Genomic DNA, 144,179 nt, shown 5'->3' on the forward strand with positions numbered 1-144,179 from the left:
GGCTTTAATTGAAGTGTAGTGTCGCCCTTACACCCGGGCTCTAGCTGGCTAGACTATGTCGATTCCTTATCTAACTGACAACGCTCATTATCAAATCAAATGCCGTATTGTTGACATATCTCATACGGTTAATTTTATTAAAAACAACAGTAAAAGGAAGCAATATGTGAAACACGTTCAAACTACTGGAAAAGTCAGGAGAAAAACAAATCTCTATCAATTAATATAGAGTTCGTGTTTTAAATATAAAGAGTTCGTGTTTTAAATATAATTATCACGCATTCAACTCGTCGAGATCAAAATTATCCAGTTGATCGAGTGAACTTAAAACTTTCGTTTTATCAATTAATTAAAATTTCAAGTACCATCACCAATTTTATACTCAATACACAAAATATTTTGTTAAATTTATATAATATTATTCGGTCTAAATTAATACAAAAGCTGGGTACGTCTATTCGTAAAACACGTTTGCAGGCATAGTAAGATTGCATATAATTGATTGTATATCTGTTTGTTTTCTTATAAATAAGATTTTTTATGACCTGAAATGGCCCAGTAGTAAAAACGCGTGCATCTTAACCGATGATTGCAGGTTCAAGCCCAGACAAGCACCACTATATATATGTGTTTATAATTCATCTCATGCTCGGCGGTGAAGGACAACATCGTGAGGAAACCTGCGTGTGTCTAATTTCATCGAAATTCTGCAACATGTGCATTCCACCAACTCGCATTGGAACAGCGTGGTGGAATATGTTCCAAAACCCTCTCCTTAATGGAAGAGGAGGGCTTATCCCAGCAGTGGGAAATTTACAGACTGTTACTATACTTTAAGATTGTTTAACTTTTTGAATGTATATATGTATATAACAAAGATGCGTCTGCGCATTCAATCAATCAATCAAAATATACTTTATTCTAGTAGACTTTTACAAGCACTTTTGAATCTTCATTTAAAAACTTTTTTTATATTAAGTGAAGCTACCGGTTCGGAAAGTAAATTCTACCGAGAAGAACCGCCAATTAAACTCATTAGTTACTCATTTTAAACAAACACATGTTTACTTTCTATTCCCTAACATTGATGGTCTGATGATGTCCACCACAAACGCAGAGAGATCAGTCCGATCCCAATCAGTGTGACTTTCAAGACACAATGACAGAAGTGACAGGAGGGCTGGTTCGATGCTCAGAGCATCGGAATTGCAATTCAACGGGGAAATGCTGCTAGCGTTCTTGACACCATTACATGACGTCATGACTTACAGAGTAATTATTTATATTTGTATATATTTGAAGGTTGAATGTTAATAATTCTTATGTAATTCTTGTGCTTCGCACTAAACAGACTACAGAATTTGTTTATTTACGACGTCACATTACAAAATTTTATAATCATCAGTGTTTCTTTTCTATATTGTCCATGTATTGTATACAAAAACTCAAATAACACAATCTGTTAAAGAAATTGCGTCCAAATCCGTTGCGTAATTTGAAAGATCTAATCATACATAGGGACAGACAGCGGTAAGTGACTTGGTTTTATACTATGTAATGATTATATTAAGGCACAATAGTGTAAATACTACCAAAAATATATCTCCTGCTGAATTTACTGAGCGGAAAATCTCTATCGAACCGTTATTTTTGGTTCCGTAGCTGTATAAGATAGTCACTATCGCCGTCTCTTTCCGCCAATCAATACTATATCACACTTTACTTCGACTTCAAACCAAAAAAGCCCTCTGATAATTAAAACAAAATTGTACTACATAAGCCTTCTAAACATACTACACTAATAAAAGATACAATACTTAATATATCTACCTTTATTCTTTAAACATGAATAGTACCAATCCCAAAGCATATTCGTGTTGCAAAAAAAAAAAAAAAAAACAACCAAGAAGTTCTTACTGAAGTTAAAAAAAAAAATTAAAACACTTGTAAAATGAATTAAAGCTCTCGAAACTTAAATTCGGAACGCGGTTGAAATTTTATTTAATGCAAATACTTTTTAAAACACATTTCTTTTCCACTCGGACACTTGTACATTGAATCCGGTTTTTTAAGAAAGTTACCAACTACTTAATGCTACTTTCAAGGCTTTTAGCTACTTAATTAATTTATTCCCTGGCGTACACTTTACCAGGCTGACTGTGTACAACAACTCAATTCGATTATGTGTAGTTATATGTTTGTACGGTTGTGAGGTCTGTTCGAATGATGTTAAGGGCGATTTTCGTTTGGAGTGTTTTGTGACGTATATGTGTAAACTAGGGTCATCTCTGGAGTGTCGTTGTCATGACTTATGCGTGAGTTTATTGAATACTGACATTTATGATGCCGATGGGAATCGTATGATTTTAAATTTTCAAATGTATTAACAAATAACTCGATTATATAAAATAATAAAAACAACTCGTTTAAGATCGATACATAATATGAAACAAAATCGATTTTCGATAAATGAATTTCAAACTTTGCCATAGATCTTAATATAGCTTTCAGTTTAACATCAGTAAGCACAGTGTTTCAAGTGGGAGGTTTAAATGTATGTATAATATGTAAGGAATTTCATCTTTTCTTGTCGGAAGAACAATAGAATTAATCTTTCTACCCGATTATTGCACCCAAGTGAAGTTAGGTTGTCAGTAAATTAATAACTCGTATAATGATACCCATTGAGTTCTCGTATCATTGATTTGATTTTATAGCAAAAGAAACTAGCGTGAGGAAACCTGACTGTCTTAAATTATGTGTCACTTACATATTCACAAATCCGCAGTGGAGCAGCGCGATAATAAATACCATATTATTAAAAAGTAACAGCCTGTAAATTTCCCGCTGTTGGGCTAAGGCCTCCTCTCCCACTAAGGAGAGGGTTTGGAACATATTCTACCACGCGGTTCCAATGCGGGATGGTGGAATGCACATGTGGCAGAATTTCGATGAAATTAGACATATGCAAGTTTCCTCACGATATTTGCCTTCACCGCCGAGCATGAGAAGAATTATAAACACAAATTAAGCACATATATATATAGTGGTGCTTGCCTGGGTTTGAACCCAAATTCATCAGTAAAGATGCACGCGTTCTAACCACTGGGCCATCTCAGCTTTAAAGGTATATATTAATACTTCCTTTTATTATTCAAAAGATGATGTATAGGTATTTGTACTGTTGTTTATTTTTTTTTTCCTGTATAACGTTTTAAACAAACTTCTGACACAAATTAACACTAACAACTACTAAAGATACTCGTACCGTTTCTTGAACTTTTTCAATCAAGTCGTCGCTGTATAGCAAAAAGGTATTTCTTACTTCAAATATAGAAAAATGTAAAGCCTTACAAATGCAATAATGCTTTCTTTATTACGAAAATGCACCGCGCGCCATTTCCACGGAATTCACATCTGTACCGGGGAAGTATTCGTCTTATTACCAGTATCGTTGTATTCAAGTACTTGTGTATACACGCAAACTTCTGAATTCCTATTTTTCGTCTGTTTTTTTTTTCTAAAAATCTTATTTTCTCTTTTTTGAACCTTCAAGAGAAGAGCGTATTCCTTCCTTAAAGGCCGGCAACGCACCTGCAATCCCCCTGGTGTTGCAAATGTCCATGGGCGGTAGTAGTCACTTTCCATCAGGTGAGCCTCCTGCTCTTTTGCCACCTATGTCATAAAAAGTATATATACATAAATTATATTAATGCAAAACCGCCGATTTTCTGTTTTAAACTTTAAATCGTTATAACGTCCTCTGTATTTTAACACCGGAAACGAAAACATATCACCAGATATCACTAAGCACTAGCTCCTTATGCATGAAACCAACATAAGCCTATACTACGTATGTCATCCGAAGAGGTATACTATAATCTTATTGTTAGCCAAATCATATATAAGAGGATTAAATACTACATAATATGACCAATGAGTACATCATTTCCGTTTGAGATCAAAGGCTTTTTGGTTGATGGTCAGTTGAATAGTTACGATCAATGATAAATATAAAATCAAATTCCTATATTTAATAGAAGCATTGCTTATGAATTGTCAAATAAAACATTACAATTAGTTTAGAAAACAAAATACCCCGACCTTAAAAGATCCGGCGAAAGGAATACAGATAATGAAAATTCAATATTATACAGATATAAGCAGGAGGCGATCATTACATTTCGAGGCAAATAGTAGTAAAGTAACAGCCTGTAAACATCCCACTGATGGGTTAAGGCCTCCTCTTCCATTAAGGAGAGGGTTTGGAACATATTCTCCTCAAGGGGAGAGGAGGCCATAGCCCAGCTGTGGGACAGACTGTGGTTGTTATTGTTGTTGTTCTGCAATTGTTTCAGGTCTTGAAGAATTCTCATGTTACCAGTACAATTTATGTTATAATTAATTTATTATATTAATGTACATAGCTAATGGTTTTGTAAATAATAAAATAATCTGTTCAAAGCAGTATTATATTTATTTATTCGACCGTAAAATCGTCTTAAGCATTGCAAGCAAATTTGTTTGAATAAAATAAATCGTTTGTACGATTAAATCTTCAGCTGCGAATCCGCAGAATCAAATTAACACCGTGTGAGAATCAATGGAGGTAACGGTTTTGTTCCTACGATTTGTTACACAATACGTTAGTAAGGCTACCTGTAAATGTACAGTCGGGGTAAAAGATTCGTCACCTTAAGATCTATTTTCGTGTGCTCACTATGAGCGATATTACTTACCGATCGAGAATGACACATTACGTCACAATTATTTAATGTTATATATAATCTGTTAACAGAGTCGAGATGGCCCAGTGGTTAGAACGCGTGCATCTTAACCGATGATTGCGGGTTCAAACCCAGGCAAGCACCGCTGATTCATGTGCTTAATTTGTCTTTATAATTCACCTCGTGCTCAGCGGTGAAGAAAACCTCGTGAGGAAACCTGCATGTGTCAAGTTTAATAGAAATTCTGCCACATGTTTATTCGACCAAACCACATTGGAACAGAGTGGTGGAATATGTTCAAACCTTCTCCTCAAAGGGAGAGCAGGCATTTAACTCAGCAGTGGGAAATTTACAGGCTGTTGTTGTCGTTGATAAACTTTGCTTACATAATTTCATCAGGCGTAATGCATTTGTTGACGTAAAATTTAATTTGTCGTTATACGATAATTACATATACATTTTTCGTTTTTACCACATGCAAAATAAATCGTTTTAAATAACAAATAACTTTAACAATCAAATAAATGGATTGTAAAGTGAATCATAATTCAATTCGAGTTTTTATTAAAACATTTTATGATACCTACTACAAAATTGTTTTCCAATATACATTCCAATATATATATATATATATATATATATATATATTCAATATATTATATTCCAATATATATAAATATATAAACCACTTGTAAATCTCGTTATCTAATAATAACATATATATGAAGTATTAAATTATATTTATATTCCGTAATTTATAAATGTTTATCGCTAACTAACACAAAACATAACATATTGACTGTATCTTCATTTAAAATATATATAAAAACTCCTTACTATTTTTATTTTTGAAGACACTGGCTTCTAATTGTTTTTTTATTTTTTATTTAAGTGCAAGCGTAGAAGCGAGTGGCAACGTGCACGTTTAATGGTATTTTACCCGAAATATAATCATAGTGCAGGATTATTATAGCAATTAAAGCAAGTAGCTTATTAACTAAGTTTATTATTTGGCAAGTATGTGCTTCTATTAGGAGAGAGAAAATATTAAATAGCGTTAGAATTTGTTAGTAAATTAGTCATAACAAAATTATAATGATTTGCCTGTACATATTATAATGAGTTACTATTTTGTGTAGATAATAAATTGTACAATGCAATGATATTGTATAATTAACAATCTTATAGGAAGCAATTTAGTTAAAAAAAAACTTAAATCTATTTTGAGAATATTTCGATATCCAATTTATTATGCAAATAATTACATCGTTTTAAAATAAGAGGATTTTTTTATACTATAATATTTATTATGTAAAATAAATCAAATAAATACTTATATTTTTTAAATAGTTTCAAAAATATCTTTACAATTGAGTATTATGACGTCATACACAATTAAACTAAAATAGATATAAGATAAAATATTTTCAATCGATTTTACCTAACCGACAACAAAATTAAGTATCGATTGAAGGGAGCGAATTCCATGAACCGTAAATTCCATTCCAGGGAACGCCAAGGGGTTTAATTGTCTTGTGACGTCACACTACCTTTGTGTCTCAGGAAGTCTGCGTTCATACCTAGTGCTCTCGTTCACAGCTTCATGTATAGAGATTGCTTGAATGATTTCCACCTTTGACATCGTTCAATTATTAGATTAAACTTTTAGTAACTATTCATTTTAATATAAAATAAATTATATTTTCAACCGACTTCAAAAAGGAGGAGGTTATCAATTCGTCTGTATTTTTTTTTATGTTTGTTACCTCATAACTTTTCACTGGGTGGACCGATTTTGATATTTTTTTTTGTTTGAAAGGTAGTGCTTCCCGTTTTGTCCCATTTTAATTTTGTCCTGTTCTGATAATACCGGCTCCAAATATAACAATAACTATAACTACGTTATATAATCATAAATCGACTTTTAGTAGTCTAATATTTTTCATTTCATATTACTGGGAATACTCTTAAAAATATTTTGAATACGCAATCACTTTTATTACGTTTTAGTGCATATTCATTTGTTTTAAAATAGTGTTTTGTTTAAAATCGGTTCTTCTTTTTGTTAATAAGAAAAAATGCATCTATTGTCAAGTATTTGCCATGTTTAAATATCTTGATTACTTGTGAAAATAATTTTAAGGTCTTATTATCGATAAGTTACATACATTTTACATTTTTACCGCTTTTTTTTTCATAGCTCATAATTGAGCTTAAGTAGATAACGGCATTATAGATATAGCGGCAGTTATGAACTAAGGGTAATGGCAAACTAACAATTTTTTAAATAGAGTCTAATTAACTTCATTAAAGCCCAAATTTTTATTTATTTATTTATTTATGCTTTATTGCACCAACACTTAATGTTACGTTATACCTATAGATTAACACTGTAAGTCTCATAAATGCAACAGGTTTTTATGGACCCAATTAAAATTGAATTGTACGCAAGATTTTTTTCTGGCTTTAATAAGTTTTTTTTTTGGCGGTAGGTGTCAAAAAGTGCACACTGTTAAAAAAATCACTCTCCAAAATTTTCTTTATTTCTTTTGTTTAAAATTTATTTTAACAGTTTAAAAAGTAATATTTTACATAAGTGACATATATAGGCTACTTTACATAAGTTATTGTGGTTCTTATGTCTTTAATTGCATAATAATTACGCTCACCTGTTGGCTCTACAAACTTTCCCAAGGAATTTTTTACACGTCACAAATAAAACATTATTTATTCTTAAATACAATGGCAAGAGTGGAAGATATACTGGAAGTTCATAAAAACATAGCAGAATCGCTTGGTAATAGGATGGCAGAATTCGAAAAACAACTGAAATCCACAAGTAGCACTGAAGGTAACAGGAATAGTCTTGATAAACTTGCAAGTGAGTTTAAAGAGTTTAAGGCCTCAGTGTGGAACATCTTGGACCTCCTAAGGACACTTGTCACTAATTTATCATCACAAATTGATGACATCGACAACACTTCCAGAAGAAATGCTCTGCTGTTCGGTGGTATTCAGGAGGCTGAAGGTGAGAACTTGGTTTCAACTGTCCTTGGAACAATTCAAGTGCTGATGGGTATCCCTGATATTCAGCCAGGTGTGATCCAGTACTGCCATCGTATAGGAAGCAAGTCTGAGAAGGCTCCTCGACCCATTGTTGTTCGATTTAATGACTTAAAAGTAAAAAGTCTCATTTGGAGTAATAAAAAGAAATTGAAATCGTCTCCAGTTGTGCTGAGTGAATTCTTGACTAAGGTTCGTCAATCTCTCTTCACAAAAGCTAGAAAAAGATTTGGCATAACTAACACCTGGACCCTTAATGGAAACATATATATCAAACTGCCAAATAATGAGCGCAGGCGTGTCACCACTCAGGAAGATTTCGATGAATGCCTGAAGATGTTCCCCAGTCCATCGCCTTCATCACGGTCCGTTGACAAGCCTGCCAGCTCTGTGCTGCCTCGAGTCAGCCCTTCAGCTCTTCCTGACGCCAGCAAAAGGCCACTTACGCGACGAAATTTGGTCAAGAAGCAATAGTATGTTGTTATATGTATTCTTATCTTGTTTTGGTTTTACTGTCATTTATTTTATTTATAATCATCCCATAGTACATTTTGAAGTCCCTCTATTCTTTCGATAACATTTCGTATTACTTGCAATTGATATGCATATGTGTGAAATTTATTTAAAATCTATACAATGCTTATCTTAAGTTAAAGTTCACTTACACTTAATTGTTTTTTTACCATCACAATGATGTTTATATTGTCCCACAATGGTCAATTCTTGTGGGTAATTATGATACTATATTCTCTTTTCGTTTAATTATTATTAGTGTACCCGTAGCAATTACAATATTTTTATTCTTTATCCAAATTACATGTTAAATCGGGTATATTTGTTTTTTTTTTTTTTTTTTTTTTTTTTTTTTGGCTTTTATTAGTGCCGAAAAGGCACAGATTATTTCGCCAATGTCACGTGCGATGGAGAAGACACGATGGAGATTGATCGGTTCGGTCGAGATTACATGCTCAAATTAATTTTGAAGGCATAATAGCACTAGACGAATTGGAGACCCATAACCTAAAACAACACAACAATAATAATTACATAAAAAGTTAATAAAATAAGACAACTACTATTAAAATGCATAACAACAATCACAAAATAATTTACAACTTAATCTTATTACGTTCAATATATTTACATAGAAATTTACAAAATGGGCTAAACACAAACATTAACAAACATTCAACGTTAATAGGGCGAGGGACTTTAGGAGGGAGAACGTCGTACATAGGATATATGAGATTGGGGCAGGAGAACAGTATATGGGATAAGGAACCTTCGTCTAGACCACATTCACACAAAGAATGATCTCTAACTTTAATTTTTCGCAGATGTATGGGAGTACATGCATGACCAAGGCGTATACGACAGATGGTTGTGGTGACCCAACGATTAGCTTGCCTGTGAAGTGAAAACCAAGGTCGCCTTGGAATGTCTGGTTGAAGAGAAGCATAAAATTTACCCTTCGATTTTGATGATGCTTTCCAAAGAGAGTTCCAGGATTTATCGAGATGAGTTTTCGCTAGAGCACACAAGTCCTGAGTAGAATTTTTAAAATGATTAGATAAACCAGATGATATAGCAGATCTAGCGAACGAGTCTGCAGAGTCATTGCCTGTTATACCAGAGTGACTTGGTATCCAGACTAATAATATTTCCAACCCTTTTTGATGGCAGGCAAGCAAAGCTTCCCTGATCTTAAGGATGATAAAAAATCTTCGCCTGCCACGAAACGGATTTTCCCTAATTGCGAGCAGGCAGCTCAGAGAGTCTGTCAGAATTACAGTCTGTCTTAAGTTATGAGAGTGGGCAAATAGGATTGCTTCCAGAATAGCAATCGCTTCACCGGAAAAAATTGATGTTTCAGGAGGGGATTTAAATTGGAGGATAATTTTGAATTTGGGTATCCAACAGGCTGAACCGACACAGCTATCAGGGGATATTTTAGAGGCATCAGTAAATATCTGGAGATGGTTTGACCAGTTTTGATGAAAAATTCTTTGAAACTTAACATTTGTATCAGGGGCTCCTTTGATTAGACCAAGGTCTGTAACAATTGGAGGATTATGGACAAGAGCTCTAAATGGAGTGGAAAAAAGAGGATTAAGATTGAATCTTAATATAGGATGAGGGAGTTTTGTAAATTTTAAAAAACTGTCTAATAGCAAAGATTTACTATTAGGGCGATCACATAGTTGGGACAGTATGTTTAAACGGGACCAGAGAGGGTGAGAGGACAGCTGTAATGATTTTACCACAAAGCGGTCGCATAAAAATTGTCTTCTCAGTTGAAGTGGAGGATCAACACATTCAACTTGCAGGGCGTTAGTAGGAGAAGACTTCATAGCTCCTATAATTATTCTAAGGCATTTATGTTGGATTTTATTGAGTTTATCCGATGCAGATTTATTAAATGGGTCTAAAACAAATAGTCCATAGTCCAAATGACTACGAACTATTGCATTGTACAGTAGTTTGAGAGAATAGGGGTGAGCTCCCCACCAGACACCTGAGACTGCTCTAAGGACGTTAATGCCTTTTTCACATTTTTTGATAATATGCTCAGAGTGACAAATTCCGTTCAGCTTGTTATCGAGTATGATGCCTAAGAATTTCGCCTTATTGACAAAGTTGATACGCTGATCCCCACAAAACAGATCAAAGACGGGGATTAACCTTTTTCGTGTAAAAGCAACTGCCTGAGTCTTATCTACTGATAAAGATAAGCCATGGTCAGAGAGCCATAGGTCAAGATAATGCAAAGCAGAGTTTAATTGCAATGTTAAGTTTTGGACTGATGGAGATCTAAGATATAATACAATGTCATCAGCATATTGAAGAATGTTACAAAAGTTATTAACAGACAACTCGAGATCGTGAGTATAAATGCTATAAAGCAGAGGGCTGAGGACTGAGCCTTGCGGGAGACCTTTCCAGACTAATCGGGGGGGCAGAATACAATTTTGGTATTTAACAGAAATTGATCTGCAAAAAAGCAGATTACATATGAAATGAGTCATCCTCGGAGGGATACTCAGCTGTTGCAGTTTTTGCCCGAGTACCGGAAGAAGAACATTATCATATGCAGAAGTAATATCTAGAAAAACACCCACAAGGTACTCTCCGTTAGAAAAGGCTATTCGAATGTCTGTCGTAAGAATGCTGAGACTATCAAGAGTGCTCAAACCCTTTCGAAAGCCAAATTGAGAGGGCGAGAGAATATTCCTGCTTTCCATTATCCATTCCAAGCGGTTTTTCAGGAGATGTTCAGTTACTTTTACTAATGTAGATGATAAAGCAATGGGTCTATAAGAACTTGGGTCCAAAGGGCATTTTCCTGGTTTGAGGATGGGGATAATAATTTGGGACTTCCAAGATTCCGGGACGATTCCTGCTGAGAAAAAAGCATTAATTAAATTCAAATAGACGCATTTAGCTTTATCACTAAGGTTAATTATGAAAGAGTAGGGCACGCCATCTTCCCCTGGTGACGAGTCCTTAAGTCCCTTTAGGGCTGTATGGAGTTCTGCGAGAGTAAAGGGGCTATCCATATCATCTAATGCGGATGTTGGTTGCAACATTAAAAAGCTATCTTTGTCTGGGACAAAGGGGGGTGCAAGCTTAGCAGCAAAATCATTAAGCCATATGGAGGGATTATTGGCATTTGGATTTTCTGAGTTGAGGGAACGACGAAATTTCTTAAGATTTGTCCAAACTGTTTGAGGTGGAGACCGAGGACTGAGGGATTCACAGAAGTTGGTCCAACCCTGCTTTTTCTTTTTTGAAAACAGTCTTTTGATTTTGGCATCAATACGCTGATATTTGATGAAATTTTGTGGAGTCATAGAGACTGTGTATGACTCTTCGGCTTCAGATCTCTGTTGGACCATGACCTTACATTCCTCATCCCACCAAGGAGGGGAAAGCAAAGTCTTTTTATTTGTATTTTTAATAGGAAAATGAGCATCAGCAGAGGACTTGATCGCATTAAGAAAAAGTTCGTAGCAGGCAACGACATTCTCATCATTCACAAAATCAGGAAGAAAGTCCAACATGGCATCAACCGAGTTAGCGAATGCTAACCAATTAGCGTTGTTGAGTCTATATTTTAAGAGTGGGCATGATTTGATGAGTGTGAAGGATCTGTTATTAAGTGAAAGAAGGATAGGGAAATGGTCACTTCCAAATGATGATGGGAGGATATTCCAAGAGATTTGTGAGGATAGGGAGGGAGATGATAGGGTTAGATCAACAGCGGAACGAGGATTCTGATTTGGGTAAACTCTACGAGTCGGCGAGCCATCGTTAAGAATGCATAAATTTACATCCTCAGCAATGTCCACCAACAAGGGAGCAAATCCATCACAGTAATAGGAGCCCCATAATGTATGGTGGGAGTTAAAATCTCCCATAACAAGAATGGGGCATGGAAGGGAAGAGAAAATGGAGAGTAATTCAGGAGCAAGAGAAGGATTAGGATGAGGAATGTAAAGTGATAAAAAAGAAATATTGAAGGCCTTTATAGCCACGGCATTGATATGCTGGCTAAAAGGAGGAAGAGGAATTTGGGAAAAGGGGACAGAGTGCCTGATCAGGATGGCACAACCTGCATACCCGTCATTTCTGTCATCCCTAAAACAGGAAAAACCCGGAATCCGAAAACGGGAACCGGGGATCAACCATGTCTCAGAGAGGGCAACAATGACAGGTTTATGAGAATTAATAAGAGAGAGGAGGTCAGGTTTCTTGTGACGGACACTCTTACAGTTCCATTGAAGGAATCTGATTGGGGCCATTTTTAAATATATTAAAGAGTTGAGTTAAATCATTGGCAACGTTGGACGGTAGAGGAATTTCATTACATGTACTTAGGATGCTTAGGAGAGTTTTAATTAATAATTCTAGTAAGTTGGGATTGTTATTAGGAGGGGAGGGGTTACCAACATTCAGAGCACAACCATTTGGAGACGAGGAGGAGCAATTACCAACTATAGCTTGGTGGGCATGTTTATCATAACCCTTTCCTAGAGGAACTCTAGGGGGAGGAGAACGGAAGACGGTCTGTTTATATGATCTATTAGGAGGAGGGGTAGATTTAGATTGAAGGCTAGAGGGACAACTAGGGCTTGGCGGAGTGTACACAGGAGAGGAGAACATTTCTTTTGCAATCTCAGCGTAGGATCTGCGGACGTTTGGGAAGCGAGAGGCTGCCTCCATGTAAGAGATGTTATCCTGCGACATAACAATTTTTATTGATTGCTGCCGTGAGTACTCTGGACAATCTTTATCAGTGGCAAAGTGTTTACCAGAACAGTGAAGGCATGTAGAGTTTTCCTTATTAACCTCACACAAGTCACCTGTATGAGATTTTGAGCATTTAAAACATCTGGGTGTGGATCTACACTGTGTCTTGATGTGGCCATAACGACAGCAGTTCAAGCAAATGATGGTAGGAAGATTGTAGGTTTCAACCGGGAGGGAGGTATGATAGGAATAAATTTTATTAGGCAGGATTTGGCCCTTAAAAGTTATAACTACAGACTGAGTTGGGATCCAGGTCACAACTCCTTCATTGACATTTTTTCGATTCAATCGTCTCAGTTTCATAATTTCACCACAACCATGAGGAAGCTCGACAGACTCTAGAAGGTCCTCCATAGACCAATCAACTGGTACACCCTTCACAAGACCCATTCTGGTAACATTGTAAGTTGGTAATGTTGCTTTGTACTTACAAAGTTCCAAGATAGGGTTATTTAAAAAGTTATTTGCTGCTTGAGCTGTAGAAAATTGTACCTCTATTCTGTTCCGGCCAACATTTTTTACCCCATCATTAACAATGGAGCCAATTTTATGTTTATGCAAGAATTGACCCAATTTGATTGCACGAATTGAGTTTCCTGCAGCTGGGTCAGCAACTTCACGTGAGACATGAACTATGAATGGGCCCTTATCGTCATTAGCGTAACTTTTAGGGCCATCAGTAAAGGCGGGATTGACATATACAGTCTGGATGGAAGGATTTGCGGTAGTGGGATGGGTGACTGTCTTCTTAGAGGAGGAATCGGGTGAAACGGAGGATTTATCCCCAGAACGTTTCCGAGCGGAAGATTTCGAACCGTCAATAACAGTTTCCAAACCCCCGGGATCGGGAGGTTCAGGAGGAGGGTCGACATCCATTTTTAAACTACTTACTTTAACTTACTAACTAATATATGTTAACTATAAAAGAAAATTAACACTTACCGAAACCGAATAATGTTAGTAAAACCCAGAAACCATATAAATTAACTATTTGCACTAAAAAATTATTGAAAGAACAACACAAAATGATTTTAATAACACAGATATCTCACTAACACGTGTGTCAACCAAAGCTAACGCAAGCGAAAAAAAAACGGTATATTTGTTTATCAATTCCATACGGTTGACACTCGTCAAGTTGACATCTGAGCCAACTGTCAATTGCTAGTGACTTGGATGATTGTGTTTTGGCACACTTTTTTTTTTTTCATGTCTAATAGATTGAGGAAGGTCGGTATATTTGAGTTACTCCAGGTAATGTGGAATAGCTCGATATCTAGAAAATTAAGAATAATTTAACGCATTCTTGTTCGAACTATGCTGTTTCTTGTTTAAAGATATTCGCAAAAAAAAAACAAACATTTATCCCAAATATGCCGCTCTTAGTCTATAGATATTTTATTAGAAGTGTTCCTTTTTACATTTTATTTATTTTATATTAGATACATGTTTCTCAATCTGTATTCGTTAGCTACAATTAAATGGATAAAATTACTTTTTTTTTATATAGTCATGTCATTATGGTAAACGAATGTATTTTAGCTTTCATGTGCATGATGGATATATATTTTTTTTTAATATCTACTTTATTACGAATTTTTTTATTTACAAAGTTTTATTTACATGTGTTTCTTTTTACTATTATTAAACAACTATAATTATTATTAATCCATTTTAACTTTTGTGTTTTTGGGATGAGCAAACTTTCTTGTAACTCACTTAGGTACATGGTTTCTAGACCTTAACGTGCATTGTATTTTTTTTTTTTTTTTGCTTATGTATTTTAGTAATTCTCATTAGTTACGTATTTTAAGTGAATTGTTGTGAGCCAACAGAATGTGTATGATTAGTCTAGTCAATCTACTTGATTTATTTTAGTTTTTTTTTTTTTAATTCTTTGATTTCATATAAGTATATTTAGATATTTGTTATATATAAATATATTATTATATAAATATATATTTTATTTAGTATATTATATTTTTTTGTATATGCATTATGAATTCAAGCTCTGAATCATTTTATTCTGCAAGAGATGATGATGACGACATATCTTTTCTTAGTACTGATGATAATTTTCAATTACTTGGAGATTTACTGTCCAATGAATTCTCACATTTTCGTAAGAATTTAAATATTTGTCACATCAATGCACAAAGTGTTCCAAGTCATTTTTCCGATCTCTTTTCTACATTTAACCAGGCATCCATTCATGCTGTTCTTATTTCCGAGACCTGGTTAAAACCTTCTCTTCTTTCTACTTCTTTTTCTATACCTAATTACATCTTAATCAGGAATGATCGAATCGGAAAAACTGGTGGGGGTGTTGCAATATATTTAAAAAGTCACATCCCTTACAAACTTATCTGTCAATCAACTTCCCAGTATAACGCATCATCTGAATATTTATTCATCGAGATAGATGTAGGCACCAAGATAGCCCTTGGAGTGGTCTATTGTCCCCCCAATATCAATTATTTTTCTTCTCTTGAGTCCCTCTTCGAGAATCTGATGCCTAAGTACACTAATGTTATTGTAATGGGGGATATCAACACCTGTTTGATCAAGAATAATTATCGGTCGTCTAAGCTCAGATTTTTACTAGACTCCTTTAACCTCCAGGTTTTACCGCTCGCTGCAACACACCACCCAATCGACGGTCCCGACAGTCTCTTAGACTTAATTATAACGTCTAAAGGTGACTTGGTCTCTAAATTTGGTCAGTTTTCAGCGCCGGAATTCTCTCACCACGATCTAATATTCGCCTCCTTTAAATTCAGATCACCTAAGCCCAAACCCAAGATGCTGCTGCTGCGAAGCTACCGTTACCTAGATCTCGATAGGTTATTGGAAGATGCTACTCTTATTCCTTGGACGCAGATAGAGGTGTTGTCGTCAATTGACGAGAAGTTACATTTTCTGTGCTCTAAATTAATTCAATTATTCGACCGACACTCGCCTCTACGCCTTGTTAAAATAAAAAAAAATTCAAACCTTTGGTTTAATGACGATTTAAAAAAAGCGAGAGTCAAGAGGGATAAAGCCTTCCGTAAGTATAAGAGGGACCGTTCTGCTCTCAACTGGTCAACTTATAAAGCTGCAAGGAATCGCTGCAACCAGTTGTGTAGAAAGCTCAAACGCCGATATATCTTTGACAAAATACGTGAATCTTCTCCCGAGGAAGCTTTAAAATTTTTAAATAACCTCGGTATTGGCAAGTCTCAAACTTTCTCTGATCAATCTCAATTGGATTTAAACAATCTTAATCTTCACTTCTCTTCACCTCCAGTCCTCGACTTGCAAACTAAACTTTCAACGCTTTCTGAAATACATGGCTTGCCTAGAATCACTTCCTCACTTTTCAACTTTTCTCCTATTACGGAGAATGATGTTAAGAAAACCATTCTTTCGATCAAATCTAAGGCGGTTGGTTGCGATGGAATAAGTCGAATTATGATTACCCTTATCCTCAATTTTCTAATTCCCTCCATAACTCACATCGTAAACTTCTCCTTTTCCACGAGTACATTTCCTGAGATGTGGCGCAAGGCTTTTGTTCTCCCACTCCCTAAAATATCAAATCCTTCGCTACCTTCTCATTTTCGTCCTATAACAATCCTCCCCTTTTTATCCAAAATTCTGGAGTCCATTGCACACCAACAAATCTCTTGCTACCTTCATAAATGCGACTTATTCAATCCACTCCAATCGGGCTTTCGCCCAGGTCACAGCACAACAACAGCATTGTTAAAAGTCACGGACGATATTCGTATTGCCATGGAAAACCAGCAACTCACAGTGCTCGTGCTAATTGACTTTAGCAATGCTTTCAATGCAGTAGACCATGACCTCCTTCTTGCATTGCTTTCCCATGCTAACTTTTCAGAATCTACTGTTGAATGGTTTTCTTCTTATCTTCGAGGGCGCCGGCAATCCACACGCATTGGTCAGCTACAATCTGATTGGTGCGAAGTGAGTGCCGGTGTTCCTCAAGGCGGCATATTATCTCCTCTGTTATTTTCTGTTTTTATAAACGCCATCACTAAAATTTTAACTTCGCACTACCATCTGTATGCCGATGACTTGCAGCTCTACGAACACTCTGCTGTCAATGATCTTGCCGCGGCTATTAACTCCCTAAACGATAATCTCCACCGCATTTCTCTTTGGTCCGCTAAATATGGTATCACTGTCAATCCATCCAAGTGTCAAGCCATCATTATAGGCAGCAGGAGACAGTTGGCTAAGCTAGATGTTCTGACCCTGCCCTGCCTAAGATATAATAATATACCAATAGAGTTCAGCAGTAGTGTTAAAGACCTCGGCATTATCATTGACAGTAAACTCACTTGGGGGGAACATATTAAAGAAGTTTCTCGTAGGTTTTACGCCACTATGCATTCCATGATGCGTTTAAAAAATTTTTTGCCCATGGAAACTAAAATCCAGCTTGTTACTACCCTCTTGATTCCAATTCTTGATTACGGTGACTCCTGCTATCTAGATCTGTCGGAAGAACTCCTGCAACAACTTAATCGTCTCCTTAACACTGGCATTCGCTTTATCTTTAGCTTACGCAAATTCGACCACGTTTCTCGTTTTAGGAAACAGTTACACTGGCTTCCTTTACGGGAACGTAGATATACTCGGATTCTATGTCTTCTCTACTCCATTCTTACCGACCCTAATGCTCCCACTTACTTATCCTCTAAATTTTCTCTTCTTTCCTCTACTCATAATAAGCCCTTACGATCCTCTCAATTCCTTACCCTTTTCATACCTTCCCATAAATCTGGCTTTGTTTCCAACTCTTTCTCTCTAGTTGCAGCCCGGCTTTGGAACACTTTGCCTGATTCTATTCGTAGAGCTCCATCGCGCGATTCCTTCAAGCGCCAAGTGAAACAATTTTATCTGTCGTCTGTCAACACTGCGTGATGTCTTTTTATCAATACCATTCTCATAATTGGATTCATATATATATATATTTATGTATATATGTTAAATATTTATGTACTTATATATGTATATGTTTGTGCATATTTATGTATATTATGTATATGTATATTTATGTATTTTATATTATATTATGTATAACATTGATTTAATTAATTTACTGTATTATTATTATATATATTTATAGGTGTCTATCGCTATGTATATATTTTTTAATTTTTCTTTAACTTCTGTGCACACCCTACTGACTTCTCTCCTGCACTATTCTGGGTTGGCTGGCAATAAATTGCGGACTTAACGCTATAAAACTGGCGTTTTATAGCGTTAAGTCCGCCCTTTGTACATGATTGATCTGTGCAATAAAGAATAATAAAAAAAAAAAAAAAAAAGTGGACTCTTAAATAGGGCTGATGTTAAGTAGAACTAAGATGATGTGTCTGTAGTACTTGTAGGTACTCTTTTTACCCTTCAGACACAATACTAAGAAGAACTTTTAGAGTTATATACATGATTAGTAATGGTACCCACCCAAAGAGCACTAAGCCCTATCAGTATGTAACCAGCATAAATTGCGAAGGTCAAAGCCAGCCCTCAGAAACCACGGAGCGACTTTTTTTGTGATCGATTACCGAATCTAATTATATGTATATGTTATAGAGTCTATGTAGAACGGGAGACAGGAGACTACTGATCTCGACGCCCCCCCCCCCCACAAACGACTGGGCCGTTGCCCCATCGCGCTCTTCCCATCGGCACTGCACCAACACCAACAACACCAACAGCCTGTAAATTCCCACTGCTGGGCCAAAGGCCTCCTCTCCCTTTAAGGAGAAGGTTTTGGAACATATTCCACCACGCTGTTCCAATGCGGGTTGGTAGAATACACATGTGGCAGAATTTCTATGAAATTTGTCACATGCAGGTTTCCTCACGATGTTTTCCTTCACCGCTGAGCACAAGATGAATTATGAAGACAAATTAAGCACATGAAACAGCGGTGCTTGCCTGGGTTTGAACCCGCAATCATCGGTTAAGATGCACGCGTTCTAACCACTGGGCCATCTCTGCTCAGCACTGCACCAAGTTAATTCTTAAAACAATTATAGCTATTGACGTCAAGAATACAAGATCGCATAACGTATCTCAACTAGTGTGGATACACTGTAGTAAATATTTGTTAAGTTCTAGAATCACAGGTTCTACACACATTTATACTATAGTTGTGAGATCCTTTTTTACAGTATAATATAATGAAATATATTCCTGAGGCACTTTTGTAAATATTTTTCATTATATTGTCACGCAAAAATGGCGCTGTGACATTTTGTCATCTGATATGATATCAAAAATAATCTGAAGACATATTTTTTGTTTCTTCTAACGAGTAAAATGTTTTCTATAAACGTCCGACTTAGATTTGCTTTAAACATTAATAAATCAAAATTTGCATTATAAAATCTGACAGGCGTTTTCGAATTTATCAAGATTTTTATTTTATATACATTTTTTTTAGCGACTGCAAATAAAGGAGGTTCAACATGTATATATGTCTGTAACATTGGTAGAACTGAATTACATTTGAGTAATGTTAATCTATTAAGGCTTCCAAACGCGAGTGCTGAAATTATTTATATATAATAATCATTATTATTGTTATTCCATTAATAAATACAAGAAAATTTAGTGCCGCTTTTCGGGGTTTGAACCCGGAATAATCTGTTCAGATATCGCTCTGTAACCACTGAGCTACCTCGTCTTGTAGTATTTCTATAAGCAGATTGATGAATAAAAAATTACTTGGAAGTATAATTTCATCACTATTTTATTTAAGGACAGTAATACAAAAATCAGTCAAATCTACATTTTCACTTTGGACAATCTTCTTTCTGTACACATTTGCCGCTGATGGTGTCTCTGACGGTTGGAGGGTCGCAATAGCAAGCTGAATAATCACAGAGTTTCCCCCTTTCGTCTGCTACAGGGTCTGGATTATCACAAGTTGCTTCTGGAGTCAAATAACCACATCCAGTGGTATACGCGTGTGTACCGACCTCACACTCTCTGTGGCCTGTAAATTAGAAAATATATTAGAGTTTTATCTAGTTGTCAGAAAAATGGGATACATGATATTAAGTAATGAGTGCTTTAAACGCCTTTTTAGGAATCCACACGAATATAATTTTTCTGCCCAAATTGATTCTTGGTGGTAGGGCGGTTTGAAGGGTGAGTGAGCCAGTGTAACTACATCTTAGTTCCCAAGGTTGTTGGCACATTGATGATGTAAAGAATAGTTAATATTTCATACAGCTTCATTGTCTATGGGTGGTGACCACTTACCATCAGGTGGCCCATATGCTCGTCCGCCACCAACCTATACCATAAAAAAAAACTTGAGCCTTGGACCTCGTGCAATGCAATGCTTATCATTTGATTAATAATAGACATATAAATGAATATTTAGGGGTGTACAATTAGGTGTGTATTATGATAACAAAGAACATCCTCATTGGTGTAATTGATAGTATGAGTGTCCGTCCATTGGTCGAAATTAATTGCTAATAAAAAAATAATATAAATTAACTCGAAAAACAGGAAAAATGTGGCTCAGCAAGAAATTACCTTGTCATGGTTGCCAATTACAGTAAAAATAACCAAAGACATGTACATACACATGCGCTTTTTTATTGTTAAGTTGGTCTATCTCTTCATATTATATAAAAAACCTTAGCTTTTGCACTCTTCAAATATATTTTAACAATACCAAATTCACGCTCCGTATAAACTAAGGCTAGTTACTAGGACTTGAGTTAAAATTCCAAATCTATTTGGACAGAAAAAAACTCTATAATTTGCTATTGTGCTCACTCATGATTCCCACTGTGTGTGCGTAGATATTTGATGTAATATTTACATTGTTATAATTACTAACTGTGCTTATGATCAAACTAAGACTTCATTTATTATTCATTTTAATTCAAATATAATATGTTCTATTATATTTAGTTTCTAGTTCAGAATAGTTTGTCAGAACACACCTTATCCATTATTCAAAGATTAGTAAGGCTGTTCACACTATTAAAAGTTGTTATAGAGGATAAAGCATTTATTTTTTCATTATAGTAATTACATATTGTAAGCAAAAATTTTAAGTAAGTATATATATATATGCAATATATATATATATATATATTGCATTTTTTTAAACATAATATAACATAAAAGGAATTATTTTTAACAAATTTAAATGCCATCTTTTAATTAGACATAAATTTTGATTTAAGTAACACAATCAATCACCTACTTATGAAACTTATTTAAGAAATTGATAAATGGTAATAAATCGAACGTATCCATAACAAAATGTATCGTTAAAACTCAACTTAAACAATAAACTAATATTTTAATGTTCGTTTGAACGACACAATTTATAGGTCTTAGATATGCGTAAGATTACCTACTTATTGGGTACGGCTTAAAAGCACGAGACAGAACAAAAATGCTTAATGAAATTTACCACATATGGTCTTTTGGGAATATGCTTTAATAAACCATTGATGAGAAGAAATCACCAGTACGTAATAGATCGTATTACTATATATATTTAAACCAATGCGCCAATATTGGGAAATAAGATCCTATGTCCCATGATCTTGGAATTCCAACCTTCCAACATTTGCGACAAAAAAATAGCAAGACAAAGTCATGTTTGTAATATGCCTAAACAACAATTACATAGATTATTAATCACATTCAAGTCAACAATATAATATAGACCACTTGTTTATTATTCCATTTTAGTACTTATGATTTGAAACTTAGAGTTGATTATTAATTAAGGGAAATTCGGGGTCAAGATCAGAACTCATTTCAAATGTCAAGGTTCCGATTTCTGTTAGTAACTTGGACTTATCTTTTATATTTACAAACTAATTTGTCCAACTTGGTTTAAGTACTAATCATGAATTCTTGATTCATAATTTTACTAAAACGAAGGGCATAGACAACACTCTCTATTATCTGTATTGACTACGAAAATACTACAAAACGTTCGTATATGTATTCAAATCAATAAAATATAAGTTTTGTCTCTGATTACACTAAGTGGTTTTCAAGTGAATACAGCTATTTGTAAGATACCAAAACCAAAATAAATATTTATTTTTGTCTGTTCGTCTGGTGGTAATATTGATAGCGACTAAAAATTACAAAAACAGATAACAGTATTATTTTGACGGGTAGTCTCTAGAGTACCATTTAGTTTTTCTTTCATCAAAATCGACTAAGCCCATCAATTTGAAAGAAATTAGGAAATCCTTATAAAAAAAAATAGATTCCCATACAAGCTTTGATGCTCGATCCGCCGCCGTCTTCTATTGGACTATGACAGTCTAATAGAAGCAGGCCACAGCCATGGTGATTTTCTGCGGAGCATCATCAGCACGATTCTTCGAATGAACGAAATTATACTAAGCAGATATTTTTATGTTAAATAAATCAATCTAAATATACTTTCTTAAATAGGCTATCAGGTGAAAGCACTAATGAATTATTATTTTCCAGATTATATGTAAACCTAATCTTTGCCCGCGGCTTCTTTCGCGTTTCAGATATTAAAAGTACATATATCACTCCTTAACATTTTTTTTATGAGGTGGCAAACGAGGATCTGATGGAAAGTGACTACCACCGCCGATGGACATCTGCAACACCAGGGGGTTTGCAGGTGCGTTGCCGGCCTTTAAAAAAGGAGTACGCTCTTTTCTTGAGGGTTCCCATGTCGTATCGGTTCGAAAAAAGCGCCGCGAAAGCTCCACAAAGTGGTTGATTCAAGCTTGCTTCATTTAATTTAAAATTTTATCAAAGTAAATGGGCATAAAATATAACAGACATAGATACTTTCTCATTTATAATAGTAAAATATAAGTTAAATATTTAATTATGATTATACGCATTAATGTAATAGGGAGCTCAAAATAAACTAGGAAGAGGATAATATCAAATATTCTCTGAAAAATAACGTAAATGAGGAAGAAATGATCAACAATGTAATAGTTCGAGTTTGATATGTGGTCGATTGAGTTGAAATATGGCATTGTGATAGCGAGAACCGAGATGGCCCAGTGGCCAGTTTGACTAATGATTGAGGGATCATACTCAGGCAAGCACCACTATATATATATATATATATATATATATATATATATATATATATATATATATATATATATATAATACATCTCGTGCTCGTCGGTGAAGGAAAACATAGTGAGGAATACTGCATGTGTATAATTTCAATGAAATTCGGCCACATGTGTATTGCCTAACCCGCTTTGGAACAGCGTAGGAATAGGAATTTGCCCAGCAGTGGGAAATTTACAGGCTGTTAATGTATTGTAATAGTGTGATTCCTGGGGAGGTGCGCTACATTTTTGTTTCACCCTTCAAGGGAGAAAATTTGGAGAAACGGTTCGTAATGGGTGAACTTTTATCTATTTCGCGGGTAAAACCGCAGTTCCAGCTAGTTTATTAACAAGCACTCAAACACTATTAAGATTATACATATATTATGACTGTATATAATTATGTACGTATATGTTTGTCGTTATCAACGGATAAATAATGTATGTACTTGTTATGGAAACAATATTAAGATAAGTAATTTATTTATATTTATGCCAGTAAATACTAGCAATGTGTTGCGACTTCACACACGAAAATGAAATATAAATTTTTTTGGACACCTGTGGGAACCACTCATTATTTACTCAGGCTTTGTATTTTTATAAAACCTACTAAACTAATTAACTGAGTTGCTACGAATATCTAACACATTTTATGGAACAGGAATCCTGAGGGGTCATCGAACCCTACTTTAAGAAACCCAGGTTTAATAATCATTTGAATTACTTGTTTTTTCTTATAGATCGGCTATATGTTTATAAAAAATCATCACTTTTAAAACACATATAGACGACAAACATTTCAAAATTAAATGTCAAAAATTAAAATCAAAATAAATTTTATTCAAGTAGGCTTTTACAAACACTTTTGAATCGTCATTAAACAATTAAGCGAAGCTACCACCGGTTCGAAAGAACCGGTAAGAAACTCAGTGGTTACTCTTTTTCAGTCATATTAGTTAAATACATATATGTAAGTAATGTATCCTGCCTAGAAGTCAACAGTTATTACTTCCACACTTTTTTAACGTCTATTAATGTAACTTTTTGATCATAACAAAGTTACAAGTTATCTTTAGTTATATTTTTTAATAATTCTTTATTGTTTTGCAAGTATCATACGATTAAACTATGAGATTACTATGTTTTCCATTTTTTTATGGTATAGGTTGGCGGCCGAGCATATGGGCCACCTGATGGTAAGTGGTCACCATCACCCATAGACAATGACGCTGTAAGAAATACTAACTATTCCTTACATCGTCAATATGCCACCAACCTTGGAAACTAAGATGTTATGTCCCTTGTGCCTGTAGTTACACTGGCTCACTCACCCTTCAAACCGGAACACAACAATACTGAGTACTGTTATTTGGCGGTAGAAGAACTGATAAGTGGGTGATACCTACCCAGACGGGCTAGCTCAAAGCCATACCACCAAGTGCATGTATCGCCTTATTAAAATTATAAACATCAAAACACGGAGAAAATTTCTTAACAGAAATGACAATTTTTTAACAAAAAAACTCAGTAGGTTTTCATTAAGATTTGAAACTTATACATCGGCATCTGCAGTAGATACTCTTTACTTCATAACCTTATTTAAGACTAGCCGAACTTGTTATGCTCGGGTTTATCCATACGAAATTATAAAACACAAACTTCTAACCCCTTTTAGAGGTGGAGTTTCGTAAAGTCTTATTACACACCAGTCTACACCATATAAAGAACCTACCCGCTAAATTTCAAGTTTGTAAGTATTTTAGTTTCTGAGATCCATTGATTAATCGGTGAATGATATTTTTTTTTAATAAATATGACACAACATCTCATACATCACTCTGATCCCAATGTATGTAGCTAAAGAACTTGTGTTATGGAAAATCAGAAGTAACGACGGACGCTACTTGGTGGTAGGGCTTTGTGCAAGCCCGTCTGTGTAGTCACCACCCACTCAACAGTTATTCTACCGCCAAATAACAGTACTCAGTACTGTTGTGTTTCGGTTTGAAGGGTGAGTGAGCCAGTGTAACTATAGGCACAAGGACCATGACATCTTAAATCCCAAGGTCAGTGGCACATTGACGATGCAAGGAATTGTTAATATTACGTACAGCGTCATAGTCTATGGGTGATGGTGATCACTTACTATCAGGTGGTCCATATGCTCGTCCGCCAACCTATTCCATAAAAAAAAAGATATCCGTACTAGAAAAATTAAACATATAAAAGTGCTATTGATATAGATAAAGAAGTTACTCCTTAAAGACAAGAAAGAATTTAAAAAAAAAATTGTATTAATTACATAGATACAGGCTAATAATAGTTAAATTAATCATTTCACGAATTAGAATACAGGCAGAATATTCTCGTTACTTATTTTCTAAAAACAAGAGCCTAGTTACAATGACTTATGTAAATACAAGAATCTATATTTATAGTAGAAATGTGAAAGTAACGGTAGATGAAATTTGGTATAAAACAAACTTGAATTCCAAGAAAACACATTACTTTTTTTGCGTAACATATAACCAGCACCCTAAAACGTGAACGAATCCGCGGGCGATTACTAGTATACATTAATGAATACTAAGCTTTTATATAATGACGATCTCAATGGTCGAGTGGTGTTTACACCGGTTTTCATGTGTACGCCACTCCGAGGTCCCGGGTTCGTTTCTCGGCCGCTTCAATGTAGATTATCATTACTTTTCTGTGTTGTCTTGGGTCTGGGTGTTTGTGTTACCGTCGTTACTTCTGATTTTCAATAACAGAAGTGCTTTAGCTACTTACATTGGGATCAGAGTAATGTATGGGATGATGTCTCATATATACATCACCAACATACATTAAATCAAATCAATTTTATTTAAGTAAACTTCAAAAGTAAGCGTTTTTGAATCGTCAATGATTAAATACTACCACCGTTTCAGAAAGCAGCTTCTAGCGAAAAGAAACGGCAAGAAACTCGCATAGTTGCTCTTTTCAAATAAACAGTTTTACAATGCTGTTATTTACAGTAATTAGTGTCCTATGGTGGAACCCGAGCCTAACTCCAGGCGTTTCTTTCTAAAAAGTACTATTTTAATGAATAATATGATTTATTTATTAATTTAGTCTTAATAATCTTTTTTAAATTTTGATAATGGTAAATTGATTATATTTTCCGGTATCTTATTATATGCGTATACCATTGCCCAAAAACGTTCTATTTACTATTTTTATAATACCGGAAACTGGGGGTTACAAATTACTTATGGACATTCCATATCGTATATTGCAACCACAAGAGGACATAAGCCAAATAAACATTGTTTGACATTGTTTTGACGCGATTTCATTGGTCGAGAACTTAAATAATCTATTGTAAGGATTGTCATCCGTACCACACCAGCCTATCCGCTACAGGCTATATAAGGTATGCGATTCCAAGACTAGGGCCCACTTATCAGCTCGCGCTGGACGGTCGTCATGCTGTCGGCACGTTAGATAATTAGTATTTCGCTTATTGTTATTATTGTCAGCCACTTAATGTAATAAAAGTTATTGTTGAATTTTTTATTTTGATAAAACATAAAATAAGTGTGTTTTGTCGGTAGATTGTTTTTTTTTTTTTAATAAATTACCACTAATGTGTCTTATACTATGATTAATTATGGATTTTCAAAAAAAATTTGGTCGGCTATAAGTCGTTAAGTGGAAAAGTCTGTATTGTATTAATCAACAGCTGTGTATCAACAGCGCAGTATAGCTGATCAATCGCATGAAATTCGTATCAGGTTTTCCATTGAAATTGTTTTTTTTTATTGCATTTGTTGGCTGACGAGCATATACCACCATGATAAGGTCACCACCCACAGACAATGGCGCTATATAACCATTTCTTAAATCGCTAATGTGCCACCAGTTTTTGGAACTAAGATGTAACGTCCCTTGTGCCTGTAGATACACTAGTTCACTCACCTTTAAAATCAGAATACAACAATAGTGAGTTAAAATAACAATAATAAATAAACAACTTAAAACCAATAATTCGTTTGTCGTAGAGTTTTTTTTTTTAATGGATACAACGACAAGGTATATATAGACTAGCTTAGCCTTTTTTTCATTCGTATTTTAAAATAAAAAGGTCATATAAACTTAACAAAATCTAAAGTTATTGTATGATTTATTACCAATGTATTACGGCCGAATTTACACCAAAGACCACGAGTATTTTTTTATTGTATTGTTATCTTCGGATCTCCACAAACACGTCGCCTTTGCGGTTTATTATTTATATTCTTTAATTTATCTTGGTTATTTTAGTGCCTACATGTTTTTATAATGAGACAGCCTCACGATTCAAGTCTCAAGATTGTTTATTGTTGTTGATCGATTCCAGATGACATTATTACTCGGAATTTTGAAGTGTTACTTGTGATCCTGGACTCAGTCAATCGGGATAGTATCAGGACTAGTCTGTTTATTATCCAATTATCTTTAATAATGATTAGTACTTTTGGTCTGTAAACTATTATTTAATATATGAAAGTCGATTTATATGGGTACCCATTTTTTCGGTCTGGCTCTTAACCTTGAGGGTACATGATCTTGTATTTAAAATCCAGCCGATTACATACATTATAGTCATACGAAATTGGGATGAACTTCATTTCAAATGTCAACAATCGAATACACAAAAAGTTAACAACAATCTGAATTGTTGTAATATGATACTAAACAAATAAATACTTAGAGAGAAAAACTTCAGTGACAATTTTTAGAGTAAATACTTTTCTTGTCGATTCTTCTCAACAAAAATTCAAATACAGAACCGGTTGTCAATATGTTTTTTATTTAAAAAAAAAAGGAAAAATAAAGTTAATTTTAATAAGTACTTACATCTTCCCATCACATATATACACCCTCGAGGATACAAGGAGGTCTCCGCCAGAGATAATCCGACAACTGCCAAAACACACAAGATCACAATAGATTTCATTTTAAGATAATGTTTATTTAATTGACCGTATTATACGCTGGTTCGAAGATATTTAAGACGATTCGTTGGACGTTTGACTTTAAATAGCCTTTATGATTGCATCATATAGATGTTGTTTTATCTTTATATATACATACAATATGTTTATATTGTATGTCTGTTTGTATTATAGATTGAGGATAATTTTGATACCGGTTATTTCAAGTTCGCGTGGTTTAAATATAGATTTTAATACTACTTACTTTATCCGGCTCGGAACGTAGATTTGTATTTTTTTTTGTAATGAATTGAAGGGTGTGTGAGCCAGTGACAAGGGACATAACACCTTAGTTCCCAGGGTTGAAGGGATGGTAAATATTTCTTATAGCAACATTGTCTATGAGCGGTGGTGACTACTTACCATCAGGTAGCCCACAATATGCTCGTCCGCTATGCCATAAAACGATAAAAATCCAAACTATTTATAATATATTATAATGTATTTTTATACGTTTAACTTTAATTAATGCACCATAAAACGGGCTTCAATTTATCCATTTTTATTGACTGACCGTATCAGGAAATATACTTGTTCCGTGCCATTGTAACTGCAGGCTCGAGAGATGTTTAATTTTAGTTAGTAGAGCTTTGATTATTAGAAAATAGTTAATATTTCTTAGCGTTCAAACAATAGTCTCAGCATTATCGTTATAACTGTAAACCACTGTCGATAAATAAATCGACGGTATTTGTTATAGATATTTACATTTTAAAATAAGCATAATATAGTATACATTTTATGCATGTAATAAAATTTGAGTCTCTATTTATAATATTTAAATAAGCGTTGTTTACTAAACGCATATGTATGTATGCACGGTACATATACCACAATAACAATATGTCTGTTTGCTCCGACTAATCTCTGGAACGAATGGACCGATTTTGACGGGACTTTGAAAGGCAGATAGCTAATGTAATAAAGAGTAACGCAGGCTACTTTCATTTTAGAATTATATATAAAGTCACTCTGCAATGTCCAGCCTTCGCGCATACCGCCACTCTACTGTTACTTCTGGTCCTTTCCAGCAACGATAAATATAAAAATTGCCTATTACAGAATTGATTTAGAGGCGAAGTCACAGGCACAGCTATTACAAAATAAAATTGAATTAAAACCAAAGATACTGATTTCATTTATTGTATATTCGACAGTATTAGATTAATTGAAATTCTCTTGTACGAAATATCAGGATTTCAATTGAAATAAACGCTATGATGAAATTTCGCTGGCTGTCTTTCTGTCCGTCATGGTTTACTTTCAACGTAATTACTTATAATAAACGGAAATTCCGTTATTGTTATGGCCCTAGTTATGTTATGAGAAATTATTATTACATATATTTTGATATTTATTATATAACGGGTGTTTGATATATTTGTATTAATAAGATCTTTCAAATATATATACATATGTCGTAACGTCAAAAAGTTTAATTAGGATTTATTTACTTTCTTATCGTACAGCCTGGTGACGTGAGTATGGCGTAGAACACATTACAACAGCCCACTGCCACTTCAGCTTGCTGATTCTCCGAGCTATATCCGTTACTTTGGTTCTCTCCCGGATAACCTCATTTCTGATTTTACCCGCGAGAGAGACACCTAACATAGCTCGCACCATCACCCGCTGCACGACCATTAATTTCTTAACTAGCCTCACCGTCAGTGTCCACGTCTTGCCACCATACGTCATCACCGTAGTATATATTACGGTGATGACGTATTCATCATCATATCTGTCGTAGGACCGATGGCCGCTGAAGCAAAAGAGTCCTAGAGTGGAGACCGCGTCTCGGAAAGCGTAATGTAGGACGATCTTCGATCCGCTGGTCCGACGACATTCTCAGGATCGCCGGTAGAAGCTGGATGAGGGAGACTGAGGAGCGAGCAGTGGTCTGATGATGGTGATGACATGACACCGAAAAAAGGGTTTTTTGTAAGAATATCGAAGGAAAATATATTACGAATGTGAACAACTAGACTTATATTTTGAACACCATCTTGTCTGATAACGAGCTGATGCTTGAACTCCTCGTTATATATAATAAAAACATGGCTGAAATAGGGCGATTTGCAAACATACGCTGTACTAATGATTGTATAGTCAGAGTAAGTCTTATTACCTTTTGAATCTAAACATCAAATCATTGCGACGCAATATGTCATTCTCGATCGGTAGAGCAGATTATTGCTCATACTGAGCACTTGAAAATAGATCTTAAGGTGTCGAACCTTTTCTTTACCCCAACTGTATATATTGTTACTTGAAGGCGTTCGATTATTATAAACTGGCAAACCTGCTTCGCATGGGTGCAATGCTTATAGATACACTACAGTTTTGTCTTGTTTCTTTACTATATTGTCCATTATATACAAAAACGTTCCTCTCCAATCACTCTATCTGTAAAAATGTTTCCAAATCCGTTTCGTAATTTGCAAGATCTAAGCATACATATTCTGTACTCATACTCATCTCTTGACTTCCTCACGTCACGCTTTTAACTTTTTTATAATAAAATTAAATTATTTCTGTTATTATCATGAGTATTATTATAATCAAAGATATAATCTCGTTGCTTGCCATAGCCGACGTTATTAATTAGTGGTAGGTTCAATATTGTTAGGTATTATTAATTTTATGTTCACGCTTGTAGCTACAAATAAAGAATTACATTAGTTTCCTATTGTTACTGAACTTGAAATCTCGAGAAACGATTTTATATATTACTAGCTAACGTTCAATATTACTAGGGTGCATTACTACAGAATTTGTTTATTTACGACATCACATTACAAACTTTATAATTATCAGTGTTTCTTTACTATGTTGTCTATGATTCATATACAAAAATCTTCCTCTCGAATCACTCTATCTAATAAAAATCCGCATCAAAATCCGCTGAGTAGTTTTAAAGATTCAAGCTTACAAAAGGACATAGGATCAGAGAAAGCCACTTTGTTTTATACAACGTAGTGATAGTAACATTATTTATTTGGTGGTATTCATCATAATTGTATCCTATTGTCAACACCAATACTGGTGTGCAGGTTGACTGAGCCATTGTAGCTACAGGTATAAGGGACATCTAAGTTTCCAAGGTAGGTGTCGCATGGTTTATGAAGCGTTAATATTTTTACTATTGCAATGTCTAAGGGCAATGTTTTCACAGATAGTTTGACCATTTGTTCGTCTGATGACCTATTTAAAAAAGGAATCTAAACTACAATGCTTGGAATGTCTATCCACCTAGAAATAATAGCAGTAGACGAATAGATGTGGCATCTGTACCAATTAATGCAGGGAAAGTTTTAGTGGCAAGCGTTGTCACTACACAACTATCACAACAAAGCCTTTAATTCCTTAAGTTTATCAAAGACTGGTACGAAATATCCTCTGATTATGATGGTGTGACTTACGTCTTTCTATACACTGACTAATTTATCAACAAATCGTTTTTCAAATTAAGCATTAGTTCCTTAGTCGTTAGTAACATGCCTAAGATAATTATTCAAGGTCAAATAATATCGAGCACAAAATTCAAACGTTGGTTAAATAAGCATGTCAATTCCTGCTTAAACAGACCAAAAAGTTTCCATTTGAAACAATTACATGAAAGGGCGTGGTATATCATTTCAGTTTATGGATCGGATGGTTTTTTTATGTTATAGAGAGCAAACAAGCAGGAGGCTTATCTGATGGAAAGTAATTATAAAATTATATATTAAATTATAATTTTATTTAGATGATAAAAAAGCGTGGAGTTAATACCTGTTGACTTCCAAGCAGGATATATTAATTTAAATAATTGTATTTAATTAACATGACGTTCTATTTTTTAAATTTTTAACCGACTTCAAAAAAAGGAGGAGGTTCTCAATTCGTCGGGGCCTTTTTTTTAATTTTTTATGTATGTTACCGAATTACTCGAAGTTGGCTGGGCCGATTTTGACAATTCTTTTTTTGTTTGAAAGGGCATGTTTTACAGGTGGTCCCATTGTCAGGAGATCAGGATCTGATGATGGGATCCTGGAGAAATCGAGGGAACTCCTCAAATTTTATAGGCACACCTATAGTGATTTCGGTTTTATTCAAAGTGCCTTGGTCATATGCTCACGAAAAGTGACATTTGATGAAGTAGAACTGATGATGAAGACCACAACTGGTAATCAGAACCTATTAGTAAGTAACTATTTTACGGGTTTAGTTCTATTTCTTTAAGATAGTCGTCAAGCAATTGATGTTAGTAAACTTGCCTATGATGAAGTCTAGCTGATGGTGGACTACCAGGAGAACACCTCAATGATTAACGGCATTGCATCGGGAAAAATGGTATTATCTAATTGGCGATGAGCAGTTAACATTAGGCTGTTTAGAGACGAAAGCCGAAATGTACTGAGTATAATAAAGTGAATGACAAACACTACCAATTGTAATTATAAATAACAAAACAACACTGAAAAGCAGTAAATAAATTTTTATAAATAAAAAAAAACCGCCTTCAAAAATGAACTAAAAAGAAAAAAATAATCTGTTACATCCATATCCAATTTACGACTTTTTAATCACCATTTGAAGTCGGTGCCAATAAAGTTAATAAATTCCTATATTGAAATCATTTAATTTGTATCGATAGTAAGGTTTGTCTAATGGTGTAATCTATACAACAAAAAAACGATTTAGTTTTTGTATGTATGTGTTATGTATTATGTACCTATATTAGCAATGTTGGCACCGACTTTGAGAGATGATTAAAAAGTCGTAAATTGGATATGGATGTAACAGATTATTTTTTTCTTTTTAGTTCATTTTTGAAGGCGGTTTTTTTTATTTATAAAAATTTATAAAAAAGAGTAACTACTGAGTTTCTTGCCGGTTCTTCTCGGTAGAATCTACTTTCCGAACCGGTGGTAGCTTCACTTAATTGTAAAATGACGATTCAAAAGTGCTTATAAAAGCCTACTTGAATAAAGTTTATTTTGATTTGTTAGACTTGTCTGCAACACCAGGAGGCTTATAGGTGCGTTGCCGGCCTTTAGGGAAGCAGTACGCTCGTTCCTTGAAGGTTCCCAAGTCGTATGGCTTCGGAAAAAGCGCTGGCGAAATATATCATTGTAGATTTTTGTGCCAGTACTTTCAGCTTCTCATTTTTTTGAGTTATTTATTATAAATAATTTGGTTTAATTTATTGAATATAATCTGTGGAACGTAATAGCAGCAGGTTGAAGCTTATGGTATTAACATTGCGTATAATATGTTTGACGGGGCGGAATGTTAAGTCTACTTTGCCAGAATATGTTTAAAGGTATTGCAAAATGAAGTAAGACTTTGGGGTGATGTACCTGACATTAACATGTAATACTTTGTTCTGGAGCCGAGATGGCCCGGTGGTTAGAACGCGTACATCTTAATCGATGATTTCGGGTTCAAGCCCAGGCAAGCACCACTATATACATATATGTGCTTAATTTGTGTTTATAATTCATCTCGTGCTCGGCGGTGAAAAAAAGTCGTGAGGAAACCTGCATGTGTCCAATTTGATCGAAATTCTGCCACATGTTCATTCCACCTACCGGCATTGGAACAGCGTGGTGGAATATATTCCAAACCCTTTTCTTAATGGGAGAGGAGGCCTTAGCCCAGCAGTGGGTAATTTACAGGCTGCTACTTTGTTCTGTAAAAGAGTAGCCCTTATACATAACCAAAAAACTTATCAAAATTTCATGCAATGTTTGGAGGAACAAAAAAATTATTAAGATTTACCATAGTTAATATTTATTACAGAGTTTATATCTATGACCATTTTCCATTAGCCAGTAGTCGATTTTCGAGTATGATTTACCAAAATAAATTAAAAAAAATAACCTTTATTATAAATTTAATTAAAATAAAATAGTTAACAGGTCAATATTTCCTCTCAAATCTCCAATGGTATTAATAGTATGGAAAGTTATTAATTGATTGTGTATTTATTGATACTTAATGTCACGTATATTATCTAAAGGTCTAGTGAGGTGAGATGCGATGGCAAAGTGGTTAGTACACGTGATTAGAACCGATGATAACGGGTTCAAATCTGAGCAAGTAACACTGATTGTAAAATTGCAAAATGATGGAATGTATATCGTAAAGAAACCTTCGGCTATCAAGTTCGCATAAAATTAATTGAAAATTATTTGCGAGTAATTGAATATAATAATATTCAAGTACATAGAAATATTTGCCCATTCGGGTTGGAATGTAGATTTTACTAAAGAAAGTACAGTACAGTACAATAATAGCCTATAAATTTCCTACTACTGAGCTAAGGCATCTTCTCCCTTTGAGGAGAATATTAAGAACATATTCTACCACGCTACTCCAATGCGGATTGGATTCACATGTGGCAGAATTTCTTTGAAATTAGACACATGCAGGTTTCCTCACGATGATTTCCTTCACCGCCGAGCTCGAGATGAATTTTAAGCACATGAAAGTTCAGTGGTGCCTGCCTGGGTTTGAACCCGCAATCATCGGTTAAGATGAACGCGTTCTTACCACTGGGCCATCTCGACTCTCTGCTACTAAGGAAAACCGACAAGAAATACAATTGTTACTTTATCAGCTATTTTCTTATAAATATATTTTATTTGATCAAACGAATTTAAAACAATTACTTATTTTTAAGGCTAGACAAATTAGTTATCCGAACGTGGGTGTTAATTATAAATTGATTTGATTACATACTAACAATTCTGCCAAAAATAGGTTATACTCGACGCATTCTTAAATACTAGTTGTCGCCTGCGGCTTTGCACGCGTTATAGAAGGTTGGTTGTTTATATGTTTGGCAAAAAGTTTTTTAGGGCTTTGGTTGTCATGTGTTGGGTAAAAAAATAGCCTATCTCCTTCCATGGAGTTCAAGTTTGCTTCATAGCAAATTTCGTCAAATTCGGTTCAATGGTTTGGTCGTGAAAGAGCAACAGACAGACAGAGGTACTTTCGCATTTATATATTATAATATAAATAAAGTATATTAATATAGATTATTTTGTTTACATAGACGTCATTGTAACTAATCAACTCTTATTTTTAGAGAAAAAAGGCAAGAATATTCTTCTAGTATTCTAATTCTTTAAGTAATTAATTTAATTGTTATTATCTTGTCCATGTCTTGTATCTACGTAATTAAAATATTTTTTTTTATTCTTTCTTGTCTCTTAGAAGTAATCCTTATCAAATATCCATAGCACTTTTATATATTTAACATTTCTAGTCTGTGGATATCGATGTCAACAAATGATCAAGGCTGTCTATATACTTATGTTGGAGCCTTGATGGTAGTTTGTGAGAATTTCCCTGTGAATACACATAATATTTTTTACATTAAATAACTAATACAGTGACAGAGAGACAGTCGGACAGTGTTACTTTCACATTTATAATATAAATATATTCTTAAATATTTATTTATAATTGTATTTACATTAAAGTTAATTTTATTTAGAGACGCGAGAGCTCTCCTTCCCTTGCCTTAAATTAGCAAACGTTCCTCAAATAAATACAAGTATGACGAGAATTGGCGGAACTGACGTGATCTGACTTCATATTTGATTAAGCTTACATACGTTACTATATTTTATCTTAAGATAGAATATCGCTCGCTAAAAATATAGAGAACCGACATGATCCAGTGGTTAAAATACGTGAATCGTAGGCAAGGGTTGCGGATTCAAATCGGAGCAAACACAGTCATCATTTACCTCATAAATAATCTTGTGCGAGGCGTTGAAGGAAAATATCAAATCAAATCAAAATAAACTTTATTCAAGTTTAGTTTACAAGCACTTTTGAATCGTCATTTTACAATTAAGTGAAGCGACCACTGGTTCGGAAAGTAGATTCTACCGAGAAGAACCGGCAAGAAACTCAATAGTTACTCTATGGATAATGAAATTCTCCCAAATGTTTCACCACGTCAGGGATTAACTTGGTGCAATAAGTTCCTAGCCTTCTCTTCAAAATAAGAGAAGACTTTTGCCTACAAGTCAGTATTTCATAGCTTTTAACTTTTTATACCATCAACAGAACATCTGTATGCTTTATATCTTTATTTTGATATGATCTAATCACATATTTTATACATGAATTAGGTAGGTGGACATATCTACTATATTGTACGTGTATGACACATATATATCTCCCTCTTAAATCAATATATCTATTGAAAACAAACGCATCAGAATCCGTTGTGTAATTTTTAAAATCTAAGCATACATACAGACAGACAGCGGCAAGCTATTTTGTTTTATACTATTATAAATATAAAATCTATACAACTCATGTGTTAACTTTAGAGTATTTTAATTTATTTGGTTATTATTTATACCGACAGGCGATGCTTTAATCGCTCGAATAGACAAACGATTGGTCAATTTACAAAATTATTTTATCGAGCTTCACAGTGCTAATGATTTATATTAAATCAATTGAAAACTCATCAATTTCCGTTATAATTAATACATCATAATTTAATATGTTTGCGGTCCATGTTTAATAAAACGCCTTACAAAATAATTCTATTAAAACGCAGATATGATTTATTGCTTTCATATTCTTTACACTTGAATTAATATTTCATTTATTTTTTATTTCGTAGAATGATAATAGACTTATCGCAATGATATAGCAGATATAAAATTAAAGTTATATCCTTTAATATATTTTAAATTATATTATTGTACAATCAGTAAATCAGCTGTACCTACTGAACATATATATCTTGCTATTAGATCTTTTTTCATGGACCTACGTCTTACATATTATAAATATCGTCTATGAGCTATTAAAAAAATACAGAGAATAATCTGCAATTGTTATGATTTTGACAAAAAAGTATGTATATGTGACAATTTTTTGTAGCAGTTACTCTCTTTAAATTAAGGACTAATTGCCCTGTGTGCCGGAAAGTACGTTTACGGTAAATATCCTAATCGTAAATTATTGCTGATCATATTTGACTTCTTTCCATTGGATGATACAAAAGATGGAATAGAGGTTGAGTTGATGTCACAGCTGATATCGGTTAGGAGACATCAAAATACGCTTTTGTACCCTGAAGTTCCCAAGGGCCAAATTCATCAGAAGAGTGCTAGGCCGAGCCAAGAGTGGAGAACGACACAGGACCTATCCAACAACATCAACAACAACAACAGCCTGTAAATTCCCACTGCTGGGCTAATGGTCTCATCTCCCGTTGAGGAGAAGGTTTGGAACATATTCCACCACGCTGTTCCAATGCGAGTTGGTGGAATACACATGTGGCAGAATTTCTATTAAATTTGTCACATACACGTTTCCTCACGATGATTTCCTTCACCGCTGAGCAGGAGATGAATTATAAAGACAAATTAAGCACATGAAACAGCGGTGCTTGCCTGAGATTGAACCCGCAATCATCGGTTAAGATGCACGCGTTCTAACCACTGACTGGGCCATCTCGACTCTTTCAGGACCTATCCGTGGATTTCTTATCAACACGATTCCATAGCCTTTCTAATCTGTAACAAAGACTGCTACAGTGGTTACAGTTTTCTGCCGGTTTTAACAGCACGAAACAAAAAAACAAAGTATGATAGTTCTAGATTTATTGCCTTAATAATAAACGAATTACATTTGATTAACTAATTACATAGTCCTTAAAGTAATTTAATTATTATCTAATAGATAAATAACGTGATAATCACTTTTAGACATGAATACAAATCGACACTACTCTTCAAATTGTCACGTCGTACCTACGTCGTGACATTTCAGAAATGTCGATATAACGTTTCAAGAGTGACACAAAATATGACGGCCCTTCAAGTTTTGTTGCTTCTTCCTTATAAGTCACTCATACCTACCGAATAATTAAATATAGATCAACTGACTCAATTGACCCAGGAAATATCAAGAGACGAACGTTCATACCGTTAATTTGCGTTACACTTTCATAGAAACATCCTAATGAAACGCTGCATGTTTTAAATGAAATTCTTCTATTAGGAAATCCAAATTTCAATCATAAAACTTAACGGATAAAAAGATGATAGAAATAACAACAACAGCCTGTAAATTTCTCACTGCAGAGCTAAGGCCTCCTCTCGTTTTTGAAGAGAAGGTTTGGAACATATTCCACCGCGCTGTTCCAATGCGGGTTGGTGAAATACTCATGTGGCAGAATTTCTATGAAATTAGACACATGCATGATTTCCTTACGATGGTTTCCTTCACCGCCGAGCACTAGATGAATTTTAAACACAAATTAAGCACATATATTACGCACATATTAAGCACTTATAGTCGTGCTTGTCTGGGTTTGAACCCGCAATCATCGACACATATACTTCACTTTAAAGTGGAGTCACGTTCATTGGCTTATTTTGTGCACTGGGTCAATTAGTACTTGTGTGCTCAGGAAGAAACAACAACGTCCTCAACTGATAACTGTCAATGACTTTATATTTATCGTCATTATATGTATAAGTAATATATAGACTATAAACACGATAGTCGCTTTCAATTCAATCGTAAAATAAAGAATTTTATTTGTTCTCAATTATAATTATAAGATTTATCTTATTGGTTTTATTAATTAATAAAAAAATATATGTTTATTATATTTAATTATATTGCTTATAATTAATTTATATTTACTATAAATACATTGTCTAATATAGTGCATGGTGACCTGTAAGTACTACAACTTTTGCCGTGATAATTTTGAAATGTATTTTTAGTTTTTATTTTGAATGTGATATTGTATCTACTGTTGACTGTCCTAATGAAAATAAAGTAAACTCGAACTGATTTCGAATAGGGGAAAAACAAAAATCTGAATCAAAAAACTGTTTATTCCACGCCAATAAACACATACTTTAGCCACGTTTAAGAAAGATGCTCAAGAGGCGGCCTTATCGCTATAACAGCGATCTCTTCCAGGCAACCTTAAGGTAAGGAAAGAAACAGACATAGAAAGTAACCGTAAGTTGTTTTAGGAGCGTAGTTCTTTGACACGGTATACAAAAGAGAGACCTGGTAGAAAGCATCAAATTAGGAACAGAGATTCTTCCAGATAATATTTCCCTCTCTTTCTTTTTATTTCTATCTCTTTCGCTTATAAATGTTACACACATTATTTATATTAAATTTTTTTACTCGCTCTGCAACACATTAACCATTTCATAACTTATCATTTTTATGGAGTATGTGGACTGGAAATGGACTGGAATGGCGGACGAGCATGGGCCACCTGATGGTAAGTGGTCACCATCACCCATAGACAATGACGCTGTAAGAAATATTAACTATTCCTTACATCGTCAATGCTCCAACCTTGGGAACTAAGATGCTATGTCCCTTGTGCCTGTAGTTACACTGGCTCACTCACCCTTCAAACAGAAACACAACAATACTACGTAATATCTGATGAGTGGGTGGTACCTACCCAGGCGGGCTTGCACAAAACCCTACCACCAAGTAAATTATTGTGTCTGTTAGTTATAGATACATAATAAATACCGAAAGCGACTGTGTTCAACCGTGCGTCCCACGATTCCTATATAGCAGTTTTTCAAAAAACTTCTTATGAGAGAATAAAACGCTTCGTTACGTAACGCGTTATGGCGCCCGTTTGGCTTCCCTTTCTTACGCATATGGCAGCGGTAATCTGCTCTCTCGCTCTAACCCACGGCCTCTAATTCCGGAGAGACAATTTTTTTATAGTTATCACTTCTGTCTGACCCACCGAGACGTATATATTTAATAATAAAATGAAAGCAACACCACAATCACCGCCGACCACAAAATGAATTACACAAATGAAAACTCAATATTATTGTGTATTTAACATATATTTACATATTTTAATAATATTAAAAACAATAATAAAGATATGTAGCAATCTCGATAGGTCATTGGTTACCTTTGGTTTTAATGTATAACACTTATTAAAATACTTAATTGCTGTTTATTAAAATGACTTTGAATAATATAATCTCCTCACTCATTCCAAATTCTATCGCTGTATCTAAGTGGGAAATAAAAGTGACCCAGTGTAGTTACTGTCATAAAATTAATTATATATCAGACGAGCTGCGCCCGCGACCTTGTAAAAAAAATATATTATTGTAGCCTAAGTTACTCTTTATTATATCAGTTATCTGCCAGTGAAAGTCCCGTCGAAATCGGTCCATCCGTTCCAGAGATTGGATGTTATTTTGGCATATGTACCGTGTATACATACACATGGATAGATTAAAAAGGGCTATTTTCAACCGACTTCCAAAAGGAGGAGGTTATCAATTCGTCTGTATTTTTTTTTTTTTTTTTTCTTTTTTTTTTTTTTTTTATGTTTGTTACCTCATAACTTTTTACTGGATGGACCGATTTTGATAAATTTTTTTTTGTTTGAAAGGTAGTGCTTCCCGTGGGGTCCCATTTTTTTTATTTTTTTTTCCGATGATGGTATCCATGTGAAAACGACATAAGTCTTAAATTTGCCTTATGTATATGCGCGACAAATAGGTGAATAACTGCAAATCACGTTAACCAATTTTGAAAATTCTTTTTTTATTATAAAATATATACTTCTAGGGTAATTTGGTGAAAGTTTGGTAAGGTTCTGAGCACAGGATCCATGACAAAGTAACGGAACGGAAGGGAACGGAACAATTCTGAGGAGCATGTTAGCGATACTTGGTCGAATCTTTTATTTATAGGTTATTTGGATATTTGAGTCACCTTCCGTAATGTGGTTATGTTTATGTAATTATCATAGTCGAATATTATAATCAACTAGCTACCCACCCCGGTTTCGCACGGGTGCAATACTGATACTAAATATACTACAGAATTTGTTTATATACGACATCACATCGCAAACTTCTAAAATTATCAGTGTTTCTTTACTATATTGTTCATGTATTATATACACAAACCTTCCCCTTGAATCACACTATCTTTTAAAAAAAACCGCATCAAAATCCGTTGCGTAGATTTAAAGATATAGGGACAGAGAAAGCGACTTTGTTTTATACTATGTAGTGATGGAACTCCTATACGGCTCGCAGTTAGGGTGCGATATGGGGCAGAATTTCTTACTATCTTTAATCAAATTTTGTGTATGTGATGTGATGTCATATGATGTACGAAATATAGTTGGTCTTTTTCAAAGTTTTTTTTGCTGAGTTCGATTACAGCTCTTTTGAGGGAGCCTTGTAGTTTACGCCGCGTGACGTATTAAATGAGCATTTTCGAAAGTCTATTTTTACTTTATTCGCAAGTTTCCTTTGAAATTGTCCTCGAAGTAGTTTCTGACTCATATAAACGGAACGCTTAATCTATCCATATTAAAAAAAATTAGTTAGTCAACATCAGCTTCACTTAAAATCAAAAAATAAATAAAATTTTAACAAAAAGAAAAACCGACTTCAAACAAAACACTATTTTAAAACAAATGAATATGCACGAAAAAGTAATAAAAATAATTGCGTATTCAACATATTTTTAGAGTCTTCCTAAGTTAAATGAAATGAAAAATATTAGACTACTTAAAAGTCGATTAACGATTATATCATGTAGTTATAATTATTGTTATATTTGGAGTCGGTGTCAGCCAATAAAACCCTACAGTATATCTATCAAAAAAACAATACGAGAATACTTTAACAAATATGTTTTTTACAAATTACCTTTTACACAATAATATACTGGATCAATCAAGGGGCTCGTATCGCTTCTTTCTTTTGATTGTTGGGGCAAGGGCACCGTGGCTGACACCGGCTCCAAATATACCAATAACTATAACTACATGATATAATCGTTAATCGACTTTTAAGTAGTCTAATATTTTTCATTTCATTTAACTTAGGAAGACTCTAAAAATATGTTGAATACGCAATTATTTTTATTACTTTTTCGTGCATATTCATTTGTTTTAAAATAGTGTTTTGTTTGAAGTCGGTTTTTCTTTTTGTTAAAATTTTATTTATAATATTACAAACAGACACTCCAATTTTATTATACGTATAGATGTCATAGTAGGTAATGCACAGGGATGACTAACAACCTCTACAGTTTTAAAGTTGTGGTAAGTAATTATATTAGAAAGCTCTTCACTTATTCTTGCTAAAATTAAATGAAAGTTTAGCTTTATTTACATCGCAAATATTCTTTATCGAGTAAACAGAAGTGGTCGATCGTGTTCGATGCTCCGTTATTCCACACACTGGAACTTGTTGCATGCATGTGGCCACGAAATCGTCGATTTCATCACTTATGAACATATTTTATAACCATTTTTTAGAATATATGTCGTAGAACCGATAACCGTTGGGGAAACGTGTTCTAGAGTGGAGACCGCGCCTCGGCAAACGTAGTGTAGGACGTCCCCGGGCACGGTGGTGTGACGACTTACGCAAGACGGCTGGCAGGAGCTGGATGCGAGTAGCCCAAGAACGATCTCAGTGGCGTGCAATTGAAGAGGCCTATGTCCAGCAGTGGAAGGAAATGGGCTGATGTATTTTAGAATATTTTAGTTTTTGTATACATTTAAATATCTCTCATTAAAAATTTCAGACTACTCTAGACTCAATTTTTAAATAAACAAAAGATATATCTTGCTAAACAGTAAATTAAATGCTAAATTAAATTTAATTAACAGATACGATCAGACAAAGGGATTATTCTACTAATAATATGTCTCTTTATCGCAATCAATTTGAAACGAAATTGTTGATATTCAGATATATGAATGCGTATAGAATCCCAAACGTAATCGTTAAAATTAGTAGATTTAGTCCGCCAAACTTTTACAGTATAACAAGTAGCTTATGTTTGTCACAGCGCCAATGTCTACGTACAAATATAACAATAAGCGGGCAAACTAAATACAAGTAAAAAAAATATAATTTGTTTTTTTGCATATCGAATTGTTTGTTACGTTGAAAATTTTAAGTTTTCAAAAATCTTAAATGACTTAATTTCACAATATTTTTTCCTATTGTTGTTATATGTATGTACATATATTTATTTTTGTCCCTTTCAAATATAATTGTCAAAATGACTACATGTTTTAGTGTGAAAGTTGATACTTTGTTAAGTAATCAATAAAAAGTAAGAATGGAATGAAAATACTGCCTGTCAATTTTGTTTCTTCAACTGTAATTTAAAAATGAAATGACAATTATTTAACAACAGAATTATGACTAATAATTCAAGCTTACATATAAATATTTCTGCAATCACATTTAATTTTTATTAAATATTTAAATAAATAGCTGATACACAGAATTTTGGAAACTATGTCGGAATAGTATACAATCAAACTGTTACATGTCTCATGGCTCCACACAAACATTGATATCTCGATTCACACACAGTGTAAACAATATTTAACGACGTCGTTTAAACAAAAATACCGCAGCAGTTGCAGCCAAGCTATTCCAGAAGGATAAAAAACGTCAGTCGACGCTAGACGCGATCAGCATACAGCAACAGCCTGTTTTCCCACTGTTGGGCTAAGGCCTCCTCTCCCTTTGTGGAAAAGTTTTAGGAACATATTCCACCACGCTGTTCCAATGCGGGTTGGTGGAGTACACATGTGGCAAATTTCTATTTATAAATTAGACATTAGACACATATAGATTATAGGTTTCCTTACGATGTTTTCCTTTACCGTGGAGCACGAGATGAATTATAAACACAATTTAAGCTCATGAATATTTATATATTATTATTATATTTAGTGGCGCTTGCCTGGGTTTGAATCATCGGTTAAGATGCACGCGTATACTCTACAGATAGATTGTCGTGTAGACCATATAAGAAATCGATTTGAGTTGAATTGACTTAATTAATGTGTAAGGGTATTATTAATTTCTAGGTGATTCTTCTTGGTTGAATCGAACGCTATCGATATAAAAATACTTCTTTGAATATACTTACTTGTTTCAATGTGTCATATAAACATGATTATATATAGCTAATATAGTGAATATTATAATATCAATGGTTGTGTCATGTGAATTAGAAATATTTCACGATCGAGTTCCCAGTCGAGTTTGAGTTTATACGTACAGAATAACTCTGTATAGTAATAGGCAATTTTGTCTAAATATATAGTAGTATACTTACAAAATCATTAATTGTAACTTTGATTACGAATTTCCTTTAAGTTTTTCCGATTAAAATTTCATAATATATTAATAAATTATTATTACAAATGAGTGAGCCTATTCAAATTAGATGCAAAATAAGGAATTTGTAATAAAAATGCAATTAAATTTACCAGTCTTTAATATAAATACGTGTTGATAAACCTAGTTGAGACCTCTCTTAAAACGAACTTATTATAGCATCACATTTAATACATTGAGAATTTCAAGCTGCACTGTTACCAAGACCCATATTCATTGCGTTCAAGAGATCACCGTTGTCAGCATCGATTTCCCAAGCGAATAAACCACCAAGTTTATTATTTCTCACGTACTTCCCTTTTTCGATGACTGATCTAGCGTTGTCGTAAGTTACGAGGTCCCCAGTCGCACGTCTGAACACGTATGGAGCTTGTGCAACGTTGTCATAATGGAATTCCCATTTACCCTGTGCAATCTCATTCGCTATCTCTCTGTAATCGACGACTCCATCCTGCCAAGTACCTTTGACTGGTCCCGTTGCGTTACCAGTGAAAGGATTGTTGCCAGTGTAACCATTGACACCGGTCCAACCACGACCATACATAGCAACACCAACAATAATCTTCTTAGGGTTCACACCTTGAGCCAACAGGTATTTTACACCGAAATCAGTTGTGTACGTCTCTTTAGGATTCCATTCTGGAGCGTACAATGGAGTTTGGTGACCCAAAGTATCGTTAGACCAGGCACCTTTGAAGTCGTAGCTCATCAAGAATATGTGGTCCATGTAGTTCTGAGCTTTGCTGTAGTCGACTACTTGAATCTTGTCCCAACCAGCGCTGATGGCTGATGTCAGCTCATATTTCTTACCAGTTGAAGCTGAGAGCTCTTCGAGCATTTCACGCAGTTCTTTCATGAGACTAACGTACACGTCACCGTCTTCTGGGCTACCAAGGTCAGGGTTAGCGCCCTTACCACCAGGGAATTCCCAGTCAATATCAACACCATCGAAGAACTTCCATGTGAGAAGGAATTCCTTAACTGAGTCAACGAAACGAGTTCTCTTAGTCTTATCGGTAAAGAAGAAGAAGGGATCAGCTAATGTCCATCCTCCAATAGAAGGAAGGATCTTCAGGTCGGGTCTCGCTTGTTTTAAGGACATCAGTTGACCGAAGTTACCCTTGTATGGTTCATTCCAGGATGATAATCCTTTCTGTGGCTTTTGTAGAGCTGCCCAAGGATCATGAATAGAGACTTTGAAGTCCTCGCGACCGCTGCAAGATCGCTGCAGCGCTTGAAAACTGCCCTCGATTTCCTTTAAACTGTCGTTGATACCATCTCCACCGCAAATCGGAATAAAACCATAAAGAAGATGTGTCAAATTAGGGATTGGTACTCGATCGACTGGGAATTTCCTAGGATAGACACCCCACTCAACAAAGTAGGCACCTACGACCTTTCCAGAAGTCTGCTTAAAAGGTTTGTTCCTCTCTCCCATTGAGTATTCTAGAGGTGGGAGATGGCTTCCATCTGTGTCCGCTACGACGATCTCCGTGGGATCACTTGAAGTACACCCGTCCTTATTACAGAGTTGCACTTGCATCTGGTATCTACCACCTTTCTTAACAGGGAAGGTAGCTGACGCAGCAGCGCCTGACGCTCCAGTCCATACCGGTTTCCCATCAAGCAGAACCTTGGCACTGTCAGCTGGATCTCCAGACCAAACGTTCCATGTCACAGAGACATCAGCGGCTTCTTTTCGCGTGACAAGTTGGTTGTAAGCTGTGGCCGCTTGGTTGACTTCGACGATCGCGAAGGTGCGCTCTCCCCATCCTAGAGCCGGCTTCCCGGGGGGGCCGCACTCCGCTATCACGAAGAGGCCAGCTAGGGCGAAAGTCAACGCCTGTTGCCACATAACCGGTTCTAAAAAGAAAATAATTTAGTTAAAACTTGGGCGCGAACTTTACATCTAAGCGTTGACTCTGTACTGAACACGCATCTCAGTGGTATCTTTTATATATGGAAAGTATTGTAGGCCAACCGCTAACACGGAGGAGCCTGTATTGAAACGATACTGATTTTGACGACGCGCAATAAAATCATTAGCACAGTTTCTTGGCCCAGTCACGTTAGTGTGTCGGTCAAGGTGACAAATATATTTTAATTGTTTTACCTAATGATTTATTTTTTCCGGAGATCTTCGAGATAATTAGCTGAGTCCGTTATGACTAAGGCAACTGTTATTTGAGATAAAAGTTACGTGCATAACGTTTAACGGTACTTCGTTTAAATAAATAAAATATATATTTGGACTAAATTAATTTAAAAGACAACATCTCGTCAACAAAATATATTAGTTCTACATTTTATAGAAAGCAAAACATTAAACTCGGCTAATTTAATCACCATAATCTGCTTAATACTTTAAAATATACAAAAGGTATTAAATACTCGTTATATACAAACAACGCCTTAACTGTTTAAACAATAAAGATCACATTGCTGTTATATGTTATTTAAGATTTTATCAAGCCGTATACCGTTTAGCATTCGTGTAATTTTAAAAGCAGAAGAAATGCTTCGGTAATAATATTTTGATATATAATTTATTATATATTTAAATAGCAACGGGTCTTTGATCATTTATTATGACTTATATTACCTTTGTTAGCATGGACTTAAGACAGTTAATTGACTATCCCTAGCTAGTAATTGAAATTCCCGGTATTAAAACTCCGTAGAAAGACATAAAAATCCATTGATTTTTACAGAGTAGTCGAACAAAATATAATTAACTAGCGACCCGCCCCGGCTTCGTGCGCTAACAATATACTACAAAATTTGTTTATTTACGACATCACATTACAAACTTCTAAAAATCATCAGTGTTTCTTTACTATGTCCATGTACTATTGTTTCTTTACTATGTCCATGTACTACTACTACATATAAAAACCGCTGTGTTATACATAAAAACCTTCCTCTCGAATCTATTAAAAAAACCGCATCAAAATCCGTTGCGTAGTTTTAAAGATTTAAGGGACGTAGAAACTAGAAAGCGACTTTATTTCATACTATGTAGTGATTCGTGAATTAAATTAGGTCGTACAAAAGTATTCACAACTAGTTCTTTATTTATATTTATAGTAAAACTCACCTTCGAATCAGCTTTTCGATATTTAAAATTAGAATTGAAATGTTCGTTAAACAAATCACATTATTCCAATAGAAAGTAACGATATATATTAAAACGTTAAGTTAACACAGTAAGGTATTGTCACGAGCGACTGATTTATTATCGTATACGATTAGATTAAAATCAATTTCAAATATAACACTCATGATCTATGATTCAAGTATTTTGTACTAAATTAATGTATGTTGTACAATACTAGGTATTTTTTGTAACTGGCGTCGTATTTTTTTTGTTTTCATTAGTCTAAAAAATAATTTATTAGAAGCTATAAAACCTCTTTTCTTGTATGTATTCGAACCTGACCGCTAATAATATTTAAAGTTTTGCAATTTATTTTTTTAAATGTTTTTCGTTCTTTTTATAATTATATGGATTCGCCACAATCAAAATCAATGTACATATTATAAAACTAAAAAAAATTATCATCAAAATATAAGTAAAACTGTATTCGAAATACAAAATAAAACATTTTAAATTTTATTCAAATACTATTAAAAAATAACATTCCGTGACTCATAACTTCCGCTAAACGATAAAGCGATCAACTCATTGTCAAAACTCGCCAACACGAAAAGAGAAATCGATAGTCATTCCACGAAAACAAAACCCTATAGACTAATGCATTAGCATTCAAAAAATAACTGATAAAGTACAATCATATTTACAACGCTTAATACGATAAAAAAGGCCATATGAGTCGATTACCATCTGATATAGAAGAGTAAAAAACTATAAAACGTATTTCATGCAACTTGCTATCATATCATCAGGTCAGCTATAAATCAAAATCAAAATAAACTTTATTCAAGTAGGCTTTTACAAGCAGTACAAAATCATGTTAGTTAATACAATTAATTAAATTAATATATCCTGCTTGGAAGCCAACAGGTAACTAACCTTTTTCATTAATATATCCCTATATGCAAAACAACACTTGCATTTAACTGCTTCAAAAGCTCCGATAGGACCACTATTTTCATTCATTCATTCAACCACTCAAAACACTATTTTCACACATGACATTGACATCAAATCAACTTTTAAGTTAACTAGCTGAACCTGACTTTACCCGTAGAATATTTTAAAACACAAATTTGCAACCGGCTTTTACCCTTATAAGGAAAATACCTACTAAATTTCAAGTGTATAGATGTTTTAGTTTCTGAAATATAGCGAATAAACAGTGAGTAACATTTAGCTTTTATATATTTTTATTGATTCGAAAATTCTTTTAATATAATTCTGTGAGATAAAAATTCATAAATTTTTATAAGAGTCCAGAAGAATATGATATATTTTTAATTTTATCGAATACCTAAAATAGATAAAGTAGAAGAAATATAATATGTACTTGGCCACATTCTCACGGTCAAACTATGAGCTAGTTTATTTTCGGACCGGTTCGAACAAAGCGTTACGGAAACAGGACATACTTGAGTGAAATTAAATCTTCACATAATGTATAGGCAAACTTTCTAGATCATAAAAACAAAATAAATAAAAATTCCATCTATAAATAAACACATACTAAACCCACTTTTTTATCCTTCGTATAATCTTGTATGCCTTATTTATCAAGGCTTATTAATGTGAGATTTAAATATTTTAATATGTCAAGCTTAAAATAGTTGGTGGTAGGGCTTTGTGCAAGCCCGCCTGGGTAAGTACTACCCACTCATCAAATATTCTACCGCTAAACAACAGTACGCAATATTGTTGTGTTCTGGTTTGAAGGGTGAGTGAGCCAGTGTAACTACAGGGACAAGGGACATTCTCATCTTAGTTCCCAAGGATAGTGGCGCATTGACGATGTAAGGAATAGTTAATATTTCTTACAGCGTCATTGTCTATGGGTGATAGTGACCACTTACCATCAGGTGACCCATATGCTCGTCCGCCAACCTATTCCATAAGAACAGAATCTTTGGAAATAGAAACCGTGCCCTAATAATAGACCTACCTATAATTTTTAAAATCACATTAATATTTCATGTGATTCACATTCAAACGTACACACACCCTTCATATTAATAGATAAAGAAAGATAAACCACATGACGAATGATATGATTATCTCGAGCGGGAAAAGATAATGTTTAAAATGCTTCACAGATTTTCCTCAAACAACAAAATAAACGCATTCAAATATGAACACGTGTTTGGAGATCAGCGTTGCGAGTCAGGAGAAGACTTCAAACTTATCACATCCATATATACATCCATTCACTGTCAAAACGCTTGACCCTTGGAGTAGTGATGCAAAAAGCTTCATCAAAAGTATAACACCTCGCCTCATTGCCTCCACTGGTGACAGGAGGTTCGTGTTTTGCCCAGAGGATCGGAATTGGGATTCAACGGGGAAATGCTGTTGTCAAATTGTATAAACTAGTACTAGTACTTAATTGTTAATTTTTTATCTTAATCCTTATTGCATGCGGTGTTTAACTATAATTAATTTATCATTTCAATTTTAGTAGTTTAAAAGCATAAAACTGTAATTGATATATGTAAATTTTATGTTTTTGGTGAATCAATAAATAAAAAAACCTCGTATGGATAGTAAGCCTTCTCTATAAAGACTGATGGTAAAATGGTGTCAAAGTTTTAAGCCTCAATCAGATCAACGAAATATAAATAAAATATATGATATTTATATAGTTATTAAGGAGAGGCGATTGGGGTACTGAGTTTCATATTTACCAAAATTTGCATCGAAGTATCAATCGTGAGGATTTTGATAATCTAACATAATTACTTTCCGCCCCAGGAGGTCGGGTATCTGGAGATTCACCACAAAACTGCAATAAATATTCTGTCTAAATTTTTTTTTTGTCAATTTTTTCTTCTTAATTTTTATTTTTATGGTTCACTAACGGCCAGTACCGGCTTCGCACAGTTGTACATGAGTTTTTTTTTAATACTTGTACCATATATTCATATATTTTTTTGTTGCTTATTTCCGACATGTTTCACAATTGTCGTTCTATTTGAACTGATTTACACAAAAATCTAATGCATCCTAGTAAAAACCGCATGAAAATCCGTCCAGTCTCCAATCCAAACTCCAACGAGTTTATCGGGAACATACAAACAGACACGACTGGGGGACTTTTTTATAATATGTAGTGAAGACATATAACTTGTACTGTCATAAAATCAAAAATGAAAATAATCTTTATTCAAGTGGGCTTTTACAAGCACTTTTGAATCGTCAGTTAACAATTAAGTGAAGCTACCACCGGTTTGGAAAGTAGATTCTACCGAGAAGAACCGGCAAGAAACTCAGTAATTACTCTTTTTCAACATTAAAAAAATACAAAGTCATGTTAGTTAAAACAATTATTTAAATTAACATATCCTGCGTGGAAGTCAACAGGTATTAATTATGCGCCTTTTTTATCTACAAAATCTTGTATCGAGTAATATGCCTTTTTTACCAATGTATTTTTTATAAACGATTTGAATTTACGAAGAATATATCATCATAAAGTTATCAGATCTCACGTAGAATCAATCTTTTAGCTCTTGACAACAACTCTACAAGGCCTGACTTTACAAACCCCATATTAGTCAAAATATGACTTTGCTGTTTCGTATAAATATAATTGGATGCTAGAAATCTAAAACGCGAAACAGAAATTAAAACAATCAACTAAAAGGACAACTACAAATCTATTTGCTCACAAAGGCTATAATATGAATGCGTATATTAGTGTGAGTGACGCTCGTACTTACAAGATGTTTAAGTGTGCGTGAGATGACTAACAGTCAAGACAAAACAATAACAAACGAAAGAGGAAAAGGAAGAAACAATTTAGGTTATATTAGTTAAGTTTATTCTATTAAAAATTAATTAATTTAACGCTCCGTTACGTACCTTCGTGAGTCTTTTATACGAAGCAAGCGAGTAATTATTCAGAGCACCATGTATTATATATAATGTGAATATTTTCTTATGCAGATATAAATTCATATTAAGATGTAATGAAATTTCATTTGCTTCAAAAATACTCAAGTGATATTGTTGTAGTAAAGTAAATAAGTAAAGTGACAGCCTGTAAATATCCCACTGTGGGCTAAGGCCACCTCTTTCATTAAGGACCCTCTCCTTGGAACATATTCCACCACGCTGTTCCAATGCGGGTTGGTGGCATGTGACAGAATTTCGATGAATTTGGACACTTCACCGTCGAGCACGAGATGAATTATAAACAAATATTAAGCACATATATTTAGTGGTGCTTGATTGGGTTTGAGCCCGAAATCATCGGTTAAGATGCACGCGTTCTAACCACTGGGCCATCTGAGCTCCTTATTATTATGTATTATGATATTGTTAACATTTTTAAAATCAGTATACGACTTGGCTGTCTGTATAGGCATCTCATTTGAGGATGTATTTATTTTGCGCGTTCAATCAGCTAATCTTGCATAGTGGAATTTATAAAAGTTCGACAAAGTTACAGCATATTACAAGATTCACCTAAGAATTCATTGCCTATACTCACATATACGTCACGTCACATATAGTTACATTATAATTATGGTTATTTCTCTTATGAAAAATGTATCGAACAAACTTTATGAACCATAACTTTGACAAAGACTTAAGAACAATAAACGAATATGCAAAATCACAGTCCATGTTTGGGACTGGGGATTGCGGTTGCGGGATGCGGTTTTAAGGAATGTGTTGACGATTACAAATTAACGCTGTATGCGTCAGTATTTATGACTTTTTTGGTATAGGTTGGCATAAGAGCAAACGGATATTGGCACCAATTTATACGAACAATTTCTTACATGGCCAATGCGCTACCAACCTCGAGAAGTAAGATGCTATGTTCCTTGTCTTTTGTTACACTGGCTTGCTCTTCAAACTGGAGCTCAATAATAAATATGTGGCGATAGAATATCTGATAGTTGGTACCTACAAAGATAGATTGTACAAAACTGTACCATTAAGTAAATCCTTATGAAAATGTATACCATATATATTTTTTGTCGTGGTTTACAAATCAACACACCGCTAACATACTGTGAATCTTTAAATATAAGTTACATACATTAAGTTTATAACTTAAACATCCGATAAAAATTGATATTTGGAAAATTCGACTTTATGGCAAAATTCAGGCAACTTTACATGAATTTTACTCATGTGAAGCTTGTTAAATATTTACTTGCGCCCAGAGGGGTGAGTTGTTAAAACGATTGACTCTTAACTGAAGATTTGGGGGTCCAAGTCCGAAAAGGTGTCAATAAGTCTTTGCGTTCGTGATGTGAGTGCATCATCTAATTCGTGGTGGTTCTGCTACTAATATTAAATGCATTACATTTCATATAAGTGATGATGGAAGAAGCTCCAAGCCTTCCAAAATTCCTTTACCCAACGACGGGTAATTTATTATTCAAATTTTAAAATAATTAAATTTCCAACCAAAAGATATTTTTATTTAACTGACAATCCGATAATGTATATTTCAATTATTTTTTTTATTAAAATTCGAATCCTTTTCAAACGAAAACCGTTACATCGATTCAAAAAGATAAAGTTATCTTTATTTATGTTTATTAAATTTGTTGAGTTCATTGAATTGAAAATGAAATACAAAATACTTCAAATAATTTATATTTTAACGTTTTGCTTATAACGTTCTTAAGACAGCGAGAACAACATCAAAATAAACAATTTTAGTACAGCTCGGTCACCCATCCATTTAACAGCCGCGCTAAGCATCGCTTAACCTGACATTACTTTCTCGATTTTAATCGCGTATACCCGATATGTCGTTCAATTAAATGTGACACGAATATTTAGGACGTTTTGTCCTGCATTAGCACACAATGCGTGGTGGGCGTAGTGTTCAAGTTCGTGTCGTTGACCCGCGAACGAGGTCGACAAAGTGCAGGGAAAGTTAGGACGCGTTATATGGCGCGATATTTGTTTTTTTTTTAATTGGCTTTATATTTTTATTTACTATTAGATATGCAGATAAACCTCCTTTGAGATTATTACAGATTATGTCTGTTTTATTATTATTTGTGACTGCTCTGTCTGACTTTCCAACCACTCGATTTGATTTTTAATATGAAACCTTGAACTGCACGGAAAGACTTTACTACTTTTTGTGTATAAGTTTATAAGCATTACATAATTTTTATTTATAAAATTCAATAAATTATACTAAAATTTATTACTACAAACTAATTTTACTTGATACGTAATTCAATAATGAGTTTTGATTGAACAAAATTTCTTGAAATTAAAAATGGCGTCCTACATTAAAATACAAAGACAAATTTTCGCGCCGTATATTTAAACGATGTATGTTTTAAGGTAATCCGTAACGTATTGTCTTCAACGCATTTGTAGACTGCGGTGCGATTCTTTAAGAATTCACTTCATTTTTCACTCGTGAAATTTTGACAATCTTCTAACGTTGATAATCAATTGAATATAAGACCTCTTTTTTTTCAATTTAAACCTTTTTTTTAAATGCTGTTCCAATATATGCATAGCTGCCAAATACCGGCAAATCTTCTGGTTCAACCCTATTCAACATTCATAACAAACTAATATTGACTAAGACAAGAATTTAGGAGGATGAAATGATCAAGCAAAAAAGGGGAGCATTTTTTTATACAGGATGAAATTGTCAATAGTTTATCGTTTTGTCATAATTAAACAACCGAATAATCGATTATTAACATCGATTTGATGACGTCATTATAATACTTGTCAACTTTGAACACCATTAGGACACGTTAACTATCATTGTATTGTTTTTTTCGTGGATTAAGTTAGTCAGTATTTATAATTAGTTTTTATGTTGTCTATTTTTGTTGTTTTTCTTTCTTTTCATAATTGTGTCGTGTCCTAATAAAAATTTCTTTCTTTCTTCTATCATTCTGGCATTTCGCGTTCGCGTTCCGAGGTGAGTTTCGAGTGTCATCACACAGAATACGTCTACTGGTATTTTGTTAAAGCAAAATTCATGAGTCGTGATTATAATGATATTGACAAATAATTTATTATATTCCATAAATGTCACTTAATGTCGAGGATTACCCGACCTTTGATAAACCATTGTTTTGTGTTAATGGTTCGATAGATTAATTAACTGACAACATCCGTTCAGTTTAAACTATATGACATTTATACCCGATTCTATTATTTAACGAATCGTTAAACAGTAACTGATCGTGTTTCAGTAACGAATTGCAATTGGTAGGGCTTGCAAGTTCGTCTGAGTCTGATACTAACTATTGTTGTTCTGGTTTGAAGATTGGGTGAGCCAGTGTAACTACAGGCACAGTGGACATAACCACTTAGCTCCCTATGTAGCGCTTTGTAATATGAAGAATGATTAGTATGATAACGTCTTTGGGATGTGGGACTGAACATAAGGTGGCCCATTTGATAGTCTACCTACCTATATTACATTTAAAAAAAAAACTGTACACTTTAAACTTCACCTAAATTAGTGTTCATAGGCTTTACCGTTCGTAAGCAAAACGAGTCGTTTGTTTAATAATTATTTAGTTATAAGTAATTATCATACTCAATATTCAAATAGATAGTTCCTGTGTGGTGTAGATATTTCCTGATGTGTCCTGATTAATTACTCAATTTGTGGTCATACTTCCATGTTAAGCTGTTATAGACGCAGAACTTGAATAGACCAAATATACGGAACTCATATCGGTATTCTAGTATGAATAGCGAATGAGCCGGTATAATTACCGACACAAGTGAGTAACTGATATAGATTCTGTGATTGACTGTACATTGGAAACCCTCTTCCTGCTTACAGTCGCGGGTATATGCTGAACTTAAACGTGATTTTTATGATCCAGAGATATTTCTTCTTATAATCTAGTAGAAGAGATAATTGTAAAAAGTTATATATTAGAGTCGAGATGGCCCAGTGGTTAGAACGCGTGCATCTTAACCGATGATTGCGGGTTCAAACCCAGGCAAGCACCGCTGATTCATGTGCTTAATTTGTCTTTATAATTTATCTCGTGCTCAGTGGTTAAGGAAAACATCGTGAGGAAACCTGCATGTGACAAATTTTATAGAAATTCTGCCACATGTGTATTCCACCAACCCGCATTGGAACAGCGTGGTGGAATATGTTTCAAAAACCTTCTCCTCAAAGGGGGAGGAGGCCTTTATCCCAGCAGTGGGAATTTACAGGCTGTTGTCATTTGTAGTCGCTGCGCCATAGGTCACGTTTTTGGGGACTAGGTCTTAGTAACACAAAATATTTATTAAATATAGCGTATGTGTTATAATGTAAAAGCTATATTATTGTAACGTTACACTAAAGTAATTTCAGTAGTTTTCAAAGAGAAATAAAAACATACAAACATTCGCCTTTTTAATATGGCGAAACGGAGTTCGCCGGGTTTGCTAGTTTTATATAAACATATAAGACGTACGTACATATCACGTACGTTACATCGATAATATAAAACGGTTGGAACTGCGAAGTACAGATACTTGTATATTAATACTAGATGTTGCGCGCGACTTTGCTCGCGTTTATGGGGTTATTGGTCATGTGTTAGCCGAAAAAGGTAACCTATTATGTCCTTTTTTGGAGTTCAAATTTACTTAATAGAGAGAGACAGACAGACAGACAGACAGAGTTACAGACAAATATAGATTGAATATTATAATCTGAACCGAAATACGTTACATAATATTGAAACATAAATCCTCTTAAATAGAGTAATTTCAATTTGGCATCATAATATTACAAAAATCTCATCTTTTCGACATCATTACATAGTATAAAACAAAGTCGCTTACGATCTGTCTAAATGTATGCTTAGATCTTTAAAATTACGCAACGGATTTTGATGCGGTTTCTATCAATAGATAGAGTGATTCGAGAGGAAGATGTTTATATATAACACATGGACAATATAGTAAAGAAACACTGATAATTTTAGAAGTTTCTAATGTGATGTCGTAAATTAACAAATTCTGTAGTACATATATCAAAAGCCGGGGCGGCTCGCTAGTATTTAGAAGAGCAAAAGTCGCAGAAACTCGTTGCCATTATGTGCGTGACCTAAGATGTTCAGATCTAGTTCAGAACAACCGTTGGAACACCGCTAACTGTTTATGCCATCCCTGCACTAATAATACGCATTAAGATCGATAATGTTGTCTCAAATTATACGAATGGCATCATTTAAGATAACAATCGTTGGCCCGTTTATGAACGTGATAACCGTGCTATTCGGAGATACGATTTCATTTCCTAATTAATTGTCTATACATATAATTAAATTGAAGTGTCTGTTTGTTATTTTAAAATAATGAACCAAACCAAAATAACATTTCTTTTTTTATTGTCTGTAAATTTGTTACAAATAATCTGTGAAATGGCTGGACCGATTTTGATGGGACTTTCACTGCCAGATAGTTTATGTAATAAGATACTAGACTACAATTTTATTTAAATTCAAAAGCGGCCGAAGTCGCGGGTTCAGCTAGTACTTCAATGAGATTTATTTGGTTGTTTCGATCTACGTAGTTGTATTGGAGTCCACAGAATAGATGGATTGGTTTTACATGGATTTTGACGATACATTTTAATCACTTGACGCCGATGAGTCACTGTGTGTAGAGAAAAGTCGTAAATGCATTTCCATGCGCGATATAAAGGTATGTGTAGCGTGTTCGTACTCTTGGATTCTATACCGAAGATATTCAATATTAATATTGACTTCTCTGAATACCGTACCAGTAAAACATACCCAGATGTTATATATATTATGATGTTATTATTTAATACTACATTACATACATTTGAATTTAACAAAAAAATATATTAATGCATCCTAAGTTACTCCTTATTATATCAGTTATCTGCCAGTGAAAGTTCCGTCAAAATCCAGGTCCAGCCGATCCAGAGATTAGCCGGAACAAACAGACGAATAGACAGACAGACAGACAAAAATTATAAAAAATGTTATTTTGGTATATGGACCGTGTATACATGCATATGCATTGAGTAAAAAGGGGCTATTTTGATATTACAAACATAGATGATGTTATTATTTAATATTGTGGAAGAATTTGTACAACAAAGCATATAATCACATTTAGCTTTTTTACAGTTGGTTTTTTTTACGTTAGTAATTTAAGATAAAAACAAAACCATCTCATTTGCGTCTTCACTTAGGTCAACAGCCTCATTTTCCCAAAGACTGCGAAGTGTACTTCGAAAGTATTTATTACAAACAAACAAAGAAATAAGAAAAGTGCTAAATTAATATTAATCAAATTAAAACTATATTCTGACGTATTATGATTGATTTTAGTTTGTACTAATTTTGATCATTTAAACCACGTGTTATCTACAGCTCGGTTTATTAATCTGTTCACATATAAATAGTAATTACCTAACTTTATGTATGTGTTACTCACACCTACATGCTAAGAGTATAAATACTATAGTATCTTCCAAACGTACGTATTCTAATTTGTTAATTACTTAGCTATATTTTGTGCTATTAATAGTTCGCCATTAAAATTTTATTATATATCTTATATGTTAATAGCGTAAGCCGAATTATGTCACAGGGATTATGATGATAGCTGCACGTAGAAGATTACTCATGGTCTCACTTTGAAGAATTAGACTCGTTAATGTGCAAAAAATAATTAATTTTCAGAATTTAAGTAATAAATAATTAATTTTAGAGAGATAAAAAAAATACTGGCCGGTTAGAGAGCAGTTAAAGTTAGTATGGCTGTAGGAGGAAAAAATAAATAAAAACGTAAACAAAATTAAAGTAAATTGTTTCGTCAAACTCCAATTTTAACTAAATGCAAAGTTATGCAGGAGTAATATATGACTTATATGTTACTGTAATATTATAGCTACTTACATTGGGATCAGAGTAATGTAGGTGACGTTGTCGCTTGGGCGCTTAATGGTAAATTGGCAATATGGCCCATAGACCTGTAAGGAATATTAAAAATTTCTCACATGTGCCACCAACCAAGATATTTCATAATATGTAGAGCTACTAAAAGTAATGACAGCAAAAAAATTACTTATTATAAATTTGTTTTATAAACATCTTCATGAGTGTACTTGCAATTATTATATTATATTTGTTAACAAAAACATTAGAATAAATATACTATATGTATATATGTTTGTATGTGTTTGTACTTGACATTCAGAACAGCAAAGATCTTAACGTCAGGAATGTAACTTTGAATACATTTATTGAATAAAATCGTTCGAAGCTCATGGAGTCTGTACGTAAAAGTTATTTAAATATATTTACATCGAATCTTACTCCTTGCTTGTATATATTTATGTTTGATAACCTTAACTAAACCGCTAATTGTGCCCGAATATTTATTTATACTTTATTCCACACAAAAAACTAAACAAAAGTTGCATTAATGCAACTTGTCGTTATCGCTAAAACAGCGATCTCTACCAGGCAACCTTTGGACAGGACTTGATTTAAATTAATTTGCGAAGAGGTACAAGAACTTTAATACAGATAAAACTAGATATCCTACCCGGCTTCGCACGGATACAATACTGATACTAAATATACTTAAAAATGTGTATACGACATCACTTCAAAATATCTAAAATTATCCGTCGTTCTCTACTATACTGTGCATGTGTGTGCATATAAACCTACCTCTTAAATTAATCTGTCTATTAAATAAAACCACATCAAAATCCGTTGTGTAATTTTAAATATCTAAGCATACATAGTGACAGACAGTGGTATGGCGACTTTATTTTATACTATGTAAATATATATTATAGCATGAGCACACACATGACTATAAAGATAAATAGATACATATAAAAATATTTATAATATAGTACAAAAATGTAGTAAACTAAAATATTAAGTAACTTATGTTTATAATTAAAAAGTCAGGAAGATCTACGTATAAATATGAGAATTACGATGATACCGTCAAGGGGTACCAGCCAACTAGGTATGACATATTCCAACTCACGAGTGAGTTCTTAATCATAGAAGCACACTCTTGTGCCTCACTGCACGCACTTTTCACGAGAGTGTAAACTTCAAAGTGCCAACTCTACTAAACCAATTGCGACCAAATGACGAATACTAAAATACATAAATAAGTTAAGGGGCTTCCCGTGAAAATTCTCGTTTATTAAAAAGGTTTTTTAGAAATTTCGAAATCTATGGCAGGTTTTATTTTAATTTAATTCCAGTGTAAGCTCTTCAAAATGAGGCCCTAACTGTTTCTTATGTGCAGCTATCGACCCATAATCGCTGGGACAATAATCGGCTTTCACTATTAATATATAAGGTAATATTTTGTAGTAATATTCATTATTGAAACAAAGCTATACGCTATACACAAAAAGTTTTTTTTTTAAATTTACGTTCTAATCCAATTTTTCCTTTAACACTGTAAGTTTTTTTTTTTAAAGTATGATTATTATCTAACTTATATAACCTCAAATCTCTTCCCCTAGGGATCCGGGGTCAAATTGAGAAACGGCTCTACAGGATTGTACGTTATAATTGCCATATAGTACTTACTTCATTACTATAATGAAATTGCATCCATATAAAATACCCGAGCAAAGCATGGCCGTCATGTAAAGTAATTATTTACATATAATAGTCATAAAATTCAATGCCGACTTGGAATTACGAACAATACAAAAATCTGATGATTATCGTAATCATCATTCAAGCAAGTCGCATGCATGTAAACAATGTTACTAACATGCAGGTAATAAATATTTATTACCTACATGTCAAGACATTATTGAATAATGATAGCAAAAATTAAAAATTACAATGCAATATACTTCATCTATACTTCTATGCTAGTAGTATAAATGTCGTAACTCTGTCTCGCTTTCACGCCAATACTACTACACCGTTTTAAATGAAATTAATAATATTAATAATTTATTTATTTATTTCATCCTTCTGAACAAAAACAAGATGTGAACAATAATAACTGCGATAGTATAAAACTGTGGTGCGGTTATTAACGCCCGCCAACAAAGCGACATTGCTCTAATAATTAAGACACTTAAATTGCACATATTTGTTACATAATATATGAATACAAAAAAGAAAATATCATCAATAAATAGTAAATTCGATTGAGCCAAAACAATTTTATGAATTAAGTTATATTACAATTAGTGTTTTATACTTAAAACTAATAAGTTAAATTTTGTCATCTCAATCATCAACCTAATGCTTAATTAGTAAATTATTCATATTATATGCGTGCAAGGCCGCTGCTATCAGCAAGTAGTTAATTTTTTTTTCTACAAAAAAATGTAAAACAAACGAGCCGCATTTCTTATGATGATGTGCGTAACAGTTTCGTTTGACACACGCCAAACATTACACATCTTTTTACTTTACTTTACTAGTGTGCGTGTAGTTACTGGCCAACCCCTGTATTTCCGATCCTAGCTGTAGTAATTTATCTAGACATACAAATAATAAAAGGTATTGTACAACACTAATAATAGCTGATTCGATAACTTAATTGAGCTTTACGATAAGTGTTTTTGAAGCGCCATTGCCTGTGGCGACCACTTACCATCAGGTGGCTAATATGCTCGTCCGCCAGCCAATAGCATAAAAAAAATATTTATTTAAAAACTTAAATAATCAAAATAGTGTAGTCGATTCAAAGAACTAAGACTTTCTAGGGGAAGATTGGAGTTTACTCCGCGAAACAAGTTTCAATCATGATATGTTCAAATATTTTTGTAAGTTATTTTTTTTGTTTATTTTTATTTATTTTTCTTTCTACGTCATAAATTAATTTAAATTCTGTGTTACTTTTGTCATTTCTTTTTTCTCTTCTTATTTTTACTCATGTGGTGTGATCTAAATAAAGACTTTATCTATCTATCTATCATATTTTCCATCACATCAACATTATTCATAAACACTAATCGTCAGGGTTTGAAGACAGAATTATAAGTTAAGATTCACATCTTCTAACTTCTAGTGTTTAATCTTGTCAGTTACGATTCATAAGTATTCTAGTCTTTGAATAAAGTTCGCAGCTACTGATAACGCGCCCGCATACGAACTAGTTATTATTAGACCTCTTTTTAAATGTGCGCATGCGCAAAATGTCCTTTGCGATAAATTAAAAAAAAAAGTGTATTTCAGAACTACAGATTACTAATACTTTCATACTTAGTTTAATGTATTTCATAAACAAAAATATTTGTGATAATTTTTAAAAATGATTCCATAATATGTTCTGGCGAGTCTAATGTTAAGTCTAAAATAAGGAATCATTTTATTGATTGAACAGAAGGTTGCTTTACCTGAGGCCAGGCATCAGTTTAACCATCAAAGGAAATACTGCAAGTTATCAAGAGTCTAACTTTAACTTGATTAAGGCATACGATAGAGCATAGAAGTTGTAGATGCGGGGTTATTATCAAAGACGTAATAATTTCACTTATCATTAATTATTATAAATATACAGGGTTATTGGTAATTCGACGTACATCCGCTAGGGGGTGATAGAGGTGACTATTTGCAATAATTTTAACTCTAACTTATAACTTTATGCATATGGCATAATCCAAAAGTGAACCATTTTTTGAGTTATCACGCTTTTTACCTTTTTTTAAATTTTGTCAAAAATGCTACTTTAAAAATGTATTTAGAAAAAAATGTCAATAAAACTATTTTTTTTTTCTTCTGATTTATAAAAACGAATAAACACTGGATATTTGTGAATATTTAAACAATCAGTATCAGCCCAAATTTAAAAATGGGAGACGGAAAACGATATCATTTCAATATTTTTAAAAATTATCTTTACTCAAAAATTATTAGCCTTAAAAACTAAAAAAATCATTATGGAATTTGTTCTGCAGATTATTTTAAAAACATAACCGTTTTCTTAGCTTTCCAAAAATATATAACAACTAGGAAGTTATTACAAAGTAGGCGAAATAAAATGACCAGAAAAGACGCTAGTAGGAATTCGTATTCGAACATTAACGAATTTCTACTCTTTAAAATACCCACAAAATTAATTAAAAATAATATCCAATATAAAAACCTTACTTACTCACTTAAATTACATAAACAGTTCTATAGTTAAGTTATAAGTAAGACATTTTGTAACATAGCCTAATTAAAGTTTTAATAAGTGAATCCTGTCTAAAAAACTATAACTCTCTACAACATAGCACAGTACACACAGCATGTTCTACAGTGTATAATGCAGGATTCTATCCTTATCATTATCCTTAAGACGAGATTTCTGAAAGATGAGTTATTTTTTGAAAATTCGTATTCTAATAATTGTGTAATCTGTAAATCGCAGTCTTCTGCGGATGATACTGGCGAAACGCAGTAAACTAGAGATTGCAACTTCCAATTGTTATTCGAAAGACGTGACATCGACAAAACATTAGACTTATTAGGGTTATATTTTAATTTAAACAAAACGCTTAGTAAATCTTATATTAATTGCCATTATCAATATAGAACTTACTAAATAAGCATAATCGTTTTAATGTGAAAGAGTTGTTAATTAATTTACATTAAATGTCACTTTTGACATATGACATTCAAAAATCGAATTAATTCCTATCAACAATAATTATTAACTACACAGTTGTAATTTAATTAAATACATTTATTTCTGACAAGAACGTGAAATTCTCACGTCACGTTCTAAATTTAAAGCAGATGAAACTAATCGAAGCAAAACTTCTCATTGAATAATACTAGTTGTTGCACACGTATTCGCTTATGTATTTTGGGCTTTAATTGTTAATAGTTAAGTATAAAAAGTAACCACTTTCTTTGGAGTTCAATCTCCAAATTTTATCAAAACAAAACGTTACGGGATACGACTTCCTCTCCCTTTAAGGAGAATGTTAGGAGCTCTTTCCACCGAGCTGCTCATACGCGGTTTGATGTATTCACATGTGACAGTATTTCGTTAAAATTAGACACGTGATTTTCCTAACGATGTTTTCCTTCAACGACGAGCTCGAGACAAGTTACATACACAATTTACAACATGGAAATTCATGGTGCTGACTTTAAGCTCGCAATTATCGGTTAAGATGTAGATGCAGATTTCCTCAACGATGGAAACAGGCTAGAATTTTACCAATTTATAAGAAAGGTGCGCAGGATGACATCAAAAACTATAGACCTATTTCTATTTTGTCTTGTTTTTCAAAAATATTTGAGACCCTAGTTTATTCCAGCGTTTATCCTACGATAAATAATATTTTAACACCCCACCAACATGGTTTTAGGAAAGGCTATTCAATACAAACTAATTTACTTTCTTTTGTTACTGATATATCCCAATCATTAGATGCAAGACGTGAAGTAGATGTCATTTATACGGACTTTAGCAGTGCTTTTGATAAAGTAGACCACTTAATTTTAGTTAAAAAGTTAAAGTCAATTGGTTTTGATGGTCCTTTTTTAAATTGGTTTAAGTCATATCTGACCGATCGTCCCCAAATAGTAACTATTAAAGGGTATGAATCAGCCGTATATTATGCTAAATCAGGAGTTCCTCAGGGTTCTCACTCTCTTGTACGAAGTCTTCTTGAATATGCGTCCCAAGTATGGAACCCCACGTATACAGTTCATTCACAGAGAATAGAAAACTTACAACGTGCATTTACCTGATCTCTTGCTTTTAATTGCAGTGGATTATCACACAGAACACCATATGACACGCGTTTAAATTTCTTTAAAACGGAAACCTTGTCTAAACGTCGGCAAATGCATGACCTGATATTTTTATATAAAATTATTAACGGGGTAGTCAAAAGTGAGCACCTTCTGTCGTACATTAACATCTCAGTACCCGTTAGACCTCCTAGAAAGCCTATTTATAAAATATTTCATACAACGGTCTCTCGCACCAATGTCGGCAAACATTGTCCTATGAATAGACTTTGCTCTGAGTACAACCAACTATGTTCCAAGATCCCGCATCTTGACATATTTTCTGATGCCTTGCCCAGATTTAAGAATAAAATCTATCAATAAAAAATTTCGTCCGTAGTCACATTTTATCACTGTATTGTTCCTAAGATATAATTGTTCTATTTTTCATTTGTGGTTTTTTATTTGTGGTTTTACATATTTGTTTTGTTTATTATTATTTAGGTCTTATGATTTTTCTTTAATATATTTTTTTAATTATTACTTAAATTGAACAGGTAGACAATAAGTTTTATTTTTTTCTTTGTGTAGATGTTGTGTACATCTGTAATTGTCACTCATATCAGGTCCTAATTTTTTTTTGTTTTATATGTTATTTATAAGTGCTGAATATTTGTGATGTTGATGTAACTTTTAAATAAATAAAAAGATGTACGCACTCTAACTACTGGGCCATCTCTCACTCTTCTCAGTACTTTATAACCTCCCTAAACTTATAAACAGTAGTAAGTAACAGTTTCAATTCGTTAATAATAATAAATCGAAAGTATGTTCAATAGACAATTTTCACACAGATAGAAAACAATAGATCGACGTGATTGATTTGCATATCGTTTGTAGGTCATCAGCGTTTTATCACGAAACTATAATGCGACTCAATACACTACAACCAAGTATAATGATTACATATAACAACAATAGCCTGTAATTTTCCCACTGCTGGGCTCAGGCCTCCTCTCCTTTTAAGGAGAAGATTTGGAACATATTCCACCATGGAATACACATACACAGAATTTCGATTATATACACGTAGGTTTCCTCACGATGTTTTACTTCACCATCGAGCACGAAATGACTTATAAACACAAATTAAGCATATGAGCATTCATTGGTGCTTGCCTGGATTTAAACACACATCGGTTAAGATGCACGCGTTCTAATCACTAGACCATCTCGGCTCGGCTAATTGTTTATATAATAAGTATTATATGTAGATATATATATCGTCTGTACTTAAATTATAAATAATTTTCAATTGTACATTGACCCGACAACTGTTAAATTTAAATATCGAATATTTTCGTTTTGATATGTAACGTTTACAAAACAAACGTTGTTTACACAAACGTTTAACTTTCGTCGCGTTTTATGCGTTGCGCGAGCTCTTTGTTTATTTATGTTTCTTTTTTTATTACGTTTTTAAAAGTATGTCATGACACGAGTCCACTCGGGTAAATTTAACATAACCTAGTTGGTTGTAAATGTTTTTAAGCAACTTAATATATAAATGTATATATACTAGCAACTCTACATGACTTCGCAAGGATATTTTATGTGTATCTTTATATTATGACAAAATTACATATAACAATTGTCAATTGTAGCCTATGTGTTACTCTGATGTATATTCTATATTACTGTTAAATTTCATCCAAATCCGTTTAGTAGTTTTTTCGTGAAAGAGTAACATACAACACCCATTCTCAAAAATCTTCGCATTTATGATAATAGTAAAATGATATATTTTAGTTTTTTTTATATCAATCCATAAATCAACTGGAAAATTGGCTATCTAATGGTATGTGGTCACCATCGCTGATAAACATAAACGCTGTAAGAAATATTACCAATTCCTTAGATCAACAATGCGCCACCCCTATTGGGAGCTAAGATATTATGTCCCGTGTGCCTGTATACACTGGCTAACTCACCCTACAAACCGGAACACAATAGTACTTAGTGTTGCTGTTTGGCGATTATACATATAATGAACCCCCAGAGTGGCTTGTTCTTAGTCCTACCACATAGTAATAAATAATTAAATTATTAATCACAAATTAATAATTAAATTTCCTTTCCTACAATGATTTATGCTTATTTATTTAAACATATTAAATTTAATTAAATATATTCTTGTAACAGATCATTAATCTGAATATCCTATGATATATATAAAAAGCCCGATCAATAAAACATAGAGTTGAAATTTAGAGGCGACCTTATTGTGTTTTAATGAATATAGAGGTGTAGTATTGAACTACTTAATTTAATAATATATTAATTTAAGAGTTTAAAACAAGAAAATATAGCCCCATAAAAATCTCAAATTTAAATAATAAACCGAGTCGTAACATAAAAAAATGGTTATATACAATATTCCATATATAAATGTTTACTGGAATCTTTGTAATAAATTTATTTTGTTAAAACTTTAGAACTTTAGATTTTGTTTTATACATAAAAATATTATATATTATGTAAACGTTAATAATTAAATATCTTGTGATTGAGAGTATCGTATAAGTACATTAAATATAATAAAGTATATGAGGGTCAATATAATAAACTAAAAAATCAGACGAGGCATGGCGCATAAGCTTATATTATAACGGCTACAAAAAGCTATATTTATAAAAAGATCTGCTTGGTTATTTAATAAACATTGTCAAGTAAAAAACACATGCATATGGAAATTATTTTCACTCGATGTCAATGACCACTTTGTATCTAAACGTTACAAATACAAACTTATTTATATATTTAAGAAAATACTTCAATCCCTTAGTGCTTTGTAATAAAGTTTAAATTCGTATAACAAAACGTTTATCAGATTTAAGAGGCAGTTGGCCCCTTCTTGCTCCCAATCGAAGGGACAAATAACTGTAATCTTAACGGTATGAAAGATGAAATAAATTCATTCAATTTAACTCTTATCTCAAGTAATATTATCGTTAAATAAATTACGGATTTAAAAATAAACAATCACCATCAACAAGCCAGGTAGGACAAAAATTTAAGAGAACTATAATAACACACGAAACATTACCAATAAACTAGTTTAAACCGGATTAAAAAAATAACAGTTAAACTTACAAAACCAGGCACAAACTATAACACTTATGTCGAACAATCGATTTTAACACAATAGTCACCTATGAGTGTCGTAGTTGCGCGTGCGCAGGCCCGCCGCTACTAAAGCTATGACCACAATGGTGTCCAGGAAAACTGCACTGAATCACTCCCAAGGGCTCGCATTTGTATTGCGTACGCGCATAGAATCCGCGGATGCCTTGCCGTATGGTACAAAAATTGTGGCGTAAAAAACTATTCTCGGATTTTATTTTTCTTTAAATTTGAATCACATACGCAAATTATACAAGCAAAATATGAATACATTTTCTTTATACCACACAATAAACGTATACTTCATGATACATTTATTATTTGGTTCGACTTCAGGATAAAAAATTGTAAACATATTTTGGAGCAACGTACATACATTGTTATTAAAATTCAGACCCCTTTCGAGTAATAGTACAATTTCAAGAGTACCACATAAATAAATATACAAGGAGATACTTTAAAAAATTGGCGTATAGTCTCCAAATAATAGTGCAATGTCAAGAAAATTAAAAATCCACTGTCAATTAAGACAATATCAAAACATAAATTTTATACATATAATTCTCTATATACAAGAAACAGAAAGAGAAATTAGGAAGAGAATGAAACTTTGCCTAAATACAGCCGTGAAAAATAAAAAAAATAAAAATTGTTTAAAAAAAAACTAAATTTGAAATTAGAAACAATAAAATTTATAACAATACTACATGTTGATAATACGTTTATAATGCTTGTATATAATTACCTTATTAATGATATTTGGAACACATTACAGATTAACATCGACTCGCTCTAAATATTCACGCAAGTATACATGTGTGTGTATCTATGTAGTTATATAATAGAAACATTTATAACAAATGTATACATATTATTTAAAAAATCTCCAATTAGGGCCTCTTTTCACTATATGATATAATATATTTTATGGCATCGGTTATCTAATTTTAATAATAATTGCATTACTTCAGGTTCAAACCAGAATGCATCACTGTTTTTTCACGTATCTAATAGGTGCATTTGGTGGTGAAGTACTAATGATTAATTTTAATTATTATAATAATAATTAATACATTGTGATGTACAATACAGAAAAGTCTCAAGGACAACAAGAGTGACGTATTATACAACGAGCGGACTTACGAAATTTAAGCGAAGCATATCTTTCAGATAACCTAAGCTAATGGCGATTTTTATATCTTATCTGGATCGATCGATCTCAGCCATAAACTTTTCTTTACTTATGTACTTACATACACGTACATTTAAAACCTATTAATTAAATTTATCACATCTTTCACGGGGATTGTTCCGAGAAATTATTTGGATTCATGGCAGCAGAATTTCACATATATTAAACAAAAAAATAAAAATTGTTGTAACCTCAGTCACTCCTTATAATAACAGATATCTGCCATAAACAGTCCCGTCAAAATAGGTCCAGCCGTTCCAGAGATTATACGGAAAAAAGAGACAGGCGGACAAACATTTAAAAAAAAAGGTGGTTTTGTATATTTCCCGTGTATACAAACATATGCAATTAGTAAAAAGCGTTTATTTTAATATTACAAACAGACAATATTTTGTAATGGAAAGCCAGCTTTACTGTGAATGAAGTCATACTGTTGTACCCGTGCTGATAACGTAGGGTCAATGCCCGTTTGGGGTAAATTTTGTTGCTATTCGTCGAACTCTTGGCAATTGCTAGGTCAGCAAGGTAGACAATCCGTCAAAAATTATACATTTTCAATATTAAAGATAATCAGACAGACAAATGTCTACACATTAGCGACACAATAAAGAAGTTTACAATGTAGACTATCCTGACAGATTTGGACAAAGCCTTACCAAGCAAACAAGTAAATAACAGCCTGTAAATTTCCCACTGCTGGGCTAATGGCCTCCTCTCCCATTGAGGAGAGGGCTTGGAACATATTCCACCACGCTTTTCCAATGCGGGTTGGTGGAATGCACATGTGGCAGATTTTTGAACGAACCAAGTACATAATAAAATTTATCACAAACTACCCAACTCAAAGAATCAAGGACGTTTATGCATATTATGAACCAATTAAAATTATAAATCAAATTAATAAAAAATCGTCAAACGAACAGCTGATTTTCTCTCGTTAAATGTCAAACGATCTTCAGTTTCAATTGTTTTTAATGAAGTGAACTTTAAGCACATGATTCGAGACATTTGAATGTACAGTCGGGATAAGAAAAGGTTCGTCAACTTAAGATCTATTTTCGTGTGCTCAGTATGAGCGATAATCTGCTTTATCGATCGAAAATAACATATTGCATCGCAATGATTTCATGTTTATTCAAAAGGTACTATGACCTTAATTGATAAAGGAATGTATTTGAAAACTGACAAAGGTTTTCTTACTCTGACTGTACAACCTCTATGAAATGCCGATTTTATTTAGAAGAAATGACAAGGAAAAACAACAGATACAACGAAATTGAGACCGCACCGCACCGACTGGGGATCCTTATTATGGACCCTGGATCAAATGTTTCAAACAGTAACATGCGTATTTCATCATCACCATCATCAGCAGCAGCCCATGTTTGTCCACTGCTGGACATAGGCATTCCCAAATGCATGCCACTGTGATCTTTCTGCGGCTACTCGCATCCTGCCTGCAGTCTTGCGTAAATCGTCATTCCACCGTGCCTGGATGTCCTACACTACGTTTGCCGAGACGCGGTCTCCATTCTAGAACACATATGCGTTTTTGCTAAGAGCAGATATGAGAGACAGCTAATTTAGGAAACTAAAATAATTTTATGATAGTATGTGGTCACCAGTGCGTGGATATTGGCGCCGTAAGAATTATTAACCATTCCTTACATTGCCAATGCACCACCAACTTTAGGAACTAAGGTACATACATCCCTAATTTTACGTAGATTTACGAAATATCAAACTCAGTTACTCAACTAAGTTGTTGAATTTAATAAACACGTTTATTCCACGGGTGCTTCTAGTAATTATTTCTTTTGATTGTGTTCCGCTTAGAAGGGAATGTAACCGATGACAGGCATAGGGAACATTTTGGTGCATTGGCTTTAATGTATACGAGTGGTACCACATACCATGATGTTGGTGAAATTGTTCCATCATGTCGGTGAAATTGTTAGCGTGTACTACTTGTCAATAAAAAACCACGATGAACACATTGCGTGTAAATGTAAATTATCATTGATTTAATTATTTCATTGAACCATTTTTTTATTGATATAACTATTCGAACATAATAAAATATAATAGTTATATATTATATTAATATTTACATTATTTAACTTTCACGTTACGCTTGAGTTGAGATTCAACGGCTGCCGGAAACAAATATTACAAATAAATCAATTATTATTAACTACTAGTCGCCCGCGACATCTCCTGCGTTTTACGGTGTTGATAGTCATGTGTCAGGCAAAAATGTAGCCTATGTCCTTTCTAGGAGTTCAAGTATGCTTCATACCAAATTAGATCAAATTCGGTTCAGCGGTTTGGTCGTAAAAGAATGATAGACAGGCAGACTTACTTCCACATTTATTAATAATAATATGAGACAACATCACATACATTTTATTTTATTTTTTATTTTATTTTATAAGGATCTCCAACGTTAGTACACAAAAAACTTACACTAATACATTCACAAAACTTAACCTATACCTATGCACTCACAATTATAGGAGAACACAACATGCTTCGTATTTTACGTCACTCTGATCCCAATGTAAGTAGCTAAAGCACTTGTGTTATGGAAAATCAGAAGTAACGAAGGTACCACAAACACCCAGACCAACACCAAGACAGCATAGAAAACTAATTATAATCTACATCGACTCGGCCGGGAATCGAAGACGGGACCTCGTAGTGGCGTACCCATGAAAACCGGTGTACACACCACTCGACCACGGAGGTCGTCAATTATTATATTAAGTGAGATTAAATAAATATGTGTTCGCCACAAGCTTTGTGACACAATATAAATCTTTGTCCAGGCAATTAGTATGCGAGTCGCGAGAGCACTTCGACGCGGACATCTGCTACTAGTCTGGCCTAAACAATAAATGACATATTGGAAAGCGTTTAGAAAGTACCTACGTCAGTAATTTAGATTATTTTAGATAATGGTATTTCTTATTATTATATTTGTTTGGTACTGGACGAAATAAACGTAAAACAAGAAAAGCTTGTTAATATCAGTGTATTTAATCATTACAAAACGTAATACGTGTGCGTCTTGGGACGGCCAACAAAGCAACTAACCGCTGCGGATGGTGGGTACTTTACGAAGGTGCGCCCCTCTACCGACGTACGCATTACTAGTAGGTACCACCCACTCATAGCATATTCAACCACCAAGCAAAAATACTTAACATCGTTATATTTCGTTTCGAAAATGAAAAGAACCAGTATAACTACAGTTACGAAGGACATAACATCTTAATTCCCAAAGATGGTGGTGCATTGGTAATGCAAGGTCGGTTCATATATCTTATAATTCCAAACAGTTCGAATCACATAGATACCACCAGATGACCTATTTGCAAGTCCGTATAAATTGAAATGAAAACCAAACGCTTTCCTACTCATCATATTATTTTAAGAAACGTAGAATTTGTATCTGATATGTAACTTGTATTCTAAATGTTACAAAAGATTACATACCAGTAGCTTAGCATTAAATACAATTCTTTAAAACGACGATTCAAAAGTATGTTTATTCCTTTAAATAAATAATACACAATTCATTTCAATTGAATATTCCTTTATAAGAGTACATACGTCCAGTCGTTAAATAATTAATTAACTCCTAATTACTCACGTTAATTACTAATTCAAGACTAATATAATAATACCATATATTCGAAACCATAATTTCGTTGAAGATTTGATCAAGAGCCACAATACGATATTTGATCGTTTTATTTGAACAATCCAGACTTTGGACTTGAATCTGAGGCAACTTTGGAATAATTTGACCTATTTCTCTTTAATATATTAATGCAATCCAACTTTGTGGACGTTTAAATCTGGGTTTTAATAATAGTCTACTCACAAAATTTTGTGTGAATGTTAATAACGTTTTGTATTTTTATTAGGCGTTTATATGACATTTTTAAGTTTCAGCAATAAAAAAATTGTCTTAATAATTTACTTATATGCGTATGTCATGTAAGCCGAGATGGCGTTGTGATCGTGAAATATAACTGAAGGCTGCAGGTTTAAATCCAGATAAGCACTTCGTATTTTCATGTATTTTTGTAAATTTTATTGTGTCCTATTGGTTGTTGAAAAAGGGGAGCCCCTAATAATGAGCGGTTACCACTGCCTATGGCCAATGATACAATAGTCTCAACACAGTTCTATTATTAATTATTATAAAGTATATATGTACATTTATAAAATATATGAAATTGAATCCCCGAAATATAAATAACCCACAACCTAACTTCGTCCAAGTGAAATATATTTTATTTATTTCCTGATGACTGAGCAACTTACTGGTGGATCCAGTCCAAGCAATTGAAATATGCAAAAAGAATTTCATCGAAATTAAGGTAATTTTGCGGGCTACAGGTATTTGTAGTAAGCACATGTGCTTTGAAACCTCTTAATTAATTTACCCTGGAGTTTCTCAACTACAATATTACGACCAGCAATGTTGTCGTTGAATCCTGCACAGTTCCAGGCGTCAATTAAATACAAGTACTATTTACTTTCCATTTATAATACCTACATATATAAACTAGTAGTCGCTCGCGTTTTAGACTGTTAATTGTCATGTGTTAGGCAAAAAAGTAGCCTATCTGTCTCATCAAATTCTGTTCAGCGGTTTAGTCGTGAAAGAGCGACGGATAGATAAACAGACACAGTTACTTTTACATGTATAATAATAATATAGATAGTAATGTATTGTATAGTTAACACAAAGAAAATCTCAAATATCTTTAATAATAATATAACTACAAGCCAGTGTACCTACAAGCACAAGGGACATAACATCCCAGTTCCCAGGGTTGTTAGCGCAAATATTATGAAAGAAAGGCAGTTGTGATCTTACGCCGGTCCATTTGACACGCCTACCAATACCATAAAAAACTGAAACAATAAATTAGTTTGTTTAACACTTATGCGTACCAGAAATGAATACGTCACAAAACTTGACAAAAGATGAAGTTTTAATAATATTGATAATGTATTAATTTTATATTAGCTCCGCCACAAGTATTGAACCGTGCAATAAGGTGCTTGCCCTGTCAGCCGTTAGCATGCGCCTCGCGTAACATTACGCGGAACTGTGCTCATCTCTGTTCCGTATAATTGTTTACAAAGAATTACAAAGGGAAACATTTTAAGGCACTGATTTTTATTATCAATATATTTATAATTCACAGTCACTCTAGTGGCCCAAGTATAAGGCCACAGATCCTAAAATCTTAAGTTCGAAATGCAGATGTGAATAATGAAAAGCATGCGTAAGCGATCCCGTGGCGCCCGCCGAAAGACGGAGAGGGTGCTGGTTTTTGCTGGTTTGGCTGGTTTACCGGTTAGTCCCACACACCCCCCACTTTCCATCACGTGGGGGAAGCGCATAATGCGCTTTTTTTCAGCAAAAAAAAACAAAAAGATATAGTATGGCACTACTAGATACATCGAGGGTAATTATTTTTACAGCTGTTTTTTATTTGAAAATTAAAAACATTAAAAAAAAATTTATGGTATAGGTTGGCGGTCGAGCATATGGGCCACCTGATGGTAAGTGGTCACCATCATTGATAGACGCTGTAAGAAATATTAACTACTCTTACATTGTCAATGTGCCACCAGCCTTGGGAACTAAGATGTTATGTCCCTTGTGCCTGTAGTTACACAGGCTCACTCACCCTTCAAACCGGAACACAACAATACTGAGTACTGTTATTTGGCAGAAGAATAACTGATGAGTGGGTGGTACCTACCCAGACGGGCTTGCACAAATCCCTACCACAATGATCTTCGATCTAAAATTTCGAAACTCGCTTACTTAACAAAATATCTAGGGATGGACTGACAAGATTACCCAGCGTCCATTTTTCACGATCAAATATATATAAATATTTTTACACTCAAAAGATCATGACATGACTGTTTACGATGCTTCCAAGTTATAAGGAAACCATAAAAAAACAATAAAAGTCTATTTCGACCTCAAATAAACACAACAGCTTTTGACATTCGTTTAATGCAATATGATTAGCCGACAGCTTGAATAATCTATGATATTCTTTATGGATTTCATGAAAAAAGGCGTTTTGAACGTTGACAGGACTGTTCGAAAATTTGGAAGTCAAATTAAAGAGGTTATAAGTACTTAAGTGCAATCCTTATCCTTAGTATATGTATGCTTAGAACTTTAAAATTACACAACGGGTTTTGATGCAGTTTTTTAATAAATTGAGATATTCGAGAGGAAGGTTTTTGTATATGTCACTGTAATATTACAAAATTTGTTACGATACATTGTGAACTGTGATATATTATTGCAATTTAACGTATTAATTTTCGCTATATTGTTTTATATCGAAGTTAAACTGTCGAAAGCTCTTCCTGATTTGCCGATCTGTCTCGTCAGATTGTAATCTAATGAATTTTGTTATTTTACAGTGACATAGTACGTGGAAATTATAGCAAAAAAATACTGATAATTTTAGAAATTTCAAACGCTGGCTTAACCCTACGAGATAGATCAAAATAATGTACTACGATATTATACCTTAAAAGGGTCTTAAAAAAGACCATTGTGGAATATGTCTATGTATTGTCCAATGACAAACAGCTGTAAACGTTTAGGAACTTCTGTAGTATATTTGTGGTTAAAGACATTTATTTCTCAAAAGAAATTACATTTCACTTAATGAGAAAACAAAACAAAATATTACGTACTAATTGAGCTGTGAGCGTTTTAGACAGATTTTTTTACATAATCTTTCGCATAATCTTTTTCTTAAAAATAATAATAGGTATATAAAACAAAATGTATTTTAATTACTAAGAAAATAATAATGTTTTAAAGTGGGTAATCCAAAATATTGTTCTATATTGGTTTTAAAGTAATGATTTTTAATAAGACATACCTACCCACATTTAACTTTGTTGTGAATGCAGGGCAGGCAATATATATTTAGTATCAGCATTGCCTCCATGGGAAGCCGGGGCGAGCTAATAGTATTAATATAAGCATAAAGTAATCCAGAATCGTTAGTTGTACAAAATATATGTAGCTGTTATCCTATTGGATGCATGCTATTGCATAAAATACCTAAAACTAAGGTTTTTTCATCTTCATTTTTTCCAATGGATTTGACAAGTGAGCCATACTAAAGTATGTCAAAAAAAAGTTTTGTTCCATCCAATGCTCGTATACTTAGATGCCCAGAGTTCGAGTAAGCTCTTCGTTCATTACTGTACGGAAAGTACGTAAAGTCGTTGATCCTGAACCTGAACTCGTTCCAATCTTGTCCGATTTCCTGTCCGATTGGATTATATCTCGTCTGATATGACTGTTATGTCATATAAATCATTTTCTTTAAGTAATTTTCACTGTCTAATTAATATTTTTTTAAGATTATTTCAAATATATTTTTAGAATCGTAAATTGTCCATAATTATATTCAAAAAACGAAATCGTTACCTTTAGTTAATTAAAGTACATAAATGATTATGTATTAACAGTTTTATATAAATCCTACATAAATATTATATGTAGAATCCATGCTTCTTTATCATTAACATAATCTTGTAAACAGTAATATACCATATTAAATCAATGATTTTTTGACATTGACATTTAAAATTATCATTGGGATTTTATAATAGAAACATATGCTTGAAAGGATGTATGGACAGGTGACTGCGGAATCGGAAACTTGGTGCTATAAGTTCATCTTCACTTATCCTTTATATATAATATATATACTAACAACATCAGCCTGTAAATTACACACTGCTGGGCTAAGGTCTCCTTTCCATTTGAGAAGGTTTGGAACATATTCCACCACGCTATTCCAATGGGGGTGGTGGAATACAAATGTGGCAGAGTTTCTATGAAATTAGACACATGCAGATTTCCTTTTAAACTCAAATTAAGCACATGTATACTCAGTGGTGCCTGAGTTTGAACCCGGAATTGTCGGTTAAGATGCGCGCGTTGTAACCACTATGTCATCTCGGCTTTCTATATATATCCTACTAATATTATAAATGCGAAAGTTTGTAACGATGGATGTATGATGTTTGTTACTCTTTCCCGAAAAAACTACTGAACGGATTTGGATAAAATTTTACAGTAAAATAGGTCATATATCAGAATAACTCATATACTACCATTTATAATAATTTTATCTAATTTGGACATAATATGACGATTCATAAAGTACTCGATTCATAAGTACTATATATACATATATAACAAGGTTATATAAAAATATAAAGTAAAGTAAAGTATCAGCCTGAAAATTTCCCACTGCTGGGATAAGGCCTCCTCTTCCATTAAGGGGAGTGCTTGGAACATATATAGAGGTGCTCCATATATAGTGGTGCTTGCCTGGATTTTGAACCCGCAATCATCGGTCAAGATGCACGCGTTCTAACCACTGGGCCATCTCAGCTCATATAAAAATATATATAAAGTAAACTAACCATTTCGAAGGAACAATCTTCAAAAATCTCTTTCCTTATAAAGGTTAAGCTCTTACATCCCTGTCTGAAGTGGTCCCCAATATACCATTCTGAATAATTTATTTTCTTATACGGTTAAACAAAAAAAAACGAATTTCACGGCTTAAAACAAATTTTCGCGAACCCACTTACATACCTTAAGTAAAATAGTTTCAAATTTGATTACTTATAAGATGTTTGTATTGGGTATTTTATATGACATAAAACGTCACGAAGATACAGCATCCAAGTTACAGAGCTATAATACCGATGATAGCTTAATAAAAGAGGTTTTACTATAATCGATAAAGGAAACACACGGGGTCCAAATTTTACATAAGGCTGACCAGAACATATCGGAATATATTGTATTCAATATTATTATGAAATAAAAATATCAATTCTTACTTTTAAGAACGCTCGTTTGTTTGAAATGATTGAATTGAATGTAATACTTTAATTATTATACAGTGTCACTCAGGACGATGTGGAGGGAATCTAACGATACACCCCAACAACAACAACAACGACAACAGCCTGGAAATTCCCACTGCTGGGCTAAAGGCCTCCTCTCCCTTTGAGGAGAAGGTTTGGAATATATTCAACCACGCTGTTCCAATGCGGGTTGGTGGAATACACATGTGGCAGAATTTCTATGAAATTTGTCACATGCAGGTTTCCTCACGATGTTTTCCTTCACCGCTGAGCACAAGATGAATTATAAAGACAAATTAAGCACATGAATCAGCGCTGCTTGCCTGGGTTTGGACCCGCAATCATCGGTTAAGATGCACTCGTTCTAACCACTGGGTGACTCACACTCATCCACATCTAAATATATTTCAAGAATTTCAGCCTTAAGGATATTTTTCGATTATTCGAAATTACACTTCATTTGGCGCGATATGAAAAATTGATGAGATGGACTTTTTATTATGCACATACAGGGTGACGTGAAAAATACGAATAAGTAGAAATTCTCACGCCTGTACATAAGTACATGCAACAAATATTCGATTTTCCAAACATCTGGCAAAGATACTTATAGGAGTTTTTATTAGCATAAAAATTAATAACATTAAATGCTTAAATATATACACATATGAACTAAAACTAGTTACTGTATAAATCTTGACCGTGTAGAATGGTGGCAAGAATGCTAGCAGCATTTCCCCGTTGAATTGCAATTCCGATCCTCTGGGCAAAATCGAACCAGCCCTCCTATCATCAGTGGAGGCAATGAGGCGAGGTGTTATACTTTTGACGAAAAAGATTGCATCTTTTAAATTACTTTATCTAATTTAGAGAAATTAAAAAAAAAGAACCATATAATATATATTTTATTTAATTAAATTAGGGTATTTATAGGTCTGCGTTTTCATGCTCATATCACTAAAATATGTTTAGACATACTTAAAGAGCCTGAAATAGCTGATCAAAAATGTCTCGCTCTTGGTCCTGAAAAACAGAAACCTGTATAACTAAATCCACTAAATATTGTTTTCATATAAGACCGTGTGTTACATAGTGGAAAATGTATATCCAATTTAATTTTGGTCTATATGCAAATTCTAACCACTTTTTCGTGGTCTTAAATATACCGTAAAATAAATTTACATTAGATAAAACAATGAGCTCACCTCTGACCAAACGATTTTGGGAAACAAAGCATGTTATCTCAGATGAGCAGTATTAACTTAAGTATTAATATAATACCTAAGAAAAAAGTTTTCTACAACTGAAAGTACCGCTTCTTTAAATTTTCAATCATGACATTGGTTGTCATTTCTTTCAAATTTTCAAACATGACAACCAAAGAATTTAGAAGATAAGACGATTGGCATTTATTTGCTATCAACCTTTGGGGAACTTTTTTTTATGTTATAGGTTGGCGGACGAGCATATGGGCCACCTGATGGTAAGTGGTCACCATCACCCATAGACAATGACGCTGTAAGAAATATTAACTATTCCTTACATTGTCAATGGGCCACCAACCTTGGGAACTAAGATGTTATGTCCCTTGTGTCTGTAGTTACACTTGCTCACTCACCCTTCAAACCGGAACACAACAATACTGAGTACTGCTATTTGACGGTAGAATAACTGATGAGTGGTACCTACTCAGACGGGCTTGCACAAAGCCCTACCACCAAGTAAAATATGAGATATTATGTACCTTATGCCTGTGGTAATAAAGGCTTGAATAGTCTTCAAACGGAACAACAATACTGAGAATTGCTGTTTGACAGAATAATATGTATTGTATGAGCTTGTACAAATTCCGTACTAAAAAGTTACTTTAATATCTCATTGCATAGTATAAAACAAAGTCGCTCACCGCTGTATGTCCCTATATATGCTTAGATCTTTAAAATTACGCAATTGATTTTAATGCGGTTATATTTAATAGATAGTTTAATTCTAGAGGAAGGTTTTTGTATATAGCACACGGATAATATAGTTAAGAAACACTGATAATTTTAGAAGTTTCAAATGTGATGTCGTAAATAAACAAATTCTGAAGTATATTTAGTATCAGTATGGCACCTGTGCGAAGCCGGGGGATTTAATGGAATGTAGAAACTCAATAGTTAGTCTTTTTGTTAAGTGATGTTAAAGTCAATTAAATATTACATCACTTTTATTTCCTCGTATATATTTGTTTAACACGACTGTACTTTCTCATATTTTTAACAGACGTTTCGACACAACTGTACTTGTCGTGCAACGCGGTATAAATGAAATTATTACATCGAAGTCACTAACCTTATTTTTTATATTACAATTCTAATATAATTGAAAAGACATATCAAACTCTTTTGTTATTTTCGTTCTGTTTCAAAAACGTTTGTACGTCCTAACAATTTGACCGGCTTTACAACTTATCCGGTATTTAGGTTTATATAATACTGAGTCCAGCTTACATTTTAAAGTCCAGTATCCTGGGATACAATGAATTATGGACTTATCAATTCTTATTCGGAACATCGAAGAGCACGTCCTAAGAATGTTGTCTTAAATTTTCGCGATTATTACACATTTAAATAAACGTCACGGGTAGACGTGACCACGAACACTGCAAAGTGCTCGAAACGTCGGGATGTTTAAAAATAATCAATATACGCGATTCATCCGTTATAATTAGTTTTATTTAAATGTCCTAAGAAGTCAGAACGGTTGGTTACCCAGGAAGTCTGTGTCACGTATTTGCAATCGTATCTGACGTCCTCGAGATGTACGTGGCACTGTATTACCGATTTTAATTCTGTCCTCAATCAACCATGATACTATTTTAATTAATAATATAAAACAAAGACACATAGAGATGGCCCGGTGGTTAGAACGCGTGCATCTTAACCGATGATTTCGGTTTCAAACCCAGGCAAGCACCACTATATATATATATATATATATATATATATATATATATGTGCTTAATTTGTGTTTATAATTGATCTTGAGCTCGACGGTGAAGGAAAAGATCGTGAGGAAACCTGCATGTGTCTAATTTCATCGATATTCTGCCACATGTGCATTCCACCAACCCGCATTGGAACAGCGACCAACTGCTGAGCTAAGACCTCTAGCATTTTGAAGATAAGGTTTGAGCTTACTTCATCAAGCTACTTAGCAGAGAGGTCAAGTTATTTGGCATGTTGCAAAATAAGGATTGTCAATTGTCAAGGAGAGGATGACAGTTGATAGTGGCCTATGAAATATTGTATAAAAATCAAGATACGATAATCTATATATCGATTTATTGTATCATTTCGTGAATATGTATGATGTTGAAAAAGTGTAGCTACTGAGTTTCTTGCCGGTTCTTCTCGGTAGAATTTATAATACTCTCCGAACCGGTGGTAGCTTCACTAAAATGTAAAATTCAAAAGTGCTTGTAAAAGACTACTTGAATAAAGTTTATTTTGATTATGATTTGGATGATGATGCCGAACCAAACTATCTTGCCGGCTTCCGTCATATATGAAATATGTTGTATTACGATTAAATGCGCTAACTATTTTTTTGTCTATTTTGAACACATAACAATAGTTGTGATTTGAAATTATATTAGTAAATTGTGCATGTTTTAATTTTGATTATATAATTTTAATTTGTTGATTGATAATTTGATAGATTAACTGATTGCTAATGCTTTAATTGATTAGTTTATAATATTAATAGTATTAGTTGTTTTAACTCATTATATTTTACTGCATGTGGCTATTTTTAAAATCATGATTATGATTCACATATATAAAACAGGATTAAGCAATTAACATATCATAAACATTATTCATTTTTATGGTAATATTGAATACGTCAAAATGTGTATGGAAATACTTTTTACTGGCACTGTAGCGGAGCATCGTGTTTATGATAGTGAGGCGGCCATTTTGATTAAGAAGGAATGTCATCACGGCGCCATGACAGCTGTAATTCGCTTTCTATTATTTAATTTTAGAACACTAGCGGTAGCGACACGCCCCTTCTTCGCACGGTGTAATACTGATACTAAATATAGTACAGAATTTACTTACGACATCACATTACAAATTTCTAAAATTATCAGTGTTTCTTTACTATATTATCCATCTACTATGTACAAAAACCATCCTTTCGAATTACTCTATCTATTACAAAAACCGCAACAAAATCCGTGGCATAGTTTTAAAGATTTAAGCATACAAAAAGACATAGGGACACAGAAAGCGACTTTGATTTATTCTGTGTAGTAATATGGAATTAAATTTTTCTTAATAACATACTGGAATATTATTCTATGTTGTGTTCGAACATTATAGTTTTATTAGTAACTCACACGTTGCAAAATAACTATGATGATTTTCTTGGAGGCTATCTTGCCTTAAAATAAATAAATAAAGCTAAGTCAAGACTCTATTTTATCTTGTCCCTTTACTAGGGTTAAAAAATAAAGAATACAACATATATGTGAACTTATAAGAGTATATTGGCTACTTAGAAATAACATGTAAGATTTTTTTATTTGATGTTAAACTGGTCATCCAGTATTGATCCATAATTTATGGGTGTCTCTTATCCGTTCTCATCATTAGCATTAACTATAAAACATGGGATTAAACTAAGGTTGTCAATTGACTTTCCTTATACATTATGAGTATGATTGTGGTCAGTTTAAAAAGTATCGTCAGTCAGTACAATCTTAGATACATATTCTATTCAAGATTATTATCTCGCAGATTTAAGTTTATTATTTTATTGGATAATCATTTAAATTTTGTAATTCAAATTATTCTAATTCAATATGAATTTTATTTGGTATACTATACTAGATTCTAACCAAAATAAATTACTTATTCGAAGGTACAGTGGTTGGACTGACAGGAATTTCAAATTGGAGTTCAACCAAACGTCTAAAAATATCTTTTAATGTATCTCAGACGGTGACCGGTATCTTACTTATTTTGGTAAATCACCAAAATCCGCAGGCATTTAAAATATAAGCTAGTTGAAATTGGAGAACGTTATTACGTTACATATAGATATGTATTGTCTGCTATATATTAGTTGTGACTTATTATATCATAAGTTGATGATAGTTTGAATGATAAAGAAGTTAACGTACTTCAGCAACATCTTGCAGCGACTCTCATCAGCGAATATGCAAAGAGCATCAAAGCTTCTAAAAAAATATAATGTTCAGGCAACAACAACAACAACAACAAAGCTGGGCTAAATCTTTCTCTTCCTTTGAGGAGAAGTTTTGGAACATATTCCACAGAATTTCTATGAATTAAGACACATGCAGGTTTCATGACGTATTCCTTCACCGCCGAACACGAGATGAATTTCAAACACAAATTAAGCACATGATTATTTAGTGGTACCAGGGTTTGAACTCGTTATCATCGGTTATGATGCACGCGTTATAACCACTGAGCCATCTCGACATATGTTCATAGTGATGCGTCAAACGAAATTGAAGTTTATTGATCTCTAAGTTGCATGCAAACATCCATATTTATATGTAAAAATCCTGTGTCAACGCACTGTCAGTTACGGTGTTAAAGATCCTCTTATTGCTGTAATAGGTCAGTCACCCTTCAAACCAGAACGTCAATACAAAGTGGAGTTTATCGATTGAATAAATAATGTGTAGGTAGCATCCAGGCGGGTTTGTTTAGCTGGACCGTCCACTCTAGGGGTGCTAGTACAATCTATATTAATAGTCTGAAAGTAACTCTGCCTTTCCGTCGGTCTATCACGACCAAAACCAGTAAACCGAGCAGGCTATTTGACTGGTTTTTAAAATACATTTTATTTATTTAGTAGAAGTTAAGGAACCCAGTAAAAGTTTGTTTTTTAATTCTAGTACATATTTGCCGAAAATTATCATATTAAAAATTCCATATTTAAATAGCGCGCAAAAACGCTACTTGGACAATATGGCGCTGCAATGGGGTCGGTGACGTCACTTTCCTGTATTTTAATCTGTAGTACATATAGTAGAAAAGCAAGATTTACAAGAAAGTGACTTCATCATAAGCCCGGCCAATCAGGAGCGTTTCGTGTCACGTGATAAACGTTTAAAAAAATGCATTTTTCTTTATGGATTTTTGAATAAATTAAGTATTATTTTGAACTTTCGTTAGTAAATAACCATTTATAAACTCATAATATACACTGATTACAATAATTCACAATTTATTTTTCGTATTGTCAAATAGCCTATTAAACGAAATTTGGTACGAAGGAAACTCGAACTCCAAGAAAGGGCATAAGGGCTTTTATTGCCTGTCACGTGACAACCAACAACCTAAAACGCGAGCGAAGTCGTAATCGACTACTAGTCCATATATTATCCAGACGAAGAATTAATACTATTATTATCCTAAAAAAACAAAGTAACAGCCTGTAAATTACACACTGCTGGGCTAAGGCCTCCTCTTCAATTAAGGAGAGGGTTTGGAACTTATTCCACGCTGTTCCAATGCGGGTTGGTGGAATACACATGTGACAGAATTTCGATGAAATTAGGCACATGCAGGTTTCATCACGATGTTTTCCTTCGCCGCCGAGCACGAGATGAATTATAAACACAAATTAAGCACATACGTGTATATATAGTGGTGCTTGCCTGGGTTTGAACCCGTAATCATCGATTAAGATGCACGCGTTCTAACCACTCGGTCATCTCAGCTTTATACTTATAATATTTTTATTTTGATGGTAACTCTTATTTTTTATCACATTTTTTATTTGTATGGCTTAAAATAAAAGTTATATATTAATATTATTTTAAAATTAATTTGACTGCAGTTATCACTTCTCTTAAATAAGTTTTAAACCACTAAAGGTCATCTGTATGAGACCGCTTTAGGGCACTATTTTGCTTTGAAAAGTCTATTGAGCCTTGGGGGTGAAACGGCATTACGCATTCAAGAAAAATATATCAAGTTAATCAATGAAACTCTTTTCTTTTTTATTATTTTTTTTTAATTATAAATGTTTCTAATCAACCAGTATTTTTATAAAAAAAGGAAAGGTATCTGGGAACACCTGATTTGAATGAAGTTGCCATCGCCGTATAATATTTATTACTACCCGCCACGGCTTCACACTAGCTAATACTAAATATGAATGAATGCCTTACAAAGTTTATAGTTATTCAATCATTAGACAATACCGTTTGCAAGCTCAAAAAATGTGTTTATTTACAATATATTGTCCAAGCATTATATTATATAAAATATATTCCTCTCGAATCACTCTATGCATTAAAAAAAACCGCATCAAAATCCGTTGAGTAGTATATAACGATGATGAAGTAATAGGATATAATTAAAAAAAATTGTTAATAAAGAGTCGTATGAATTAAAATACTATCACAAATTAGTTTAAGTGAAACCAGTATAAAAGAAACGTGACAAAACAAAGCAAAAGAATTATAAAAAGGTCGCCTTAAGGGGGCAAAACGCATTTTCTTGATAGGTCCTGCCTATGCTACTATAATATTAGCCGTGAAAAGAACTTCGTTGCAAAAACTATACATAAAAAAAAACAGAAACGGTTTTGGAAAAATATTTTCTTCACTTCTAAAATCTTGATATATCTACGTCGTGACAACCCTGAGAATCACATCGTACCACTTTTTATCAGCACTGCTAAAGCATCCAGATGTTGCCATTATGTGATGCTAATATAGAAACGGGTTACGTCTCTTAATTAAAAAAAAAAATATGAAAAACTTATACTCCAGTCTTGTCTATACATAGCTTATAAAAAAAGGCGAGTGTACATCTAATCGACTTCTTCATATAAAATAATAATAATACACATATTAATAATTAAATTATTATTATTATTGTGATTAATATAATTTCTTTTTTTTTTGACCAACCCTGTCTTTTCATGTGCTTAATTAGTGTTTACAATTAATCTCGTGGTCTATGGTGAAGGATAATAGATGATTATCAGACTCGTGAACCATCACTCATTGGAGCAGCGTGGTGAAGGAAATTCCAAATCCTGTTTTTAAAAAAGAAGCCTTAGTCGATCGTCCGGCCGAGTCGATGCAGAAAAAGTTCATTAGTTGTCTATGTTGTCTTGGGTCTGAGTGTTTATGGTCAATATCAAAATCAAGATATACTTTATTCAAGTAGGCTTTTACAAGCACTTTTGAATCGTCATTTAACAATTATTTAATTATGTATACCATATGTAATTGTAATCAACTAACATGAATATATTTTTAAATGTTGAAAAGAGTAACTACTGTTTTTCCTGCCGATTCTTCTCGGTAGAATCTACTTTCCGTACCGGTGGTAGCTTCACTTATAATAATTGTTAAATGACGATTCAAAAGTGCTTGTAAAAGCCTACTTCATATTTACATAAAGGTACTTTATCCTACCAGGAAGTCAACAAATATCGTCTGCATAATCTTGTACTGAATAATACGCCTTCTTTACCAAAAAATTGGTCGGTGATTTAACATTTTTTTTTTAATTTATGAAACAGCAAAGTTAAAAATCTCTGTGGAATTTTACCGTCGTTAATTCTGATTTTCCATAACACATGTGCTTTAGCTACTCACATTCGGATCAGGGTAATGTATGTGATGTTGTCCAATATTTATTTATATAACTTTTCCTTATAAATAAAAAAATCTATGTAATTTTCTAATTCACGCATTTCAATTCTTAAAACTGTTATATGCATGACATATCATTATTATCGTAAATAATAACTATTTCATAAGTACGTATTTCACGTACGCTTTATTCGGGTTTCTTGGTAACATATAAATGTATATTTGGTCACGATAGACTACACATAAACTGCAAATAGCAGCCAATATTAACACAAATTATGTGTAACTGTGCCATACAATATACCGCCATTAGCTTTACGCTATACCATTATACATTATATCGTATTATTATGTACAGTATTATGTATTATGTACGGGATGAAAAGCATATAGTTATTATAGATATAAGAGACTTTAAGGGATATTTTACATTTATTATTTGTTCTGTTTATAAATTTATTGATTGATGGTATAGTCACCATCACATTGGTGCTGCACGAAATATTACCATTCTTACTTATAAAATTCATAAATTAAAATGTAATATCCTTTTTGCATGTAGTTTCACTAACTTACTCACCCTTCAAAAAAGAATACAACAATACCAAATATTGTTGTTTGGCGGTATTATGAATGAATGACAACAGTATATTTTACTTTTTTCTGCCTAGAGAAAAGGACTAGACAAGTTGTAGTACATATAAATTCCAAGTTACAAAATGTTATAATGAAACAAGTCGATTACATTTCATAACACACACACACACACACACATAAAACGATAGAGAGAAACAGACACACATGCAAAGCGAGTCAAAGTCACACAAATATCAAAGTTTCACATAGCCCTGTTCCCCCTCAGGATGCAAGTATCTTTCGAACTTGGTAGAGTTTTACGGTTGGCCGACTGCCTAACACCAACCGCCTTGAGAATACGCTCGCTGGAAGGTTGGTTACCAGTTAACAGAGTTGGTTGAAGCACAGCATATGCTGGACTGTACGCGCTTAACACAAACGTTTACTATATTCGAGAAACAATTAATTTCGCGTACGAATGATGGAACGAGAAGTTTTTCAAAACCATCACTATAAGAAATGCTTAAATTCATACGAGTAAATTAGGAAGTCGTATGACGTATTCGAACGTGTTCCATGGCTCGATATTCTAAATTCAAAAACGATCGGTTAATGTGTAGTACGACACAACTGAGATGTAGCATCGGCAAAATTCGTAAAACCGATCACATCCGAATTAAGTACGCTATCCCAAATTATCATTATTTATTTCTTATGTGAATATGATCTTTAAACAAACGTAATAACTTTTAATATCATATGACCAAATATATTCGTCAATTTGACACGTCGATTTACATGCACTTGCTTTCTCGGGTTGAACTGACGCGAGTATCTATAGCGACGTATAGCGACGATTGGTTGTGTAATTCGGCAGTAATCAGTTTTATTGAATTTGCCGATGCTACATCTGAGTTGTGTCGTATAATAATGATTATTTAAATATAGATACCGGCCATTAGTCGGCTTTAATCTTTGTTACCGAAACCAAAGATATCATTTATGAATTATAAATGAGCACTTTAATTCTTTTGGATCCATGACTGACAATGACGTCTAAATATTTGTATTTCTATTTCGAACAAGATAGGATCATTTCTCTAATTGTTTTGAACAAAGTTCGCGATGATAATATTGCTTATAAATTTTAAGGAAGATCGTCTGGGTACCACAGTACTTAGAATCAATGAGGCATGCCATTACCTACACAATTACACACATTACCTAAACAATTACTTTTTTCGTTTACAATGTTTGAGGCGCACTGAGAATTACGTGTATGCGATGATCGTCAATCAGACTATATCAAAAATAAAAATTAAGTTTGTAAGACAAATAAAAATTTTAACAAAAGGAAAACTCAATTTAACTAAGGACTAAATTAAAATGGAAGGCTTTCAAACAAAAAATATGAAAATCGGTCCACACAATGAAAAGTGATGAGGTAACAAACATAAAAAAAAATAAAAACAAAAAAAAATACAGACGAATTGATAATCATCTCCTTTTTGAAGTCGGTTGAAAAGTAAATAAAATAATTTTACTTATCGTCACAGCTCAAAGTTAAATGAAAGAAAATATATCATTAATATTAATGTAAGTATTTTATTAATTATAATTTAAACACAACTTACGAGTACGAATGTTGACAGTAAATTCAAAAAACAAAAGTTTTTTTTTTCGCCATGGAAAAATACTTTTTAAGGCGTTCAATATCGTAGTACATTTGTTTGATCTCGTAGGGTTTGCAATGTACGCAAAGAGTCTTTATTTAGATCACATTAGAGGTTCTAAAATTGTCTGTATTTCTACTATATATTATGCCAGTTTAAAATAAACCGCATCAAAATCTGTTGCGTAGTTTTAAAGATCTAAGCATCAACAGCGACTGACAGCACCCGACTGTGGTTTGTTTGTTATGTTATATACTGGACCCTCAAAATACACTTTAATAAGCCACATAGCTATTTTATATACACTTGAAAATATCTGAAATTAGAACCCCGTTTTATACAAAGTTCTCTACGGATCTAACTTGTCAAATGAGCTATGGAGTAATGAGAAAAGTTTTTTGATCAACCGCGCGTAATCATAAGTTTGATCGGAGAGTTATTGAGTTATACCATATTGTGAGTGTCAATTAAACGTACTTACGCGACGGGGGAATTGTTAGTAATGCGTTTGTGGGAACGAGCCGAGATGGCCCAGTTGTTAGAACGCGTGCATATAAACCGAAAATTGCGGGTTCAAACCCAGGCGAGCACCACTGAATATTCATGTGCTGAATTTGTGTTTATAATTCATCGCGTAGTCCACGGTGAAGGAAAACATCATGAGGTAACTTGCATGTATCTAATTTCATAGAAATTCTACTACATGTGTATTCCACCAAGCCGCATTGGAACAGGGTAGTGGAATATCTTTCTAACATTCTCCTCAAAGGGAGAAGAGGTCTTAGCCCAGCAGTGGAAAATTTAAAGGCTGTTATTGTTGTTGTTTGGGAAATTGTCTAAGCTATACTCGTAGTAGCGGTCCGTCCCGGATTCGCCCTTGATAACGTAAGTTTTTTTTTTTTTAATATTTATATATTTCTTGTTACTTTGTCTCGACGTGTCTAACAATTATCTTTCTAATTTATTAATTCTTATTTATACAAGAAACTTCCTCGTGAATCACACATAAACTCATGAAAATACACGGGTTTTCATGGGTATGTCACTACGAGGTCCCGGGTTCTATTTCCAGCCGAATCGATGTAGAAAAAACTTCATTACTTTTCTATGTTGGTACGGCATCACAAATACCCAGACCAATACGGGTTTTTGTGATGCCGTCGTTAGTTCTGATTTTCCATAACACAAGCTTTAGCAACTTACATTGGGATCAGAATAATGTATGTGATTTTGTCCAATATTTATTTATCATTATTATGGACTGCTAATAAATCAGAAGTGTCATTTTAAATGCTTTTACGATTAATCCAGTAATAATGAAATTATTGTGAAATTTTCCTACATTAATATTTTAATTTTGTCACCGCTAACCACAAAAACTAATTAACTATATCTTGTAAAATGTGTAAAATATATTATGCAACTACTGAAATGAATTTATAAATATATATTATTTAAACTAACTATTTATTTGTTAAAAAATAAAACCATTATGATGACATCAACATAATTGTTGTTCATGTTGTATAAACAACATTAGTAGCCTATAAATTTCCCTTAGCCCTCCTCTCCTTATGAGGAGGAGGAAGAGAAAGTTTAGAGCATTCATTATTACATCAGCTATATACCATTAAAGCCGTCCAAATCAGTCCAGTTGTTCCAGAGATAAGCCGGAACCAACAGACAGACAGACAAACATTTAAAATAATAAATTTATTGACATGAAAAGTTAACATAGTCGCAAAACATCCAGTGGTCCAGTGGTAGGCAAGCCTGACTTGCGGGTACCAGCTACCGGTTACAATTTCATGCTATTAACAGGAGCTCGGACTATATTCTACGATCCCATATCTAATCATACAGCATATATATAAGAAATAGAAAAATATTTAATACCCAAAGAAACAAAAGCAATAAGTGAAACAAAAATAAATATAACAGTAATCCGTATAATTGATAAGAGAGCCTATATAGGCACCGTGCGTAGCGATGACTCTGCCATCTCGTGACTCATATTCAAAACTTTTACCCTAAATTTCAGAAATTCTACAGTCAAACAACGGAAAATATTTCTGAATTATCGTGTTAATTTTTGATAATTTGAGCTATCGAAATGTATTGTTGTATTTCTGGATGCCGTAATAGATACAAAAACAACTTTAAGGGTGTAAAATTTTACTATTTCCCTTCTAATAGTACTCACATGCCATGGCTTAGGGATAAAAGAGTGAAATGGATAAATACAGTTATAAAACACACGTAAGTATTCCTTCAAGTATTTAAAAAGGACTATTTGATTTTATTTATATAAAAATCACCAATTTTGTGGGAAACTGTTATGGAAGACAGTTTAATTTTCGTCGATCGTTAAATCTAACCTATAACCGTTGTTTCTTTTAGTAGACATCCAAATAACTGGTTCCCATCTAAAAATACCACTATCTGCAGCGCCCATTACTTTCATTGTTAATTGTTAAAAAAACATGTTTTATAATATTGATCATTGTAAAATCATATTTACAGACTTGACAGCTGCCAGCCTGCCACCAATGTGTCTGGGAAGTTTCTTTATTTACTCGCACGGTGTCTCTACTGTCGGAATTATAACGCCCTCTATTGTTTCTGCACGGTGCCTATAGAACAATGTGCAAGTGTTAATGTACCGAGAATGGAGCTTGAATGTACTCTTAGTTTATAAAAGTTTATAAATAGTTTAAAGGTGCCAAAAAATGTTCAACCTCGTCGTATGTCATGGAATTTAACCAGCCAATACGTTTTGTTTTGCTTCACGAATATTCAATTTTTTGGTGAAACCAAAACTACTGAGTTTCTTGTCGGTTCTTCTTGATAGAATCTACTTTCCGAACCGGTGGTAGCTTCACTTAAAATAGTTGGTAAATGACGATTCAAAAGTTCTTGTAAAAGCTTATAGTACGACACAACTTAAATGTAGCATCGGCAAAATTCGTAAAACCGATCTCATCCGAATTGAGTACGTAATCCCAAATTATCAATATTTATTTCTCATGCGAATATGATATTTGCACGAACGTAATAACTTGTAATATCATATGACTTAATATATTCGTCAATTTGACACGTTGGTTTACATGCACTTGCTTTCTCTGACGCGAGAATCTATAGCGACGAATAGCGTCGAATGGCTCGATAGGGAGCTATTTCTATTGGTTGTGTAAATCGGCAGTAATCGGTTTTATTTTCATTCCATTGCATTTTCCGATGCTACATCTTATTTGTGTCGTACTATACTTGAATATTACAAACAGACACTATATATTTGTTGTATATAAGATATATATGTATAGAATATAGCATTCTATATTACATATGAAGTACCAGGGAAGCATAAAGTAGTTGCGAGTTTCATAGCCAGTTGTTTATCTCGCTCACGTAGTGAAAATATAACGCCGCGCTATTAAATACAAGTGTTTATCGAATTGCTTCTCCACGACTAGAATTCATTTAGAATTGTGATAAAAATACTAGTTCTGCACGTGAAATCGTTTTAATATTTAATTATTTTTAAATACTTTACTGCGTTTTACCTTACAAAATTTAAATCAAATTAAATAATTGGAATTGTACTATTTCATGTGTATATTTTTATTGTATAATAATTTGAATAATCTATAAATACAACATACATACTTGAGTAACAAACAAAGAATATAATAAATTACTGCGTAGTATATTGCATATCATTATCATTACAAAGTATAAAACAAAGTCGTTTATGCTGTCTGTCCCTGCATGTATGCTTAGAGCTTTAAAACTACGAAATTGATTTTAAAGCGGTTTTTTTAATAGATAGAGTGATTCGAGAAGAAGTTATTTGTATATATACATGGACAATATAATTAAGAAACACTGATAATTTTAGAAATTTCTAATGTGATGTCGTAAATAAATATATAAGTATCAGCACAGGGCGGGTCGCTAGTATATTGTACATAAAAAAAATTTTGAAGTTGCTACATACCAGGAATTATGAAATTAACATAGCCTGTGCTGTGTTTACTAGCATCAGAGATGCGATGAGATAGCCATATTTAGCGATAAAATATTTGAACATTGTGTATTACTAACCCACCATTCCAGATTGGAGCAGTATGGTGGGATAATCTCCAAACTTCTCCACAACAAAAAGGCTAGCAGCAATGAGACATTTAAACTAACGTGATTTGATGCCTAGGCATACAAAAGCCACTCTGTATACCTGAAAGTATTGCCTGATACAAATTGCATATTTTTATTTACAAAACAAAAATTTAAGATAGAAAAGCTTAAAATTAATTCACTGAAATCTTATCTTCTGGCCGAATGTTTAAAACAATATAATTAGTAATTTAGTTTTGTGGTCATAACGGATAATATTCAGTTCCCAAAATAGTCGTAACTGACGTTAAGTATGTGGAAACATTAAGTGACTTATTACATTGGAAATAGCGTCGTTTTTAAAATTAATGAAAATTATTTTAGGACTTGTATTAAAACTTTTGTTAATACATAATAAAACTATCAACAGTTCATACGGAATGAATTAATATTTCATTTCGCCTTTAGCTCGCTATATGTATCGATCGCGCTTTTTAGCGATAATGACTTTAAATGCTAATTGTTATTACTTTTAGACAATTTTTTAAATTATTTTTATGAAGTCATCTGTTTAACCGTGTTACCCATTAATAAGGCAAAAGGCAATATCAAGGACTATCTAGTGTTCCATTGTTAATGGGCGCTGGTACGCCTACCTATCGTTAAAAAAAAAATATTATTGTATGATCTATAAAAGATACGCACAATTATAATCAGGATAACATACAACAACAGTCTGTAAATTTTCCACAGCTGGACTAAGGCCTCCTCTCCCCTTAAGGAGAAGATTCAGAACATATTCCATTTATAAAATTTTAAATTAACATGGTTATTTTTATTATTACACTTATCAATTACGGGATATTTACCATGCTTTTAATTTTTATCCATTGGAGCTCGATATATCGACATTATCTACGAATGTCTAAATAAAAAAACATGGTAAATATCCCGTAATTAATAACTGTAATATTCCATATAATCAGGATAGTACATAATGATAATCAAAATATGATAATAATGTAGTGGAAGGCTGCATGTACAACGTCCCCGCCCAAAATACCCACCCGTATGTTTATCTAAAAGCAGTAGGAATTGGCGGAACCGTGAACGTTAGACGCCTACACTGCTCTACATAACGCCGGCATTAATGAGAATTTGCCTTAACTACCATACAATGTAGGGTGACCATTAGAAGGTGCAGCGCATACACAAAAACATAATCATAACCAATGACTACAATGTATGTTTTATTTCTTAAGTAAAAGCCTTTAAAATACATTACAGACAGCTGTTATCTATTTTATGAATAAATGATAAACTATTTTCTATGAAAACTAGTTATTACATAGTATAAAACAAAGTCGCTTACTACTCTTTGTTTCTGTGTATGCTTAGATCTTTAAAATTATACAATGAATTTTAATTCGGATTTTTTTTAATAGATTGTTTTAAGAGGAAGGTTTATATTTATAACACATGCACAATATAGTAGAGAAACACAGAATGATGTTGTACGACGTAGCGGTTTTTATTGTCTAATGATTGAAAAACTGTGAATGTTGTAAGACATTCTGTAGTAAATTTAGTATCAGAATTGCAGTCGTACGAAGCCAGGGAAGGTCGCTAGTAACTACATAAGCAATAGACGAAGAATTAAAGTATTAAAATAGCAATCATCTATTAAAAGAAACCATTCCATCAACCCGCATTAGTTCGTTCAGCATATAATCATCAGCACATAACAGCGTGGTGGAATATATTCCAAACCCTCTCCTTAATGGAAGAGGAAGCCAGCAGTGGGAAATTTACAGGCTGTCACTTTACTTTTATTTTATTAAAAGAAAAATCTCTTTGAATGTTGAACTTTATTTGGGATATAAATACATTAACAGTATCAAGTGGACCTTCTAACCTAACCTTGCCGAAAAAACACTACCGTAAGAGATCTTAACCCTCTCAAAAATATTTAAGACCATATAAAATAATAAAAGTACTTCTGACCTATATAGTTCAAAACAGATGCCAAAAGAGACTAACCGAATACGTAGGATATATGCACTCTCATAATGCGATAGGAAGGCAAAGAGACACCACCGGAAACAGTCCTGGCGAAGGCTTTACTTGCTTTCGGAAGCGCAGGAGCGTCCATATCCAAGTTCGAATAGAAATACATATAATTCAAATAAAAAAATGCCATAGTTAGAAGCATTTTTATTTAAATACATATTTGTTATTTAAATACATCATTATTAAATTACTTAATAATTATATAAATGGAGTGTTAATTACAAAGATAACGATTAAACTGGTATATTACAGACATTTTAATTTCCGTAACAGTAATTATCTTAAAGAAAAATGTTAATAATAATATGTAATTATACTATAAATGTCACTAGACAATAACAAGCAAGCATTCGGTCTCGAATTCTGAAATATTTCGAAAATTCAAAAGGCCAAGTCTCAAATAATCATCAAGTTTAATTTTATTATTATTTTTTGAAGTTGCATTTTTGGCAAATTTTGAAAAAAGCTAAAAAACGTAATAACTCAATATAATTTCCCTTTTGGATCATTCATATGGGTGTTAAAATTATTGCAAATAGTCACCCCTATCACCTCCTAGCGGATGTACGTCGAATTATATCAATAACCCTGTATATTATTACTTATTTGATGTGATAGGCGACCGGCAAATGGACCACCTGATGGTAAGTGGTCACCACCAACATCCTTAGACATTTGTAGTGTAAGAAAAAATAAACATTTCTTACATCCCACCAATGCACCAACAACCTCTTGAGCTGAATTCGCTTAGCAGCAGTTAGCAGTGTTACATTGTCTGACTCACCCTTCAAACTAGAACACAGCAATAACTATTGCTATTTAGCCAGATATCTACTGCTAAGGATGATGATGATTTTTTATAAAATAAATGTTTTGTTTTTGGTTTTTTATTCATTATAATTGTTGGAAGCTGAGTAAGATATGGATTCGCAATAGGAAACCCTCAATTCGTGAAACAAAATATTAAACAAAAATTGTCTCAATTAGTGACTTTTTACGCAAGTTACAGTGTTTTCATGTTTCACACTTGATTGGCGAAAGAGTTTGGAATATTCTGTTTTTTACATTTAATTGAATATATTTTTGAAAAGGATGGAATTGATATCCCTTAAACTATCTCCACAGCGGTATCCAAATTATTTAGATTCTTCGATCTAACAAGATGCGAAGAAGAAGAACGGTTAATAGAATTATCATTTACTAAAAATTTCTAAATATGATCATCTGTCTAGTACCTCCTCCCTCTACAGATATATATATTTCTAACGGTGTCATTGTCACCCAGGCGGTGGTGACCACTTACCATCAAGTGGCCAATTTGTTCGTCCGCCAATCTTTATCATAAAACAATCTCAGGTCCATGCTTAGAGTTGATAAAGAAAATGTATCGTCAGAAAAATACAATTATTTACAAACAGTACCTTGTAATCTGTAGCTTAATAAATACAGAGAATTTGCTCGTCAATGGCTTTATAATTCAAACAACATGGCCACTCTACAATAAACTAGAATAACTAAAACCTCATATCTACTGTGCATTGCACTGTTTCACTAAAACATACACGCACGTACGAGCTACGTGTATTTAACCTATGATCACTAATAATTTAATTTTATAGCGTTTGCTTTTACGCGTAACTGAGAGAATGTACGAATGCTTAAAAATGTATCTTAAGATATGTCTCAAGATTACATTTGGTTTCTTTTATTTCTAAAGTTTACCCAGACCAAAACAGCCATTATTATTAGTTGTCTACCAAGTAATTCAAAATATATTAAACGTACATATTATAATAGGGATTACGTCACAATTGGTATTAATTTAAATATGGAATTACAAAGCTGTACTACGAATTTTATTTTTCCGGGATAAACAGTATCCTCTGGATTCCAGGAACTCATTTGATGCTCCGCAAAACACGATATCGAAATATTAGAGGACTATACTGTAAAATCATTTATTTCACAAAAAGGCGGTACATTGAAAGTCGATATGGGAAAATGAACGCCCAAAAAACTGTTTTTGTTCAATATCTTCTTCCGATTTTACGATGAATTTTTTTATAATTCCTACAATTTTCCGTTTAAAACTTTATTTCATTGAAATCAAAAGTTTCTGCGTACTAGTGCCACAAGATACTGTAACAAATGTACATTTGACGACCTCCATGGTCGAGTGGTGTGTACACCGGTTTTCATCGGTACGCCACTCTCAGGTCCCGGGTTCGATTCCCGGCCGAGTCGATGTAGATTACCATTAATTTTCTGTTGTCTTGGGTCTGGGTGTTTGTGGTACCGTCGGTACTTCTGATTTCCATAACATAAGTTCTTCAGCTACTTACATTCGGATCAGAGTAATGTATGTGATGTTGTCTCATATTTATATTTAATTTAAATAGATGCTAAAGAAATAGATACATCATAGTAAAATAACTCATTTCTACACCATGTGGATGAGTAAGTGGGAAATTTCTTTTGATTGGATTGGCATATGCTATCAGCAGTTTTATATAGTGGTAATCAACTAGAATTTTAAGGAGATAATGTTAAAAGCTATTTGTATGTGCGAACTGTCAGTGAGCGAGATATGAGAAGGCAGATTAGTAACTATAAATGGCTGAAGACTTTTTTTCTTCATCTAATGACTTTGCTTCGCATGTATTTAATGTTACTTTGATTTTTTATTTTTCTTTAGGGGTTGGACTAATTATCCTTAACACATGTTATGTTTAAATAAAACTAATTATAACGGATTTTGAATCGCGTATATTAATTATTATTTTTAAACATTCGTAGACGTTTCGAGCACTTTGCAGTGTCTACCCGTGACCACGAACACTCGAAACGTCGGGATGTTTAAAAATAATAATTAATATACGCGATTCAAAATCCGTTATAATTAGTTTTATTTAAATGTGTAATAATCGCGAAAATTTAAGACAACATTACAGGTTATGTTACTAATCCACAAAGGATAGGATTCACTTTTTGTATTGTATACAAATATTTATTTAAAAAAATACTATTATTTATAAGAAATAAATTAGTTCTTAACACGTTCTTCTTAACACGATATTTTTGTTTAACATCACTAAAATGTATGTTAAACCTTCCTTATTGAATGCTATACGAGGTCCATAAGACCCCTCATTTTCTTTTACCTACAGATTATAAATACAACAACTCTTGGATGTACGCTTCAAGGTTCAGGTCAAACAAAATATAAGGAATTTTTTTAGACTTAACCAAAAAATAAACCATTTTAGTTTCTTAAGCGTCACGAGGTCTAATAAGCCTCGTACCGCCATTGTGATAGTTTTCATACGCGGTCTAAAACGTCCCGTACCGCAGGAATGGAAAAAAAGAAAAAATGATGCCGCAGCGAACGTGTTAAATAATAATAAAAAAAAAAAATAAAAGTTAAATATTTTCCAAAACTGTCCTTTTTCGACATATCGCCACCGTCATTAGCGTACTAAGAAACCCTAATAAGCAAGTACGAGACGCTTGAAATAGTTTCACCGTTTTCTTGTCCAAAAATTTCAGTAATAAAATATATATTAAATATGTACAAGTTTTTAAAATTTGTTTAAAAATCGAGTTCTCTTATATCCTTCAGAACATTGTATGAGGTAATTCTCTTGAAACGAACTCGTTACTTATTGAGTTGCAGCTTATGCCCAGTGAAGCGAGCGCGTAACGGGTAATATAGTACAATACTATCATGACTATCGATCTCGGACTCTGACCGTGCCATACATCGAACTATATGTCTTTATATCATTACATAGTATAAAACAAAGTCGCTTACCGCTGTCTGTCCCTATGTATGCTTAGAACTCTTAAATTCCGCAACGGATTTTGAAGCGGATTTTTTTAATATATAGAGTGATTCTAGATAAAGTTATTTGTATATAAGACATGGATAATATAGTAAAGAAACGTTGACAGATTTAGAAGTTTGTAATGTATGTTGTAAATAAATAAATTCTGTAGTATATTTAGTATTAGCATTGCAACCGGGCAAAGCCGGGGCGGGTCGCTAGTTTCTTCATAAGGATTCTTCTCCGATCTTTCAAAGATGAGTACGAAAAAAATTTTTTTTATGGTATAGCATGGCGGTCGAGCATACGGGCCACCTGATGGTCAGTGGTCACCATCACCCATAGACAATGACTCTGTAAGAAATATTAACTATTCCTTACATCGTCAATGTGCCACCAACCTTGGGAACTAAGATATTATGTCCCTTGTGCCTGTAGTTACACTGACTCACTCACCCTTCAAACCGGAACACAACAATACTGAGTACTGTTATTTGGCGGTAGAATAACTGATGAGTGGAACTGGTGGTACCTACCCAGACGGGCTCGCACAAAGCCCTACCACCAAGTAAAATGTGGCAGAATTTCTGATACATGTAGACTTTCGCACGATTTTTTACACTGCTATGCAAGTTAAGAAAATAAGTTCATAAGCTGTGTTTCAACATGAAGAAGGGGTCAAAACCCGCAACCTTCTACCCTAATACATATTTACACAAACCCATGTTTTATTACCAAAAAGTCACTTTAAACATTTTTTGTGTAACTATTTTTCAAATTTAGTAACGGTGTTTTTATGACATATAAAATGAAAGACTGGTAAATGAGCTACTTAATGAGCTAGCTACTAGTTACTATAATAGAAAGTCTTTATATCTTTATTTTACTTCTAAATAAAAGTTCACTCAAATTCACCGACACACAAAATGCCATTGTCAAAACCATAATGATTTTTATTATTCAGGTAATCGACCAATGATATCGTGTCAATACAATTTCAAACTTGTTTATATATTTTACTCCTCGTTCCATTGAAATTGATATAAAGTATACATATAGTTATTAATTGCGGGATATTTAACATGATTTTTTATTTTTATTCGGTGAAGCTCTATATTTCGACATTATCTACGAATGTGTTATTCACGTGAACAAGACATTCGTAGATAATGTAGCAATTAATAACTTTAGTAATAAATATAACCATGGCAAAATTCGTAAAACCGATCACATCATCAAAAATATCAATATTTCAATATTTATTTCTATTCAAAATATCAATATTTATTTCTTATGTATATATGATCTTTACACAAACGTAATAGTTGTAAAATCATATGACCTAATATATTCGACAATTTGACACGTCTATTTACATGTACTTGCTTTCTCGAGTTTAATTGACGCGAGAATCTATAGCAACGAATAGCATCGAATGGCGCGATAGAGATCTATTTCTAATGATTGTGTAAATCGGCAGCGATCGGTTTATTGAATTTGCCGATGCTACATCTAAGTTGTTTAAGGCGCTAGCAGAAGTGACACTATTTCATATTCGATTATTAATAAACTAGTACGAATAACAATTAATAATTGCCAAAAAATAGTTTATTAATTACACTTAAAATATGGTTCTAATTATAAATATCGTTTACCGAGTAATTGCTTAAATATCGTATTAAATCTCGAACTTTTGGATTACAGCATTACCCAAACGCGATTTTGAAGATTTCATGTTTTGGGACCTGAACCTATTTCGGAGTAATACATATTATACAACTAATAAAATATACTCTATATATAGGTTATATCATCCTCCTGCCCCTGTCCCAATTTTAATGTCTTCTCCTTCCATACTTCTCTGTCAGACGCCATCTCACAAGTAACATTCTTTCTAACCATATCATCTTTCATACAAACCATCCATCGTTTCCGTTGTCGTCCTCTACCTCCATATCCATCCAAATCCATGCTCAAGGTCTTTCTCACAATATGTCCCTCATTCCTCCGCATTACATGCCCATACCATGATAGCCGCCTTCCAATACTCTATATATAGATATTATAGTCTATAATTTTATATAGATGATAAAAAAGCGTGGAGCTAATACCTATTGACTTCCAAGCAGGATATATTAATTTAAATAATTGTATTTCACTAACATGACTGTGTATTTTATAAATGTTGAAAAAGAGTAACCATTGAGATTCTTGCCGATTCTTCTCAGTAGAATCTACTTTCCAAACCGTTGGTAGCTTCACTTAATTGTAAAATGACGATTCAAAAGTGCTCGTGAAAGCCTACTTGAATAAAGTTTATTTTGATTTTGAATAAACTATTTATTATTATACTTCAATCATAATAAGAAAGTAGCTCCGTCTGAAACCGATTTAAATCAAATTTCGAAGATAGTCCCGGAAAAGAACATAAGCTTATTGAGGGGGTAAAATGGGGGTGAAAGTTTGTGTACGTTACATCATACATATAGGCCTCTCCAAGTGCACGCCACTGTGGTGTTTCTCCGGCTACTCGTATCCAGCTCCCGCCTGCCGCCTTGCGTATATCGTCACTCCACCGTGCCTGAGGATGTCTTACACTATGTTTGCCGAGACGCGGTCTCCACTCTAGAACGCGTTTCTCCAACGGTTGTCGGTTCTACGACAAATATTACCAGCCCACTGCCAATTCAGCTTACTAATCCGGCTTAGCTTACCATAAGTAGTAAGAGTCGAGATGGCCCAGTGGATTGAACGCGTGCATCTTAACCGATGATTGCGGGTTCAAACCCAGGCGAGCACCGCTGAATGTTCATGTGCTTAATTTGTCTTTATAATTCATCTCGTGCTCTGCGGTGCAGGAAAACATCGTGAGGAAACCCGCATGTAACAAATTTCATAGAAAATCTGCCACATGTGTATTCCACCAACCCGCATTGGAACAGCGTGGTGGAATATGTTCCAAACCTTCTCCTCAAAGGGAGAGGAGGCCTTTAGCCCAGAAGTGGGAATTTACAGGCTGTTGTTGTTACCATAGGTAAATATTTATGAAATTCGTGTTATATTTAAATTCTATAGTATATTTTGGTATCAGTCATTGTACGCAAATACGGGGCGGGTCACTAGTTATTTATATAAAATATACTCCCATAATACTATCGACCCTCGGGCTCTCCTCTAAATGCATAATGAATTTGCTTCATTAAACAAACGCGGGCGAAAAAAAACGTTACAAAAATAGTGAATAAACGCAATTTAATAAAGGACACGCCTCATTAACCGGCGTTACGTTCGAATGACGTAAACCTTTATTATGCAAACGTAAAATTGCTAATGAGCGCCCCCTCCCGTCTATTGAATTGTGGCGGTAAAATGCCGCTGGCTGTATTAGTGTAATTTTATTGTATTTATGATAATATTATGTTGAGCTAAATCAGTAGATGGAATATACGATTTGTAATTAAGTGTAGCTGGTACAAAACTGGACTATTTGAAATGTTATGGTGGTACGTTCTGAAATTCATCTGGTTGTGTAAAAATATGTTTTTGAATTCGTTTTAAGACTTACAGTATCAAAGGCTGTGTTTTAGTAATTTTTATTTATTTTTATATAGTATAAAAAAGTAAAGTAATAGCCTGTAATTTTCCCACTGCTAGGATAACGCCCCCTTTTCCTTAATGGAATGGATTTGGATGATTTGAATGAATGGACAGGGTTTGGAACATATTCCACCACGCTGTTCAAATGCGGGTTGGTGGAATGCACATACTACCTATGGTAACTGGGCCATCTCAGCTCTCACATAGTATATAACTGTAATATTTTGATTGAAATACACAATCTTATTTATATCATAAAAATAACAGTTGTCAGTCATTTTATAAATTGAAAAAAAAAGAACACACTGTCCAATTCTATAATAAAATGCTACTAATATACATTTAGCAAGTAATAAATACATTTAAATAACTTATTTCTAGTAACACAGCATTGTACAGATGATAAAAAAACGATTTCGCATACGTTAGCCCACCCGTATACAATTAGCATATGTCAAATAAGAACCTACTGAGTTTTTAGTCTGTTCTCGGTATATTTACACTCTGTGGTCGTTTTGTTCTACTAAAGATTTTTAATGGATGATTCAAAATACATTTCAAAGCCGCCCATTAAATGTATTTGACACAAACTCAACTCAAACTCAAATAAGTTTATTCAATATAGAAGCATCACACTTTCTTATTGATGGTCAATTGAAACACTACCACCGGTTCGGAAAAGAAATTACCCTGACCTGAGAAGAACCGGCTTTATGCAAGCCCGTCTGGGTAGGTACATTGGACATCATATACATTACTCTTATCCCAATGTAAGTAGCTAAAGTACTTGTGTTATGGAAAATCAGAAGTAGCGACGGTACCACAAACACCCAGACCCAAGACGACATAGAAAACTAGTAAATCTTCTAAATCGACTCCGCCGGGAATCGAACCCGGGACGTCAGAGTGGCGAACCCATGAAAACTGGTGTACACACCACTCGACCACGGAGATGGTCATTTATTTATGATATATTTTATTTCCATCACATAAACATGATTACGTGATAATTCACTTGTAGAACTTATATTTTTTACATAGTATAAAACAAAGTCGTTTTCTCTGTCCCTATGTCCCTTTGTATGCATAAAACTACGAAATAGATTTGGTGCGTTTTTTTTTAGAAACAGTGATTCGAGAGGAAGGGTTTTGTATACATGGGCAATATAGTAAACAAACACTGATAATTTTAGATTTTTCTAATATGATTTTGTATCAAATTAAATTAAAATAAACTTTATTCAAGAAGGCTTTTACAAGCACTTTTGAATCGTCATTTCACAATTAAGTGAAGCTATCACCTGTTCGGAAAGTAGATTCTACCGATAAGAAACTCAATAGTTACTCTTTTTCAACATTTAAAAAATACAAAGTCATATTAGTTAAATACAATTATTTAAATTAATATATCATGCTTGGAAGTCAACAGGCATCTACTCCACGCCTTATTATCATCTAAATAATGTAATATATAATATATATAAATATAAACAAATTCTATAGATTATTTAGTATGAACACTGCACGCGCGAAGCCGGACCGGATTGCTAGTATATCATATATCATAACGCCTAACTGCGATACGATATGCGATACCAACTCAATTGTTTTTTAATATATTAACTTTTGTCATAGCAACATTTTAGATGCCCAAGAGCCATGCCTCTGCACAAAGTGCTCAAGTCATTGTGCGGTCGGAAGCCAAATAAGATCTTATTACAGATAGTCGGTTCAACGGTAATCGATCTGCGACAGATAATAGTCTTTGTTATGATCGCTATCGTGCTGTTAGTCCACTGGTATATAGCGATGCGTAGTGCAATATAAAAGGAGCCTAAGAGCCAGTTCTCACCAAGAGGGACCTGTCTTTTTAAACGGAGGACGGTGACCGATTTCATACGCACCGGTTGGTTTCGATCAGTTTGCGTTCTGTTCTAGTAGAAGATGGACGACGATTATATATTAAATTGGAAGTTTTTTGGCTACTTCTGAATATTTTTTTTTTATATGATAGGTGACAAACGAGCAGGAGGCTCACCTGATGGAAATTGACTACAACCGCCCAAGGAAATCTACAGCACCAGCTAGCAGATGCATGGCCGGCCTTTAAGGAAAGAGTACGCTCTTTTCTTGAAGGATAATTATCTATTTCTTCTTTGAATGATCTCTTAAAACAAAGGCCCATCAGTGTCACAGGTCTCGTCGACAGATTTGTTCACTCTACATCCGATCTAGGTATTTATATGGTTCTATGCAATGGCAAACTTCTTAGTTGAAACCTCCAAACCCGACCACCTAGGGGGAAACCGTATTATTTGGGATTTCTACCCACTAAACTAAGATAGCTCATATGTAGTTATGTAGTATGTTTGTATGTAGTACATAATTATGAACGGCTACGGGATCACCTCTATATAATACTAACGCATCCGCATTTTCATCCGTGTAATTCACTCCAGGATCATTAAATTCTAAGGAATTTCACTCGGGATGATTTAAGAATCATCCCGAGTGAGACTGTTTTATATTAAGTCATGAATGCGAGCAGATTTGCTTTTTAATTTTCATTTAAAATGAACAAAAAGTTTCTAGACGAATAAATGTAATTATATTTATTTTTTGGATTTATTTATGACCGAAGCCGTCACATATAGTATGTACAAGTACCAGATAAAAAATGTGAATTTTGGTCTATTCAAATATATTTTAAAAAAAGGCCTGAATATTCATTTAACTTTATAAGGCCCAATGAATTATTCAAGGCTCTGATTCGCGTTACATAGTCTACGTGTGGACTGCCAGCTCTAGTATTAAACTCGTAACGATTCAGTTTTCTTCTGTTCCAAATCAGATATCCGTCCTTTGAGGTTTTCGAACGTAATTTGGAAGTAGTTAAAATTTCCTTCAATCGGAAAATAGTAAAAATATCAATGCTCATATTACCAAAAATCGTTTTAATAGTCTGTAACTGTAATTTGTCTGGAAAGTAAAAAAAATAAGTATAAAATTCGGTTTCAAACAAAAGCTACGCAAACTTGGCAATTTGCAAAATTTTTGGGCAGTTCTCTCAGTAGATAGTGACGCTTTATATTTCTATTTTAAAATAAGTCGTAGTATATAGTATGTTATATTGACTAGTTATGTATGTATAATCATTTGATCACCGCTCAATTTTTGACATTAAATCTGCAAGTGGAAGTAATATGGTCCTCCACACACACACTAACCCATAAGAAATATAGGCAATTTTAACGGCAATGCTCCACCAACCTTGGACAAAGGTATTTTGCCCATGAGCCATAGTGACGTGATGTGAATGTCAATATAATTAATATTATAATAAATATCGTTAAAAAAAGTCTTATATGCGTGTAAATTTAGTATAATCGAGGTAAGAAAAGGTTCGCCACCTTAAGATCTATTTTCGTGAGCTCAGTATGAGCGACAATCTGCTTTACCTATCGAGAATGCGTTGCAATGATTTGATGTTTATATTCAAAAGGTACTAAGAGTATAAATACATGATAAAGGAATTAATTTGAAAACTGACTAAGGTTTTCTTACTATGACTGTACATTTGCCTGTATTATGTATAGATTATAGACGTAGGATTAAAAAGTATAACAGCTAATGAGGATCGCGAAGGCATAACGCCTGTGACAGCCAGTTCATTGTTTAAAACTTTTTCAATTTCGCGCAAGCTTTATACGCAAACATCGTTAGGGCACCACTTCTCAGTATAAAATAAGACAGATTTTCGCGTCTATGACTGTATTAAAACATCCGAAACATAATTTATATATTTACTTATCGTCTGATATAAGTAGTAGCTTCACTTAAATATACTATAAAAGTAAAAAAGAAACTTTTACTTTATAAAAGCCTACTCGAATAAAGTATATTTTGATTTGATTGATTAATAAGCCGAATCGTAAGAAGCTATAAGCGTTGTTTTGTCTTGAAGTAAGGTTTAACTGTGCTGTCTGCTCGATTTGATTTTCACTGGTACATTACATTTTTTAAATTAACAGCCAGTAATTTACCCACTGCTGAAGTACGGCCTCCTCTCCCTTTGAGGAGAAGATTTGGAACATATTCCATAACGCTGTTCCAATGCGGATTTTTGGATACCTTTGACGAATTAGACACGTGCAGGTTACCTCACGGTGTTTCCACCACCTCACCTCACCACCAAGCACGAGATGAATCATAAACACAAATTAAGCACATGAAAATTCAGTGGTGCTTGCCTAAGTTTGAACCCGCAATCATCGGTTAAGATGCACGATTAAGTTAATATTTTTTTTATAAAAAGCAACTCGGTAAAAGTGTTTAATTTCCTCACTCTGAGAACGAAGGCAGTGACACCGTTACGTCTGAAAAACCGGTCAAGTGCCAAAACCCTCAGACTGAGGTATCCGCGCCAATTTACGGGCGTACCATCTATTTATTTCAGCTCCTCTTTTATGAGAAACTTCTTGTGACTTGAGGTGAAACATAAGTGTTCATTTACCAAATTTAAGGATTCGTGTCCTTCTGAGTTAGCAGCTCATCATATTTTCTACCGCAAAGCAACAATACATACTAGCGTTAGGTTCAAGTTTAAAGGGTCATTAAACCACTGTAACTAAAGGCACATTTTGGACATTGATTACGTAAGGCATGGAGGAAAATCTACCAGCATCAATACTACCGTCAGGTTACCACAGTAATGTTATGAAAATAATACAGCTAAAATAATACTAACTGGTACCTTGCTTACATTTTGTCACACTCATTATTTTTTAACGAGCAAATATTCCATTGCAGACCAAAAGCCCTTTCTCCTGTTAAGAATTTATTAAGATACTTTTCTAATTAGACATTCAAAACTGACCAGTTCGTAGAATTATTACACTAACCTATCGAGTCAAATTAAACACTACCACTGATTCGGAAAAGAATACCCTGACCTGAGTAGAACCAGCGAAAGAAACTCATCGCGACTTTGTTTTTGGTCAATTAAATACCGAGTTAGTCAGTGCAAAAACATACACCAAGGACATAATTAGTTAGCTTCCAAGGTTAGTGGCACATTGGAAATGTAAGGAATGTCTAAAATGTATTTCGGCACCAATGTCTATGGTCGGTGGTGACTATCTAACAGGTGCCACAATTGTTCGTTCGCCTACCTTATAAAAAATAATAATAATCTAGTCATTAAGCTAGTAAGGTAGTAGCTAACCATAAGTCAAGTTTAGTATATCCACCAAATGCCCAAAAGAGCAAAATACTGGTAAAATCTTAACGGGATAAAGAGTTCCTAGTATTAGTAACATTTACAGGCTATAGTTGTCTTTATTATTGTAATTAAAAGCATCTTTAATGAATTTCAAAATAGTAAACTAATTAGAGTTCTTCTTCATCGACTTACAGTTCTCAGAAGTCTGACTACAGAACAAACGATGGAATAGAAATGCCTCACGCTCTTAGTGGTGTCAAAATATGCAAAATATATGGTAACATATCATAACTAGTAAGTTAATCTATTCAATTATTAGATATGATGACTATAACGATAAAATTTACAACAATGGAATCTAAATAGTCTTTATTCTACATCAGTAAATGTTTACTGATGTAGATAGTTCAGTCACGTTTAAGAAAGATGCACAAGAGACGGCCTTATCGCTAAAACAGCTATCTCTCCCAGGCAACCTTAAGGTAGAGGAAAGAAAAAGATATATATATATATATATATATATATATATATATATATATATATATATATATATATATATATATATATATATATATAGATACTATATGAATATAATTAAATAGATAGTTAAAAAACAAATATACGGACATTTTTCTTCGTCGCCAATACGGTATGACTATGATTTATTTAAGCGAAGTTGTTCTTATAATAATCTTAATTATTATTTATCCATACATATTTTATTAATTCCATTTATCATTTGCTATTTTTTATTTAATGTTCAGCAAAACGAACGAGCACTATAAAAAGAAAAAGTACACAAAGCGGTAGTACACCCTGTTTTGACTTATGGGCAAAGTATTGGACCACCAAAAAGACACGCAGCATAAAAGCGAAACGAAAAGGAAGTAATAACCCGACTGGACAACACGCCTTCAAGCCGCAATAACACTACTTGTAGCATATGTTATTATACATTAATTAATAAAATTCGGCAGTCATTTTTAACTTCGCCGATTCGTCGATACAAATCGTTTGTAAAAAATACATTGGTAAAAAAAGCATATTATTCGATACAAGATTTTATAGATGATAAAAATGACGATTCAAAAGTGCTTGTAAAAGTCTACTTGAATAAAGTTTATTTTGATTTGATTACTAAACTGTATATATAAAAAAAACGCCAAAATAACCTATGCACTTGATGAATTTAAAAGATTGCCATTTCAAACGTATTCCCTGTTCCGTGGTCACATCTACTGTTTTCTGTATTGTATAAATTTATCAAGAGAGTAACAAGACGTAATTCCACAAATTCGTACCAAGTTTTCAGAACAAAGAAATTAAAACTTTAAACACTTCATAATATTAAATGCTGTTTCAGTAAAATCCTTGTTATGAATATCAAGTTGCAATATAGCAAGAATTAAACTTGCATATATTTTATTTACTCTTTTTGTAAGCACAGAGTAAGAAATATGAATCATTATATCTTACAAAACCAATGCACTACCAATTAGGTTACGGTTGATTTATACGAGGTCATTGACCGGTCCCAGTAACTGACTGAATGTAGACAGGATCTGACAGTCAGTAAGCTACAAAAAGGTACGTGGACACTCTACAACCAACTAGCAGCGAGTGCCTCGACGCTTCCATATAACACCAGTCTCACTGGACTGACTTACTGGAATAGAATAACAACAACAACAGCAACAACAACAGCCTGTAAATTCTATTTGAGGAGAAGGTTTGTAACTTATTCCATCACGCTGTTCCAATGTGGGTTGGTGGAATGCACATGTGGCAGAATTTCTATGAAATTTGTCACATGCAGATTTCCTCACGATGTTTTCCTTCACCGCTGAGCACGAGATGAAATATAAAGACAAATTAAGCACATGAAACAGCGGTGCTTGTCTGGGTTTGAACCCGTAATCACCGGTTAAGATGCACGCGTTCTAACCACTGGGCCATTTCGACTTGGAATAGAATAAATAAATGGAATCATCAAATCCATAAATCTTGAAATAGAATAAAGTGGTGTTATGGAAAATCACAAGTAACGCACCTCCAACACCCAGACCCAAGAGAACATAGAAAATTAATGAAATGTCGACATCGATTCGGCCGGGAATCGAACCCGGGACCTCAGAGTGTACCCATGTAAAAACGATGTACACACTATTCGACCACGGAGGTCGTGATCAGAATGAGCTGGCTAGTCACTGGACTGAATTGTGAGCGTGTAGTCAGCGCTGAACTGGCTTGTTACTGATCCCGTATGAACTCAGCTTTAGTCCCTTTTGACTGTAGTTTGGGTTGAATACTTGTATTGATGTTAGACTCTAGACTATTTGATGAGTGGTAACTACCCAAGCGGATTCAAACCTTTCCATTGAGAAGGTAAAGATAAACTTATACCGTTTCAGAGTCCAAATAGTCAATTTCTTTTCGGGAAGGTTTTCATTTCTACAATGAAACAGCATCATTTAATTTGACATGCCAAACACTTTATATGTTATAATTATTTACGAGTACTTTGTACTACTATTACGCAAGACAAGTCCCTACTTTTTCTTTTCCTGTCTATACATATAATAAAATTGGAGTGTTTGTAATATTAAAATAGCCCTTTTTACTCAATGTATATGTACGAATATGTATACACGGTACATATCCCAAAATAATATTTTTTACAATTTTTGTCTGTCTGTCTGGCTGTTTGTTCCGGCTAATCTCTGTAACGGCTGGACCGATTTTGACGGGACTTTCACTGGCAGATAACTGACATAATAAGTAGTAACTTAGTACATAAGATAAAGTAACATAAGATTTTTTAGGTTACATAAAAATAATCAGATTTTCAAACTTTGACGACTTCCGAACATTTTTTTTTAATTTTCGAATAAAAATATTTTTATTGGTTTAAAAAGAGGAAACTTCGCTTGTGCATAATTTGAATTATTCCAAAGGTCCTATATGCTCGTTAATTGACTGCGACGCCTTGTCAACGACGGACCCCGCTTTGGAGCAATAAGGCCTTTGTACATCCTAAGTAGAATAAATTAATTTAGAACATTCTTTTTATGTTTTTTTGTGTTCAATAAAATTTTTTTTTCTTATTGAATACATAATCGCAGTAATTTGTTTCCAACAAGGTTGTATAAATTTTCTTGTATAAAGGTTTTGAATAATCTGCGTTAGAACTGAAGAATCTGAATCAAAACACACTTTATTCAAAAAGACTCATAAAAGCACTTTTGAATCGTTGTTAGTGTTGTATTAAATATAAAGCTCGACTACCGATTAGGCAAGCAACTCAGTAGTTAGAATTAAGTACAATTAAATTTACACATACTTAGGAATATGGCTAGATATGCAAGAAGGAGACGACCAATGAAACAATAGATTGATTCTATAAAAGATGATATGGCTGGAAAGTATGTTACTTGTGAGATCACGTCACTACTAACTACATTTGGATAAAGACATAGAAATCAACAAATACTAAATTCCATACTCGTTTTGATTAGTCAATACTTTTTCATCATTAAATTAATCTTGTATTAAGTAATGTCCTATTTGACTTTACCCAACAGGGTGATAATGATTATTAATGGCTACTTGTTATAATTAATAAATGTATTATCAGTGTCGTGAGTTTCAACTTTTAAGCTTTACAATGAGAAAGGAAGTTGATGATCAGCAATTTGAAGAAACTCAGTATTGAAGTAATAATGAACTCCAAGGAACACTTAATTTTTCATTCATTTTCACAAAATCTGATGAGGAACCCTCAACGTGATCAAAGCTCCAAAACGACTAATAGTCGTTGTTTTATGTTATAGTTTGGCGGACGAGCATATAGGCCAGCTGATGGTAAGTGGTCACCATCACCCATAGACAATGAAGCTGTAAGAAATATTAACTATTCCTTACATCGTCAATGTGCGACCAACCTTGGGAACTAAGATGTTATGTCCCTTGTGCCTGTAGTTACACTGGCTCACTCACCCTTTAAATCGGAACACAACAATACTGAGTACTGTTATTTGGCTGTAGAATAACTGATGAGTGGGTGGTACCTACCCAGACGGGCTTGAACGGGCGTATATACTTCAACTTTATTACATATGTAAAATATAAGTTCACTATCCTAATTTAACTGAGTTAATCAAATTAATTCCATTAATCCCGTTAAGCGAGTAATCTCGGCGTAATTCGTTAACGTTTCCAATTAATATTTTCCACTCTCGTTGCTCCGATAATAGATTCAGTCCTATTTAGTTTTGTACGTCTATTTCATACTAAACTACGATCCGTGTAATACGAATTATCAATTACGATCATTGTTCGTCTTGTTTGTTCATTTATATAACAAATGCTTACAACATTTTTATATAATATTTTTATATAATTTGGGCATGTAATGCGGAGGAATGAGGAACATATTGTAAGGAAGGCCTTAAGCATGGATGTGGATGGATGTAGAGGTAGAGGACGACCAAAGAAACGATGGAGGGATTTTGTGAAAGACGATATGGTTAGAAAGGATGTTACTTGTGAGATGACGTCTAACAGAGAAGTATGGAAGGAGAAGACATGCTGCGCCGACCCCAAATAAAATTGGGATAAGGGCAGGAGGATGATGATTTTTATATAATAATTGTTTTAAGTAATGTTATTAGAGAGCCGAGATGTCAGATGGCCCAGTGCTAAGCACGCGTGCATCTTCTCTAAGGAAGAGGAGGCCATATCCCAGGAGTGGGAAATTTACAGACTTTTGTTTTTGTAACATTATTTCTATTTTTTTTAACAATAATTAGTTCTTTTATCATTTTATTGGTGTGCATTTCCGACATTAACCTATCAATCACGTTACCCAGTATTAAATATCACTCCCATCGTATTATATAAATATTATATACAACAAAAATAATAACGACAATCGTCATTTAAACACACGATATAAATGTGAAAGTAACTCTGTCTGTCCATCTGTATATCTTTAACGACCAAACCGCTGCATCGATTTTTCATGAAATTTGGTATTAAACAAACATGAACTCCATGAAAGAACATAGGCTACTTTTTTGTTGTTTTTGTTTTATTTTTCTAAAACCCTAAAACGCGTGCGAAGCCGGGGCGACTACTAGTATATGAATAAAACCTTCACAAAAACACATTCTCAATTCAAAAGATCCAATAAAAACGAGACAAGATTGGCAACCTAACCTACCATACGAAATATAAATCAAATGACAATATATCATTCCGAAAATCTTATATTCATCTCAAAAACAGCTCGTAAAACTTCTCACCAGCCATAAAACGCCTATTTTATCAGCTAATATGACATATGAAACTCTAAATTCTTACAAAAGGGATGTTTTTCTCGAAGATTTTTCACGTGCTCTGTTGGTTCTGGGCTGTCATTGGATTTTTGCTGGGCGAACAATTTTCGTACAATTTATATCTTTCGTTTTCCAATTGGACATTGTTTGTTATTTTCTAAAGTTAACAATGTAACTGTGTACGAAATCATAAGGTAACTGAACGAAAATCTTAACTCAAAAATGCGGTTTCAAATGCCGATAAAAACAGAAATAAAAAAGTGACAATTTTTTATCTGCCTTCTTCTTTGATCCGGCTAATCTTTGTACCTGGACCTATTTTGACGGGACTATCACTGGTAATTAGGTGATGGATTAAGGAGTAACTTTTTTTATTAAATTCAATCGCTTACGAAGTCACGGGCGCAACTAATTGTTAATAAAATAATCGATGTGTTGATTCGAAAGATACGTAACACATAATGATAATGAGGCTAAATTGGAATCTGTACAAGAAACGTATCATTATGAAACGTATCATTGATACGTTTCCTGTACAGATTATTTTTTTCTGTTTCGAATGCATATTTTATAAACGTAAAGTAACAGCCTGTCAATTTCCCACTGCTGGGCTAAGGCCTCCTTTCCAATGCGGGTAGGTGGAATGCACATGTGGCAAAATTTCTATGTTATTAGACACATGCAGGTTTCCTCACGTTGTTTTCCTTCCCCGTCGAGCACGAGATGAATTATAAACATTACATAGTTACACATATATATAGCGGTGCTTGCCTGGGTTTTGAACCTGAAATCGTCGGTTAAGATGCACCCGTTCTAACCGCTGGGCCATTTGAGCTCTTATACTTTTATAAAAAATATTAAAAAATAAAATTATTATTATATGTACGTGACCTCGGTGCGGGTTTTTTTGATAAAAAAGAGATACAAATTATTGTTTCGCATATTAATATAAAGCTGATCTTAAATCAAACAAAATATTAACAAAAACCAAAACCATTCATAGTCAGATTTAAAGATCACAGGAGCAAAACAAAGTAACAGACAGAGAATCGAACTACTTTTACGTCATTTAATCCATTTAGACAATGTCCTTTACAACTCTGAGGGAATAAAACAGGATTAACTTAAAACAATGAAGTCGAAAAATCTAAAAGCATACGACCACTAAAGACCGTTCTCTTAAAAGCTGTAAAGTAATTAAAGATATCTCAGAGCGAAGATCTTGACTTCTCACGGTATCGTCCGGTCTAGACCGGCGATTCATTTAAAATATCTTTAATACTGGATAATTAACCTTTGTTAGTTTTGTAGAGCTGAGATGGCCCAGTGTTTTGAACGCGTGCATCTTAACCGATGATTGCGGGTTCAAACCTAGACAAGCACCGCTATATATATACGTATGTGCTTAATTTGTGTTTATAAGTCATCTCGTGCTCGGCTGTGATGGAAAACATCGTTAGGTAACCTGCATGTAACAAATTTTCATAGAATTTCTGCCACATGTGCATTCCACCAACCCGTATTGGAACAGCGTGGTGGAACATATACCAAAAACCTTCTCCTCAAAGGGAGAGGAGGCCTTACTTTTTTTTAACCTTTTTTAAATCGCTAATTTAGTCTGGAAAAGATATATTATTCTATCATTTATTTTGAATAGTTGTTTGATGTTTTTTTATAATAAAGTTAGGTGGATGAGTAAAAGGGCCACCTATAATTTATGCTCAGTTTCACCCCTAGACAATGATACTGTCAGATATATTAACTATGCTTTACAACCCTAATGCTATAAGCCAATCTTAGGAACAAAGATTTTATGTCCATTATACCTTTAGTTACATCGACTCACTCACCTTTTTTAATTGAAACAAAACAATACTAAACACTGATTTTTCGCGGTAGTGTCTGATGAGTTGGTGGTACCTACCCAAAACGCTTCCACAAAGCCCTACCACTAGTTAAAAAAAAATATTCCTCTGAAAATACAGTTTCGTCTTAAATTGCAAACCATAACTGTTTTACCATTTTCCGATATCCTTGTAGTTTCGAAATTGACCGTCCACGATTCAATGATTCCCAATAATTGCTGTGTCGTGTGGTTACAGGTAAAGTAGAATGGAGCCATCTCAAGGATAATTATAATTAATTGTATTAACCGAGCCAATCAATTCAATCAAGCCATTTAACCACTTCAGATATAAATTCTAATTTGCTTAAATTAACAAGTATTATATTTTCAATCACGTTAAAAATAGTTAAAGGGATAAGAGGACGCTGTTACCCGAACGCTTTGTGAGAGAAAAAATAAAAAAGAGTCGTTAATAGGCCATAGTCTACGGATGATTCCGCGTCTAGTAATCGTAACCTTACGCCCATGCGTTCGGTAGTTTTTACGTGATTCACTCACAAAGTTTACAAAACATACACTTAAATGTTTACCATCGATCAAAATCAAAATAAAAAAAAACTTTATTCAAGTGGGCTTTTAAAAGCACTTTTGAATCGTCATTTATCAATTAAGTGAAGCTATCACCGGTTCAGAAAGTAGATTCTACCGAGAAGAACCGGCAAGAAACTCAGGAGTTATTTTCAACTTCTTCAGTTCTTTTTCAACACTTAAAAAATACAATCATATTTGTTGAATACAATAATAGTAGTAAATCCGTCCATTGCAGGACTAAGGCCTTCTCGCCCTTTTAGGGGAAGGTTAGGAGTATATTCCAACAAGCTGTTCCAATGCGGTTTGGTCGATTCACATGTGGCAAATTTCCACCGTATTTATAATTTTCGCGATTTTGATTCTGAAACAAACAAAAACATTTAGTTCCAATCCGATTGATGAAATTTTTATTAAAATTAAAATATGTAAATCTATACAAACTTAGAAATAAAAACCGTAAAAATAATTACCACGTGTGATAGAAGCAATTATTATTAGTATAGCGTATTATTAGTATTAAGTTGTTTAAGCTAAAGATACATAGATAATATTTATTAAAATATGAGCGTGTTCTCGCCAACAAACTGGCTATACAGTTTGGCGAGAATATTATATGAAGTAAAAATTGTATCACTTTTTTGAATAAATAAATAAAAAAAAAAAATTAAGTATCTCAAACTAGCAATATTTCCTTACTGAATCGCAATTCCGATTATCTGAGCCAAAAATGAAACCAGGTCGTTAATTTTATGGCAATAAGATGCAATACAATAGGATATTGTATTTTACTTCATGTTTATCTACAATTAGTAAAACCTCCAAGTATTTCAACAGCATATTTATAGATAACAATTGGATTTAGAAATAAATATTGACTTCGTTTGTTCAATTTAAATGTTCCACATGGCGTCAGCCATTAATTTTCACTGACATATAACTAATTCTCATAATAGGGCCAAACTAAACTAATTACCCATTGAGTATTCTTCTATAATCGCAAATCAAGGAGCAAGAACGTCGAGACTGGCAAGTTCTCTTTTTGAAATCATTAAGGGACCAAGGCTCTAAGCCAACTTTTATGATTGGACTACATTTATTGTCCCATTACTGGGCTGATCCTTCTTTCCCTTTTCAGAAGATGAAATACGCCTATTCCACCAGACTGCTTCAATGCAGGTAACAAACAAATGAGGCAGCATTATATTGAAATTAGACACATATTTTCCATCACCGCCCAGCCCGAGATAAATCATACGCATAAACTCATATAAAGTACAGGAAAATTTAGGCAATCACTATTTGAGCTTGAGTACTTACAACTACGCCATCTTCGATTACATTGGTGTATAATGATGCACAATATAATGATGCACAATAAAGGATTTGATCTTACTACTTGTATTAACAGTTAGTATTCAGTATTATCCTACGTGTTCATTATTATCCCCACTATTTATATCCTGAGTAAATCTTATGATATAAAAACAGAAAAATGCGTTTAGGTTACTTTAATTTGATTTATTTTTATAGTTTTATGCCATATTGAATGTTGTTATGGGGTAATGCCGCAGATGTTATCGTAATCACTCTGAAGAAAGTATCTCTTTGAACTACTATTAAAATATATTTTTGGCATAATTACGCGAAATTCTCAATCTCAAATTGTTTTATACCTATTAAAGGTTGCAATTAAAATATATTCATGATATTATAATGTTTATACGGAAGTATGTATTTACAAAAATATTTAGAGTTGAAATATTGACGTTTCCAAAATGCTTTATTTTAAGTTGATTTAATAACCATTTGTTTAAATACAATGGATCTAATCTGTAATATTTCTCGTAGATGAGTAGAAACAGACCTTGCTGAGTTATCTTAGCTGAATGATAAATTTCAATTATGCTTCAAGGCTAAGAAAAACATCCCGAGTTGCATAAAGTATTTTTACCGAAAGAAATGCTAAAAGAGTAGGTGCCAATTAGTAGCAGAATAGCTTGAAATACTAGATTAAATTCCTTTCTTCCATCAGCATTTATTTATTCTATAGAACCTTGGTTTATTTATCAAACATTCTCATTATTTATTTCTCAGCTATTTAAGTTAAAGCATGGCATTCATTTAAAGAAAATAGATCTCCTTGAAATATATTTGATGGCTCAGTAGTCAAAAGACGTGCATATTAAACGCGGATTGCAAATTCAAACCCAGACAAGCAACACTGAATTTTTATGTGTATAATCATAATACGCAAGCTCGGTGGTGATGGAAAACAACGTATGGAAATTTGCATGTATCTAATTTTGCCACGTGTGATTCTACCAACCCACATTACAGAAGCGTGGCGGAATATTTTTTTTTTATTATTATTATTTTGTTATTATGAGACAACATCACATACATTACTCTGATCCCAATGGAAGTAGCTGAAGCACTTGTGTTATGGAAATCAGAAGTAACGACCACAAACACCCAGACCCAAGACAAAATAGAAAACTAATGGTCATCTACATCGACTAGGCCGGGAATCGAACCCGGGACCTCAGAATGGAGTACCCATGAAAACCGGTGTACACACCACTCGACCATGGAGGTCGTCAGAAGGACTGGAATATGCTCCCAACCTTCTCCTCAAAGGAATAGGGGGCCTTAGCCCAGTATTAAGACATTGTATATTACGATATACACAACTAGTTTACTCGATTGTAAATCTCAATCATACTTACGTGTGAGCCACCGAACCATTTCATTATCAAAAATATCACTGAACACAAAAGGCACCCTGATCTTATCAATACGTCTAGATCAAAGTAAACACGCATAACTTAGGGCAAAGTTAAATTAAAACGTTTATCTCATGGCAGTGCACTTGTCGAAGTTCCTCTGACATCTGGAGTCTTTGTGTAACCAGATTAATTACCAAATTGCGGGATGATGCGGGTTTTATCCGGTTCGAACTGGTTATTATGGACAAAGAAGATGGCGCCTTCTGTATTTGCTTATTTCAGTGAAAATTTAATAGACCTACAAAAATCTTTAAGAAAACATTGTACTTTTTTGTTAGGTGTTTAAGAAATGATTGTATAGATAGCATTAAATGCTTAAATATATACAAATATGCACTAAAGTGGTAATTTTATAGATATGGAATGTTTTAATACTATTTTTCTTTATCATAAATATCCAACAAAAACTAACAGTCTTTAATATCACAGGAACTTGTATCGTCTAGTATGTGATGGGGTTTTGTGCAAGTCAAGTACATAGCAATACTCGATATTGTTAGTTTGAACGATTAGTGAGCCAGCGTAACTACAGGAGACATTAGATCTGTGTTCCCAGATTTGATGGCGCATTGGTGCTGTGAGGAATCGTTGATGATTACATACTATCAAACCTTTTTGCATATCTGACTACCTTTTTTTAAACATATCACTGGCATGTAATAAATTAGAACGTTTGCCAAAAAGGTTTAACTTTGAAATAATATATAGAAATGTAACACAATATTTACGTTGCAAAAAAATACAAGCATCTGAATAAGTTTCATAACGCTCGCTTCCTAGACGTTTCTTTTTAAAAATAAACATTAACATTGCATCTAAGAAAATCTTTTAATATTAAAGGAATATCTTTAATACTAACTAAAACATCGAAATCAGAATAAGTCCGCGGGCGTTGCGATATAAACTTAGCTCTTATCTGTTGAAGTTCACCTTTGAGGCGTCTCGCGTTTATCGGCTCCGACTTGAAGAGTTGGCGGACAATTCTTAGGAAACTCATTTTTTTTTAAATGAAATCTCGAACGGTGAATTCGATTTATTCGCTTCTGTAACTTTTGGCTTCATAATTGTATGCCCCTTGGCCAATGAACCAGTTACCCCACCTGTTACTGTTATTGCTTTCTTTCTTAGTATTAATAAATTGCTGTCATAACAAAATAATCGTTACTTATAATAAAATTATAGTAGATCCTATAATTTTTAAATAATAAATAAATAAATATGGGACAACAACATACATTACTCTGATTCCAATGTAAGTAGCTAAATTGTGTGATGGAAAATCAGAAGTAACGACGGTACCATAAACACCCAGACCCAAGACAACATAGAAAACTAATGAATTTTCAACATCGACTCGGCCGGGAATCGAACCCGGGACCTCGGAGTGGCGTACCATGAAAACCGGTGTACACACTACTCCACCACGGAGGTCGTCGATTTTTAATTATAACCGCTTTGAGCACCTAAAAGCTCCCTCGTGTTGCAGATGTCCATGGGTGGTGGTAGACATCCATCAGAGGAGCGACATGCTTGTTTGCCACCTGTAACATAAAAAAAATATTAAATGCATATGTATATCTATGGTACATGTGCCAAAATAAGGGTTTTTACAATTTCTGTCTGCTATCCTCTGAAACGGCTGGACCAGTTTTGATAATCATTTACTGACTGAAAGCTAATAAAAAAGGGATAACTTATGGTAAATTTTATTTTCGTTAAATTCAAACGCGGGCGATGTCGCGCGCTCGACTAGTTGACATATATATAATTGTTCCCTTTTGAGATAGGATCACCCAAAAAATGTAGTAAAAAAAATTCAAGCTCCAGAAATTTCTCTAGAGTTTTTGCCAGAGATCTCTTGTAAGGGATGATTCTGATTATTTAAGTGCTTTCTCAATGTTTATTGCTATAGAAATAATATAAATGCGAATGTAACTCTGTTTGTATGTCTATTTTTTTATTGATATTGAACTGAATTTGGTAAAATTGTATCGTATCGATATAATCGTTAATCGACTTTTAAGTAGTCTAACATTTTTCATTTCATTTAACTTAGGAAGACTCTAAAAAATATGTTGAATACGCAATTATTTTTATTACTTTTTCGTGCATATTCATTTGTTTTAAAATAGTGTTTTGTTTGAAGTCGGTTTTTCTTTTTGTTAAAATTTTATTTATATTTTGATTTTAAGTGAATCTGATGTTGACTAACTAATTTTTTTTAATATGGATAGATTAAGCGTTCCGTTTATATGAGTCAGAAACTACTTTGAGGACAATTTCAAAGGAAACTTGCGAATAAAGCAAAAATAGACTTTCGAAAATGCGAATTTAATACGTCACGCGGCGTAAACTACAAGGATCCCTCGAAAGAGCTGTAATCGAACTCAGCAAAAAAACTTTGAAAAAGACCAACTATATTTCGTACATCATATGACATCACATCACATACACAAAATTTGATTAAAGATAGTAAGAAATTCTGCCCCATATCGCACCCTAACTGCGAGCCGTATAGGAGTTCCATCATTACATAGTATAAAACAAAGTCACTTTCTCTGTCCCTATATCTTTAAATCTACGCAACGGATTTTGATGCGATTTTTTTTAAAAGATAGTGTGATTCAAGGGGAAGGTTTGTGTATATAATACATGAACAATATAGTAAAGAAACACTGATAATTTTAGAAGTTTGCGATGTGATGTCGTAAATAAACAAATTCTGTAGTATATTTAGTATCAGTATTGATATTACCCGTGCGAAGCCAGGGTGGGTAGCTACTTGATTATAATATTCGACTATGATAATTACATAAACATAACCACATTACGGAAGGTGACTCAAATATCCAAATAACCTATAAATAAAAGATTCGACTGAGTATCGCTAACGTGCTCCTCAGAATTGTTCCGTTCCCTTCCGTTCCGTTACTTTGTCATGGATCCTGTGCTCAGAACCTTACCAAACTTTCACCAAATTACCCTTGAAGTATATATTTTATAATAAAAAAAGAATTATCAAAATTGGTTAACGTGATTTTCAGTTATTCACCTATTTGTCGCGCATATACATAATGCAAATTTAAGACTTATGTCGTTTTCATATGGATACTATCATCGGAAAAAAATAAAAAAAAAATGGGACCCCACGGGAAGCACTACCTTTCAAACAAAAAAAAAATTATCAAAATCGGTCCACCCAGTAAAAAGTTATGAGGTAACAAACATAAAAAAAAAAAAAAAAAAAAAAAAAAAAATACAGACGAATTGATAACCTCCTCCTTTTGGAAGTCGGTTGAAAATCGATCCAGCCGTTCAAGATATGAAATAAATAGTACAGACAAATAAAAATAAAAAAGAAATGTTTTTTTTTATATGTACCGTGTATGCATACATATGCATCTAGTAGTTGGTTATATTAATATTACAAACAGACAGTCCAATTGTACTATATGTACAGATGAAGTAAAGTTGTATTTAATTAATGACAATCATTAAGTTCATCCAGTTCATATTTAATATACTGAAGTTTAAAAATTATCAGTTCATACACTATCTAATATTAAATTGACAAATCAATACGTTCCTCAAAATGACATGTATACTGCGTCTGAATCTGAACTTTGTCAAATTGAAAATCAAATGATGAGTGTAAGTGAGTTAGTGAGTCAATAAAGAGTGATACTATATTTACTCTCACACATCATATTTGCCCTATGACCTTCGAGTTGTTATTTCTCCCTGAAAAATTGGTGACAAAACTGAAATCAATCATAAAATTCATCGCTTATTAATTAATTAATTAATTAACCAATTAATGTGTCCTTATTTTTGTTAGAAGAACTAAAATCAATACAAATAAAAATATATTCAACAAATCTAATGTTTTAAAATTCAGATATAAACTATTTATGGCTGAATGATAACTGTCTCGTAAAGCTATAAGTTACGAGATAATTTTCCAAAAAAAGTATTTACAAGCAATGAATGAAATGAAAGCAAACATTAAGGGTATGAAATTTACTATAATTGACTTGAATTTTTTTTTTTTTTAATTCTTATATAAATAATTCAAGTCCAAAAATGAAACAGATTATACAGACGAAGATATAAATTCGATGGAGGAACAGAAGTCATAATTAATAAAATAGCAAAGAGGTTACTATCTAGTTGAGTGAATTTGTTCCAAGTTAATTTTCTACCCTTGCGCTCGCTTTCCGATCTGGAATCTACGAAAGATTGGGCATTTAAAATTACGGTTAAATGAGAAACTTTTATCAGGCGTTTTTACTTTTGATCGCTGTTATCTTTAACTTTTCTACTGCAAATACTTGTTAAATGGAGATAACTGGGGTTTATTCCACTGATGGAAATGGGTTATGCGCGAAAAGTACCGGTTCCTTTTCATGTAATCGTATTCACACATTTGTTCTACGTATCTTGTATGTATCTCTCCTATGATTTAGATATGTTGAGGGGGTGATGGCCCAGTGGTTAGAATGCGTGCATCTTAACCGATCATTGTGGGTTCAAACCCAGGCAAGGTATCGCAAGGAAACCTGCATGTGTCTTACTTCACAGAAATTCTGCCACGAGTGTATTCCACTTAACCGCATTGGAACAGCTTGGTATTATATGTTCCAAGCCTTCTTCTCAAAGGGAGAGGAGGAGTGGGAAATTTTCCCACTGCTGGGCCTTCTCTGTTGTTTATCTTGTTGTCAAATATATTTGATTTGTACACATCCATAATCAAGTTAATAGGACTGTTTATAGTATCATAAATATAATCAATCTCATAAATATGTTTTACAAATAATTCGAGAAAGCTCATCCAAATATTTCTTATAGTTGAGAGTAAGCAAATTCACTGACATAGTAATTACGAGTTAACGACACTTAGTTTTTTTGTTTCTAACGTATAGTATGACACAACTTAGATGTAGCATCGGCAAAATTCGTAAAACCGATAACATCCGAATTCAGTGCGCTATCCCAAATTATCTATATTTATTTATGTGAATATGAACTTTACACAAACTTAATAACGTGTAATATCATTATGACCTAATATATTCGTCAATTTGACACGTCGATTAACATCGGTTAATCGTAATATAATAATAACGTCGGTTAAAATGACGCGAGAATCTATAGCGATGAAAAGCGTCGAACGGCGCGATAGGGAGCTATTTCCACTGGTTGTATGAATCGGTAGAAATCTATTTAATTGAATTTGCCGATGCTGCATCTAAGTTGTGTCGTACTATACGTATTTTCGACACCATCGTTTTGGATAACAAAACATTTCGAAATGAGAAACGATAGAATATATTTAATTTTATAACGTTTCGTGATTGAACGACTGTTTTTGTTTTTGTTATAGATTGATTTTCTGGATGCATTTACACGGATATTCATTCTGTTTTATTTATATAAAATAAACAACTAAGGCTTTTAAATAAATAAATCTGTTGTTCACAACGTTCATGAACTGTAGATTATTTTATCACGTCAAACTTTACTGGGTAGTAAAATTTTGCTCAAGTCACTATGAGTATTACCGCGGAACAGCAATAATAAATATTTTTGTTGCCTCTGACAACCAACCCACGTTACCAAAGATGGGGTGTCACGGTAGCATACGAGAGAGATCTCGTGGCGCCCGCCAAAGAGACGGAGAGGGTACCGCTGGTTTGTTAGTGGATATTTCGGTATACCGGGGCGTACTCGGTGTCCAGGGCAATGACGATTCCCCTAAGCCCATTTTACGTGGTCGAAATGCATATCGCGTTTTTCGTATGACTTAAAATATGATTAATATTTTTTTACAATGCCAATATCTTTGGATGGTAGAGCCGACTTACCATTTGCTAGCCTACCTATCTATATTAAATTTAAAACTACCCACAAGCAATACATTCGTCCACAAAGCGCGTAAAGACACAGATCGATCAATCATTTCATTCATTCCCAGTTGACATTTTAGTGATTATTACGTCATAATAGTCATCCGTTATAGACTGTACAAACTTGACATCGAACCTTTTTTCACATTTTGGCTGAAATTAGTTCTAAAGGCGACGAAATGTGATTAATGAATCTGGTAATCTTCAGGAACGATGGTTATTTATACTATTATTAATATATTATCTGTAATATCATAATTGTGACGCAGTTATTTAGAATTGAATAAGTTTTTTTTTAAATTTTATTCGAGTTGTGATCGATTTTTTTTATCTGTGGATAGTTGTTTTGACAGGCTTACGAAATATAACATAAAAAAAAGGGGACAAGTGCGAGTTGAACTCGCGTGCAGAGGGTTCCGTACGATGTTAATATCTCCTAAAATATTGGTCGTATAATGCTCATTGTGGGCTTATTTTTTTCATTAAATATTCATCTACAAACCGATTCAACAAAACTTAACATTGGAGTTAAAAAATATGTTCTCCCACACATTCCACCTGCAAATGTAAGTTGGTACGCACAATATTGAGTGATTTACCATGTTATTTTAATATCATGGACTTCTTATAGGTTTTCCTATAATCTATAAGGAGAAAACTAATTTCTGAATTTTTTTCAAAATTTTAGGTTCAGTAGTTTCGGAGATAAGGGGGGGGGAATGGTCAATTTTCGTCTATTTTCTTGAATAACTTGGAAACTATTTATTTTAAAATTACAAAAAAATACATTAAGGATCTTCTCAATAAGACCTTTCATTTGCTATGCCACACGATGCAGTTTTCAGAATTTTTTTTTAAATTTTCCCCTTCCCCCCCAAAAATGACCCCCCATATACAAATTTCATCTGCTCACGTTACACCTCTGTATTTGGGTTACAGGAATTGATATGTGTACCAAATTTCAACTTAATCGGTTTAATAGATTCGGAGATAATAGACTGTAAGCGACGGACGGACAGACACACGAGTGATCCTATAAGGGTTCCGTTTTTGTATTCAGACGTACGGAACCCTAAAAAGCAAATAAACTTGCCTTAAGCTTGATTTATTTGGTGTAATATAGTTTTTGAATGCAATAGAATGGAGCTGACAGTTGATTGTTAACTTTCAAGCAAGATCTATTAAATAAATTTAATTGTACTTAACTGACATAACTGTGTATTTGAAATTGTGAAAAAGAGTATGCTAAATTTCGAACCGGTGTAACTTTACGTTTAAAGTTGTTTTGAAAAATTACGAGCACCTAATGATTCAAAAGGACCTTCTTTAAAAAAGTATATTTTGTGCTTGAATGACATACACTATCTGGCTGGCTTATATTTTGTCTAGAGCATCGGAATTGTGGTTCAAATGGAAATTCTAGTATTCTTGTTATAATTAGTAAACTAACTTTTTTTTTTTTGTATAATCAACTTCTCAACCTTAATAATCTTTATGTTTCATGAAGTTGCATTATTTCTGGTCATATTTTTACTAAAACAGCTGGCGATTAAATTCCTACGTGTCTCCCTCTATAGTACGTGACATTAGCTCAATATTTAGCGCTTAACTAGAATAGGTACGCGCTGCAAATAAAAAAAAACAGGAGACAACTTGGAAACAATCGCTAGGTAATATAGAACAGTTTTACTTTGTAGTCTTTATTTGATCTTAAAGCAATAAAACTCACTAAACTGAAGAACATGCGAAGAGTCACAACATATATAGTAATACTGGTCTAGATATAAGGCCACAAATTTAGAGGTTCTAGGTTCAAACCCAGGCGAACCGACCGATAAAAAGTTACTAGGATTTTTTCGTCGCAAAATTTTCAGTAACAGTCCGAAGTCTGGAAGTTGTACACAAGTAGTAGGCATATATGCCTACGCTTCCAGACTTCCGTGCCTCGGAAAGCAGGTAAAGCCGTTGATCCTACCCTTGAACTGTGTCCGATTTGTCGAATTTGTTGTTCCATTAAATCATAACACAGAGTGCTCCTGTGTTTATTACACACCTGTGAACTATAATGTATTCTCTGCAATTGGTTGGTCTTATTGACAGGGCTTACGAGCTCGTCTGCTTCCCCCACTTATCAGATATTTTACTGCCAAACTGCTGTTAGTACTACTGAGTATTGTTGGGTTCTGGTTTGAAAGGCACGTGAGCTTGTAACTACATGCACAAGGAATATAACATTATTACCGAAGGTTGGTGGCGCATTAGATAAGGAAATGTTAATATTTCTTACAGCGCCATTATCAATGAGCAATAGTGACCACTTCCTATCATATGGCCACAAAATAAACAGTTGGTCTTTCTCCCATAAGGTTGGCTACCACCTCTGAAATTTGAATGGTCGACATTATCATCAATGTTGTATACTAAAACTTGTATGCCTTTTGGGGATAATCATTTGATAGTTTTTTTTTTTTTAAAATGAACCTTATATTATACAATTTCCTCATTTATTTGAATAGATGACAAATATTATAGGTTATCTTTTAGTATTAGCCAATTCCCATAACTCTAAACATCCTCTATCTAACCCATATCGTACCATAAGACCTCATTGCGTTCGAAAGCCTCACATTCGCTTGAACACAATAGAATAACATATTATGTCGTTTGTCACTCAACGGCTGTGAATGGATATTACTAAAATCCTACTAAATTATATAAGCTTTTCGTAATGGGTACATAATATGCTTAAATACTATTTTGCAATTTTAAAGGATTACAAGGTGTATTAATTCAATTCTCACTCGTAGAATTCTGCGCACATAATATAAAAATAAATACCAGAATGTCATTATAATTGGGTATACCCCAAACGTTTGTTTTGTCCAAGTCTATTGAATTACAGAAAATTAGAAGTGAGAACAAAGAGTGGTTCTAATAATTAAAATTACATCGTCGTAGTATCGTCCAAAACTTCCTCTTATTACATTTTTCCGGTAATACTTTTAACGTTAATTCGTACAATATCGGCAAGATATGTTTTTTTTCGATGTAGATGAAATCCTTTAAAATCTAAATATTCATTTACTTCGTGTTAGGGCTTGGTGCAAAGCGCGCCTGGGTAGGTACCACCCACTCGTCAGATATTCTACCACTAAACAATAGTACGCAGTATTGTTGTATTCCAGTTTTAAGGGTGAGTGAGCCAGTGTAACTACAGGCATAAGGGACATAGCATCTTAATTCCCAAGATTGGTGGGGCATTGACGATGTAAGGAATAGTTAATACTTTTTACAGCGTCATTGTCTATGGGTGACGGTGATCACTTACCATCAGGTGGCCCATATGCTCGTCCGCAAGCCTATTCCATAAAAAAAAAGTCTTTGTCCAAGTATGTTCATAAAGGCACTTTTGAATTATCATATCATCTTGTTGAGTTAAAAGAAAAGCTACCTCTGACCTCAGAAACTCAACAGTTACATATATAACTAGGATACAAATACATGTAAACATGTAGAAACGCAGCGACATGGTATCCTATTACAATACATGGGTGACTCGCACTGATTTCATTCAATTATTAACTCAGGAGTGCAAGATTAAATCAGTCAAAACAAAGCAATGAAAAATAAATTTTCATTTCATTGAAATAGTTGTCACATATATGGCTTATAATTAATCGTTCATAGTGCATAATTCAATATAGCTATTCAGCTACGTGCTCGAGTATACTTTACGTGACAACAACAACAACAGCCTGTCAGTAGAAGATTTAGGTCATATTCCACCACGCTGCTCTAATGCGGATTCACATATGGCATTATTTTATTGAAATTAGACACATGTAGTTTTTCTCACGATGTTTTCTTTCACCGCCGAGTTTTGAATCAGCAATCATCGGTTAAGATGCACATGTTCTAACCACTGGGCTATCTCGGCTGCTTTCGATGAAGTATAAACTAATCGATACGGAAAAATAAAAACCGGTTTAAACCAGTATGGTTAATATGTCAGTTTAAAGGAAATGGTTCTGTATTGGCCATTACTCAACGATATCGCTGACTTTCCTCGAGGTCAGATAAACGATATTATTGATGACAATATAGTTTTTTATAATTATTCATATCGTTCGGACAAAGTAATTTATTTTGTGGTAGGGTTTAAGGAACCCTCTACACACAAAACACCAGTCGCACCTTTATAAATACAAAATGTCCTCAGATGATACTTTATTATTTACATACCATATTCTTAATGGTTGTCAGTAAATAACATCTTAATGCTGTGCACAGGCTTTATCTTCTGTTAAAGATAAGAATTAAAGCTTATCAACGCATTGAGTTGGATCGTCACGAGCTGATTCCAGTCGCACGCAATTACGATGGCATTGTTTTTATGCTATAGGTGGCAGACGAGCAGGAAGCTCATCTGATGGTTGATTACCATCGGTCATGTACATCTGCTATACCGGAGAGCTTACAGGTGCATTGTCGGCCTTTAAGAAAAACGTACGTTCTTTTCTTGAAGGTTGCCAAGTCGTATCGATTCGGAATATCCGCCGGCGGAAGCTGGTTCTACAGAGTGGTTGTCAAATCCGACAGAACCTGACAGACTTCGGCCATTCGTTCTTGCTGAGGCACGGGAGTGAAACACATTTGTAACTTCCTGTTTGCTTGCTATTACTCAGATTTGTCAATAAAAACATCCAATATTTTTTACTAGCCTGACTTGGAGCTTGAACCCAAGATCTTTGGAACTTTACCATATACCTAGACCAAAACTACACTAGACCATCATAAGGAGGCAATCATGTTATATTGTCACGTACATTTAGTAAGAAAAACAAAAAATAATGTTGTTGTGTGCGTATTCCTCATAAGATGGCCGACTAAGATAAAGGGGCGTTTGATGGTAAATAGTTGAACACAAAGAAGTCGGGATTTATAGAATGCTCCATAAATTCTTAAGGAACTTATAAGCCCACTAATAAACTTATATTGTTTACAATCAAACATTTCTTTCACATGACCTAATTTTAATGAAATCGTCATTTTTATAAGCTGAAAACAAAGCACTTTTGAATTGTCATGTCACAGTGTTGATTTATATGTAAAGCACCGGTTCGAAAAGTAGATTCTAACGAGAAAAACCGATACTCTTTTCCAGTATTCAAATTAAAGAGTATGTCAGTTAAACACAATTCAATTTTAATACCAGCCAAGAAATCACTAAATTCGATGTAACTTTGTATAATATGTCTTAGTTATAATGTTTTTTTGATATGACCTTTAAATTTTTTAGTTTATTATATTTATTTTTATAGTTTATTATAGTTTTGTAGTTTCAAAGTTTATTTTTGAAAAAATTTCTGTTAACGGAAAATTATCGATGTTAAGAAGTATAGTAGTGGGTAAATATCACTTACCGTCAAAAGGTTTGAAAAAGAAATGAAAATATGTAAGAACATTTGCTAACAGCATACAATATACTCGACAGTAAGGGCTTATTGCAAACCGGTCAAGGACCACTCATCAGATATCCTATCGCAAAATAGCAATACTTAGACATACATACATACTTATTGTTGTGTTACGTTTTTATAGCGAGCTTGTGTAACAACCAGTTGCTACACCTGTCAAGAGGTTATCCCTTTTGCCTAATTACAATGACTCACTCATTTGTTATTAAAAAGTAGAGAAACTCATGTATTAAGTCACCAAACATTTCAAATCGAGAATAACAAATCCAATCTAGTATAGATATAAAATTACACGTTATTTTTATTAAAGGTTTATTTAAAAATAGTCTGGAGCTAAAAGACGTCCACTGTAATGCAGGTGTATCTGCGTTTAAATTGAATATATCAGGATCAGAACTTAATCTTAATTCGTTTCGATGGCATATAATTCGATACGAACGTTCCAACAGCGTGGGATGCTTGCGATCTGATGGACTAATCATTAAGCTGAGCTGTATTTATTTTGTTTTCTTCATTACCATTTCATAGTATGAAACAAAGTCGCTTACCACTGTCTGTCCCTATGTAGGCTTAGATCTTTCTGCGCAACGGATTTTGTTGCAATTATTTTTAAATAAATACATTGATTCGAGAAAATGTTCTCTGTATATATCAGATGGACAACATAGTAAAGAAACACTGATAATTTTAGAAGTTTGTAATGTGATGTCGAAAATAAACTAATTCTGTAGTATATAATAATAATATATATTTAGTATCAGCATTGCACCCGTCCGAAGCCGGAGAGGGTTGCTAGTTCAATATAATTACAAAAACAAATATTCCGTGTAATTTTATAATTGCGATACAAATAAATATATGTTGCAGATTTGACATGAAGATAAAATTTCTTCGCCGCGGAATTTAAAATGAGTTTACAGGAATTTTAACAGGAATCAAAAAAAATAAATAAATAAGAATATAAATATTATGTTATGCTTGTTTGAACCTACAAGCTTTCATTAAGATTATATTGTTCTAACCACTGGGCCATCTCAGCACATTCCTGCTAAATGGTCATAAATCAAATCACCTTTAACGTTCCATTGCTAGACCTAAAACTTTAGGGTGAAGTTCGAACTAGTGCCAGCTCTATTCATTTCTTTGAAATTTCAAATTAAATTCGTATCCATCTTGAGATTTTATAATTAGTCTTTAAAGATCTTGTCAGTGGGAAAGAGTGAGTTAATTATGTCCTCAATTTTGCGAACTTAACTAAGTTCTATGTTAAAATGGTTGCTAAATCCTTTTAAGAAAGGATACAGCTGTTAAACTTATTAATTACCAGCTTGTTACTAAAATTTGTAGCAGTGAACTTCTTTCTTTATCTAAAATAATTTTATATCACAACTACTACAATCATTGGTCTGTGCCCCCGATAGAAAATATAAATTAAAGGAAATGAGTCTATTTATAAAGTTTTGAAATAATTGCATTATATAATGCAATAATTGTAAAACATTTGTACATATATGTTAGACAAGATGGCCCTGTGGTTAGAAGCGTGCATTTAAACCAATGATTTGAGAATTCAATCTCAGACAAGCGTCACTGATTTTTCATGTGCTTAAGATGTGTTTATATTTCATCTAGGTCTCAGAGGTGAAGGAAAACATCGTGATTAAACCCAGCAGTGGGAAATTGACAGGCTGTTTTTGTTGTTGTATATAATATGTGGGCTAGGAATATGCACATGGTTACATAATCTTGTCTTGGTTATATAGTCAAAGGAAGGCGAGTTTTATCTAAGATGATGTGGTTACATTGACGCTATAACAAATGTTTATAATTTATAGAGTCAGAATTTACCAATGGAGCTACCGCCAAATAACAATACTTAATTATAGTGTTATTAGGTCTAAGCACATTGTTGGAATATGTACCAATTCTTACATTAGTAATGTAAGAATTGGTACATATTACCCAGTCTTACATTAGTAATGCATCTTTTAGAGCATATGCATCTATAGGAGATGGTGGGACCACTTATCGCCCCGGCTTCGCATGGGTGCAATACTGGTACTAAATATACTACAGAATTTGTTTATTTACAATATCACATTACAAACATCTAAAATTATCAACCGCATCAAAATCCGTTGGGGAGTTTTAAAGATCTAAGCATACATAGGGACAGACATCGGTAAAGGACTTTGTTTTGTACTGTGTAATTATGATGATCGCCTTCGGATGCGTCCACCTATCTACATCTAGCTGCCAATATTCTCGATACCCTTTGAAAAAACGCAAAAAATAAATATATATGTTTGATATATTATCTTAAACGACAAGTAATCCTTTTACCGAATGCTTTCAAATATGATTCCATCTCATTACGAGATATCCGACAGACATGAATTAATTAAAGTGACAAGGGTCTACTGACGATCAAAGGGTTGACTTTTAATGATATAACTGTAAAAACCTTGACGATATGTTTATATTTTTACGTTATCTTTATATTATATAGAATTACGAAACATTAGAATCCTGGTCATCAAAAAAAAGAAAAGAATGTAAGACTTTTCTGAGAAATTCGTCCACTCACTTGGTGTTCCAAGATATGGTGATTAATTCTACCAAAGACCCTTGCGATTAAGAGAAACGTCAGTGTTTTAGGTACATTACCACGGGATGAGGGAGGATTTGGATTGCGTCTTCATCAATAAATTATATAAAACCAGCCACCCACCCTAGCTTCACACGGAAGAACGCTGATACTAAATATGTAATATATTTAGTATCAAAATAAGAATGTCTGACAGTTTTTTTGTCATTAGGCTATACAAATATCCTTGCGTTTTCAATCTGTAATATTTTCGAAAATATCTATTAAAAAAACTGCATCAAAATCCGTTGTGTATTATAGATAGATAGAATACAAATGGACAGACAATGACATTGCTTTATACAATGTTATGCTATAGTGAAAAACACTATAGATTTGTAACGCATAATTTTGGATATATTCTGAATATTTTGAAAAGTCTTCTTGGCATACAGTTCTGTTTTATGTATGTATACAGGGATATATTTACGTATGTACATTTTGCCTTGTATACATCAAGAAATATAGATACCGGACTATTTTCGATTACTGGAATATTCGGAATATTCAGAATACACGGCTACTGTTCGACTCAGAGTATTCGGTTCATGTTTTATATTCGGCTTATTCGATTACATTCTAGAACTTACTTTGTTTTGAAAATAGAATTCTGTAACTTTAAATGAAACACTAAATGGATATACTAATGGAGGAAATAAAATACCTTTTAATTACACAATTAAGAATTTAGTTTTATAATGAGTGTCAAATTCACAGGAGCTGAGATGGCCCAGTGGTTAGAACGCATGCATCTTAACCGATGATTGCGGGTTCAATTCAACTATATATATGTGCTTAATTTGTGTTTACAATTCATCTCGTGCTCGGCGGTGAAGGAAAACATCGCGAGGAAACTTGCATGTGTCTAATTTAATCGAAATTCTGCCACATGTGCATTCCACCAACCCGCACTGGAACAGCGTGGTGGAATATGTTCCAAACCCTCTCCTTAATGGAAGAAGAGGCCTTCGCCCAGCAGTGGAAAATTTACAGGCTGTTACTTTTTACTTTACAAACATTCACAGGCTATATTTTCTAAGACATCAACTGAACCACACGACACATGCTATCACCAAAATTATTAATAAAATAAAAAAGGAACAGACTTTTAAAAGTTCCGTAGCTGAGGATAAACCTCCTTTTTTTATGGTATAGGTTGGCGGACGAGCATATGGGCCTCCTGATGATAAGTGGTCACCATAACCCATAGACAATCACGCTATAAGAAAAATTAACTATTTCTTACATCGTCAAAGTGCCACCAACCTTGGGAACTAAGGTGTTATGCCCGTTGTGCCTGTAGTTACACCTTTTGAGGAGGTGACTTACTACACCACTAAAAGAAATAAATAAAACCTTTAGTGATGTTCTTGTTTACACAAATAATTATAATGACATATTCTTCTTGTGCCTTAAACTTTTGAAGTAAGATAGCTAATCAGGGTCATTACCGTGTCGTTCCTACAGCTTGTCTTAAGACAAAGGCCTCAAAGTATGAAATAAGTTGATAAGCAACAAAAATACCACAAGTGTCAATACCACTCCCAAACCCCCCTCTAAATGTTAGTTGATAAATATAGATGTCACCAGAAATTGTCCGACAAATGCAAGTATCTTTGCAATATCTTCCTTCTTTTCTGACCCTGCGACGAATTATTTTATACATGACATAAGCAAATTAAAATTCAGTAATATCCCTTACTGAATTTGCAATCTTACTCAACTTAAGATAAGTTCTGGACCATCTCAGCTTCTCTGTTAATACAACATTGTCGTACGGTTTGAAAACGGAGTAGACCAATTTAATAAAAGACAAAAACCTGCCTTTCTGTTATAAACAAATAAAAAAAATATTTCAGTTGTATATTTTAATTTATTGCCACAACAATAAGTTGACTTTCTTTTATATGATAGGGAATTGAAAGACTTTTAATTTTTAACTTTTTATTCTTATAATTTCATTTATTTGTTTTCGTGTGCTCGCATGTGTGTATGTTTACCCAGTCAGGGGCCATCTGAAAATCAGTGCTGTGCATTAGCACAGCTTATACTGAGATGAACCCCTTGCTACCTACACTGTGTTCTTAAATTTAATTATTTTTTTTGTGTATAATCTATGTAATTTATGTGTGTAGCAAAATGAATGGTTTAAATTGTCATTCATTCGTCATAAAGGAAAAATAAGTTTAAAGTTTGAAACAGTAAGAGTGTTTGAGATTGTCAAAGTGATCTTTTGGCAAGTAATGCTGTCAGTTATATCGTTATATGGGTGAAACGATCCCATTGCCCCTCCAATCGATGCAAAGGACGACCATCGCTGCGGCTTCAGTTGTTAAGAATCCCATATACCTCGTATACTCCCATTAATTATATCACCAAGGATCCAAGTACTTAGGAGGTCAATTTATTATATTAATTTCCTTATCAAATTATGTTTTTGTTCCATTTGCTGTCGAAACACTTGGCCAGCATCGGTGCAAAAAGCTTCATCAAAAGTATAACACGTCGCCTCATTGCTTCCACTGGTGACAGGAGGACTGGTTCGTTTTTTGCCCAGAGGATCGGAATTGCGATTCAACAGGGAAATGCTGCTAGTATTCTTGCCACCATTCCACGCTTTCAAGATTTATATAGTAACTAGTTTTAGTTCATACTTGTATATATTTAAACATTTAATGTTATTAATTCTAATGTTAATAAACTACTTATTTCCTGTGAAATATTATTATTAATTAACTTATTTATTATTCTCAGTAACAACCAAGAGCCAGGTCAGGTCGAAAGATATTGCATTTTTCTGTCAGAGAATCGAAATTTATTTCAAAAGGTAAGTGCTTCTAGCATTCTATCCAACATTCCACGCTGTTTATTTGTACAGTAGCTATTTTTAATTTTGTTCTTATATATTTATTTAAATCGTTAATGCAAATAATCCTCTCTCAGATAAAACTAACTCTACAGTCGTTGATGCATTATTGCAGGTATGAACTGTTTTACAAGCGTTCGTATTGCTCTCTGCTCCAACCATCATTCCCATGGGTATACCATGATGTTATATATGCCTATACTATTTAATAAATGGGCTATCCAACTCAAAATATATAAAAGATATGAGAACCATTATACTCTTAATAATTGAAGTTTAAACAGATATACAGACACGTAGATGACGTTTCTGTATATCTGTTTAAACTTCATTTGAAGTTTTATAATTACTCGTCTGACGTTCGAAGTCTCGATTACTCCCAAATGTATATGGATAGTGAAGTTTACATACCAACTTTAACTTTCTAGGGATATTGTTTTAACCAATAAGAAATCTACAAATCTGACTATTACATATAACTATTAAACTAAATTTAAAAATATTATTAAGACTAAATTAATAAATAAATCATATTATTCATTAAAAGAGTACTCTTTCTTTGTAAAGAGGTCACTAATTACTGAAAATAATTAAAACAGCATTGTAAATCTATGAAAAGAGCAACTACGCTAGTTTCTTACCGTTTCTTCTCGCTAGAAGCTGCTTTCTGAAACGGTGATAGTATTTAATTATTGACGATTAAAAAACGCTTCATTGTGAAGTTTACTTGAATAAAATTTATTTGATTTGATTTGATTTAATCTTTCATTGGTTTCGGTCAATTGACATTCAAATTTTATGTATATTTTTCTGTAAATCTTCATAAATGACGATCGTATGATCTCATATCAAGCGTCCACAAGGAAATCAAGAACAAAATATAAGATTGCTATTACTTGCAGTTGCTAACCCAGTCTGTAGCGAGATAATGAGCTAGTTGTATAAAAAATAAATACAATATTTCTTTAACAAAATCCCAACAGCTACATCGAGAAGATTACGCGCTCCATCACGAAGATTGTGCTCAATGTTTGCCGCAAACAAGTAACCGTCTATATTACTTCAATTTCTTCAAGTTCTTATCGTGGGATATTTGTATGGACACACGGCTCTACAGAAATATACTAAATCATATTTCAGAATTATTAATCAGTTCTATTTCTTCAGTGATTTTATTTTTTGACGCGCACATTGTCTTTTTAACATTGCAGTCAGTTGTTATGGACTTATCTTATCATAATCTTTAATCCTTTACAATTTTACTTTGTGGTAGGGCTTTGTGCAAGCCCGTCTGGGTAGGTACCACCCACTCATCAGTTATTCTACCGCCAAATAACAGTACTCAGTATTGTTGTGTTCCGGTTTGAGTGAGTGAGCCAGTGTAACTATAGGCACAAGGGTCATAACATCTTAGTTCTCAAGGTTGATGGCATATTGACGATTTAAGAAATAGTTAATATTTCTTACAGTGTCATTGTCTGTAGTTTATGGTGACCACTTTCTATCATGTGGCCCATATGCTCATCCGCCAACCTACATATACCATAAAAAATAATTTAAAACAAATTAATTAGTTTCAAAATTATGATCTGATTCTACATATATTGTTATATTTATCTGTATTATAAATTCTACAAAAATAATTAATACAAAACGGATTAAGTACCAAATATGTAACAAGCAATGTTATGTACATTTATATACAATACATTAAATATTTTCATCAAAATCAAATATTACATTATTATGCTTTTACGAACACATTAAAACAATCATTTTACAGATACATTAAACTTAAAGCTAACATACTATCTTACATATAATACGAGTAACATAATGCACTATGATATAACTAAACTACAATAGAACTCACTATATCTACGTATATATATTAGTATATGTGTATCTGAGAAGGTTCGACTAATTCCCGGTATAATACTATAATTCAGTAATCGTAAACTTATACACATATATATGTGTTTAAAGACTTATGAAACTATAAATAAAATAACCATAAATAAATAACTATGAGACAACATCACATACATTACTCTGATTCCAATGTAAGTAGCTGAAGTACTTGTGATATGGAAATCAGAATTAACGACGGTACCACAAACACCCAGACCCAAGACAACATAGAAAACTAATGGTACTCTACATCGACTCGGCCAGGAATCGAACCCGGGACTTCAGAGTGGCGTACCCATGAAAACCGGTGTACACATCGACCATGGAAGTCGTCAAACGTTTTTATAAAGACGCTTTTGAGTTGCGCCTCGTCGACAATTCTGCCATACGTGAATGCTTTGTCAAGCGCATCCAATCGGCTTCAAACACGCCTCGAACACCCGTATAATGTGACGGAATTACCAGCATTTTTATCTATTAGATGTATGATCGAAATTCGTCAATTTTTTTGTTCGCATTCGAACAAATCGTTCAAATATTGGTGAAAAGAACACCTTCCTTGACTAATCTGTGCCATAAATTATGAAACGTATTTTGTAACATAAAAGAATTATATTATTAAACATATGATGATATCCTATCCTTAAGATAACAAGAATATCAAAACTTTTGCATATTAGTTATAAGGGACCTTTAAAGCCAAATATATGCAGAAAATTAATCTATAATTCATTTACTTTATTGTAATAAAATACCAAAACAAGTTAAATGAAGAACAAATACTTTTTAGTACTAAACATTTTGAGACGATATGCTGGTTCTCCGTTGGTTTCTGCGGCATTTCAATCGAATGTTTGTGGGTGATAGGAATTCAATTTTGTTAATTTAAAATTGAATAATTTAAATTGAAAACTAAATTCGTTGTAAAATTACCAAAATATGGCACATCTTTGAAATACTCTCCAATTCTTTCCAGCCAGTTCTCTCCTACCAGAAGTTGTAGCACGTTTCAGAGGTCTTAAGCAACAGCCTGTAAATTTCCCACTGCTGCGATAAGGCCTCCTCTTCCATTAAGGAGAGCATTTGGAACATATTCCACCACGCTGTTCCAATGCGGGTTGGTGGAATGCACATGTGGCGGAATCTCGATTAAATTAGACACATGCAGGTTTCCTAACGATGTTTTCCTTCACTGCCGAGCATGAGATGAATTATAAACGCAAATAAATTACATATATATACTGGTGCTTGCCTGGGTTTGAACCCGTAATCGTCGGTTAAGATGCAGGCGTTCTAACCACTGGGCCATCTTAGCTACTTAGAAGTCTTACTATATAATAAAGTATAATGTACAAGTACCTGAATTACACAGTTCCATCTGCTTTAAATTTAGACTGTTTAGTATTCAGAATTTGATGTTCTTCCGAATATTAAATACGATCATATCAACATTAGACATTCAAATATTAATCTATAGAATTCATTCAAATGAATCAATGCCAAACGTCCATATAATTTGGGATGTAATATTTACACAATACAAATAATTGTTCGGTAATAGAATTGCTAGGGATTAGTTGCATTTTGAATTAATTATTTCAAACCACATACGAAAGTGCTAATATTAACGTAAAATAGCGTGAAATTATTTCGTTAAAATTGTTACGCTATATATGTGACTAGCGACCTGCCTCGGTTTCGCACGGCTACAATACATATGTATAATAGATATTCTACAGTGTTATTTATATATATAACATTAGAAACATCTAAAATTATCAGTGTTTCTTTACTATATTATTTAATATTATATATATAAATACGTTGAATATTGTTTGAGCAATTTATACATTTTGATTTTGGAATATATGTCCGTATTTATAAATACAATGTATACATGATAACTAACAAAATAATTTTGACTTAATAACATAAAATTACATAAGAAACGCACTCAAATTTATTTTGAAATATTTATGAAATTAAGAGAAGCTACTTTGAATCTACTGAGCTCAATAGGACCTACCAGACTTAAAGGGTGATTTTTAAATTTTATGATGTTTTTATTCTCGTTGATTTCCACGATAGAACGTCGAAACGTTAAACGATATCGTAACGTGTGACGACACGACACCACAGCGTACTATAGTACAATTCAACTTAGATGTAGCATCGGTAAAATTCGTAAAACCGATCACATCCGAATTAAATGCGCTATTCCAAACTATCAATATTATTTATCATGTGAATATGATCTTTACACAAACGTAATAATTTGTAATATCATATGATCAAATATATTCGTCAATTTGAGCACTTGCTTTCTCAGGTTGAACTGACACGATAATCTATAGCGACGAATAGCTTCGAATGGCGCGATAGGGCGCTATTTCTATTGGTTATATCAATCGGCAGTAGTGGGTATTATTGAATTTGCTGATGCTACATCTAAGTTGTGTCGCACTATACATCTTTATCGATAAACATCACGTGTAACGCTTCTTCCAAAAGTATTTTGACGTTGATTAACATTCTACACACCTGTGTGTCCGCATCAGCAATCCGAGTAAAGGGATTGAACTACTGGCCGGCCCAGGGGAAGACGCATCAGGCGATTCGCCATCTGATTACTCGTAGGCAGAGTTAGCTTTGTTAGCAAATGACGGTCATACACAGCCCCCGAGATTATTTGAAGGCGCCACTCCATCTTTATTGTATTACTATGGTATGAAATTTTAACGTTAGACAAGAGATTGCCTATTTTCTTATAAATTGGTGTTGTGTAATATGTATTTGAGTATTTTTACACACCGATGTACGAGTATTTGCAATCCCGTCTAGATATATTACACGAACTCATAAAATATTCCCCAATAAAAAAGTAATACTTAGGATTGTTGTATTTCGGTTTAAAAGTTAGTAAGCCTGTGTATCGAGTTTGGTGGTGCATTGGTGATGTAAGGAATGTTTTATATTTCTTATGCGACAATGTCTACAGTCATATATATATATATATATATATATATATATATGTTTTCATTATGGTGACATATATAGATGTCACCATAATGCAAACATTTTATGATATTACTTTCGATAAAATTTGTATTCAAACTGTGTTTAAAATACCGAACGTAATTAACTTACAAATGGGTAAAGACGTTTTGGAAATATAAAAGAAATCAATTTTACACAATCTATTTTCCACATCAAGCTGTATGCACAAATTAATCACGGTTTTGCAGCCGATGTGCGGTGATAATCACTTTCCATCGGGTGTTTCTTCTGCCTGTTTGCCACCTAACAAAATGTTCAGTGCAACATGCCCAGATTTCGCACCATCAATCTCTAAGATCCACGATTCATTTCCATTGCCAGTCATGATAATATCTTTATGAACTTCACATATTATTGCTTACATTATTACTGCATTTCACGTAATTACCTGTCGAACAGTTAGTGATGCATATTCCTGACCGTAAGGTACGAAGTTTACAAGATTACTGTAACCCAGCGGGAAGTCACCCAACTTGGAGCCATTCAGAGCGAGCGGTCGCAAGTTCGCAGTAATTACTCAGTGAGTTAACTACGCGAAACGGCTATCAATCTGGAAGTTGGCGTACGTTAAATTGTACTCGAATTAAGTTTAATCGATGCTCTTTATAACGACACCTTTTGTTTACGGAAACTGTGACATTTGATAAGTGGCCTTGAAGATTTAAAAGAAACAAGCGAAACGAGAGCATTCATATCCAATGTTTGACTAAAACTTGGTGTATAATGGAATTGTAGTGATCTATCACACATTTTGTGAATATGCCGATGGTGTTTCGAAAATCTATAAATTAATAAAATTGAAAAGAGATACAAATATTACTAAGTTTTGGACTATTGACAAAGTCATCATTATTCAAAGGAGTTAGAGTATTTCTATTAGCCAGAATCAACTTTCTAAAATATTTATGTCTTAAATTCGCTAATATTTTAATTTAAATAAAATGTAAGGCACGAGGGTCATCGAGTTAGGAATGAACCAAAAATTGTATTATTTGATTCTGATGAAATCTGTCAGAGTCTGAAATCAACATTTTTTTATTTTGTTTTTAAATTTTACTAATTTTGTTTTGTTTTTTTATTATTTTATAAATTTTTTTCTGTGTTTAGTCCTAAATTTCTTTATTTTTGTTTGTGACATGAAATAAAGTATATTTCATTCATTCATTCATTCATACATATTTCATTGAAAGCTTATGCGGGGTTTATTGATTATTGATTACATAATACATCGTAAAGTTATACCTATGCCGTTTTGTTTTATTCATAATTATACAGGTAATAAATTTGTTTGAGCACACTCTTGTGCAATACCTAATTGGCTGGAATAACTGCCGCCAGGTTCAGTTAGAAGGACATCATTTCAATACCCTGAATCATCTAACAGTTACGGAACGGTTCACAATCAAACACAAATGCCATTGACGCGTGTGGATGGAACTAACCAGATATTCGAACAATTCGATAGTTGAGGAACTGCCGTTGAAAATTTCGTAGTACTAGATCGTAATTGACCCCATAGTTTTGTTCTTGCTGGGTGCTCATTGAACCAAAATAGTATAGTGGCATGAACAAGGTAAGAATATTAACCGACTATTGCGAGTTCAAATCCGATCAAGCACACCCGATCTTTCATTTGCTTAATTTGGGTTTTAAATTCTTTTTGTAGGAAAACATCGTGAGGAAACATGTCTTGGTCAGTTATAACCAATTGAAGTAAGCGGATGTAAGTTCTAAACCTTATATCAAGAAGAGAGCTTATGTTCATCAGTGGGTCATCTACAGACATGTTTAACAGAAAAGTATCCATATATTCAATAGAAACTGCGAAACCACTGAATACAAGAACTAAATTAGACAGATGATGAGGCGTTTTGCAAGTAATATATATGATGAACACTTTTAAATATCTCTTGAAATTAAACCTCAAATTAATAAATAATAAATAAAGGCAAACAGGATAAAAAAAACAGTAATTATGAAAAATAAACAATCCTATTATTGAACGAAATGTTAATGAAAGTAGTAAAAATATACAAAGAAAACACCGCTTAACAAAAATACAATCCGATTTTATGATTCAAATATTTTCTATTTACAGTAAATTTATCTCGAATATACTTGTAAAATTAAAACAGCATGCCAGCGGAGCTACCAAAAGTACGTTTAATAAGTTTTTTTATGAAAGGAAACGAAGGGTTTCTCTCATACATACAGTCACTTGTAGTTATTTGTTACCCCATCAATGACGCCCTTCTTATCGAAAAACTGTAATAAAAAGTATTATGTTCAACAGGAGAATAATAATTGAGTAAGCGGCACTCATTAATACTAAAGAAATGTGTGCCTTCCAGCACAACGATTTAACAGCAGTAAAACTTTTTTTATGGTATAGGTTGACGGACGAGCATATGGGCCACCTGATGGTAAGTGGTCACCATCGCCCATAGACAATGACGCAGTAAGAATTATAACTATTCCTTACCTCGTCAATGTGCCATCAACCTTGGGCACTAAGATGTTATGTCCCTTGTGCCCGCAGTTACACTGGCTCACTCACCCTTCAAACCGGAACACAACAATACTGACTACTAAATAATAGTAGGCAGTAGAATAATTGATGAGTGGGTGGTACCTACCCAGACGGGCTTGCGCATAGCCCTACCACCAAGAAGTTAATTAATTTCTCAAAAATTTTGATATCCAGATTATGTCCTCCTCCTTTAACCTCAAGACCAAGAAGAAAAAAAATTAACAAAAATTAGTCATTGTAAAAGCACAAAATGGCATGTTTATGATTCATTTTCGGAAAAAAATGAACAGAATCGTAATTAAAAAATTCGTTATCATTGGCAGAATTTTTGAATTAAGAAAACCGATTATACGCCGGTCCGGTTAATTAATAACTCGCTGGCTCAGACACGGTGCGGGTCGGAGATGAATTTTAGCGACCTAACTCATCCTTAAATGTTTTATGTATTATGTATCGTCGTTTGCTAAATTAGCATTTAGTATTTCTTTTATAACATAAAATAAAAAAGACATATAGAGCCGAGATGGCCCAGTGGTTAGAACGCGTACATCTTAAACGATGATTACGGGTTCAAACCCAGGCAATCACCACAAAATTTTCATGTGCTTAATTTCATAGAAATTCTGCCACATGTGTATTCCACCAATTCGCATTGGAACAGCGTGGTGGAGTATGTTACAAACATTATCCTCAAAGGGAGAGGAGACCTTAGCCCAGCAGTGGGAAATTTACAGGCTGATGTTATTGTTGTTGTATATACATCTACATATACAATCATATAAATTATTGCAGTCGAATTAAAAAGGTCAATTGACAAACACAACAATCTTCATATGTAAAGCAAAAATTGGTTCAAATTGGTAGATCTGTAAGATCCGAAAATAAATTTGTAAGTGACATTATTTTTCAAAAACCTCGCCATCCTATGGAATTGTGAAGTTAACAAGGAGTTACAGCCAAAACTTGTAGCTGTAGTTACACTGGCTCACTCTGCAAATCGGAACAACAGTAACAATTATTACTATTTGGGGGTAGAATATATGATAGATAATATGAGTCCAAGGACACCATCTAGGACAAAATGAATCAGTATATGGGATGAACTGTTTTGACGTGATTTGAGATAAACCAAACAAATATAAGGTAACTTTATCATAAAAGTATAATTCAATGGTAAGTTATTGTACAGCTCAGAACACCTCGTATTTTTTAGTGTTTATTCATCATTAGATCCCCTGAAGGCGCTAAAAAAAGTTAGACAGTACTTTCGTCGCCTTCACACGTCTACGTAAGTATTGTACGAATAATATTTTGTTATAAAACTGCTATTATGTGTGATTTTTGTGTACTTTTACTTTAATGTAAAAGATCTATTATCATTAATACCGTCATTTTAAAGAGTTCTCTATCTATACATATAATAAAATTGGAGTGTCTGTTTGTAATGTTAAAATAAGCGCTTTTACTAAATGCCTATATTTGTTTAGCAAAATAACATTTTTTTGTCTATCTGTCTGTTTGTTCCGGCTAATCTCTGGAACGGATAATCACCAACAAGATAGATCAGCTATGCAATAAGGAGGAACATAGTATACAACAATATCCTGTTTGGTAAATTTAAACGCAACTAAGTCACGGGCATTGCTACTTTTTTATAAAACAGACGCGTATCAGAGTCTGAGTGACAACGCATCAGCGCGCATTTCTTCAGTAAGATCTCTTCGAATTTCACAAGAAGGTACGCTATTTTGACACTTGTATCCCATATTTTTTATAATGATTATATTCAATGTCGTATTACATTCTGATTATCACCCATGCGGTGAGTTTCGAGTTTTATTCCTTAAGAATACCTCTACAGAACTTGC

At 33.5% G+C, this 144,179-nt stretch overlaps 2 protein-coding genes across 4 annotated transcripts; both read right to left on the minus strand.

Moving 5' to 3' along the window:
- Positions 1–19,857: 19,857 nt before the first annotated feature.
- Positions 19,858–28,284, minus strand: LOC124539034. The gene is made up of 2 exons (XM_047116343.1): positions 28,118–28,284; positions 19,858–20,121 (listed from the first exon to the last, which is right to left on the minus strand). Exons 1-2 carry the CDS (start codon positions 28,215–28,217, stop codon positions 19,919–19,921), a joined length of 303 nt encoding a protein of 100 aa, XP_046972299.1. The 5' UTR covers positions 28,218–28,284; the 3' UTR covers positions 19,858–19,918.
- Positions 28,285–44,556: 16,272 nt separating this feature from the next.
- LOC124538901 (chitinase A-like) lies at positions 44,557–67,604 on the minus strand. 3 transcript variants are annotated; one of them, XM_047116154.1, is made up of 2 exons: positions 67,514–67,604; positions 44,557–46,337 (listed from the first exon to the last, which is right to left on the minus strand). In XM_047116154.1, the coding sequence occupies exon 2, from the start codon at positions 46,327–46,329 to the stop codon at positions 44,659–44,661; it is 1,671 nt and encodes a 556-aa protein (XP_046972110.1). In that variant the 5' UTR covers positions 46,330–46,337; positions 67,514–67,604; the 3' UTR covers positions 44,557–44,658. The 3 variants fall into 3 exon arrangements, with proteins under 3 accessions (XP_046972110.1, XP_046972111.1, XP_046972112.1); XM_047116155.1 differs by having other exon boundaries at positions 67,455–67,591; XM_047116156.1 differs by lacking the exon at positions 67,514–67,604 and adding an exon at positions 47,572–47,691.
- Between the last annotated feature and the right edge of the window lie 76,575 nt (positions 67,605–144,179).

The sequence above is a fragment of the Vanessa cardui genome, chromosome 21 (genome assembly GCF_905220365.1).
Source record: "Vanessa cardui chromosome 21, ilVanCard2.1, whole genome shotgun sequence".
Lineage (NCBI taxonomy): Eukaryota > Metazoa > Arthropoda > Insecta > Lepidoptera > Nymphalidae > Vanessa > Vanessa cardui.

Coding starts and splice junctions, on each gene's coding strand:
- LOC124539034 (XM_047116343.1), bottom strand. CDS start 28,217: ATGAAATCTATTGTGATCTTGTGTGTTTTGGCAGTTGTCGGATTATCT. Junction 20,122..28,117: donor TATATATGTGATGGGAAGAT/GTAAGTACTTAT, acceptor TCTAATTTACAG/GCCACAGAGAGTGTGAGGTC.
- LOC124538901 (XM_047116154.1), bottom strand. CDS start 46,329: ATGTGGCAACAGGCGTTGACTTTCGCCCTAGCTGGCCTCTTCGTGATA.